At 39.8% G+C, this 144,179-nt stretch overlaps 2 protein-coding genes and 1 long non-coding RNA gene across 15 annotated transcripts; 1 reads left to right on the top strand and 2 right to left on the bottom strand.

Moving 5' to 3' along the window:
- Positions 1-1,837: 1,837 nt before the first annotated feature.
- On the bottom strand, positions 1,838-46,068 carry HECTD2 (HECT domain E3 ubiquitin protein ligase 2). 7 transcript variants are annotated; one of them, XM_015866884.1, is made up of 22 exons: positions 45,965-46,068; positions 39,182-39,255; positions 29,408-29,537; positions 24,757-24,895; positions 22,976-23,078; positions 22,202-22,291; positions 21,555-21,619; positions 20,394-20,439; positions 19,195-19,304; positions 17,672-17,820; positions 15,558-15,681; positions 13,399-13,495; positions 12,436-12,543; positions 11,816-11,948; positions 9,911-9,999; positions 8,368-8,526; positions 7,994-8,068; positions 6,903-6,990; positions 6,544-6,650; positions 5,933-6,048; positions 5,100-5,243; positions 1,838-4,299 (listed from the first exon to the last, which is right to left on the bottom strand). In XM_015866884.1, the coding sequence occupies exons 2-22, from the start codon at positions 39,224-39,226 to the stop codon at positions 4,179-4,181; spliced, it is 2,238 nt and encodes a 745-aa protein (XP_015722370.1). In that variant the 5' UTR covers positions 39,227-39,255; positions 45,965-46,068; the 3' UTR covers positions 1,838-4,178. The 7 variants fall into 7 exon arrangements, with proteins under 7 accessions (XP_015722370.1, XP_015722371.1, XP_015722368.1 ...); XM_015866885.2 differs by lacking the exon at positions 45,965-46,068 and adding an exon at positions 40,042-40,146; XM_015866882.1 differs by lacking the exons at positions 39,182-39,255; positions 45,965-46,068 and adding exons at positions 30,814-30,841; positions 34,321-34,520.
- Positions 43,786-46,056, top strand: LOC107315934. 2 transcript variants are annotated; one of them, XR_004307724.1, is made up of 4 exons: positions 43,786-44,371; positions 44,453-44,506; positions 45,238-45,436; positions 45,971-46,056. It is a non-coding gene; the product is annotated as an uncharacterized LOC107315934 (long non-coding RNA). The 2 variants fall into 2 exon arrangements; XR_004307723.1 differs by having other exon boundaries at positions 43,786-44,506.
- A 23,880-nt stretch (positions 46,069-69,948) lies between the features above and the next one.
- On the bottom strand, positions 69,949-124,369 carry PCGF5 (polycomb group ring finger 5). 6 transcript variants are annotated; one of them, XM_015866873.1, is made up of 10 exons: positions 124,313-124,369; positions 98,706-99,015; positions 90,848-90,944; positions 86,587-86,642; positions 86,415-86,474; positions 85,125-85,273; positions 84,422-84,520; positions 83,097-83,186; positions 81,319-81,378; positions 69,949-71,162 (listed from the first exon to the last, which is right to left on the bottom strand). In XM_015866873.1, exons 2-10 carry the CDS (start codon positions 98,815-98,817, stop codon positions 71,007-71,009), a joined length of 879 nt encoding a protein of 292 aa, XP_015722359.1. In that variant the 5' UTR covers positions 98,818-99,015; positions 124,313-124,369; the 3' UTR covers positions 69,949-71,006. The 6 variants fall into 6 exon arrangements, with proteins under 6 accessions (XP_015722359.1, XP_015722360.1, XP_015722363.1 ...); XM_015866874.1 differs by lacking the exon at positions 124,313-124,369 and adding an exon at positions 120,081-120,174; XM_015866877.1 differs by lacking the exon at positions 124,313-124,369 and adding an exon at positions 99,462-99,591 and having other exon boundaries at positions 69,949-79,081.
- Positions 124,370-144,179: the final 19,810 nt, after the last annotated feature.

Raw genomic sequence — 144,179 nt, 5'->3', positions numbered from 1 at the left:
CAATTATGCCATTTGATAGAGCAAATTCTCAGTGACAAAAGGCTCTTTTTCAACATAGTCACCACCACTAGCTCTGCATTTTTGCCAGTGATGAACCAGAGTTGCGTGCTGTGCTCATGAACTTCAGCACCAACAGAGGTGACCCACGGTCTCTATCACCACCTCTGAAACATACCACCCACTGCCTCACTGTGATCACATCCACTGGTCAAGCTCCATATTCAGTAAGCATCAATGAGTGCCATTTTTTCTGCATGGAAGAATTCAGCAACACATCTTTGTCTCACACATGCTTCTATGCCATCTGCTGTTCTGTCGAACTGCCCCTCTGCTGCCACCCATCACATACCAACATGAAATGGAACAGATTCAGGAAGGTTCACATTTCTACTGCCACACCACCAACATCCACCTCTGACATCATGGGCCAACATAATAAACTAGCAGGCATTATTTTCAGAACAGCCCTCAAATGTAGTTTGTAGAACAAATTACTTTTGAACCAAGTATCTACTGTACAATTATGAATGCAACCACTCCAGGAAAAAAAAATAAAAATAAAATCACACTATAATAGCCCTTGGCTGTTCCTGTTCCCTTGTGATGTTTTAAATAAAGCCACTGGGGCTTAAAGATCCTAATAAGAATTTAATTAAAAAGTTGAAACACGCACATCTCCAAGGGCATATTTTTCCCTCATTAATTTAACAACAAAATGCACCTGAATATGAATTCAAACATTTTTAACACACACAAGTGAAGCATCTGCAGGAGTCCAAGTGATTATTATTGTTCTGATTGCTATGAAACTTTAGAAGTAGAAAGAATTTCAGCATATACACTAACACTGATTCTGAAGGAAAAAAATCAAACTAGAATGGAAAATTAATTTCTTTTTCCTCTCAATAAGGTATCTTGGAAGGGATATGGGTGCTTCAGCAGGAAGAACAAATACTCTTACATTATTGCTCCTTATGACATGAAAGTGACCTCTAAAGGAGCTGTGAGATCTTTTTTTAGGGGAGGATTCTGAAATAATATTAAATACATCTATGAGAAACAACAATACAGGATTTGTTTTTGAAGCACGTCAGCTAGTATCATCACCAATTACAAATACTGAGAAAGAACCTCACTATTTTTGGCCAAAAAAAAGCAGGAAAAAACAATCACACCACCACAAAAAGGAAATATACCATTATGGTTCTAAGCTGCAGCACTATCCATCTGACATCCATTTGGAATAAGACAAAGCAAGCTAAGCTTTATAACCTCTTTCTAAACATCAGTCCTGAGGCTATCTGTTCCCGCTGTGAAAGTCTCTTATCTATCCCAATGCACATTAGAGAGTTTCATGGAAGGAGAAGGTACTTTCAAGAACCAGCCTGGGATATTAACAGTTTATTTCTCTCCTCCATTTTCATTTACTAATTTGTATCTGCTGATTTTGTTAATCTGGAAAGACTAGTGACAAATGTATATAAAGAAAAGTTACATTTTCAAAAATGCTTTTCTTAAGAATATTTATATTTCTTATCTAAAGTGTCTAATCTTAGTTAAGGGGAAAGTCTGAAATCTCATTAAGTGATTTTGATCCTCCTCTTTACTGCCATCTGTAGGTAACTCAAAGGAGATGAGCAGAAAGCTTAAATCTGGTCATGTCAGTTCATGATGGGGACCTGTGGAGATGGGAAAGCACGCTGTCCTTGCTCCCTGTCCTTCCTAATTTAAACGTTCCTGAAGAAAGATAAAAAGAAAAAAGCAGAGCTGTAGATCATGCTTTCAATCCCATTATGATACATTCTAAAATCTGAAATCAAACTAATAAGACCAGGAATTGAAATATTTGATTTAATGACTGAACAATTTTAATACATAAAAATAGATACTTAAGAATGAACAAGTTTGTACAAACCGGATTTCTTTTGTATGTTAGAAAACAATAATGGACAATTTAAAAAAAAAAAAAGTTGCTGGATTACAGTCAAGGCAACAGAACGAAAAAAACAGGGAGGAAAAGTTCTATCATGATCAGAGGTTTGTTTCATAAATACAGTGCAATGCTTTCATTTAACAAATACAAAAAGGTACTATTTATCAACATCAGTAAATATATAAAATGTTATTGAATGACCATCTTATCTAAAAACCAATGCAAATACAATAGCTTTTTTAGAATTCTGAGGTAATATTACACAGTAAAATCAAAAAAGCATTAATAAATAAAACTAAACCCAAGGCAAAGTGCAATTCAGTGAAAATAAAATAAAGCTTTTATTTTAACAGCAATAGATAAATAGTTATTAAAAGTGGGCTTCAGCCATAAAAAAATACTTTGGCTAATTTGCCATGTTTTCAGATAAACTGTATAGATATTTATTCACAAGCCGACATTCCATAAGCCCAGTTCTGTAAAGAAGGGAAAGGGAGGGGGTGTTTGCAGCAGTGAGCATTTCTTCTGTTTCTTCATGTAAAATACTGTAAATTCAAATATATTTTAAATCTCCTTTCAAGAGCAACAATGTAAAATGCATGAGTTTGAAGTGCTGCTTTTAAATTGCTCTGCGCTAACATAGCTTTGTCCCGAGCTGAAGTCAATAGAAATTTTAATATCAATTTTGAGTAAAGCATAACCAACAGTGCCAAATATCGTAAGAACCTCTACAATTTATCTCTCCTTCAGTAAAACTGTAAAAATCATCAGCAACTTCTCTAGGAAAGAGAATAAAATAAAGTTCACACTTAGCTGCTGAAGAAACCGCACTACAGCTCTGAAACTACAAATTAGGGAGATTAATTTGTTGACCACGTGAAACTGTTGGCTGTAGAAGAAAAACGTCCTCTTACTACAAATAAATAACTGAGCACAGACACGACAAGCTATTTAAGCATCCAGCTCCCAGCAAAAGTCAAATGGGAAGACTGACAAATTGGATGCCTAAATATTTTGAAAGATCTGGGCCTCGTTCAAATGAAAGAAAGAACCATAGAACACACAGTAGCTATTGATATCATAAAGGTTTCTATACTGCATGCTGATAAATTCTTTCAATGCAACAAATAAAACCTAGACTTTACAATTACACCTGCATTTTAGAACCACTAACTTCTCCAGCTCCTAATTTACTAGTTCAGAACGCTCGCACCTAGAGCTGTTTTCATGTAGCTGTGAAGTGAAAACCACAGAGCACTGTCTTTAAATGCTGGACTTCAGGCTAAAGAGATCTTCAACATTCTTCTATTATTGTATTCACTTTGCTTACTTAATATTTTCATAAAAGTTCCTGACAAAATGATTAGCCTGTAGACTACGTATCAGTTTTCCGCATGTTGTAGATTTCATTATTTGCCTGAAATATTTCAACTTATGAGGAGTTTACATTAAATATCTGTCTTTGCTTACCATGACATTAGAGTAGATATGATTAGTTGTCATCAGTTTCAAAGAATGAAATGGAGAAGTTGCTTAGTACCTGTAGCTTGGCCTTGATTCCCTCATGGTGAATACAGTACCTTTTGACATTCTCTGTACAGTCAATGTGGTTGATTTGAAAAAGCCAAATATAGAACATTTAAAACCTCTTATTAATAAAAAATATTTTTTAGCAGAAAATGGCACTATCAAAACTTATTTGTTCACAGGCAGTTATTTACATGCTTCTTACACAGCCTGTTTAACTGAGAAGGAAACCAGAATATTAAAACTGCATACATTTTATAAAGACTAAAATTCCTATTTGCTGTTGGAAAAATATGGCTACATGCTGTAAGTTGAATACTTTCTACTATTTATGTTAATGGAAAACATACCATCTCTGGGACTAGCTAATGAAGAAATATTCTGTATACTATTTCCCAGATGGATACATATGATGTAATTACAATTGAAGATAAAGTGCTATTGAGAAAAAAAGGAAAACAACATACAACTTAGAAATTTTCTTCATCAGATTTCTTTTACTGAATAGGCTAGTTTTCAGTATAAAGAAAATTACTTTCTGTAACAAAGCAAGCAGTGAATGTATTGCCGTTAAGGAAAGAACCACACACTTAATACTGAATTAAAAAATATGTATGTTGGATAAGACTTGCACAGTACCAAGACAACAAAAAGCTTCAAGGCACAATTAGAGGAGAGTGAGTGCTACATAACAATGCTGTTTTTGAAGTATTTTGCTTTATTCTAGGCCAAACCCTTCTGCATTTGAAATTCCGATGATCAACTTTTGCTTCAACTCTTTCTTGTTCTTGTAAGGAGGGAGACAGAGCTGGTTGAAACAGGTATGGGCCACAGGCAACCTAAAACAGAAAGAAAACCAATCTCTTGTTTAATAATACAACAGAAGCAGGGCACTGTCATCTGCCAATGTATTTTTATTTAAACAATATTTAAATAAGAAACTGTGTAAAAGAAACATCACAAATAGCACTACTCATATGCACCTCGGGTACTCGGATGAAATTTGCCTGCCTCTTCCTCTCCAGCTTTCTTTCTCTGTCTCTTTTAAGTTGTAAACATATGGATCTGGGTTTTTCAAAGTCAAGTAGCCACATGACTTCAAAATTAGTCTTTCTCTATACAAAATCCAAGTATAATCAGAATTCTCCACATGAGGGAGGAAGCTCAGACATGGAGTGTGCACAAAAAGATCTAGATGAACCACAGTTACTCTGAGGACAGAAATCAGAAAGTTTTGTCTGGTATAACATATCCTCATGGACATATGTTTCTGGGAAGAACACTGAGGAGCTGAGTGAAGGCCTGGAAAAAGAACAGTTCACAAGCTCTGGTACTGGACTGCAGCATTCTAAGTTGTAAGTGTCTTCTGGAAGTTGAGATCTGAACGTTGTCACTTAGGAATAATTAAACCATTTCTTTAAATTTCAGGTCTCAAATGTAAACACTGACTAAAAAATGGAATTTAACATAATAGATTTATGCAATCAATACATTTAATAACATTTTGAAGATAAATTAATGAACCTTGTGCATTAGTTTGCACTTCTTTAAGAAGGCATTCAAAAACAATAAGGTCTCACAGAATATAATCAAAAAGCAAACAATGGAAAAAACCCACCAACAACAGAAGACTACTTACCAATTAGTGGATGTTTCACTCTTTGAAATCTTGAAATTCAAATCAGCCATACCACCCACAGGAACTCTGTCACTTCCTGTAGCAAAGTGCAGTAACTTTTTTTGAAGGTCAAGAGAAAATCCAAGTACAACATCCCAGAAGTATCTGTGTTCAGGGGCAGGAGAAGAAAATGGTTATGGTGTAATATCCTGACAAAGATGTATTAGGATATAACAGAAAGTATATGACGAATTAACACTAATTAGAAATTATTTAATGTATTACATATATACATTACTAATACATATTAGTATTACCCTAATATTCAAGGTTAAAAAAATTCCCAAGTACTTGAAAAGCACCATGTTTCATGAATTTTAAAATCACATATTTGCAAATTATGCCCAAATCTATCCTATTAAAGAAATAAATAAAACTGTTTCATATTAAGTAGAATTGATGAAAAATGAAATTTAATGAGAACATTTTTGTAAGACTGGATAACAAAATTAAAGACTCAGATTTCACTTTCAGTGATTTTAACTTTCTTTAAAAAAACAAAAACAAAAAACAACACAAAGAAACCTCATATCTTCATTTCCAACTAATTACATAATCTTAAATGTTCATTCTAGCAACACAGTATATCATTAAGGCTTTCTTCCTATTTATACAGACTCTGTTTTGTTGTGTCTAAAAACAGTAATTTAACAGTGTTTGCCTTATTTGGAAATAAGCTTTTTCAAACATCAGCAATTTATGATCCACTTTCAGATTACACGAAGAGATTATTCCAACAGCCTACCATGCTATGCTGATTTTAAAGTTTAGAAAGAACAAGCCATTAAGCTTACCGTATAGTAACATCAGTTTTCTGGTAGCCCTCATACTGGGTACTTCGCTGTAAGGCAGACATATCCAGCTCAGGACTACCACAGACAAGAATTTCTACTTCTTCAGGACGAAGCAGCTGCCAGAAATTAAATACAGAATACTTTATTTCTATTAAAAAATAGAAGCAATGCTACTAGAATCAGATTAATTTTTTTGCATGATTGAAAAATTAAAAGAATTTTATTCAATAAAATAAGTTAAATGCATACATATTTTGATAGAAAAAATGCTTCAGTTGAAATTAGAGGAATCTTATGTTATATAGTACAAAACAAAATTAAAGGATAACAAATTTTAATATGCTCCGTTTGTTCTTCACTTTCTTTTCATTCTTATGTTTATTGTAACAACTTGTCTTCCAGTTAGATTACAATGAGATCATGAAGAAAATATTATAAATATTTTATTTATAAATAGAGATTGCCTAATTAAATCTCCTGTTCAGCTATACCCATTGACTGAGAGTCTTTAAGAATCCTAAAGCTTGAGGTACCAGTTGAGGTACTAAGTTATATAATTTAGGATATAATCACACATTTGAAACAGAAGTTATATTTTCTCTCATTCTTACCAGTAATGCATATGAAGCACAGACACTATGAAATCCATAATAGAAAGCTGCAAATTGTTTGTAGATTGATTTGTTAAGAAGAAAATCAACATAAAGTTGTACATATTCTAAAAAAGAGAAAAAAAAATTTGTTAGATTGTAATAATTTAAGTAGCCATTTGCAGTGCTCTTCAAAATTGCACTGAACTAAAAAAATGAACGTCTTTTGTTTTACATTCTATTAAATTGTTATGGATACTAGAAAGGACTACAAGAATTTAGTTTTCATACTTTCTTGAGCAAAACTAATGTTCATAATAAGTGAAAAATTGGTAAAGTTTATACTGCCAAATGTGTGTAGCTAATGTGTATTGAAGTACCTTTCCTATTTTGATTGGTGACAGGAATTTTATCCCCATTTGGCTTTAGGTTGTAAGATTTTATAACACCAAATTCTTCCTGAAAAACCTGGAGAAAGAAAGAACTGAAGTTCAGTACTTTAAGCATTCAAATGCTTGTAAATTACAAAGCTTGTATTCATAACTCCATGTCTTTCTTTTCTCTCTTAAACACATTTTAATCCTGTGGTGTTGGTTGGTTTTTTTTTTAGTTAAATAATACAGTTTTCAACAAAGTGCTTAAGAAAACCTGTATTCAAAGTAGAAAAATTGTCCCCATTAAACAGTGACCTACCAAACTGCAGGCTGTGGATTCAAAATCCAAGTTTAAAAGAACACATCTCTAAGAACAACTTAGGAATATCAAATATAATTAAGTAAGATGTTTCTTCCATTGTTGCTCCCTAGGAACTCAAAAACAGCTACTTTACAGAAGTTCTCACATAGTTGCATAATAATGAAATTAAAAGCCAAGGCAAAAAGAGTCAATACAAGTCCAACACAAGTTCCTAAACTGGCATGAAATTTTACTAAATAACATGCATCCTAAAACAATGAATTACTGAAAAAGCCTTTCTAGACTGAATAGAAATACAGCCATTTCTTAGATATACAGGTCTGGCAAAACTATTGAACAAGCAAGTATAGGCTATGAGAGATTTCCTGGAAAAAGCATAGAAATTGACAGGAGTAAGCTCTGTCTAGAACTTGAGTTAGACAGAAAAGAGATTATTTTGCAGCCAGATTAACTCCACCAAAGCAGATCACTGACTGCAAAGTCAATGTTAGAACAAACGTAGAGCTGTAATGGTACCAGTAGTTGGGTAGGGGTGCCTGGCAGTCAATGCTTAGTTCCGCTTACACTGTCAAGGAATAACAGGTTAAAGCCCCATAATGAAGACAGACTCTACCCACCCCAAGCACTAGTCTGGTTCTTGAAGCAAGCTTTAATGCTCATGAAGGTATCTTACAAACAAAATCCAATCATACAGTAGTAGACCACTCCACGGCAGAAACATTGGTAAAATTACTGAACTAGTTTGAGAATCACTTATAGTCGAGTACTTAATGACCTGAAAGGTGGAATAAAAGTCCTCTTCAACGTTGCCTTCATAAGACAGAAGTTCACTCAGTCCATGGGCTAATTCCTACAATACAAGTACAAGCTCTTTAGCAAACCCACAAAGCAAACTGACGTACTTTGCAAGCATGTGCCAAAATTACTCTTTATAAACTACCTTGGAAAAAGCTGCACATTCAAAATGTATGTAGAAAAATGCACAAAAACAAAACACATGGAGAAGTTACATTTTCAACAGAAAAAGAGAGACTATCTCAGTTGGTGATAAAGAAAAGAGTCATTCTGAAACAGTCTATAATTCAAGTATTTATTACAAACAGAACAGGTTCTAAACAGGTAATTTAGCCTCTAAAGCTTAATACTTACAGGCATTATCTGAAATAGGTCATCTAATGTGACGTCACAGATGCCCACAAGTGTGTTATGATCACAGGGAACAATAGGAGGACTCAACAGTTTCTTGTAACAGCAAGGTGGGAAACGAATATCCAGGGTGATGCTATTATAGACAGCAAGGCCCATAAGCTATACATGTCAAATATTAAGGGGAAAATCCACATATATTTATCACAGTTAACATTTAAAGTAACCTCTTTAAAACATAGTAAGGAAACTGAAGGAATGGAAGTTATTTAAATTTTCTTGGACTGATGTTAACTGATGTTAAAATGGTCAAATGAGGCATGTTGCCAAAACACTTGAAAATCTTTATCACATTCTCTACAAGCATTTCCTGAAGAAACTGTTAAAACATACTGTTACGAAAAAGCTTTCTGTTCTGCTTTCTAAAAGAGAAATACAGATGTGTACATCTTTAATAATAATAAAAAAAAATAATCCAGAGAGTTGTCAATATAGAAATGTTTATTTGAAATACAATTAAAAGCATAGTGACAAACCTGCACTGGCGCTACAGCTAATCAGCTAGCACACTGAAGTGTACCTGGTGACACACTGTAATTCCAGAATTTGGGTCAAGTGGGGACAGGAAAAGAGTAGGCTATCACTCTCATTTAAAAAGATCTGCATACACTACAAACAGATCCCTCCTCTTAGGCTTGTGTTTGTTAGTACCAGGTTTGCTATTACAGCCTTCTGTACTCATGTTATTTAGTACTGAATAGCTTAAGTTTTATGCACTGCACTTCATTAATTTTTTTATTTCATAGCAGGTACTCTATTCTCAGCAAGTCATTGCATACAGCCATCAAGGACTAGTCACGATAAATGAGAAAAAGTCATCCATGCCCCTGTGATATTTAAAGAAGGCATAAAAAAAAAAAAAGACAATTACCCGAATTAACAGCTCATAGTAAAAACATGAAATTATTATAAGAGAAATAGAAGAATCTCATTGATGATTCAGCTTCCTACTAGTAAAACGGAGGCATCACCCACCTCCTCATCTTAGTGGAGTTACAGGACTATATCAGCATTAAATGTTTGTCCGAGGACTCCATAAATTAGCACAACAGAAGACCTAGGAACAATTTCATGCTCATGTGGAAAACACCTTGTTTAAAACAAAACAAAACTAGCAAAAGGTCACATATGTCCCAATAGGAACTTAAACAAAAGATTAATGAACCCAAGGACAATTATAGCTACTGAATGAAAGCCTGAAGTGAAGACCATAAAAACAATTACAACTTATACACAATAAAGTTGCGCATGTAATCTTATTTCCACTATTTACTGACCGTAAAAAAAAAGTACGATGTACCCATAACAACCATTTTCTTCCTACTTTTTCTTTAGTCTACTTGCTTAAATGTCATTTTTTATACATTTAAGATGCAACGTACTTGTATGTATGTCAGAACGAGTTCTGATCAGACCTTCATGTCTTACTTCATCCCCATAATTAAATCACTGCTTCTTTAGCACTGTCATGAGGACAAAAGGATACAGCTCCAACTAGTCGGAATTCTGAATAGTTATCGCACTTAAAGCTGCTGAACCAATGGCAGTGAGAGTCCTTGTGGTATGTGAACATGCCTGCAGAAGAGAAAAACTGCACTTCAAAGACCTACCCATGTGCCTCATAATCTGTGTGATCAGAAATGTAACTGGCCAACTAATTACCCTGCTGTAGTCAATCTCTTGCAATAGCAGATGACAATCATAAGAAGTGTTGCCATGAATCCCACGATACAGAAACCACAAACTTTTAACATCTTAGAATTCAAACCTGTGAAATTTTATCTTGTGAATATATGAGCATCAAAGGGTTATATCATAGTTACCTACCCAAAAAGTATACTAAAGTAATTTCAAAAAGCCACACCACAAATACCCTAAAAGCACCACCCACTGGTCTAAATTACAAGCTAGATCCCATTAAAATCAAAACTAGCTTGACTGATATTTGCTTTAGATACAGGTTGTTCTGTTTTGAAGAGTAAAAGAAAGCAAAAACCTACACAAGAAACCCACATAAAAGCTTTAAGACACCCAGGCAAGAAGCAGTTCTCAGACATAAAAGATGCTTCAGTCGAGGTTAAGAGTGCACTAACAGCTTCTAACAAGCATCATTAATAACTTAAAATAACAACAGTAGACTATACAGTCCCCTCCCAGGGGATGAGAACCCTTCTGGACTCTTCCCACACTTGGCTGATAGCCACAGCAATGAAAGAATTTACATTTCAAAAAGAGGAAGCCTGCCAAAGCTGGTGAAAACTCTCAAATGTTTTCAAACTCATCAGTTACCAAGTTCTACTGACAACATATTTTTATTAACAGAATTGTCAAACTTACAGAGTTATTCTCTCTCCACAAAAAGCCCTTTTCACTAGACTAAGAACTTTAGGAAATAACGATTTCAGCACATTTGAGCAGATGCGTCTGAACTTTTAGAAGGAGGTCAATAAACAATCAAGCACCAAGCATTTGAGGGACACAAACACGGACAAAGACACACAAGCTCTTGGATTCTATCAATGACTATGAGAGGTGTTATGCTGAAGTCCCTGGAAATCAATGTTTCTAAATTTAAGTCAGCTTGGGAACACTTTAACACATTATAACATTAGTAATGTACCCATACGGAACTGAGGAAAGCTGACTCATTTGTAAAAAATTAGTGTGGGGAAAAAAATCACCCAGTTCCACCTACAACAACATACAAGTACATTAAACTGCTGCTTTAAGAACATTCATTCATGTCTTTTAACTTCCTATTTACTCAAAAACTCTCTCTCCCCTCTCCCTTGGGCCTGCAAATACTTATCTTACTCTATAAGAGTTGATGTTCTTCTCACATTTGTCCGGGCATAAATCAAGAGCCTGTCTCTGGATACAGCTGGAAACACTAACATAGCAGATACACCAGAGGAAAAAACTTCAAGAAAATATGAACAGCTACTCTTGAATCCTCTCTCCTTAGTACCCAGTATGCCCACTGGCCTAAGGAAAACCAAAAAATGAGTCTCTGATAACTGAAACAATATTTAGCATGATTAAAGTCCTAAAAAGTTGAATCTTAATTCTACAACTCTGAGTTGATTAGAGCTTTGTTCATCCTCTAATTTTGCTTTATAAGCAAAATGAAATTTCATTTTTTGAGCCATTCTTGAACCTCCTTGTCAAAAGCCAAGATCTTGCCAGCTTTTCAGTACTTTTCACATTCTTCTCTTATTCCAAAAGCTCATCCTCACAACATAAAATTTTAACCTGCCTACTTTCATTTTTTACATCAGTTAGTAAATGACCAGCCTAGTACTGGAATAATGAATAATTCTTACCCATCAGTGTTTCAATAATTTAAAATCAACACATTTTCATGTTGTACTTAACATTCATACAGACTCACCATAGTCTGGGTGAAAAATCTGGCGAATGAGAAGAAGAAACCATTCTTTTGTCAGTCCACCCATATCAAGACCAGCTTCTCCTACAAATGTGACTTTTAACTTCTTTTTCAAATCTGCCCTCTTCCTTGTGAGCTATCATAAAATATGCAGGGGGAAAAACACAGGGGATTTAACATACTACCAGTATTTCTATCCATAGAGAACATGCCACTCTTGCTTTGTTTAAACTAGTAAATTGCATCACAAACTCTAGATGGCCAGTCTCTATTTGTGTTCCTATCATGGATCTGTATCCTTCACAGTTTGATACTCATGCACTGTACTCATAGGACAAAAATTGCAAACAATCCCCTCCCCCCCACATCCCATGTAGTATCCAAACAAATTTTCACTATGGGCTTAGTTATGGAACAGTTAAAGGACAGAAAATTAAGTTCTGTTTCTTAAAATCTATTTTAGCAGCACTCCTACTGTGATGTGGTATTTCAGCTTCTTTTGTTTTGAATTACATAGCTATATTTCGTGTCTTAGCACACGAAGATTTAAACATGACTGAAACTGATTTCTAAGTGCAATGACAATTTTGCAGCAATACACGATTTAATTTCATTTTTGATACCTCATCAAGTGAATCACTAACGAGGTGCGTCCTCCTCACTTTCACATTTAGGAACAACATATTCATGTCAGGTTTCTGTCTGCGAGAGACTTTATCCACAAGGCTTTGCTATTTGAATGAAAAAGAAACATAAATGTAACAACTTCATTAAAAATACAAAGTGCCACACTTGTTAAACACAAGAAGTCCTTATCATCTTGCATTATAGACATTATCCTAATATAACAGGTGCTTCTAATACATTCTAAGAGGTAAAAAGCAATGCAATCTCTTTTCTAGTGCAAACAACATTCACATAATGTATGAATACTATATATATAACTATTGGGATACTTAAGTAGGGGCTAACTGTATGGCAAACATTTAAACTACCTAAGTAATTGAAAACATTACTTATCTATTCACAAGATACATGCCAGTAATTGTTAGCACCTGATGAAAGTTACCACCTAGACAGGCAGACAAAGCCTCTTGCAATATGTAAGAGGTTTCAATACCTCTTCTGCACCTTGTGAACACACAACTGTGTCTTGGTCTTCCATAACACATATTCACAGAATAAAATAGAAAACAGACCAAAGTTCCCAGGGAATTTTTCTTCATAATCAGATCACTAACTTAGCATCATGTTTCTTTATCAAACACAGTATATTATGTTAGTCCCACCAAAAGAAAAATGAACCATGAGAAAAATGAACCAAAAGAAAGCCAACAACACATTTACTGCAACCCCTTTTCCCAACAATGACATTTAAAAGCATCTTAAAACTGAGCATATTAAAACCAAAATTCCTGAGAGGATCCAGCAAGGACCTTTGTGGACCACTAGTAGTAAAATGGCTCACATTTTTTTTTTTCCCCAGATTAAAACGTGTGATGAAAGGCTGTATGGAATATTTAGCTAAGAAAAACTTATAAAATGTCAATTGATAAGACAAACTCATTTATCACTAAATGACTTACCCGTGCAATACTTATCATTTGTTGTTCTGAATCCCTTTGAATAATAACTTTTTTCGCTGCTATAGAGATAATAAATGGGTATTGACAGAAAGAAAACCTGAATGATGAGAATAAAAGGACAAAACATTCCACTTTTAGAAACTAGCATAGTATTATAGTATTTGCTTTTTAAGAAAATATGAATCAAGTTTTACATTATCATTCAGTACTGTGGATTCATAGATTCACAGAACGTCCTGGGTTGAAAAGGACCACAATGATCATCCAGTTCCAACCCCTTGCTATGTGCAGGGTGCCAGCCATCAGACCAGGCTGTCCAGAGCCACATCTAGCCAGTCCTTGAATGCCTCCAGGGATGAGACATCCACAACCTCCTTGGGCAACCTGTTTTAGTGAGTCACCACCCTCTGTGTGAAAAACTTACTCCTAATATCTAACCTAAACCTCCCCTGTCTCAGTTTAAGACCATTCCCCCTCGTCCTATCACTATCCACCCTTGTAAACAGCCATTCCCCCTCCTGTTTATACGCACCCTTCAAGTACCGAAAGGCCACAATGAGGTCTCTCCAGAGCCTTCTCCAAGCTAAACAAGCCTAATTCCCTCAAGCTTTCTCCATAGGCTAGATGCTCCAGCCCTCTGATCATCTCAGCGGCCCTCCTCTGGACCCATTCCAAGAGCTCTGCATCCTTCCTTTACTGTGGGCCCCAGGCCTGGGTGCAGTACTGCAGATGGGGCCTCACAAGAGCTGAGCAGAGGGAGACAATCACCTCTAATTTAGAATAATTTAGAAGTAGCTGCTGGGTTGGTGTTTTTTTTTTGTTTTTTTTTTTGTTTTTTTTTTTTAGATAATGAATTAGAACTCAAACTGCTTCATTAGAAATGCTATAGGAATTCTACTCAGTAGTGATAAACATTCTGAATAAAATTCTTGAATTGTTAATCAGTAGATCTAATAAAAAGCAGCCTCCAGTTACAAATGTCAAGAAGTAACTTCTGCTTTAAATATTAAATCCTAATGGCTACAATGAATTAAGGAAAGTGAGAATATTCTATTAAATTCAAGCTGGGTCATTATCTCAGCATAGCACTCTTAGGTATACAGCAGATGTATTTCTGGCTTGGCTTATTTGTGTCTCCGGTTTCCAAAGGCACTGATTTGCTTCATGTCCTTCTGGTTTAACTGAGGGCTACAAGTGCTCAGGAATTCCAGATCACATGACAGCTATATTCCACCCCAGTCAAATAACACTAAGGATTCTTAAAGTTTTCTGAAATCATCAGGAAGAAGTAGTCATAACACAGTACAAGAACTTCCTTTAAACATAATACAGCTTGTCTGCACTGCTTCCAAAACTATGCATCATAATTTATTCTGATATATACTGAATTTCCAGCATCCCACCTAACTGAAAAGAAGCAGGTGGAAATCTCACAGCTCTCTTACAAGCTTGGATGTGGGTACCAAAGCACCCAGATGGTGCCCATGTAATAAATACATAAATAAATAACTCCAAAGCTCAGCAGAACAGAGCAGCATACAGATTCCAGCGCTTTGACTGAGACTACACAAAGCCTGATGTGCATTTACTGCTGTCAGAGCTATTTTTCCCCCCTCCTTTACAAGTACATCTTAAAACTTAACAAAGATTTAAGGCCTATTTTTCCACATTTCTAGATGATACTTCTGGCTGCCCTGAACCTGTTAAGACTTAAAGACTTAAGTTTCATGTAACATAAATAAGCACAGCTGATATCACTGGAACAAAAGGTCAGGCCCCCATACACACAGCATATTTATCGACCATACTTAAGTACTTAAGTGTTAAATATGCATACAACACTTTCTATGAATGTGTCAGAAGTTAAAATATGTTTGTAATAACATGCAATTAATAAACAGATGCTGCAGAATCTATCCTAGTAAACAATAAACTCGTGTTATTATGAATATTCATATTTTCTCCAGTTTGCAAAGATAGAATTAGATTTATAACAGTCAACATCATATCCATGCAGTTTCATCTTTCAAATGCAGTTTTTAATACAACTATATATACACATGGATAAGGTACGTATACCATATACACAAGGATGTATGTGTATATGTGGTGCTTTCACGTACTACATATGTGAAAAGAAACAACCAAGCTTTCCTTACCTGTGAGAATTTCCATAACATTGCCAGTTATGATATTCTTCCATAAGATCAATATGATCAAGAGTAGAATTATAGAAATCCGTATATGAAATAATAGGAGGGCTAATCAGACTATTTGCAGCATCTACAAAGAAAAAAAGAGAGTCTTTCAATGTGCTCCTTGGATGGGGTACACAAATGCTTTCGAAGCATTGGGAGCAACACCGAAAGAAAAGAAACTAAGACAAAAAGGCTACTAGTAACTTGGATTAAGTCTTAAACACAGCACTGCAAATATGACACTACGCTTAATGAGAACATACTGATAGCTGTAAAAGCAGTCATTTCCAAGATCAGTCTGATTATGATAAGAGAAATGTAATACATTGTATGTTATTTCTAACCTCAAGATCAACTTCTCCATGGCATCTGAATCTAACCCACCTACTGACATACACAAAGTTAAGACAAAGAATGCTGTATTCTGCTGAAATCATATCTTCTGATATAATATATGCATGCTTTCCTCTTTATATCTGTTTGAATTTGATGTCTATTTGAAAAAAGGATGGAAGTGGAAGAGCAAAACAAATGATGTTTTTCCTCATCTGATTACTATACCACAAGTACAAAAATTTACTACTCAACAAATGATGAAAACTAATTCACACTTAAAACAGCATCACTATGTAAAATTCAAGTAACACATAACTAGTAAGTTTTCTATAAATAACTTAATTTTGATCATTCAGACAGGAAGCAGTGTATTTTGAATCACTAAATACCTTTATCACAGTTTTATATGTGCAGAAAGAAATAAGCAACTCTTTCACATACATATGACTACAGCAAAACACAAAAGAAAAGTCTTGGTTTTGGATACAGCTGAGCTTGCGTGTCCAAGCTGCCCCTGTGGATAGGTAGGACTGTACAGGATTCTTGTACAGAAAAGTTGGGTGGTTTTCTTGTTTGTTTGTTTTTAAAAAACCAGGGATGTGAAAACACCCTTGCCCCAATCAATTTTCCTGATGCTTTCCCTTTCTCCTAGAAACCATGAAGCAAATAAGGGTTTTCTGCCCTTCAAGAAAAGGTTACTGACTACTGAGGGCTGGAAAAAAGAAAGTTCGCATATGCAGTGGCCACATTTGCTGTTCTACACTGAACTGAACATGGAATTATTTTTTTCCAGACTGCTATTTCGAACTTAGGAGGTATAAACATTGTTTAACTTACCTAGGTGTTAAAAACATCCATGAAGCTAAGCTCGTTACAGAAGAAATTCTAGCAATTTCACAATAAAAACCACTTCTTAAATAAATCTATGGGAAACTTTTGCCATTGCTTACCTACATGGATTTTTCTTTGAATATCTCCTGTTGTTATTACAGGAAAATGATGCCATAGCAATTATCGTTTACAAAAAAAGTAAGTATTAGGGCTTGCTAATAGATGCCTTTTAAATTTTGGCACTGCTTTCTATTGTAGTTCACACTGTGCCAACACCAACATCCAACTTTCTGCCTTGAAAAGGAGAGGTATAAAACCAGATAGTAGCCAGAGAATTGGCGTCAATGGCTCAGTGCCCAGATAGAGATCAGTGCCCCTCTGGGGTCAGTACTGGGACCAGTGCTCTTTAACATCTTCATTAATGACATCAGCAGTGGGATTGGATGCACCTTCAGTGTGTTTGCAGATGACCAAGCTGCATGGTGCAGCTGACACATGAAAGAGATAGGCTGCCATCCAGAAAGACCTGGACAGGCAATGGGCACAGGTGAACCTCACAGGGCTCAACAAACTCAAGCTCAAGGTCTTGCACCTGGGTTGTGGCAACCTCCAGTAAGAGTACAAGCAGAGGAATGTAAGGTTAGAGTGCAGCCCTGCTGAAAAGGACCTGTAGGTTCTGGTGGATGATAAACTGGATGTGAATCAGCAATGTGCCCTCACAGCCCAGAATGCCAACTGTATCTTGGGCTGCATAAAAAAAAGAAGCATGGCCAGCAGGGCAAGGGAGGTAATCAAGCCTCTCTGCTGAGACCTCACCTGGAGTACTACAGCAAGACATACACATACAGACATACACATACATATTCATACACATGCACATGAATACACAATTTAAAGAAGAAACCTACTAAATAAAGCCAGGACTTTGGTTGCTGATGGAATCCACCAGGTACATTTCACCATTGGTGGAAACTCTTCAGGTTTTGCAGGAAACAGGCGTAAAGAAATAAATTGCAGCAACCTGTCCACTACCTGCTTGAATCTCCTCTGTGAGATCCTAAAACAAACATGCCACAATTACTCTCATGTGATCACTGCCCACCACAAAGCCTATATTATTAGATTTCAATGTTATGTTCTGAAGAACATGCTTTATCTAAATAAATTTCCAAACAGAAAGTTTGCAGAAGCATATTTTGAAATACTGGCATGCAGCAATACTCTTCAGTGCATCATTTAAGCATTTTTTTGTTGTTCATTTCTGTAATTTCAAAATACTTTACAAAAGAATCAACACTTATTCTACACAAAAGTAAACAAATCATTCCTTCACAATACATTCTGGGTAAGAAAAGACTTAATTCTTGGCTTTGAGAAGTTTAGTCCTATTGAATCAACACTGAAAAATTCTTCATACACTTGTGACAAATGCACAAGTAAAGTTACGTGCTGCACTACTTCCAGAATACAGCAAAAACCTTACATATATGCACAGACATAAGCAAGCATATCAAAGAATCATTTTGTAAACAAAGGCTGTTCTCTTCAATTGTTTTAGATTTCTAATAGATGTTCTAAGAATATCAATATGCTTTTTGCATTCTTAAGCAAGAGGGTTTATCTGGTTTGTGAACATTGATCAAATGAAATAAGAAATCACCAAAACTTTAAGCAAATCTGGACATATTTCAGGGGGAATGAGAAAAATACATGCATACCATTTTCAACACTGCAGAGAATAAAATCCATAATTAGCAGATTCCCCAGAAGGTAAGGGAAATGTAAATACAATTTTATTTATTTATTTTTAAACTCTAGACTGAAACTTCTGTACAGTCATTATAGGGAAGGTAACATACATAACAAACTTAAAAGCCACTCTTTGGGTGGTTAAATCCAAATGGCCAATGGCTGGGGGGTGCGATCATTTAAATCTAATAACCGTACTTTGTAACCACCTGTATTACACTATGAGCAAGGACTTGATTTAATTTGTGGTTTTCACATAATACAGGAAAGATATTGTATCTTTTGGAAAAATACAAGAGAAAACTTTATAGAAAGGAAGATCATAAAGATGTCTGTATTAATAATACAATCTAAGCGTGTATCTAAAACATGTACATTCATAATTTTTTTGCATAAGTTACATAAAAATAACTTACAAGTCATTTTGCAATCAAAGATTTTTGCATAAAGATAATAACTTTTACACATTTTATATATAGTTTGCATCTATAAATCAGTATCACTTAGAGGACTATGTCCAAATGTACTTTGAAAACAACAAAAACAATCTCTGCAGTTAAGTTAACTTCCATATAATTTATATATCATATAAAACAGTCAGCATCAATGGAATTACAGTAACAATTGTAATCCTAAAAATTGAATTTTTAATTTTTTTAAACTTTTTTATTTTATGTTTTACTTTTTAGACCAGTGCACTAGGAAATGATGGTCAGCTTCTGTTAAGGCTGCTATCTGTCTTAGCAAGTGAGCATAGATGACATAAGTAGAAGTGTTACTAAATTGAGGATTCTGAAAAAGATTAAAAAAATGTGTTAGGTTAATAAACTGTATAAAGGAAAATAAGTCATTAGGACTGTTTCTTATGTTTGTATTTGCCAACACAGTTATGTAGGACAATTACGCTGTGACAGTGGTAAAACTATAAAAAAAGTATTTGCAACTTCTATTCAAGTGAAAAATACGTAACAGAAATTCTATATTGTAAAACTATGTGGGTTTGTTTTTTGTGTGAGTGTGCACGTGCTTTGAAAGAAAGTCCAAAGGTAACAAAGGCAGCAATCAACATATTACTTCTGGATTATCATTTACTGTACAGTACAAATGACACTCCTCTGCACAATGAGCTAAAGATTTCAGTAATAAAGATTCTCCTTTCTTTCCACACAATCCAAACTTATTTTCCCTCTTACACATGAGTTCAAATTCCCACTTTTCAGAAGTATTTACTTCACATAACTCACAGCTAATACACCCACCCCAAAGAAGACTACCATCTCCAAAATTATATAACTACCTGATCTTTTCAAGTAGCAAGACTGATCTCTCATGTGAAGTGGTGTTATCTACACACGCACATCTCGAAGGGAAAATTTGCTATGAATGCAAATCAATTTTAGTAGGAAATTTCACTGGTTAACACAGACAAATTAGACAATGCAGTCAATAGCTTGATGTAGAATACTAGTAGACTGCTGGATAAACCACAACACCAGATAAAGTTACAGTAATACCAGAAAGTGCATATACTGAAACTTTCTGGAATGATCAGCGTTGCAGCACCACAATAAAGGAAATCTGGCAATAACTTGGAAATATGAACTCACTGAGACATTAGCTCTTTCAGCATAGTGCTAGGAAACAATTGCATGGCTAATGCTTCTTAGTTCATACTTTTAACGTACGCAACTATTACCCATTAGCTATCTGTCATTAAGTCATGCATACCCTATGATTCTTCCATATATGTTAATATATTCTTATAACAGGAAATTAAATGTGAATGTTTTCAGTTATACTATCTTGTTTGTATAGTATACTGGTTTATAGATAAGGAATTGTGCAGACATACACTTAATTAAAATACTGCATTTTTCTTACCTGTAGAAGTATACAGTATGCTCTAAGATCATCTTTTGTCCGTGGTCTATGAATAAATGAAATAGTAAGTGGAAACACCTCATGCATGCATATATACATATGTATGTGCATATATATATACACGCACATCTATATGATCATATATATGATATAGACATGATATAAAATATATACAAACTATATATTGAATATGAAGTCACTCGCACTAGAATTTAGCTTTGTTTTGTCAATATGTGTTGAATACCATATTCAGGAGCTTCACTGTTCTCAGGAATTGAAAAGGACACTTGAAGACCTGGTCTTTTGAATACTGACTCCTCTTTAAAGGCAGCTACCTGTTTTAGCATCTGTCTTTCATGGTGCAGCAGAAGAAAGAAAGATAAAAATAAACTGAAGAGCAGGTGTTCCAAAGGGGTGCTCCATGCTATTATCACTGGTAACACTCCAGAAAAGTTTGTTTGCCCCACCTACAGTATTTCTTCCTACAATTCTCCACACATTTTTACCACAGCAGCCTCTGTGTTTCCTCCTGTTTTTAAAGTCCTCAAGGACTTAATGTACCCACAAAAATGCATGTAGCAACAGCACAAAAAAGGCAGGCAGTATGGAGAAAGGAATAGCTAAAGGCTGGGTCACTGATGAGTCACTACAAAGACCTGTCTCCTCCTATATACTTTTTGAATCAAACCAAGCATTCTCATTTCTATTACTTCTTGCTAAAACCCTGTCTCTCTCCATGCTTTCCAGCTAACCCTTTCTCCATTCTGTACTGCCCTTCTAGTGCTGCTGCCACACACTAATGATACAGCAAAATGAACTTCAGGTCAAGGCATTATCTAGGCTAAAGCATGTCAGCTGGGGCAGGGTGAACACATTTTACTCTAGCTTTATTAATTAGTTCATCTTACTGCAAAGATGCCTGAAAGACAGCCTTGGGGTTTATATGGCAAAGTCTGCCTCTCAAAGGTTCAGTGTCAGCTTACAGAGCTTGGGTATATTTCGGCAGATTTGCCTGCCAAAAGGAGACAAGCTCTTATGAGTGAAGCAAGATAGATCAAAACAATTTCCTTCTTTTCTAAAACAATAAAATAAAAAACAAGAAGTATATCAGTTGGAAGTAAGTGTTGAAACAGCACTAATGCAAACACTAGTTATATTTACCCTTTCCATTCTTGTAGCAGACCATTAATTATTCCCTTTAGGACTGACTTCTGAACATCTTGAGGCTATGGAAAAAGAAAACCACATTTGATCAAACTGTACATTCTCTATAAAAGATACGGCACAAAAAAGCAGGTTTGTTTTTCTTGTAATTCAAGCCAGTTATAAAGTCTTTGACTACAGTGCTGAGCTCCTCTGAACCTTCCTCCCAAGTCTGTCAGGTGAGGCTTAGAGTTGAATTGTTTGTGGCTTTCAAAACTTTAAAAATCAATTCAATATAATTCTTGTTCCAAATTTATCATGCACAGTATTTACTTTTTGCAACCCTAGTCCTCACATTTTCCTTATTTCCCATCATGCAATGTCCCATCAGTTATGTCTTATCTTTCAAACAGCCCTTGAGATCTACCACAGTATGAACTACATAACTACTAACAAAAGTTTCCTCATCTTTTACTAGAGTGGTTTTCATGTCTCTATGGCAATTCTCAAGGGATCATTTTAAGTACGTTTTGAGAGATTCTTCAGAAATTGTACCTATATCAAAAATTTTTCTTAGATTAATTGCTTCTTTGAAAATTTCTTTGCTGAAGAGTTTGTTACAATGTTACCAAACTTGAACGCTACTTCTACTCTCTTCTACTTACAGTATTTAATAAGGCATCATAGACAACATTCACAAATTTTGCATTGATTCCAGAGTCCTCGGTTGTATTAAATGGAGAATTGACATCTACCTGCAAGTTAGATAATCATAGATGAAACATTTTGGTTTTGAAATATTTTGAATGTCTTTAAAAAATAAATATCTAACAGTAGGTTAAAATGAAACACGTGCACATAACTATATGTTTTCCTTATCAAAACATAAGAATCTAAGTCACTTTCATTAGTATGTGAAAGATGAAACTAAAGCATACTAATATTGCACACTGGCAGCTATTCTATTTTAAAATTTACGAGGGTATCAAATAATGAATGATGCAGAAAGCACTGAATGTTCATCCCATCTTTGCCACAGACCCCTCATGAGAAAAGAACAAAGTTGTATGTGTTCAATATTCATTAAGTAACCAAAAGTTTATGGGTTATTTTATCTAAGTTATCTAAGGGCCAGGGAAGAACTGTATTTCTTGATTTGCCTGGGCCTCTTTATTAGCTGAATATGCTTGAATCTTTTTAAACTGAAGTTTCCGTAGGAAGTACTTCATGTAGCCATAGTGTCAGAAAGCAAACTAAACACAGGATTTCTAAAGCTTCACATTTGTTTGAAATATCCTTACATAAACTGGAATGAATAAGTCAGTGCCATGATCTAAGTGGGTTTGAGTAGCCAACTGCAAGCCTTTAACTGAAGTTTCTTTAAACGCTTTGAAAATTCACATCACTATAACTACTGAATAATATTTTGAGTTTTTCACCTTAAACACAGCATTTATCTCCAGGAAAGAATCAAATGTTGTAGAATAAAAATCATGTACAGCCTTCCAATCTCCTGATGATTTTGCCTTTTCTATATCATCCCTAAAAATGTATAAAAAGACAGAAAAGTATAAAATCAGTACCTTCCTAACATCCTCCTTGTCATTGTATAATCATGGTATTACAAGAGAACAAAAGCACAGTTTGTGTTTGATACATCTGAGCACTGTCGCTTATTCAAAATGTTAATTCACAGTGTCACAGTTCAGTACAATAAGGCAAATCATTAACAGAATCATGCTGAAGAAATACTAATATGATAAAACTTCTAAGGTTTCCTTAATTTAATAAGTACATACACTGCTCTTAAAGTAGTCAATTTCATTACCACTGTACTAAATTATCTCCCCCCCTCCCTTTTTTTTAATTAATCTCTGTACACATCTGACTGTACACATTTTTCACAAAATCTGTATTTACACTTGAGGTACTTTTAAAGAACAAATCCAAAGTAATAATATGAAGAAATCAATGGGACACTAAAAGTACTAAAAGTTTTATTCTCGAAAGAATGAAACTCTTAATAATTGCATCACAAGATGGCACTCAATAGATAGAAAATATGAATGAGGAAAAAATGACAGATGAAACACCTGAATGCCAGCAAAGGATTTTCCACCAAGTAAACACACTGACCAATAAAGCAGCATTCCTACTCTTCACTGAATGCACAAAATTTCAGACATTAAAAAGAGCAATGAAAAGTATATGATCACATGCCTCATAGAGCAACTGTGATTCTTTTTTTCCCCATCTGTTTGAAAAACAGAAGAATCAGGCTTCTCCTTAGGAACACATTTCCCCATTTCCCAGCTAAGATTATCCTACCAGTACAACACCAAAGAATATTACAGTATCACAATGTTGCTTGTAGGTGCTAATGCCAAACAACAAACAAACAAAAAGAAACACTCTGCCCATCAGTGTAGGCATGTTCACAAAAGCAGGCAGAAGTCCCTAGTGCAGATACTTTGTGGCACTGTTTTATTCATTAAGTTACAACATTTCTGCAAGTGAAAGCATCGATTCCATAATTTTGGTGCACACTGCTATTTTAGCTAGAAAATAAATGTACTCTCTCTTCCCTTACATCCAAAACAAACCAAGCAAAACCAGCTAAATTAGTGGTGCAGACCCAGCATCAGGAAGTCAGGTTATATTAGTTAAAAACAGATATGTTGGTTTCCCTGGGGACTTGTGTAAGCCTAACTAAGCCAACCAAGCAGCTTCTGCTGCACTGCATGACATTTCTGGAAGAAAGCAAACAGAGATACAGTTTTGACTAAGGGTCTGTACTGAACTGGAAAAAACAGAAGTGCAACAAGATATTATTTCTGCTCATTCTAATTTCCTTTTAACTAAATGACAGTCACAGAATAGTAGCATCAGCTCCACTCTTTCCGGGAGCACAGCTACATTACTCTCACCTGTGCTCCCACAGCTGACCCAACACTTGCCTCAGCTGATTAATCAGAGGTTCAGGCTGTGATTACCAATTTCCCATACACGCTAGATAAATTCTTTTGATAATTTTCACAGCAACAAAGTTATTCATCGCACCACTGCAGCCAAGCTAACTACTTCTGCTACTAGACAGTCTTCTGGACTTACTCCCTCAAGATGAACAAAAAACAAAACAAAACAAAAAAATCAAGTGCACCAATTAGAATGAAAGTCCAAAGAAATAAAGTACACTTTTAGGAACAGCAACGAAACTTACTGAAAGTCTTTCACAGTTTTGTTTCGGATGGGAAGGGAAGGCTCAGGAGGGACCGGTGCCTTGAGTTCTTGGGGCAGCGTATCTATAGAGATGCGCTGTTTTTGTCTAACATCGAGGCAAATAGATGGTAGGTCTCTCACTTATTTAAAAAAAAAAAAAAAAAAAAAAAGCAAAAAAAAAAAAAAAGCAAAGAATAATAAATACAAGAAAATTATATATATATAACAGTTAGCAAGCAAAACCCGAATGTAGAGCAACTAGAGAAGAAAAATAAAAACTCACACTGGTTGATTATATTTCATTAAAGCCCAGCTCACCCAAGTAGTATTCCTACCATATGCTCAGCCCAGACAGGATGGAAACTTTCATTAATTGAAGTGAAATAAAATCATATACAAACCCCTTCTATCTTGAGTCTGTAATGATGTCTTTGTGAACAAAGTGCTCCCGCTGCCAAGGGAGGAAGAAAATCAGCCCCTCTGTCTCCTGCCTGCCTGAGGCTTTCAAAAAGGAGGGAGTCTTTACTACCATATAAATGAGCTGCTGGACCATGTGGCAAAAAAATGGTCCATTACCAAAACAAAGAAAACCACACCAGATTTTTCACAACTGAGTTGCTAGCAGATTGATTAAAAAAAAAAACTGAAGCAACTGATTGGTGGTGTTCCAATTCACTATTAGGGAATATAGCAAAATATTTTACTTAGAGAAGACAGATTAGCATTACCTCTAGTGCTACAGCAGCAGCACATCATACAAGGAATCTCAAGTTGATATGTGGTTTCATTTTTAGATGAGTGCTGCAGAATTTTCATTTGTAGATACAGATACTTGACCTTCTGAAGCCAAGCACCTTCTGAAGTCAGACAGACAATGAATGCGCCTATTCCAAACATTACATCCACCTGAGTCTATGAGGAACTCCAGGTACACAAGTCAAAACACAAAACCGAAAATCAAAAGGAACATTTTCTGCGTGAAAGCCAAGCTGAGCAGCCCATGACTAACAGCTACTAACCAAGAACAGCAGCACTGCCATCCTATTTGACTCAACAGCAACATACAAAACGCAACAGTAGCGTTTCCAACATCTATGAAAAGCCTGAATCTTAACACTGAAGCCCAATCATTTCCTTTCATAAAAGGACAAGTTTTCTATAGTCATACATTATTTTAGCTAGAGCTGACTGTGAATCACCTACAACTTCCTGAAATAATTTTTGCAATAAATTAAATGAGCTGTGCAAGTCTTCCGCCTTTCACAGAATTACTGCTGAAACAGTAGTACATTTAAACATTTCTACTCAACAAATGTAGTTGCCTAATACCAAATTAACAATACTAAAGTTAATATAGCAGCACTTTAACGAGGTCCTTCTCTTCTAATCCTTATTTAATTTTATCTGAAAACACTGTACATGGTTTACACGGCAGTGTTTTGATAGGAATGGGAGAGGCAGAGGCAGTCTCTGTGAGAAGAGCCCTGTACTGCCCTTACATCAGATGAGACCGTGTCCAGGCAGCTCCAAAATGGACCCACTGTTGGCCAAAGGTGTGCTCAAACAGCAAAGCTGGCTGTACTCCAGATGCACAGCAGTTCCCAGCAGCCCAGAAGAGGCCCATGGGCACCATACAGAGTAGATCTCCACAAGCAGCCTGGAGGAGGCCACAGCACACAGAGTCCTGACAGGAGCAGGGCCCAGGCTAGAGCTGCAGCCTGTGATGCAGAGCAGTGCTTGGAGAGTGGTAGTCTGTGGGAAATGCCCACACTGCTGCAGCTTATGAATGGTTCTATCCTACTGGAGCAGAGAAATAGCATAAAGAAAGAATAGAAACAAAGTGTAATGAATTGATCACAGCTTCTATCCCCCATCCCTCTGCACTGCTGTGTGGGAGGAGGTAGAGACTTGAGTTTGAAATTGAGGCTGGGAAGAAGGGGAGGTGGAAAAAAAAAAAAAAAAAAAAAAAAAAAGGTGTTTTGGGTTATGTTTCTCACGATCCTACCCCATTTTTAATTGGCAAAAAATTTAATCCTTCCCAAGTCAATCTTCTTTTGCCTATGACAACAATTTTAAATGAGCTCCCTGTCCTTACCTTGACCCACAAGCTTTTTCACTTTATTTTCTCCTCATTTGCTTAGCAGGTAGTCAGTGCTTGATGGGCACCTGGCAATCAGCCAAGGCCAAACAACAATAAACACAAAAAACCCATTTTAATTCCAGTGTCTTCTCAAATACCCTTACTTGTGCTTTTCTATGCTTTTTTTTTTATTCCTCAGTGTGACTTACACTGCATATTTTAAAAGCATTTATATGAGTTAAGTCGAACATACTGAACCAAAATTCTCTTAGAATTGTCTAAGAATCCTCTAAGCCTTTTCTCTATAATTCCAAGAGTTTCTGTTTGGTTGAGTTTTGTTTGCTTGCTTTTCTCCTTCTAGATTGATCAGGTCTTTTGGGTTTGTTTTTTTCTTGAATGAACTAACTAAACACCAAAGTAATATCACTACTCTACCACCTGTTCCATTTATCACAGCAGGGAAATATATAGTAGTAACATCCCCAAAGCACAAAGGAGATTCTTTTCCCTCATGCTAATAGAAGGGAAACCACCAATGTCGTTCAACTCAGCTAACATTCATCACACCAGAGCTGTTCTCAGTCCTGAGCATGGCTTTAATTACAGCTGTTGGACTCTGTCACTCTCACATATGAAATTTAAGACTATTTAAAGTAGAGTAGTAATACAACAACAGCAGTGGACACATACTAAGCTAATTCAAGCCAAGGTGCCCAACAATCCCACTGTGTAAGTGCTGTGCTATTACAGATGGGCTGACTTACAAGAAACTAAGACTATGCATTTCCTTTTTTTACTCCAAGAAAGATAAGTAATTTTAATTTAACTCTCATTGTGTTTGCTTAGTTTCTGAATGGATTAAACATTGAATTGCAAGCAGCTGAATACACCAAGAAGAGGAAAATATTCCCTGCATCTGCAGAAGAGACAGCTGCTGACAGAAGCTATTTCTCATTCCAGTAACTGAGGCTGCAGGTGCTAAGCCTTGTAAACTCCACTCTGACAGCGATGCAATTAGCTTTGAAATACATTGCTTAAGTTACAAATACTAAAACTGTGTTTTAATAACACATTTAATAAATACTGTTGACGTTAGAATGTTTTACCATAATTCCAGTTTATTTGTAAATAGATTTAGTTGCCTGACATTCAAAAATATTTATTAAGATCCATCAATTTAATTCCATTGAGGACAAACTTTAAACTTTCATGTGCTGAATTGACAAACAGCAGCAATCCACTATTACAAGACAAGAACTGGTAATCATTTCTGGCTGCGTGCCTATTTATGTTACATAAAAGACTCAGCACTGTATGGCTGCTTAGGAAACTATCAAAAATCAATGAAGAAAATCTTGTTGATACAAAGGAAAATTGACTACTACACAAATCTAGGGTGAAAAAAGACAAAAAAAAAATCCCTAACCAAACATCACTCATAAATCCCAGATTACCAATAGAAGCATTCCAAACTGTAAGGGTTATTTCAGTGTTCATTTTTTTCCCCCATGGAATACAAACATGTGTTCTTAAATAATCTTGAGTGGACCCTGGACTGTTAGACAAAAGAATCTATTTTCAAATGGGCAGATTATCCTGACCCTGAAATTACCAGAATGCCTGCTCAGTCATACATATTGAGCTCTCAATTTCAAGAACGTATCTGTAACTGTAATAAATATTGTCATATGTTAGGATGGTGAAACAGAATAATTCAGTACTACTGTAACAGAAATTACAACCAAGATTGCAGCACATGCAGCAAGATCTCGGGGCACTTCAAGAGAGCCCAGTGTTTGAGTTCAGCATTCTTGTCATTTACAAGACAGCTACACAGAACACAAACATGACAAATGCTTGCACAGCCTTTTATCAAAAGTCTGAAATTACTGGAACTGCATAACCTATTTCCCCCAAAAAACACTTCAACAATGAAATACCTTTGCTATTAAAAATATCAGGTCCAACTACAATGTCACCTCACTGGGCTCAGTGACTAATTCACCAGACTGAAGACACAGCTCCATGTGATATCTTTGCATTGATTATCTTTACCTCATCACAGCACAATATTCCTTGTCACCTATGAAGTTCTTCAGAACATACCGTTCTTTGTCTATAAGTTTTATATCATGTTATCATCAGCCTTTGTCTTCACTGAAGAACAGCAGCTCTTCCAACACAGAAGCGTTGTGCGCGTCTCATTACTGCCATACTGCAGATTCAGTTAGAAAAATCTCTATGAAGTTTAACAAGTTCTAGAGAAATGTGCTATTTGACTGCAGTTAGACAAACAGTATCTGGAAATGCTGTTCTGAACCTGTAACTTTCACACTGCAGATGATTATTTCATTCCCCAGGTCTGTTAGTCATTCTTTTCCCACTTGTCTCTATGACACAACCTCCACTGAGGATGGACAACCATACTGATTTACTGACTAAACAATATAAAGCACACTATAACATAATGAAACCTAGATTTCTGGGTTTCTTGTGCAACAGAAATGTTGGTGGAACACTCAGCACCTTCTTAAACTGATGACTAAGTAACATAAGGCTTTTATTCTCTTACCATTTTTGATGCTTGGTATAACAAGTTGTGTGGGTGAATTTCTGTTTCCGGTGCCTTCTTTCTTTTGGTTGATAGTTGTGATGAAACTGCTGAAAGTAGAAAACTGATTTTTTGCTCCTCTTTCCAATCCCTGTAATTAAGATGACAGTATGCTATAAAGGGATAGTACATTTCTAACTAATTCTATCTTTCTCACTGCAGCCAGCTCAGCTTAAACAGATGTAAGTGTCACACATTCCTTTTTCAAAGGAAATCTTTTACAGTGAAGTAGTTCAGACAAACTTCCCCAGACTTGAGATACAGAGACAAAAATTCTATGCAGACTCCCATCGAATAAAATTTAACCATTGACTACCTGATAAAAACACCTGGTTCAAAGTTCTAGGCACCAGCTGTCACTGAAGAAATGCTATCCAACAAACATCTGTTTAACACAGTGCTAAAAAATCTGCTTAGTATCTGCAACTCCTGTGACACGACAGTCTGCATAAGCTATTGCTAAGACATGCTGGGTGCTGCTGTGTTATAAGAGTGAACAGAAGTGAAGTAGCACAACAGACTTTTAAGTGATTGTGCCAATCAACCTGTTTAACACCAAGTGCCAGTAGTCATTATGTGAGTAGATAGGATTCTTAACGTTTAGATATAGTCATTTACTTCAAAGAATTTGCAACACACAGGGAAGGTAGAGGATTTGTCCAAAACAAGGCACATGGTAGAACTTTTCTTTTGTCTCTCAGGTCCAAGTCGTCAGCTGACATCCAGTAAAGTAGAACTACTCAAAAAAACCAAATACAATCTTCTTGCAAATCATGATTTTCAGCCTTATCTAAAGAGCCTAAACATGCATTGATAAACTTAAAGATTCATTTGATCATTATGTGGTATCTGTGCTCTAAGTGACAAAAAATATATTCATGCAGATCAAAACTGCAATTCTACAAAGTAGAACAGAAATGGCAGAACAGTTCACATGTATTTTAAAAGCCCATACATTTCCCTTTCCTCTTTAAAGAAATGAATTTTGACTAAGACATGCAGCCAGAGCTCTGAGGAAAGTACTTCGCTTCCACCACAACATCCTGAAACACCACCAGGAGGGTAATAACGCAGCCCATAAACCTGCCATGCTGTGTTGTGTGCACATTGGTACACTGCCAGGAATTCCACATAGCTGCAAAACAAGCTATTTTTCCATGGCGTATAACTCAGCAAATTACAAATCTGAGCAATCGGCAGGATTTCAGGCATAAAAAAATAGAAATTTTCAGTTTCTAGCTCCAAATTCCTCATATGCAACAAGCATACAAACACAAAAGGTAATTACCACCATTTTCACATTACCTGTTTTTAAACTATTATTCTATAAACTTTAAAATATCATTAAGATGGTTCTTAAAACTTACCTGGCATGTGACTGGAAAAGCCTCGACCCTGAATAAGCACAGCAAGATGTGACTGCATGAGAAAGGACTTTTAAAACAAATCCAGATCTGAGGTTAATCTGCTGGGTCACAAAACGTATGCTCTAGGTAGAAAACCTTCTGGATTTTGGATTAGTCCAAATATGATTAGTAGGGAATAAGTAGACAATAATAACAGAACTCTTATGAAGCAGTCCATTGTGACAGCTGTTTTGACTGACATAACCTTCCCTCAGCTCTCTACGTTTTACTCTGTCCCCACCATTGCAATAGCACAGTTGAGAAGTTATGTTAAAAGGATTTTCTTAATGCCAGCATCCCAAGAAGCAATCAGAAAATAACAGACCTCACATGCACTATTCAGCTCCATCATCCTGCCCCAAGAGCAGTTCCAACAGCATTAAACAAACAATTTGGATAAAAGCTTTACTGGAAAGCCCAGGAGGAATACTGGGGAGCTACATGCTCATTAAAGACTATCGCTGACATCTCCTGGGAGAGTAATGTAGGACAAGCATGCAGCACTGTGCCATATTTATAAAACTCCGTAGGAGGTCAGTGAGCCTCTAGAGCCTAAGACACTGAACACACACTGCCATCAGACAACTGAACCCCCACGTAAGGAACGAGAATGCTCAGAGGAAATAAGTAGATCTAAGTGATCTTTATTCCTCCTTTTTAGGAGCACAGTAATAACTCACAACACCATTGGCTTCTTAGTGGAATTCTTCAAAAGCTTCAAGTCTTTCATGAGGCCAGATTGATACTAGTCTTTTACCTTATAAATTTACGTTTTTCATCACTGAAATTAAAACAGATGGTGAAAACAAGTCAAGCTACTTGTGAAGAGTGGGTACAGAGTGCCTCGGGATAGCAAAGATCATCTAGCGAAGTTTCTTGAACTCCTTCAGCTCTAACTTATCTCATTTACCCTACACATGTGGAAAGTAAAGGCCAATGAAGAACAAAAGGTTTTCTTCCCTGTACAAGAAAACACAGAGGACACTTATATTACCGGCAGCTGCCAGTGCAACAGCCTGCTCAAGAAGTGAAATTTTCCCTTCCTCTTATATCTTGAAAGGTGTAAAATAGGAATGGGTTTTGCTTTCAGAAACCTCCACTTGCTCCTGCTTACAAGAGAGCAAGCTTTTAAATTCCACAGGTTTCTCTTCAGAAACTGACATCCAAGCCTTATGCACTGTTCAACCCATAAGAAAAACTGTGGTGTGCTGCAGGAGTACATTAATTTATTCATGGAGGACTTTAATCTCCACAAAAAGCAAAAGGAAAACACCCCCAAAGGTCATCCTCTTTCAATAACTCCACATGGTCCTCAGCTGGAAATGAAAGACACTATCAGCAGTCACACATACACTTGATTACAGCTTGACAGCTTGCTCCAGATGTGGCATCTTTCACACACGCTCATTTAAGATAAAGGATACTACTGTTCTCTATTGACTTCCTCAAATCCTGACCTTTTCCACAACTACTGTGGAGAACGGAAACTGTTTAAAAGACATGTCACGCCTTCATGCTGCTTTCTAGGAAGCTTTAGTCATGGCATATCAGTTGCACAATCGATGGTGGGTCTTGAACACATCGAAGAAAATGTCAGTTACACAAATAACTTGGGGAGGTGTTCTGAACAAGGACATCTGAGGCTCACTCATCACACAGAGACTAGGTAAGTCATCATACAATGGCTGTCAACTGAGAAATATCAGGCAGAGAAAATGAGACAATTGATGTCATCTGAAGTATCTTCATGTTTATAACAGGCATTTGTTTCCAAAGGAAATAATTTTCAATAAAAAAATAACAACAAGGGAATTAAATACTTTTTAAGACAATAATTTCCCCCTTCCATCACCATATCAAATTATAAACTTTTCTACAGCTGAATGAGAAAGACGGAAGGAGAAAATGTCTATCTTCAAAAGTGCTTGAGAGGATCTGATTGAGTGGTGCTCATTTTTGATGTTCAAGCAGAACATTTAAAACAAAAACTTTTACTGAAATCAGGCCATTTCAAATGATCTTCACAACATACTCCCCAGATCCTAAATTGGACATTAGGTTGATCAGCACAAGGGCTAAGCGCACCAAACATCCACTATCTTCTTTTCTGCAGCTCAGAAAGGTTTTGCAAAAGCATATCCCCTATTTGGTACATCTGGATCAAAGACCGCATTCTGTGGCACACAGAGGAACCCAAGGCTACAGAAAGACCTATTAGATCTCCCCCCAGAACTCTCCCTCTGTAGCACACTATTATAACCCACATGCATCTCCGTAAACTCAGAATCCCACGTGCATCTGACAGCGTGTGCCAGACCTGAGCTCTGCAGCAGCCAGCTCAGCGATGCACACAGGACATCCAGCTGCAAACAAGATTTCTTCCCTGATTCATTAGGGCAGAGGAAATTCTACATGGCAGACTAGCTGCACTAGCTAAGCCTGACACATTTTAGAGCATCACTGGCACCTTTATTCTAAGGACTGCTGCTTGCCAGTCATTTCAGAGTCTGAAATTGATGTTTTCAGAGGTGTAGATCACTCCTGGGTACTTGTTCATCACAGACTTCTCCCAAATCCCCATTTGAATCACAACAACAAACACATTCTCCCAAATTCTGTCAGATCTGCAAAGCTGAGAGCCTTTCAGAAGACTGGAACATTGCAGGCAAAACACAAATTGGCAGAATTGCTCAAAGGAGTTTGCAGTTTGCCTACAATCACTTGGTTTAACATTACAATTATTTCATGACAGTCATAACCACCAGACACTCAATCACTTAGACTCAAATTATATATAAGGGTAATTTCTAGTTAATCAGATACTTCTCAGAACCATTCAATTAAGTCTCATAACCGTATTACGATGGGATGGGTGACGTTCTGGGGTGGGACTGAAGTCACAGCTTTCACGTGGAGCTACAATGAGCTACTCACGCCAGGAAAAATGTATGTTTCATAACACTGGGCAGCCAACAGAAAGTAACTCATAGCTCGAAGAAGACTGAAGATCTCGAATGAGGTTTCCGAAATGGAATTATCCCGGCAAATAAGCTCTCTCACAGTTTTTTTTTTTCCTACCTGTGTTAAATAATTCATTCAGCATAAGGTAGAAAACGGAAAAGACCACGTAACCAAAAGTTAAAAATACCGAGGCGTTTTCCAGGAGGTTCTCTCGCCGTAAGAGCACGGAAAGCGGACACTCCCACCCCACAACCTCCCCGAGCAACGCTGCGGAGCCCCAGCCATGACTAACCCGGGTGAAGAGCGCAGTAAAACGCTATAGAACTGTACGCAGACGGAGCGTTTCTAGCTTCGTTATGTCACTGCTGACAGACACTAGCGTTATTATTAAGAAACTTGACTGAAAGCCGCCCGGCGGCGCAGAGCACGGAAGGAGCCGCTCACGGCGCCCCGCGGAGCCGAGCGGAACGACCCCGACCCGCCCTGCCCCGCCGGGCCCCGACCTACCCCGGCCGCCGCACCGCACGCCGCCGGGATGGGCGGCAGCTTGTCTCGCTCCTTCTCTCCTTCTTCCTCCTCATCTTCCTCATCCTCGCCGTCCTCCTCGGCCTCAGGCGGAGCCGCGCTGCCCTGCTCCCGTTCCTGCTCCAGCTCCGCGCTGTGGGGCAGGCCAGCGGTAGCCGTGCCCGCGGGTGGGCTCTGCAGCGACATGGCCCCGCTGCCCTCTCGGCAGCCCTCTCGCTCCTGCCGGCGCCCGGTCCCCGTGCCCCTCCCGCCGCGGAGCCCCGCTGGCAGCTCCGGCGCCGCCGCTCCGCTGTAATGCAGCGCAGGAGCTGCTCCCGGGCGCCCGGACACCCCCGCACGGCGGGGCGGAGCGCTGCCCTGCCGTCCTCACCGCGGCCCGGCGAGGAGGGGCAGTGCGGGACGGAGCGGCGCGGAGGCGGCAGGACCCGCTGCCCCGGCGCCGTAAAATTACACCGCCGCGCCACCTACAGCCCGCGGGCAGGCGGAGGGGCCGCTGCCGCCATGTTGTTTATAGGCGCCTCGTAGAAACGCGCTTGGAGACCGGGGGAGCCGCGCGAGGGCAGCGGAGGACACGGCTACGGAAACGCCGTAGTGCAGGAAAAGGAGCGGGGCCGGCACGACGGGAATCGGGGCTGGTACGACGGGCGGCGCAGCCGCCCTGCAAAGGGTTCTGCTGGCAGCGGCAGGAGGTGCTGCCTGACAAATAGATGAGCAACAAACAAAACTATGGATGAGGGACTTTGGGGTGGGCACTAGTGTGGCACTCCCATTCCTCCTGAACACTTGAGTGGTGGTGCATGTTATATTTGCAATCAGTGTTTCCGCAAGGTAACGCTGTCACAGTTTCAAATTGCACTCTTTAATTAAAACACATAAATTAAGTATGAAAGGGTTCTCTCTGTGTTTCATTGGTAAAGCCAGCGTAGGGCAGGGCCCTCCTGGTGATGGTGGGTCTGGCCCTTTGCTTGGTCTGAGCCCTGGAGTGTTGTGAACTGCTCAGTGCCTCCGTAATAAAGCCAGGAACTGCTGAAGAGACGCTGTACAGAAATAATAATAAGTAATAAAAAAATCATCTTCATGATACATGAACTGTTTGTAATGCTACATCCAGACCAGATGTAATACAGTGTTTGTCTGAGCACTGGAGGCAGCTGGTTTGGTAGAAGGAGGCCTTGAAGCTTCTCCAATGTGAAAGGGCTCTCAGGGCTGTGCCCACTGAGCTACAAAACATTGAAGTCCTTCACACCCCTCTAGCTGCCAACTGAAGCTTCCAGCCCACTCTTAATTTTGTCTAAAGACTTCCCTTCGCAGCACTGTGATCCCAGGTGTGTGAATAGTTGTGTACCGTTTGGAGCAAGTCATCAAGATGTTTTCTCAGGTGGAGGTAAACCACACGATAGTTTTCCTAAGCACTGGAATTACACGAGTAGCTCCTGCAGGTCGAAGCAGTGGTAAAGATCTCTGTAAGCTGCACAATAGCAAATGCATAATAGGTACTGCGGCAGTAATCTAACACATTGAAAAATGCTTTCCCTTTCTGAAGGAACTGGCAGACCTAAAGTATATTAGGTTTCATTAAGGAGCCCCTTTGTCTCCTTGCCATGTTAAATTTGAAATTTCCAAGAAGTTCACTTCTCACTGTGCTTGCTTCCTAGTAGCTCCCGGTGGTTGGCATGAGTAAGTGGCCCACCGCAGTTAAACAAAGCACCCCAGACACTCACTTATCTTTCTCCTTTCCTTGCCAAGAAATAACATAATGATAGTAATTGCAACAACTTCAGTACAAGCATCTATACACCCAGTGGTAGTCCTCAACTGGAAGTAATTGGCACAGCTGTTCTGTGGAGCTATGCCAACTGGAAACATGGAAGGATCTGCTCCCTTGAGCCTGCAGAGGGGGGAAGAAGCAGAGAGGAATGGAAATGTAGCAAAGCAAGTATGCAAATGAATTAATAATGTGTGTTGTTTGTTTGTTTGTTTTCCCATAGAGCTACAAAAGTCTGATTTTTCAATAGCTTCAAAAATACTGAAATAGCCCTTTACTGGGATTATTTCACAAAAAGCTAATGCAGCACCAGAGCAAGACATCAATTTTTGCTGTCCACAAAATATTGAAAAATATCCTGTGCTATTTTAAGCTGCCACACTGTGTTGAACTAAACTAATTCAGGGGTAATTTTTTACTCATGGTAATTATGAAAATAGGCAAAAAAATACTGCTAAAAATGTTTGTTCTTATTTTTGTAAGAGAGTAGAAAGACCACATACTGAAGGCAAATGCATTTTCCCACTTAGAATAGAAGAAACACTCATCTGTTGCCTAGAGCTTGTAATTGAAAGTATTTCAATACGTATATTCACAGTCCAGGAAGCTACCATGGATGGGAGAGATGTGTCTATGCTGGCTTTAAATTTGCAAGCATGGATGGATGCTAGCTTACTGCAGCAGTGCTATGTGTAATGAGGCAATGCCTATAACCATGCAATTAGCCGTAGCCAAAGTGATAAACAAGGGTAGTGGGCGATGGAGCAGTCAGAAAACAGGACAGTTTGTTTACTAACAGACAAGATTTGTGAGATATACAACATCCAAAACTTTGCAAAACTAAACAGAGATACGTAACTCCTGCTTAAGACTTTGCAAATTTGTTGGCCTTGAAGCCAAGACAAAGTTCCATGCCCAATCAGTACCTTTAGTATGAAAGTGTCTGCAAGGCATTTGTTTGCATCAACTTCCATATTTCCAGTTCTTTGTTTGAGGTTGATATTGTTTTGGCTTACCTCAGTGGTACCTTTTTCATCCTTAACATTCTCTTTTATCCTCCCAGAGACCACTTCTTTGCTTTTTAGAATCTCACGTGAGTGGCTTAAAAATCTTAGATCAGGTGGTGTCATTTCCTTCACAGCACTTTGATTTAAGGCAGGGTTCAGTCACAAACTGTTCCTCATGCCAGAAACGTGCTGCCTGGGCCTACACATTCACCGTAGTTTCTGGATGAGTTTGCAGCCTGTTCTGGACCCCATGCTGGTGTGCCCCACTGCTGGCTCAGATAAGTATATGTAAACTACAGTAACTCTCCTGAATGACTACGCGAGGGATACAGGCAGTGCATGACCCTGAATGTACTTTCTTGACAGGAAAAAAATATCACCTTAGCAGAGAGTCCCTTCAAGCTGGAGATGGTTCTGTCAACTTTCTCTAGAATTATCCTCAAACATATTTATCCTATCTAAAAAGTTTGTATTGTCAGGAAGGGAAAAAAAGTCAACTGCACATCTCTGCACAGTGACGTGGCCAGGCACAGACAGTGACAGGAATGACAGATGGAAACAAACCAACTGCTAACATTTGTTCACAAATGATTAGTAAATGCTTACAAGTAATAGATATGCTCACAGAGACTGGCATTTGGGAATGATACACACATACACAAAGTTAAATTTCCTGGCTAGTATTTTCATGACAAATTATTGAGTGTACCTGGTCACGTCTTCCTATACAGTCTGAATTCAAAATTTAACCGTAGCCAAATTCAGCTCTGGTTTAATGCAGAAACGTTAGTGGTGGTTTTTTGCCAACTATGGCATTGCTTTGCTGTTTTTTTGTTGGTGTTGTTTTTTAAGACGGCCCTCAAATGCTTTACCAGTGTTTCCAGATCTCTGAGGCAAGCTGTTATTTCAGGAATTGAAATGGCCTTTGTCCTTTAGAAAGGATGGGCTGAGCTCAAGTTCGGCTAGTGATGCACTCTCATCACACAGCTGTACTGTGTCTTTTTATTTGGGAGTACTTTTACTTCCTCCTTGTACTCTGAAGATCTTACACTTTTTAGTACAAACATATTTGGTCCCTTTAACAGATGTGTGCTTTATGAGGTGGACCCTGAGTGGGCACAAGAGGAAGCATAGGGGGGTTGATGCATCAAAAGGGGAAGCAAAAGCTGGAGATAATCCATTTCTTCTCTATGAGAGTAGGAGAGACATAAATGGTTGGGAGTTTTCCAACACAACAGGTTTTCAGCAAAACATTTCAGTTTCAACAAAAAGACCTGATTCATTGAAATGGAAATGTTTTACATAAAAACATCTTCTTCGCTGACCTTTTAGCAGAACTCAGGCAGGATTCCATCAAAATCCACCTGTTACTCTGCCAACACAGTTGGAAGGTTCACCACGCTTGCTGTGTGAATCGCATCAAAAACAGGACTTTGTGACTTCTGAACTCCTGAGCTGCTTTGCCCTCCCATGCCTCCTGCCCACATCACCAATAAGGCAAGACAGAAGGTCCCATCTGCCCCATACCTGTTTTGAGACTGCATGGCCTCAGCACTTGTGAGGAATGACCCCACTGTTGCCATGCCATCCGCTGGTGACAGCCACCAACTTCCCTTCTAGTTAGACTAAGGTAGAATTGTGACTTACAGAATCTGAATTATTGTAAATCCATCTACCATTGCTGATAAGCTAGTTTGATTATGTTTGATATTCCTGCTAGAAGTAGAAATTTATGTCAGACTTGAGCTTGTCTTAGTCAGCTTTCCATCCCTGGATCACGTGCTTTCATCTGCAAGGTAAAAGAGCTCCCTTTTCCAGGAGGACATACACAGAATATAATCAAACTCTCCCCAGCTACGTCTGCAATGTTTCTCTTGTCACTAACATTAGGTGTACTGATCTATAGGTTTCTCTTATTCTTTGGCAATCCTCCAGTGTCTGGGGATACCCATTCTTCAAGCATTTATAAACAGGAAACTGTGATGTATACAACTCATAAGCTAATTAATCTGAGGCACTTACATGCAAGTTACCCAGCCATTGTTTTACACTGTCAGAAACTCAGTTTTACCTTTCTCTTCGGTACATGGCAAACCTTTGATTGAAGATGCATCATCAGACGGGTTACATTCTACTTGTGTATTCCTAGTATAGAGAAGGAAGAGCTAATAAGCAGTTCTGTCTTTTCAACACCGTTACATTTTCATTTCAGGTTCCTTGACATTACTGCCTGGTGCGATACAGCATTTGTACCAGCAAACTGTAAAAGGCTCCTGGTCACTGGTGTCTAGGCAACGGCCGATTTTTTAGGTCACTGATTAACTCTTTTTGTTTTTGTCTACCAGAGTAAGCTGAATTTTAAATTACCCCTTGCCAGGGAATGGGACCTTTGGGTTGAAAAAATAATTAGCCTTTGTTTTTAAAAACACTGTGGATATTTGAGTGATGTTCAGAGTGACGTTATCTCTGATGGTAACATCAGAAGAAATGATGAGAGAAAAATTCACATAGTAACCACACGATTTTAATAAGGTTTCCAGTTTTTCTTTCCAGAAAAATAAATAAATAAATAAATAAAAATGGCACTGTTTGGGAATTGCTTTTGCCCTGAAAACCATGTTCAATCTTAAAAATTCAGCCTTAGCTAACTTCACTTAACCTCCAAAGAGATGCAGTAGTGACATGATCTTCCCCCAGGTGCTGCAAGAGAAAACAGGAGAGGCTCAGAGACACACCGTGTCTTTGTTGTATCCCATCTGGATATGTTTATCTTTACAATAGGACAGAGGCAGATATTAGATGCAGGATTTTAGCTTCTATTCAAACGTTACATAAAATAGAGGTATGCCATGTTTAAGGGGAAAGGTATACAACACTGATTAGAATTAAGATTTCTGCTCAGCGCAGCTTCGCAGATTTTGGCTTACTTACCCGACTAGGAAACTAGCTTGTCTCGCTTTAAAAAGAGAGACCGTTCTTGAGCTGAAGTGACAGCGAGAGATGTGGTTCACAGCCCTGCAGCGCTCTCTCGCTCTGCGCTGGCAGAGCCGGCACGATGCCCGTGGCGGCAGCTCCCTCCAGCGCCCGCTCGGCACTTCCCACCCCGCCTGCCCCGCTCCGCACGGGGCTTTGCAGCCAGCCATGCGTTTTGAGTTTGCGCTTCGAAAATAGGAAGCCTGGGATCACATCACGTGTGCAATAATTAAAGCATTTTGGGAACTAATGGTACCTGTGTCACTTGCCTTATCAATCTCGTATGTCAGTGTCGGCAGGATTAAGAGCTGGATGCCTGCGGGCTGTTGAGCATTTCGCACCTAAAGATGCCTTATCTAACATTCCCTTTGTCATGTCTAAACGTGATGGGTCTCGTTGTGTTTCCCATTTCTTAAAAAGACAACGACTAATTATTATCCATGAGAGAAGTCTGAGCAACATGCAGAGGTATTGCCTTGCACAGGGAGGAAAGGCCTGACAGCTGCAACAGTGAGTGCAATCAGAGGGCAGGGGCAGTGCCCTCACCCACTGAAAGGCGCTGTTGTTGCTCTCGAGCCTGCTACCTTCCTGTCTTTCTTTTCTAGCTGCTCTGTAAGGGATGCCAGCCTTGCTTTCCATCTGTTGTTACAAATCTACCGGAACCCAATGCAGAGGGGTAGCCTCTCCTCTAGGGTGGTGGAAGGTCTTTTCCTGCAGTGGACAACATCCCCAAGGATGTTTCTCCCCAAATCCTATTCCTCACATTCAGCTGCAGCCATGTGTGAGTCCACCTGTGGCTGTACCTCACAGCAGCCTTCAGGATATGTCTTCAGGCAACCGGTGCTTGTTTCTTCCTAAACAGTTTCTATTCTAGTAAACCTCCTTCTCAAATGTAAAGCACAAAAAGTCTTATCAGTGGGCACGGAACAAAAAGGATGATTCTAACACAACTGAATATCATAAAGAAAGTGTTTAACTCCAGTGGTAGAAATTTATAAAAGCCAAATGTTGGTCCAGATAATAGGACTGATGTATCTGACTTCTTCCCGAGTAGTACTCTTTTAAGAAATATTTCCCTGCTTCCCCCTTGTGTTTTTCCTGCACTTTTTGTCCTTCCAAAATAAATCTTCCAGCATTATCACAACGATCTTCACCTCTACATAATCTTGTAGACCCCAACTATAAACCCTCACTGAATGGAGTCCCCAAGACACACAGCAAAGCAGTAGAGAATCCTGGCACCACAAACACTTTTCATGATGAATATGAGATATTGGAACTAACAGCTATGCTAGGTCCCTATATAAACCATTACAAGTCATGAAACTGAAATCTGTCTCCCAGAAATAAATCTGAAAGCTTTTATTCTTGACTGGCTTCATCTCAGCATTGTTAGCCAGTGCTGGTGTGAGCAGAACATCACTTTCCTTATAAGTCTGAGTGATGGATGGGGCTCATCTCACTCTTCCATCCTGCACTGCTCCCCCTGACCTCTCTAGGAAAAGAAATGAGCAGAGGAGGGGTCCTGCAGAGCTTTCTTTGAGCCTTTGCCGAGTGGAAGAGGCAGACAAGGAGATGGGAGTAGATCTGCCCTGTGTTGCAAAGCCTGTAGAGGGGCTATGCATATAGCACTGTCTCCCATATTTTCAGCTGATAATACAGAATTTGCTGATACTGAATACAGAGGCATCTGATTTGCTGGAGATCACAGCTAGAGTACAGACTCCTTCCCAAGACAGCAGCACCAAGATATAATGTCATTTGCATTCAGCCAAGTTGTTCTATTTATAATAACCTTTCAGGTGACCCAATGACATACTTGGTGCAGTACTTCTAAAGAAGGAGACTACTTTCTGTCTTTCCAGTGTATGAAGTAGTGTACTATATAAATACTGCAGCTTAATTACCGTCTATTTGGAATGTCAGTTAGGATCAGGTACTGTTTATAAACTCCTGATATTTCACAGTTTTTAATCGAGGATCACTCAAATGTTCATCAAGCTGAAACTTGGCATGTAAGCTGTCAGCACAGTTGCTTGGTTTATTCCCCAAATAGAGTGTGTTAAAGTTTTTAAAGGTGTGGAATGCCTTATTTATGCAGTGGTTGCAGATGTTTTAGTCACTTTTAACTAATGCAGAAGCTTACTGTATCACCTCTATCCCTCCCCCATTTTCCAACAGTACAGCTCTTATCAGTGAAGAATAAGAAGTAAAAATCCCCTAGCAACATCCATTAGTAACACTTGTTCTGGGTGAAATAGAACTATCTTAATGGATTCACCAGAAGTGAGGGAGAGAGGGAGAACTCCTCCAGTGGACATAACATCACCCCAAATAATGACATATTGCTGACAAAATCCTACTGCTACCAATTAGTAAGGAAGAGCCTCCTCCCAGAGATTACTGTGACCAATGACTTCTTTATTCTACCCCTCTTGGAGAGGAATACTCCATCTGTTTGCAAAGCAAAGAGAATTTATGGAAGGAAGATAATGTTACAGACAAATATGTTTTATGATTAGATGTCTTCACTCCTTGGGATTCAACTAGCTTCAAAAATGCATGAAGACAAGATTATACATTTGCTCATACATAATGTAATGTACTCACTGCTCAAACATTTTTGTTTTTTCCTCTGAAGAATGACAGAATTTCAACACTCATTGGGTATGCTTCTTTATAAAGCATTCATCAATGATTGCTTCATATTATGTTCAGAGATGTCAAAATAAACAGATAATGAGACTATGTCACTTGGCACTTAGTGGCCAAGATTTAGCAACACACACCTATGGTAATCACGACATGCAAATGTTTTAGGCCCACCTGTCAGAATGAAGCAATAGGAAGAACGTGAGTTAATTTCTTTGGGTTTCAGACAGCTGTGGGTAAGAACTAATTTATGGCCACGTTTTGAAATCATACCAGCAGGAGCTTGCTTTTCAAACAAATATTCCAGTATGCTGTGAGGGAGGTCACGCAGCTCATGCCATCACTTGATAGGAAACTTGTCAGTAGGTCTCCCCCCTTACTGCTACTGCTCTCCTTGTGAAACAGCAAACACTTTCTGATCATTATGTGCTCTGTAAACTATTTCTGCAAAAGCTTATTTACAGAAAACTCAGGGATTCTCTTTCTTAATTCTACAGATCTGGAGGTTGATCCTAATCATATTTGTTTTAAAATTCCAGTCCTCAGTGTTGTACAAACCTGAACTTCAAAATGTTAAATTCACTTGGCAATTAAAAACAATCTCACAAACAGCCAAAAACAACAGCAAAAACCCATCCAAACCCAAAAGAGGTTCTTTGTAACTCCTTTGCTTTTGGAAAGATAAATGAAAAATTAAGGATTGCTCTTTTTTCCTAAAGTTTTTCCTAGTGTGGGAGCTTTCAATGTCCTAAGAGTTTCTTCTGTAGCTGTCTTCTAGTGAGACAAATGCCAGGGCTTTTCTTTGTAAGTTATCCATGCTGGTGATAGCCAGCAGAGGCTGAAATGCCACGAAAGCTTCCAGATAGTAGAAGCAAATTCTGCTGTTGAAAGAAGCTGTCCACCCTTCCTGACTCCCAGCTACTGGCTGTCATTCTACCACTTGCCTTCCCTTGTGTGTGTAGGTATGCCTTTCGCAATCACCTGGTTCTGCTACAATGAGGGAAAACCAAACAAGGGTAGTAGGACATTCATGAAAAGATGTCCTGATGCTGCAGGGACCAGCAGCAATGCTTGGGCCATACAGTCCTTCTGTGTCTGTACTTCAATCACCAATTCCAGGCTGGCATTCCCCACACTGGTGTAGGTGTTGTACAACTAAGGGCACCAAGACTGACCCACAGGAGAGACTCGGACAGAGACCCCTTTGACCTGGGATTTGGAGTGTAAATCCACTTCTGGCACCTAGCTGTGCAGGAAGGGAATGCTCCCATATGCTTTATACTGTGAGAACTGCTCAAAGAAAGTACAGGGAATATTTTTTGCTTGTGGTGTAATTTGACACATGATATGCCACAGCAAGTTTCTAGGGCAAAGAATGCTATCCTAGTATGCATCTGATATAATTAAGGATGTATGACTTAATTACCAGCAAATGGCAGCAGCCTGAACTGATACCACTGGAGTGAGATACAACATTGTGGCTTTGCTTTCCATCTAGGGTATTGCAGTATGTGCTAAAAATACTGTTGAGCACATGGAAATACAGAGTGTTATCACATACGGGGGGGAAGAAGGAATGTCAGACCCATTAGAAGCAACCATAGAAGAGGGACAACTTAGCACTGAATGTCCTGAGGTAAGGCATTTTAAGTTGCCAGCAAGATAAGATGGGACTTAGTTGCCATTCCTTATCCCTCCCTCCATTTGTCCCTCACAGGATGAGAAAACAATCTATTTGGAAGCAACTCATAAGTAAAAAAAAAGCATACAGGTAAGCATGTGAACCATATTAAGTATCAGTTTTCTGTCACACATTTTCTCTCTGTAACTCCTTGGGGATGTTGTTTTGTAACAGAACATCTCATTTATTATTTAGCTGTATTTAAAGTCACTCATCTCTGGATATATATGGAAGAGGATGCTGTTTGACATGGGAGGATTGTGGTGACTCTTGCTCCCTACAGCCTGTCATATGCCCTGGCTTTGCTGTCCCAACTCTGGGTGGCACACAATGACTGTAATTCAAGAGAGCAGCAGAAGAGAAAGGTGCTTCTGACAACCTTTTTAGAAGAAGTGCCCATGACTCTGTGAAATTCAGATTACAGAGGGCAGCATCTGCTGAATTGTTTAGATTTGTACATTCAGGCACTGCAATCATATAATAAGAAGAGAGAGTTACTTGTGAAGGACAATAAAGTAGTAAATAAAATGTTCTGGATAACTAACTAACTAACCAACCAACATGATGAGATTTCAGCCTTGGAGAGCTATCGAGCTAATTCCTGACCATTTTACTCATCTGAGTAATTTCATTAAGAGCAAACTGCTTCTTAGTAAATTGCTAGTTATAATAAAAACAATTAAACTTGTTGTTTTAGTTCTTCTTCTTCCACATTTTTATAATTCTAGTAATAACCATTAAAACTTGTACTTTTATACTCTGTTGTTGCAAAATGCTCTTCACATCACACAGCTAAACTGCTTGGTTTCCTTGTTCTGTAGGACTCCGAGTTTAGCACGTGCAGAATAGAGCACGTGTAAATACATCCAGAACAGGTGCACGGAGGGACGATGCAACTGTCTGCTCATTCTGCCTGCAGGAGGTACATGGTGCTGCAGAACTACGAGGTTGGTGGATCCAGAAAATGGGACCTGGTGAATTCCATACCGAAGTGTTGTCAGTATCTGATGCACACAAGAGGTATGCTGAACATCCAGAACTGCCTGTCCCGCTGGACACAACACCACGCAAAGACAGTAATCATTTTTATGCCATAAAAGTCAGGTGTGTCTTATAAATGTATCTGAAAAGTGCACCCCCAAATTAACATAGTGATAAAGGTTTTTTAACTTTAATAATTAATTTGGAAAAGTTGCCCTCCCTTTTCTTATCCTTTAAGTAGCAGTATTAACGTCATAGTGGCTTCTGTCAAGTTGTTTTATTAACACTACCTTGTTTTTCTTTTTTGTCATTTTTTTATAATGATTCTCCGTGCTACATAGAGAAAGGGGTGGCTGCAAATATATTGGCCTTGAACAACAAGTTTCTTTTAGAAGAGTTATTTGTTTCTTTTCTTTGTACTATTCAGGAAGCAGTTAAAGGTGAATACCTAGCTAAAAAATCATGATCTTTGATATGCATGTGGACAACATGTATAAAATTCTGTGAAAATAAGTTAGCAGAATGTTATATGATGCTGTGGGTAACATTGTCTCTGAACAACCATACCTTTAGGAAGTGGATGGAAGTCAATGGAAGTCGTTTGTCCTGCCCATGAGAGGTGACACTCCAGAATACTCCTTTGTGCCTGTTCTACTCGGTGGCATTGCTGAGAGGCAGACTGGCTCTGTGTGCAGTGCAACAGCTATGGAGGGAACCATTTCCCTTTATTTCCATTCTGTATGAAAAGAGGAAAAGGAAGGTAAGAAAAACTGGCAATCTGCATGATGCAGAAAACTCTAAATGAGTTTTCTAAATGCTAACAGTTGGAAATAAGGAAATAGGCTGCTCAGAGATCTGAAGAAAGAGTTTGCCAGGAAGATAAGAAAGGGGAACTTCCTGTTTTATAGCCGAAATACAATTTCCAAAATATAAAGCCCTTGTTCTATGATTTCTTACAATATGGTGGGAAATTCTCCAGGAAACTAAAGGCAGTTTAGTGAGTCTGAAGTATTCAATCTTTACTTCTTGCAAGATTGATGAACAGTTATAGAAACCTCTTGGATAGTCCTAAAGCTGGAATCTCTGGATTAAGGAGGGAAATGTGGTCTGTCTTAAGGCTGAATGCAGTCCTGCCAAAGTTCTTCACTGTACACTGTGGTGATCTGCAGCCTGTTACACAGCACTTCTGGCTCTAGTGCAGATTTTTCACAAGAATCAGACAGAGGGCTATGTCTGAGCACCTGTGGGTCATAGCAAACACATCCCAGACTGAAACGGTCTTTTGAGTCTGTGTACTGCATCAAGTCCTGATGCATTCTGAAGCTCCTAATCTTTCCACAATGCAAGTAAAAATTACGGATGGTAACATACTGAGGAACAACTGAAAGCACAGGTCAAGGACACAAGACATTCTTATCCCTGTAGTTTTCCATTTGCTCATGTTACAATGACTGTCCGTTCTTACGGCTTGTTCCTGTCTGGTGAGCAAAGCACTCGCTGTGTTGCACATGGGGCTCATGTGAGTTCAGCTCACATGGGAAAGCACATTCCAGAGGGCAAGTTGAGTTGTACCACTGTGCCCTCTAGTTTCTGTGGCATAAACCTAGACCCACTTAATTTAAACAGTTCTGCCTAAAATCAGTGGCATATTGGAGTTTTTTTGCTGAAAGGTTGTTGGAAAAGGAGATAAAACATTAGTCATATGAAGTGAAGTCAAACTGTAAATGGTGCAAACCTTGTTTTCCTTTTCAGAGTAAAATTAAATGTATGCAATCTAATTTAAAAAGACAAGATGCTTTTGAAATATAACATCTCATTTTAGTAAGAAGTCTCACTGAAAATCTTTTCTGCTACCAAACAGACATTTGGATGACATTGCCTGGCAGCTTGCTACAACACAGTACAAAGGGAATTTCTTCCAACATTGCCACATTGGCTTTTTAAATTTGTATTGAGATCTCATTACTATAAAGCCATCACCTGAGAAGAATTTCTCATGCTTTAGGTGGTAACAAATCTTCCAGAACAGTTCTAACCAACACTTGGGTCAGTCTTGCTAGTTTACATAACTTAATATATCAGAATACTGGTTGCTGGAATGAAAGAAAAGACTTAGGTATAAATTTCAAGCATTTCCTTCTGAGTTTTGGTCAGCTTCTTTGCAAGAGAAATGAGAAGGGAATAATCGATAACCCAAACATGGCAAGCTGCAGCTCAAGGCTTTAAGTTAAAAAAGAAAGCAAAACCAAAACAATATTTTCTTCTCCTCTCCCCCCCCCCTTTTTTTTTCCCAACCAAGTGTTCGACAGACATTGTGAGAAGCCTTGGAACAATTTCCTTTTTTGACACTTCTAATTTAAATGACTTACTAGAAATGAATATTTCACAGCAAATCAGTACTCTGCTCTTTAAAGCATCTTCTCTTTAGTGCTAATTATTTCAACAAGGACCTATACTAAAGGCAAATCCTGTCACTTCTCTAGATTGTCTGCATTTACATTATAAAACTAGCTTCACACAACAGTTAAAGTTCTTACATCTGGTGCTTTCTAATTTTTACTTTTTAGGAACTCCCACTTAAAGAAGTGACAGTTTGAAGTGATCCAGCATTTGGAAACTCTATTTAACCAGCTATGGCCTCATTAGTTGGAAAAAAAAAAAAAAAAAAAAAAAAAGAAAAAAACAAAAACCAAGACTACTAAAATTTAATCCTTATCTTTTTCACTCTTGAAGCCGAAGCCAACTCTGATTTCTGTGCTAGGAATTCCAAAAGTCATCTTTAACCCTCAAGGTCAGTTTGAAATCGTGTATTGACTAAGAAAGACAGCACAGGCTGTTTAGACACCTGTGAGTGTGGAGATAAGAAACTTAGTTTCTGCTAGACCTCACTACTCTTGTCTGAATAAAAACAAAATCAAGAAAAGCCACTAGCTGTAATAATTTCACAGTCTCATGGGTCCAGATGTAATAAAACAGCCTCTTAACACAACACTTATGTGGAGGCTGTCATTTGATCAAATGGAAGGCTGGGAATCTTTTCCACATACCTTGACCTAGGTCAAGACAACTCTGTGTACAACCACATCTTCATAGCCTGTGTTGTCAGTGTTTCAGATGTACTTTCGGAAGTTCTTGCCACAGTCCCTTAAATATGTTGTGCACACTGAGGAAAATGTGTAAAGCAAAGCCCACACTCACCATCCCACCCTTTGTAGCTCCTTATTCATCTGGTCACACTAATCATTCAGCAGACCATTTCTCATGAGCTACAACTAGAAAAGAGCCTTCCTGAGTCCTGGCTTCTGCCTGTCCCTCACAGATTAGCTGAGCATCCAGGTGGACTCTCACATTTGGAACCTGAATAACAAAAGCAGATGTGAATGTCCTACTCTGTAGGCTCTGCAGTTACACAGCACAGAGGCTCACCTGTCCCTTGCTGGTATAACCCTCCAGATGAGAGCATTAAGTGCGTAGGGCTGCTCTGTATTGCTGGAATAGCAAAAAGTAAGCAACAAACAGTATAAGCAACAGCGTTAATAATCTCTGCACTCATGTCATACGCAGACTGAAGCTGGGAAAACACCTCAAAGGAAGAAAAAGCTGGAATTTCATATTTCCACTCTTTGTCCTCCAATCTCTGAGCTGAATACTCAAGATCAATTTTGTCTTTTTAAAATTGCTGTTCACAGGAACCAGACTTCACTGCTTCAGATAATCCAGTAGCCACACATGGCCTTTACAGAGCACTGCTATGCTTTCTGACTGAGAGGTGGAGGGTTTTGCTTGCTCTGAGCTTTGCATGCTCTTACCACTTCCCACAGCCAATCTCCCAGGTGCCAGGCATATGATACAATTCAATTCAAGTTTTATGAAGTGCGGCTTTCTATAAGGATGGAGTTATCATCACAAAACAAACTGTTGTTTATTATCAGACTCTACAGATTTTGACAAGTTTATTACTTTTAGATATGGAACTTCAACTCCCATTCATTGGCTATTATAAAAGCGATTATGGCCTCTTAAGCACTTAATAAAAATGATGAAACAACAAACTAACTGAAAGGAAATGCTGTAGGATCAGCTCTGCATTTAAAATGAGCTTTTACTGTACTATTTAGCAAACACAAGGGTAAATGCTTGTCAAATGGTTCTTTTGAAAGAGTAGAACAAGTAGGACAATTAGGGGGGAAATTATATGTTTAGGATTAAGTCTTTTAAAGGAAAATCCCTTATAATACCATAGCTGAAAACAAACAAAGCATAATGTTTTCCATTTTTCTATAAAGGATATTACAAGAATTCCTGCAGCAAAACTGAGATGTGATCTGCAAACACAGATTCGGAACTCTTTGCAGTGTGTTCTAACTTGCTGTGGTGTGGTTGTAAGTATGAAGAGTTCTGTTGTGCACAGATGGTCACAGAGTCACAGAACTGTAGGGGTTGGAAGGTACCTCTAGAGATCAAGTCCAATTGGACTGCCAAAGCAGGCTCCCTGCAGCAGGATGCACAGGTGGGTCTTGAATATCTCCAGAGGACACTCCACAACCTCTCTGGGTAGCCTGTTCCAGTGCTCCATCACCCTCACTGTAAAGAAGTTCTTTCACAGTGAGGTGCAGAACTTCCTATGCTCCATTGTATGGCCATTTCCCCTGGTCCTGTCCCCACAGACCACTGTGAAATGATGATCTTCAAGTGCAAAAGATCACTGCTCTATTTTGCATGATGAAACGTTTCCAGTAGTTTTATGGCATTCAACAGCACTGTTTATAAACAAAGGCCGGATTGAACTATCTGCATTAACAGCTACTTAGCTTTTATCCTCAGCTCTTCTCAGTTTTTCCTCAGTTTTATCCCTCTTGTGACCATATAAACTACATGAGCAATTGTGCTTCTGTCAGGCTGGTGACCCTGCTGGAACTGCCTGAATCAAACCAGGCTGATAAATCTTAGCTTGGTAGCTGCTGCCAGACATAACAAGGACATTCACTGATGTCAGCGAAGCTCTCTGTGAAGCGAGGTGCCTCTCAATGGGAGTAAATGAATCTCACATTGTTCTGCTTGCAAGCAGTTTGAAAGTCAGGGGAGCAACAGCCAAAAATTAAGATATCTTTTTGAGTGATTAAACACTTATTATAAATACATTAATTAGGCAAAGACTAAGTCAATTAAAATGATTCTTCACATGAAAGCTAACAAACAACAATGAAAAAAATCACATATTCCAACAGAAAATCCATCAGTATTTACCTCCTTCTGGTAATACAGTCATAGTTTAGGCTAAACTCATCATAAAACTTAAATGAACTGGAAAAAAGAACATTCTGTTTTGCAACTGTTAAAAACAACTCACTATGATGTAAAGTTCTCCATTGGCCCCGGCAGCAAGTCTTTGTTCCTTTAAACTCCTTTGTATACACTTTTTAATCTTTTGCAATGGGGGTTTAAAAAGACATTAATTTGGCTTAGTTTGCATGGGAATGATGCGATCTGCAGTGTAGTGTTTGAAAAAGATTGTTTGCAAGGTTGTACTGTGTGACAGCAGCACTTAGATCTGTCAAAAATCTGAAACGCACACTCATTCTGGGAAAGGCTGCCACAGGGAAGGAAAGTGAGGTGATGCAGGTCCCTAAGCTGCAGTTCCAGAGTCCTGTGGCATGTGGCCAAGCCTGTGGGCAGACCCAGAGAACACCAGCTTTCTCCATTAGCAGAAATCCCAGAACAGATCTGATACAGAGGAACAATAATTCTCACTTCAATTGTGCTGCTTAGCAAATAAGCTTGCTTAAATAATTTTTCTTGAATAGTGTTCTAAATTAAAATAATTCTTGCTTCGGAGAAACTAGAATAGGGGAGTATCCTAAATGCACGAACAGCTGATAAGACGAAGAAAGTGACTTCTATGTGTATGTGATTATTATAAACTTCTCTTTTAAAAAGAGTGCTGTTAACAAATGCATAAACCAGTTTATTAACTGAAATTGTCTGAATTACAGCTCGAGTATAAGATACACATGGTGGAAATTACCATACTTCACAACCGTTAGGCCTTTAAAAAGCCTAGTTCGTATGTTTTCCCTGTAGGAATTGGAGCCTTTTTAGCTTCCCCACTAGTAGATTTTCAGAAGCATCATTTCAGAACATCTATGCAATTCTGACCCCTGATTTATCACAGCAGGGCAGACCTATGGTCTGTCACTTGCATGAGTTGAGGTAGCAGTTGCAAAGATAGATTTATTTCTTGATATAATTTATTTTTAACATGAGCTTTCAGATAAAAGCTTCTCTACTCAGAATTAAGAGAAAAGATCCTTTTGGGCAGCAGTGGCAGGCATTTAAGGCACATGTAGGATGGTTGTCCAAGTTCTTGCTCTGTTGCTTGGTCCAAGGACTATAGTCTTGATGGTGTATAGCCCCTGAGCACAAGGCCACTGGCTATTTTGGAACAAGCCTCTCTCACAGTGTCAGGAGAAGAAAGCTCTCACACTACAAAACTGACGATTCAGGTCTCTGCTGGGATGTCCTGGTTGGAGGGGGTAGAGTAAGACAGATTCTGTGGAAAGGATCAGTGGTACAGGCCTGAACCAGAGCACTATGTTCAACCTAAACAAATGACTACTGTTTCAGAGTTTGGACAGATGGCTGACAAATCCAGCCAGAGGCAATTCAAAGATAATATTCATGTGATGTCCCACTTCCCCATGTCAAGGAAAAGCATGTTAATCCACCACTGGCACTAATCCAGCACTGGGCTAGGACATTAGAAGGACTCAAGCAGAAAAATAAAATAAATAAAAAAAATTAAATGGCTGATACTAGTAAGCACAATAGACAGAATGCAATCTTGAATTCATGAACTACCCAAACTACCAAAAGATGTACCAGGAAAATCATAGAATCATAAAGGTTGGAAAATACCTCTAGGATCATCAAGTCCAACCATCAGTCCAGAAAGAATGCACATTGCAGGTACTGCAGCTGAATCATACTTCAGATATCAGGTCTGGCAAGCTTCAAGCCAATAACTGAAAGCAAAACAACCACCTACCTGTCCAGCCACAGAATGAAACCTTTCTGTTCACTTCACTTAGGTATGAAGTGGGGCAGTGACAAGACTGTTTAAACTAAGACAGGTGTACGGTGACAATAATGAAAAGATGGTAATAAATATCTGTACGGCAACAATAATGAAAAGAGGGTAGTAAATATCCAGAAGGTTATTTACAGGAAAAACTCACCCATATGGAAGCCTTTGGTCTGCTGGGAACCGCTGAGACAATCTCCACCAAAGAGCGATCTCCACGAGATGCTGCCTTAGTGGTGGTCAGCCATTAAATGCAGTCTAGAGGAGGTGGAGTCAAGCTTCATCCCTTCCGGGAGCACAGCTAAATTACTCTCACCTGTGCTCCCACAGCTGACCCAACACTTGTCTCAGCTGATTAATCAGAGGTTCAGGCTGTGATTACCAATTTCCCACACAGACGGGGGAGATTCAGATTAGATATTAGGAAGAAGTTTTTCATGCAGAGGATGATGTACTGGAACAGGTTGCTCAAGGAGTTTGAGGATTTCCCATCCCTGGAGGCATTCAAGGCCTGGCTGGATGTAGCTCTGTCTCATAGTTGGTGACCCTGCATATAGCATGGTGTTGAAACTGGGTGATCATTGTGGTCCTTTTCAACCCAGGCAATTCTATGATTCCCAAGGCCTGTTGATGCTGCAGTATATTGGAGGGAGACTTCTTGTATAGCCTGATTTGTGCTGAACAACTCATCTGCCATGGTCAGAAACTTGGGATCCGAATCTCCCCCAAGCATACGGTAACTGCCAACACATCAACCAATGATGAGATAGTGCTTTGCAGATGTTATTGAAGCAATAAATTTGGGGTATTGCTAATTCTATCCTGGAATAACTAACACCCAAGAAGGAGAAAAATAGGCCTTACCTCTCCCAGAATATGTGACCCAGAAAACCAGTAAAGCATGACAACAGACATAAACAATCATGTAAATAAACCTCTTGTCATGGTTTTTGTGGTGTTGCTGTCAATATTCTACATCATAACATCATGTGCAGTATGGATCACTGGAAGGTTCATGCTCCAGTTCCATGGAATGGCAGTGTCCCGAGTACTGCACATGACACCTCTGTATCTGACTGACTCCAATATCAGCGGCTCATGGTTAAAGTGGTTGGAAAAGCACGAAGATATAATGTCAAGTATAATGCTAAAGGAACTAACCCTGTCCTCAGCTGGAATTCTCAGGTGGCCTCTCCAAGACTAGAAAGCTCTACATACTTCAACCGAAAATAACTGCATTTACAGGCATGAAGGAACACCCTGTGAAGGAGCTATGGCATCTCTGTCCCCCCTCCTGTACAGCACAAAGATGGCTGTGCATCAGGTTAGCTCATCACACTGCACTCTGGGCTTCAGTGGGAGTAGTAAGAAGCTACTTTCTGTGCAACACATGGGCTAAAATTACACTGGGATCATGCCAGTCCCCACCTGCCCTGAGCTGGTCAGTAACAGGAAGATTTCTCCCTGTCTTATGTTACAACCTTCCTCTTATTGCCAGAAAACTTCAGATTATTTTTGGGTTTGGTGTTACTTCTAATAATACTTTTCAGTAAAGTGAAATAAATTGTTGCTTGTGAAAGGGATGGAGTTAAAATTGAACCTGTCATAAATGTTATAGAAAAAGCTATTCAAATAACATCAGATGGGAGGGTAATTTGTAAACTCTCTGAAGGACCTTAATATACAATATAAGGGGAGAGATGCCATCCAGTTACTCCTCTAGTCCTACTGGTATTTACAGCTACACAAAGCAGCAAGATAGGAGGGATCAGAAAAAATGAGAAGGAATAATGAAGGAAGGACCCAGGAAAGTGAGCATTTCCATCTCTCTCTCTCTCTCTACTTCATCTCAATCTACAAAGCCAAAGATTGCTTTCTTTTCTGCAGAAAAATGAAGAAAGTTCTGCTCTGTTCAGTTTCAAAGTGTGATCTTCTCATACCAGTGAGCTGCTTGGGCAAGCAGAACATTTCAGATAAATCTTTCTAAGTGGCTTTTTCCACCCCTTTTCTGTAGGGCTCAAGAAATGGTTGAGATATTTCTTGGAAGAAAAATAGCTGATCTTTTGCTATGCCTCTGTGTTTGTGGCTGTTAATTGGTCACAGTGATTAAAAATTATTGCCTTGTAAATTGTTTTCATTGCCAGACTAGTTCACGGGTTGGAAGGAGGCAAAGGTGAACAGGGCCATGGTGTGCAGTGCATTTCTCAGGTTGGCAGCCAGCACTAGCACTATTGCTGCTATTTCTTCCTTCCTGTGAAGGCTGTGCATGGAGCAGCACTCTGCAGCGGGACTGGAAGCATGCAACTCATGTTATGGCATCTCTAAAGTGCTGGCATAGCAATAGTCCCTGCATGTTTGTGCCCTCATCTTCCCTGCATGCTAGGCTGAGCCAGGAGCCAAAGGGTGGCTTTATGGCTCTATGGAAGCCATGAGGAGGTCTGCTAAATCCTTTACAAGGCTGAAGGTGGCACACAGCAGAGGGAAAACACTTCAGAGTGGGCCTGCTATGACAGTTTCTACATCATTCAAACTTCAGCAACTGTTGGGCATCTGATTGACATTTCTTCAGGATCTATAGCCACAGACTGTTGTTTTCAGACCAAGCACAGATATCCTCAAACTGAAACAGTTTTCCATCCAAGACTACGGTGGGCAGGGGGGGGCTTAAAAAAGAAAAAAAGGTCACACATCCCTCATATAATTAAGGGAAAACCACAGTGAGGAAGTTCTAACAGATACTTCACTTTTCTACAAAAGCTCCAAGGAAAGAGGAGCAGATGATCAAGTACAGCACACACCAAGAAACAATCTTTAAGAGGAATGAAATGTTAGATTACTTTCAAGGATACCCTGAGCAGATGTGACCATAAACATGGCCCTAAGTATCTTGTGCTACTGTTCCAAATTTAACCGGAAGCAGAATTTTGCCACAGTGTTGTAATAATTGCTATAAATACTTCATATCGGAGAAATGAGTTCTATGTTGCTAATAAAAACACATGTTTAAAGACAGCACACTTTCCAGGTCAGCATTACATTTCACCTCAAATCTCCCCTTTTTTCACATGCCCTGAACATTTCTTTCTTGCTGGAGTCTGGAATCCTTGAAAGAGAAGGTAGTCAGGCTCTACACAAGCCTAATAGTCTAAACTTGTCCAGTTTTTTTTTTGTTTGTTTTTTTTTTCAAAATGAGACCAAAGAGTTTAATGATTTACATGACAACACCTCTGCTTCAGGCCTTCTTTCTTCTATCAACAAAAGGTGTAGATCTTAGGTGAGAGGCACTGCAAGTTCTAGTATAACAGAAAGCATCAAACAGATGCAGTCTGCGGACTTCGTGTATTACTCATTTAGGAACAATTGAAAAGTCTAATGCTTAAAAAAAAACTTCAGCATGTTATGGCAAAGCAACCAAGGGAAAAAAAATAATTAAATAAATAAATAAATAAATAAATAAACAAACAAACAAACAAATAAATAAATAAATAAAAGCATTCTCTCAGGAATCTGTCCAAGGAAGTTTGGGAGTAACTTCATCTCTCTTTGGCATTGGTGAAAATCTGCAGCAGGAAGTATTGCAGAATGCCCCTGAGGAAACTTTCAGAAACAAAAGTTATGAAGTTAAAAGAAGCGATAGATAAGAGAACTGATATAGATCCTTCATAGAAATTAATCTCCTGTTAGGTTAAAAGTCTAGAAGAAGGGAGTTTTCCTCCTGGAATTAACAACTTATTGCAGAAAAAGAAATAAAAACACAGCAGCAGTGATGGGTTCCCCAGAGAGATTCTTGTGACTTCTCACTTGGAAAAGGAGGGAGAGGAATTTTCTTTTCCCTGTGCTGATAGCTTTTGTTGTTGTTGTTGCTATTGTTCGTTTGTTTTTTTAACTTATGGCTACAATGGCAACTAAGGAAACAGAAAGAACTCCTAAGCCACATGGGGGTGTAATCAGGGTACTGTGACTGACCCCTCTTTCACAATTTGTATAAGATGTGCATGACTCCACAACTCACCCACCTCACCACTGATGGATCCCAGTGCTGCTTGTACCATGATGCCAAGAAAGCCCATGCTTCCTGCTGGGGAGATCCAATCCCAGCAGATGTAGTCAGACAACATTCAAAGGATTTGTGTGGTCTGGAGTCTGACTTATTTTTCCAAAAGCGGGAGTTACGTTGTTGTCTGTAGAGAAACAACATTTTCAGCTTTATGTCTAAGTATTCAGTACAGACTGCATTGGAAGAAAGAAGCAGATATTTGCTAATCAAAAATTTCAATGTCCACTACCTTACGTAAGTACTTCTGCAGCATCACTAAAGCCCCAGAGATGGACTGATCCAGGTAGCACTGACAATAATTGCCTAATAGCACTACAATAGCACCTCAGGAAGATCCCACATTAAAAATCCCCTGCTGACACACTGAGGAGGGAAGCTCAGGCAGAAATTCTCCTTCCTATACCCAAATCTTCAGGATGTCATGTGGACCTGAGCAAGTGAAGAATACAGCTTTCACCCACAGATGGCGATGAACACAATCTATGTCTTCAGAAAAATAGAAAACTACATATTTAGACTCAAAGAAATGCCAGCATATACCCTGAGGAAAGGGGATCCGTGTTGTGTTGAAACAGAATAATCAATTTGGCACAAAAAAGCTAAGAGTCAGATTGGTATAACATCTCATCTGTCTGCTCACCAGGCTCCTGTGCAGCACAGAAAAGTGCAGACTCTGACAAGAGCACTGCCTCATCCTAAAAAGGCAGAGCTGTCTGCTGGCAACATAGTCTGGATGCTTTCTATATGAACTAATGCAAACCATCAGGAGAGCTGCTTCTGTGCAGCTGAGGAGCCCTATCAGCTTTCCATCAATAACAAAGTATGGTCATCCTTACAGAAATATTTGTGCCGGGTAGCACATAAATGCTGTGCTCATAGGCATGCTGTATGAAAATCTCATGTTACAAGAAAAGGCACTTACCAGTGTCCTGGGTTCCCCTCCGCATCTCCTTTGACTGGAAAGCACAGGGAAAAAAACCACAGTCATCATACCTGAATAGCAAGCATTATTTCTGCTCAGGGAATATGAAGTTATTGCAAATATTTGATTTATTTTTGCTACTGCAGTAAAATGTTCCTGCTTTTTAGTTTGACTTGTCAGGACTTCCCTTTGTTTAGATTTAACTTGATATGACTGAATCCTTTCAAAATAATAGATGTTCTTTGGAAAAGAAGCCACAGCACAGAAGGGCACCTATCCAAACAACCATACCTCTGCCTACTGCTGAGAGGAGATGGAAGGGTATCTGCTGAGGGAGGAGCAGTGGCTCACTTGCTTTGAAGAAATCTCCTTATTTCTTGATATATTTATAACATTCATATCCACTACTTTAATGTGTTTCAGACAGAGCCAGATCTCCCAGATGACGTCAAGAGGAGCAGCTGAAAACAGGCCAATAACAATTTTTAGGTTTTAAAGCAGGCTCTGTGGCTGTTCAGGAAGGAGGAGATTTCTTGTTACAAGCACAAATAAGAAGAAAGCCATTTACAAGAAATAAACTCAGTAAATCATGTCCAAATTATCCATGTTTTGCTGTAGCTCTTATATTTTGTTGCCAAAATAAGGATCCTTCCTGCAGCAAGATTTCCATCTGAATTATTTGGAGATTTCCTTGATTAAGGATCACAAGTCAGGTTTACTCCAAATTTTTGTTCTGGTCTATCTGCATTTCTGTTTTCATCTATCTGTGGGCTTTTTGCATTCAGTCAGAAATACCCAACACTGTAAAATGAAAATGAACTTTCAACCAATCTACTACGTCTTACTGTTTTGTTTCAATAAATATAACCCCCCCCCCCCCCAATGCAAAACACAGTGACATTTAGAACTTGTGCTAGGGGCTACGTTAAAGCAGTGGGTGAGCATTTCCTTTGGCCTGCAATAATCAAATGGGGGCTCTACTGGCTCTTAATCCCTCCCCATACCCTCCCCTCCCAGACTGCTTCCTGGAACAAGGTATTAGTGGCTGGAAAGAAAACAACAACCTATGGTGAGGAAAGGAGAATGTGCTGCAGTGCTCCCAGGTGAATAGCACTGCAGCTGAAGACTATGATTAAACAGTGATGTTTATCTGTGAGCAGAAGAAAGCCTGAGCTCATTCAGCTCAGTTTTTATGATGTGGTTTATTTTTGTTTATCATTGCTGGGGTTCCCTATGGTTTGTTTGCAATTAATTTTCAGTTCAGAGGAGATGCTTTCTATTTACCATCAGTTATTCAGGAAACAATGGCCCAGACATTCATGAGCAGAAAGGACCCCCTCCTACAAACCTGCCAGTTCCTCTAAGCAGCTTATTCAACAGCAAAGTTCTGCAAAAATGCAAGATACACAAGAGATTAATCAGACCATGCACAAGTATACCTCTATAGCTAATGAAACAAAAAAGGATGAAATTTTTCAACTGGGCTTTGTGCAACCTAATTCAGCTGTAGATATCCCTTTTCATTGCAGAGGAGTTAAACCAGATGGCCTTAAATTGGCCCTTCAAACTCAAACAATTCTGTGAACCTACAATTCTTAAAGATACTTTAAAAAATGTTCTAATAATGTACATACAGCCAGTTCACTCAGGCCTACCATCTCCTACAGATAGGCCTTTTGCCTACCACCAAACCACATGCCTCAAACTCATTCACCTCCCTGTCTCACACAGACAAGGAGGAAAGCTGACACATCTGCATTATGCTTGACAGAAATTGTCAGTTGTGACAACCTCTGCACTTTTCTCCTTTGGGTAAAGAATTTCACTACCCTGAATCTACCAGTATCTGTCAGTACACAGGAACAGTTGTGAAGTACCTTAATGTAGGTACACAGCCCTACATCCTAGAGCTGAGCAAACAACTCATTTATTAACCCAAATTTGAAGCATCTTTTTTTCTTTTTTTTTTTCCCCATCCTGAAGAAGTACTTTACCATAATCACAAGGTTTCCACACTTTTTCTGTCATCCACAGAAAAACCAATGATTCACAGTCCCCACTTTTGGGTGAAAGAAATTAGAAAGCCCTAGAAAACAGAAGTACAAGAAAAGCCTCCTTAAAACCCAGATTTATTTATGTATTTTCCTTAGCTGGATGAGCCATAGGAAAAAATATTTCCTTTTCCTCTTTGTTGTTTGTGTTCTCCAGGCATGCTCAGGGTCCAGACTGTGGTTTGGAAGGATCTCAGTCATATTGAACATCACTTGTAATGAGGGATTTACTGGACTGAATGCTCTTATTCTGGTTGAAAAGCAGTTCTCTTACTTCACTTCTTTCCTTACTCACTGAAGTTTCTATCTGCTCTCCCCATGGCACTCCAACAAGATAATGTTAAGTCCAGTCCCAAGCAATGATTCTGAGTATGTATTTCAACATTGTTGTGGTTAATTAACATGTCAGATAGCAATCCAGAAGCAGTTGGATATTCAGGTCCTTTGGGCACTCTGCATATTTTATCTTTGCTGTATCTATAGCTATAACCATAGCTGTGATAAGAATGCTGAGATTCATCTTTTTAAACCTTGCTCTTCTCTTGCCAATTCTAACTTACATTTCAGATTCTTCTCTCTGGCTCCAGAGGCAAAGAAAACAGGAATCATTGATGGGAACGCCTGCCAATGCCGCTGGAGCAAGCCAGCACTGATCCCTCTTCCAGTAACATGTCCTGGCTGAGCATGTCCAGGCTAAAAAGTCACTGCAGCCAAACTTACACATCCCCAAAAGCAGCTGGTATCAGGAGGTACTAAAATGCAGTGCTGTCACTAGAAGTTTCTTAAAGAGACAGCCTTTAGGTTAGTGGAGAAGCTGGAAGCAGGTTTAGGACTAGCTTTTCCTAATTCTGCAGGGCATTTCTTATCCTTATTTAAACCAATAATACATAATGCCTTGAGTTGCACATCCTTTCAGAGAGCTGTTAGGGTCTGTTCAATGAGGGAATTCAGACTAACTGACCTGAAAGAGACATAAAAGGATATGAGACAACACCAAAAAGGATGTGGGCAAGACTTGGGTACCTGATTCAGACTCTCCTTTCTTGGATGCTTTATAGCTCTGGAGAAAAATCTGACAGATACCCACTTTCTCCACTGCGTTATGCCTGGGTGCCCCGAGCTGCACTGCTTCAGATGCCCAGAAGAGTCCCAGCTTGGTCAGAGAAGGAGCTCAGCCTGCAGTCTGCTCTGCTCCCAGAGCAGGACCTTCAGCTCAGCCAGGAGGCACCAGTCCCACTGCTCTTAGCTTCAAGGTCTCAGAGGTGCAGACAGATGTCAGAGTGGCTGTTCAAGGAAGACCTGAGAGCTTCCTGACAGCACTCATCATGCTCAGGGAACTCAAGTGTAAGCAGGGAGCCACAGTTATAACCTCTGCTGCCAGAAATGCTCACACATATTAATGATCAAGTGCCAAACACAACTCATCTTGGGGGTAGGAACCACAGTTCAGAGCTCTCCTCTTCCTGCTCAGTGCCCTAAGCATTAGCCCACAGCCATACAGCTTTTTGTTTCTTCTATTCATGCTTCCTCTCCTTCTAATTAATTTTGGCTTGGTGGCATGCATTCAAAAGGAGAGGGAAGGGTGTTCTTCCAGGATAAGCTGTTGCCTTGAAAATAGGACACGTAGATCTGAATTATCTCAGGCTGAGCAGGGAACTGAATGCAAATCCCTGCTTTCTCTGCCAGCACAGTACCCACCTCTTGTGGGAAAGGCGCATACTGAGTGCTCCCAGAGAGGCTCCTTGCAGGAATGGGTCCTGCAGGACAGCTTCTCCCTGGGGCCTAATGCCTTTAGCAAGACATTTTACTCAGGTAATTATCCAGCAGCCTCTGGCTGAACATCTAGACTCTGCATGGCCGTTTACTCAGAGTTTCTGATAGCTATTCAAAAGCATTAGAAAATAAAAGTCAGTGATAACGCCCAGAATTCAGTATTGTAACAGTTCTTCCAGGTCTGAGCTCAAATGTAAAAGTGCTAAGCTGACTTGAGGGTTTGGGTGAAGCAGTCTCAAAGCTGGTGTTCTTTTTGGGGAGGGCTGACAAGTGCTTGTCCTTCACAACTACAGCCTAAGCATAGTTAGCAACAGACCTGGGTTACTCAGAGCTAGTTAAAGCACAAGCTTCACAAGGTTGTCTCTGGGCATGATCTTCGTGAGAAAATTCAAACAGATGTTCATAAGCTGGGCTTATACCTCCTGCTGCAAGGGTGTTAAAAGACAACAGGAAGCTCCTGAGGCTTCTGCTGATCCAGGCACCCACAGCAGATGCCCAGAGAATGAAACTCACCCAGTCCTTGAAGCCCTACTGTCCTGTGTGCAAAGGGTCATCAAAAACAATCAAAACATGATTGCTGTGTTGTGTAACAACGATTCAGTACATACAATTATACGTATTCTCATGTCAGCTTTCCCTATATTTGAGTAAAGTCAAGTTTACAAAAAAAAAAACATCCTAGCTATAAAAGTAAGCAAATGTCCAAAAGCCAAACCTCATATTTTGCTACATTTCAGTTAATTTACACTAACAGGATTTTTTAAAATTCAATATATAACATCACTGCCCCGCAGTAATTCTTCACAGTATGGTACAGTTCACTACCTTATTTTTCTTCTTGGCCCACAGTGAATAATCCAGCATTGCATGTTTCATAGTCTGAGTCATATAAATGTTGCAATTGATTACACAGAGGCACTGGAATAGTGTCTCACTTTGCTTGTTTCAAGTTCCACTGAAATTTGCTGAGACATTTACAATTCCCATGAAACTCAAAAGCTTTTTATTTTTCCCACCCACTGTCAGAACAGAGACTCAGAGAAGGAAACACGTGCTCAGAAATGGCAAGAATGCTGAAAATCCCAGATACTGTCCAAGAAGTGAGTGTGAGATGAGTACTGCTTAAGCTGGCCTTCCTCTAGTGGGGTGCAGATACTAAAAGCACGTGGGCACACTGCTAATTCTCAGCACGCTGCAACTTCCGAGACAGTCACTATTCCTGACAAAGGCAATATCTACTTCAAATTCTGAATATGCTGCCCATAGGAAACCATTAGTAGAAGACTTTTGTCCATTTAAATAATTGCGCTACACACAGTAGTGCAGACCTTTATCCCTCTGTAAGCACTGTGCAAACCTTTCACGCAACACATATTTGTCTTCCCTCCTTCTGCAAGCCTCTGAGTGCTTAAATGGGGGCTCTGGGGCAAACCTACAGAGACAATGGAGCAGCCTCTCCAGCTCTTTCATTAGTCCTCCTACATGACCAGGACTGAGCAGGATTTACTGCACAGCATGTTCTTCCTCCCTAATCTCACAAGGCGAATTCAAACACATCCAATTAAGACATAGAGGAAGCTTTAGCTAGAAGGAAATAACCTAATTTGTATTTCACTGGGACATAAGGGTGATACATCCATCCTTATTAAAGCAAACAGAACAAGGATAACAACACTCTGCAGTCCAGGACCAGAACACAGCCTCTACTGCAAATTAAGGGTTTAAATATTATTTTTATGAGGATTATCTTTCAAGGAGCACAGCAACCCTCGCTGGCCAGATCTAACACACCCTCCGACACAGACTTGTATATCCGACCTGTTTTATCCACATGACAACCCCGTCCCCCTGTAAAGGGCCACCCTGCATGTGTCCCATTACACTTTGCTGCAACACAGCTTACTTTCTGTGTTACACACCTTATATACCTGTTGGTATTACTTGCAACACAGTCCTTCAACAGCACTCTGATCAACTGGTTTTCTGAAGTAATCTTTGAGAGTGACACTTTTGAAAAGTTACACAGCAGAACTACTGTGGCATCTCCACACCTCCCTGCCACAGGTCTCTGTACAGACAGGCCCACCAGGGTCTGTCCTCCATGGGGCATCACACACCAGCTCCAGGCCGGTCTGTACTGTCTGGGGCTTAGCTTCTCTTGCACCTCAAGCAGTGTATCCATCCAATGCACTGCTATCTCCCAGCAGTCTTCCCAAACCACACTGACACTGAGCCAGTTTAGGCTGTAACATTCCTTCAGGAACAGGAAGAATGCAGGAGAACACAAGAACACAAACACTCACAGTCTGGTGGAGTCTGCTCTGGGATCTGCAGGGCCAGCTACCAGAATGAGTCTGGAAAATGTCCTCTACAACTGCTCACCATGAACTTGAAAGGTCAGTAGTGTCAAAGCTGCTGAAGAGGTGGCAGCTTTGGCTGCCCAGGTGGGCTGCCTGGCTGTCTGAAGTCCAAGTATTTGTCTGGGAGATGTTTCATTTTGGCCTTGAGGGCCTGAACAGCCTTACATGTCTTCATGCCTTTTTTTTTCTAGGAAAAAGTAGGTGAGAGGTAGAGAAGGGATAGAGCTGCAAGACCTTACATACCCAGCACAGCGGACACTTGAGAACCCATTAATAGCTTACAGGTGGACAATTCTCCTACTGAAAAAAATGCACTTAAATAAAGGTTAAAATTTAAAACTGTCAGCGCCAGCTTTTTTTTAATAGGCCTTTCCAGTTCAAAATCACACAAAGTTCCTGCTAGGGTCATTTTAGTTTGGCCCCTCCATGTCAGCATCTTTCCCCTTTTCTTAGTGTGATACAGTTCTTTCCCTGCTGGAGATAAACCGAGGGATCTGCATGCTATTTTCTCACTGACTCATTTTCCAAATACGGCCATTTAGCACATATTATTTCTGCAGGCAGCCATCCCCTTCAGATCCATCATAAAGAAAATTAATCAATCAATAAAGTTAATTCTCACTCTCCCCATGGCAGCCACCCACCCCAGCAGATGTTCAGAAACAGACTACAACAAAGCTGGAAACCCACTCAAATCCAAACATCACTTGCTAAAGTTTTCCTGCAGTTAACACTGAAACTGATACTTTATCTACAGCAGAGAACAATGCAGAAAGCAAGGCCATGTTCTGCGTTCTTAACGAACTAACCAAAACATTAATAAGCAGCACCAATGAGTCCACTCTCACTATGCTTACAGTCCACTCCTGCTCTAAATACTGTGGGACAGAGGAACTCATCTCACCATGCGTCTTTCTATAGGAGGTCCCCTATGGAAGGGGAGCACAGTCTGGTGCGGGGATGCTAAGGAGAAGTCAGCACCAATATGCCAGGAAAAGTTACTAACTGAAGCAGACATTCACTGAGATTGGAGGCACAGGGAAAAGAGGCAAAACCCTTCATTATGGAGAAAGGGGCTCCATACACAAAACAAACCTCATAGAATGAATGAAATGCAGTACCAGTGAAGAGCACTCCTGCTTGAAGGATGCAGAGCAGAGAACTGGGGCCTCAGATGTGGTGCAAGATGGGAGTTCTCTGCCCCTTCCATGTACAGGAAAGGACCTTCCCAGGGAGCAGGAGTTGCCTGTGGAGGACATGAGGATGCCCCTGGCTTTGCCACTGTGGAAGGAGTAACTGAGGCCCACAACTTCACATTCAACCAGACCCTCACAACTGCGCCTACCTGTGACTGGTTATTTAGCAATAATTTCCATCCTTGCAGAGACAACTGGCACCAGAAGAGCCTGTTTCAAAGAAATTAACTGCTGTAAGTTTGAGCAGAGCTGTTGCTGCAAAGAGCACAAAGATATCTTTTTGGCATGGAAAAATCTTCTGGAGAAGTCAGCACCTGGTTCGTTAAGAGATCCAATTTGAGAGGGTAGAAACAGGTAACGCAGCGCAGCTGGCTTCTCAAATGGACTGGTGGTATGCACAGCAAACAGAATAGGCACTGTTGCAGGTAAATTACCTACTAAAACTTATGACTTAATTAAACTATTGGCTTCCAATACTTGAGCAGAATTGATAACAAAAGATGGTGAGCAAAGTCCTACAATTTCAGTGTCTGTGATGCATTATATCTAAAGAGCTTAAAACATGGATGTCCATCTTGTGCCTAACAAAAGCTCCTGAACACGACTGCGAGTTTTCATTCTGGTTACTGCTGGCTGGCAGAGCATCAGGGCAATTTACTGAGGATTTTCTATATAATTGCCTAGCACAATCGCTAGCAAAAGAGCCCAGCGCCAACCACATCACCTGTTGCAAATAACAGATCCTGGAGATTAAGGATGTGTTTAGAAATCTTTACCACATAAGAGAGCTGGAGGAGCTGAGTGCTGCTTGGTATGCCAGCTCTCCTGGTGCTGGAGCTGCGCTATTTAACTAAAGCCAAGCCCCTAAAGGTCAGGGCTGATGACAGACTACACACAGATGGGGCTTCCAACCTTAGCATAACTCCCGGCAGCTGTCTCCTGCATTTAAAGCTAGTTTTTACCTTACCACTGTAATGGCATTATTTACAGTTCAAAATTCTCTCTTCCTCACATCTGAACCCAAGAACAGCTGCTCTGTGCTGATCATTAAGAGCAGTAAGTTCTGTTCTAACAGCTCAGTGCTCAAGTGCTGGCTTGGCACAGGAAAAAGGCCAGATATTAATGAACACAGGAAACATCTCTAAAACCATTAATAAGTTGCTTTTTAAAAGACAAAAGAAAACAAAAACCCCAAAACTCCTTTTCCCTTGGCTCCTAATCTGATGCACAATTCAGTGAGTTACATTTCAAATCTCCTGTAGTTCTTCCCATTCAATAAAGTGTTTTCTAGTTACAGAAGCCCCCTCCTTTGCTGCTATTGCATTTGTAGCCTCCCCATGCTACATGCTATCGCTGTTGAGAAAGGATCTCCACTTTCTGACCCTCTAGTATTGCTTTTTTCTTGTTGTTGACTTTAGAAAAATAAATAAAAGCCTGGGGCTTTTGGGAAATTGTCAAAATATTTTTTCTTTAAATTCACAGCAGAAACTGTCCATATACAGTCCTCCCGTGACCAGAGCCCAGGGTGTGGGTGACAGCTCCATGTGCTTCTGGAGAGACACAGAGGAGCTTCTCTCCCAGCTTCTTAAGGCAGACTCCTGTTTTCTCTGTGTCCTGCTCTTGAGCTCGGGCCTTGCACACATCCACACTGCTCTGCTGACAGCAGTCAGCTGTGTGCCACTCCTTGTTTCCTCTCAACATCACTTTGGCATCTGGCACTGCTGGCTTGCTCACGTACCCATAGAAGTCAGGGGAAATATTCCTGCCTTCTCTTTGTGATTTTGTAGAAGCACAACTGGAGCATCCAAGTGCTGCTTGGAAGGGACCCGTGATGCTTTGAGCATTGTTAATTCAACCTTCATGTGTCATCACTCAACCAAACTGGATTTCTCCTCCTTTTCTAATATTACTGATGCATGAAGAGATACAGATTCAATTAAGTCTCAGCTCCTCAAATTAAAAATGTGGATGTGCCTCTTAGCCTGCTGCATCAGAGGTGTTCATACCTGTGGGCTTTCAGAGACATGTATAATTGATCCTTTACTGAAGTGGAAAAAACCACATACGACTTAGAGAGTAAATGGAAACAACCACCAGCCTCCGTGGGACTACATTTAGATAAGTTCTCTTAGCAGCAGGCTGCAACCCAGTGTGCTTTTCTCTTGGGACACAGTATCTTTTCTTAGAAGTTATTAATAGTATGAAGCACTATCCAGTGCTTACTTTCTCACAGCAGTGTTTTATTTATATTCACAACTGTGCACTCCTTACAGCATTGTTTTCCACAGCCTCCACCCCCAAAGAAGTGGTTGCTGTGTGGGCAGATGAAAGCAGAGCAGACATAGCAGCCCCACAGCAGGTGCCTTCCCTTTCCATCACCTCCTTCCCACGGCACTTCCCAATGAGCACTGAAGTTGGTTCATTGTCTGCCACTGGCAGCCTTTGGTTGAAAATAACATTTTATCCTTTGTAGTGTGACTTCCTGAAATAAGGTGTATCATTATTTATTGTTGTATTAACATAAATTCGCACAGCCTGTCACCTTGACAAAACCTTTATATCAACTCTATGAATAAATAGTCAAATTAGATGGGTAATGCTTTGAAGAAGCACGTTCACCCTCTCGAAGTATTAGCAGAGAGCTCTTCAATAAAGCAGCTATTCAAAAACTGAAGAACAAGTTACCTATCACTTACGCGAAGCAGATGAGCAATGTTCTTCCATTCAGTTATCAGGAACTCTCAAGGCACCTTTTCACTTGGGAGTGATGTTCTGGCATTTGGCAGAATGTGGCGAACGGGAGGCTGAATGGAGGCTGAATGGAGGCTGCATCCAAGGGGAACACACTGGAAGTGCACCTCCGTTTTAATTTTTCAGTGCAAAGGATTCAGACACATTCCAGAACTCAGAAAATGAATGCTGCCCAGATAGGCAACTCTGAATGCTGTGGCAGAGATAATATATGGAACCATTTAATTTATGTGGTATGAAGCCAAAGATGTAATCTACATACACTGCTGCAGAGTCGGTTTTGCAATAAATAGCGGTAAATCCGTCATTTCCAGCTTTCTAGCACGGAACACCAGAAAAAGTGTTATTTTTTGCAATGCCAACTTTCCCATCAAGGCCAGGCAATTTGTTCACATGAACCTGGTTTTCAAGTTACTGTGCTGAATTTTGTGACTCCTGGGAAATCAGGTAAGCAGCCCCTTGTATCACAAGTAACTCATTCATTTATGAGAATGATTCTTGCACTGTCTGTCTCAGAAGAGACCATTTGATCAGCTGCTCAAAGGCGCTTTCCTGCGGGAACTCTTCCCAAGCAATAAGGTGGTTTAAAAACTCAGCATCAGAAACCAGTAAAGCACAGGACAACAGTGTGGGGAAAAACCTGAGCAGAAGTGGCAAAGGAAGAACACAGGCCAGCAGATGTACTGCAGCACCAAACTCTGTGCAGTCTGCAGCCAGGAGGACTGGAAGGCTGCAGAGGCATCAGCACACACGTTATGCATCTTCAGTCAACAGGGGATGAAATTTAATCCAAGAAATTTAAAATCTCTCCTTAGCTGGTATAAAGCACAGCTTTCTTATCAATAGCTTTATCGTACCGTTATTTTACATACTTATAAAGGCAATCACTGTGTACTGCCAAAAAGGAGAAAACCTCATCTATAAATAGAAAAGATGGACAAAGTGTTTCTGAGTATAAGAATGTTTTCCTGTGTTGGCTTAATGGGACAGACGCCAATGCTTTTTTATGAATTATGAATGCAGCAGTCTTCTTTCCAAATGAAGATGCTGGAAGACTGCCACTGGAACGAGGTGCTCGCATTACGTACTGCCAGCAAATTTCTGTTTCTTTAATGAAAACTTGATACTAAATCACTTCTCTCTTGACAAACTTGCCTATAATGATGTCGCACAGCATATTGTCTTCTAAAATAAAACAACAGAATATCAGGATATAAGGAGATGTGAATCCCAACTCTGTTAATACAGAATTCACTTGCTCCAGCCCTGATGTAAATAGCTGTTTGAACAGAACCTACGTGCAGCTCTGGCTCCAGGAAGGACTCACAGAGTTCTCCTTCAATGAACCACGGGCAGGACAGGTAACTGATCATACATTTGTTACTAGTCCTGTGTTTTTTCTATAATTCTCCTCTTCTTTGCTGCCTTAAACAAGGAAAACCTTTAAAATAACTTACATAAACTTTTTTTCTGGAAATCTTGTTTGAGGAAACACTGGTTAGAAACTGCACAGGAACAGAACTTTGCAGTTAAGAACTATTCAACAAACATCTGCAGAGGCATCAAGCAAAGGTTTTTCTTGAGCAACCAAAGTCTCAAGAACGCTTCTAAAAAAAAAGGAAATTATTAGTCTATAACTAATAGATGAAGCATACATAACATATATCAAATCTACTGAAATCAAATACTTGGCATGAGGAAGGTCCCAAGGAGAGCCAGAGAAGCTGCACTCCTGTTGCTGACACACAGCAACAAATACGACTGCACAACTGCTCTTGTGCTGCTGACAAACCCAAAGCAGCCCTGGGAAGTGTGCTGCATTTAATCATATGTATGCATTGCAACTCACCATGTATGCCTTCACACTGTTCCCAAGCAGCTGCTACCTTTTCTCTGTTGTTATCTGAATTTTACAAGAGGGTGCCAAATGCTCATTGTCTCAGGTCACGTTAACCAACAACCCATTCTTTCATTTCCTAATCTGAAACAGATCTCAAGGGATGACAGCATAGCTTTCACTCAGGTAAAGGAATACAACTTCTCTTGAATAATATTTCTTCCTTTAATTTCCATCTTAGTAACTCAGCATGTTTGTGTATTTTACTGATGGGAGCAACAACTCGGTCAACTTTGATGTTTGGCAGACTTTGTACCCACTAAGATTAATGGTGACACTCTCTATGACATTAATGTGAACAAAATCAGGCCGTGTAAGCGTACTCTGGTTTCTCCTACGAGGTGAAATACTCCTGCATTCCATTTTCTGCTCTGCACTTCTGTGAGTTGATAGCACACCTCCATGAGGAAGATATAAAGCCAGCAAAAGTTTAAATTGAAATAATAAGAAAATTAGAGAAAAGTCAGATAAAACCAGAGATCTTTTATTGCACAAAATAAATTATATAGAAACAATGCAACAAAACAACTCTTATTGTAGGCTGCACAACAGATGTCACAACATGGATATATTTATTGCTTTGAGAAAGGAGCGATTCAGTGCTAGTAAGCAGATTAGTTATACTTCTTGCTCATCTAGATTTTTCATAAAATTAATCCAACTGGGCTAGAGGCATCTTGCAGCACACACGCCATACCGAACTGTAATTTGTGGTCAGCAGTTATAAAGGTGCTGTGAACATTCTTGACATTAGCATGAAGCACTCAATTTAACATCGCTGGTACTGAACCTTATTGGTAGGTAGATCACTAGAAATATTACAGATAAATTATATTTAATACACAAGATTCCAAAAGGTCCATTTACACAGTCTGCACAAGCTACTGCTCTGAAATGCACCTTGTTAACACACGTGGAGATGCATTTTCTAACAGGCACACGTCACTCTGCACCAAGAGGTGGAACTGCGGCACCCTGCCAAGATAGAACTTAGCACCAACACTCCCTTTACCACAGTGCAGAACTGCTCACTACTGCTAACTCACTCACAGCCTTCTCTTTTTCCCCCATGACAACCACCCAGCTTCTAATGATTTTAGTGCAGACATAAAGAATATTCATTTGGTGATTCACCTGAGATGCTGACCCCCAGTGAATTCATATATAGCTTAATAAAAATGATAAAACAATATCCAAATGTTAAAAAACATTAGAAGTTAATCACTGACAGGTCATTGAGAAACATGCATGTTAACGAGATGGTGGCACGGCCAATGTTTGTTGTCTGAGTGAAATTCTCTGCTTATTTCAGAATTGGCAAGTATTTACTCAACTGAGTTTATAACACTGTATCTACCGCTAGTGCAGGCTATTAGATCTACAGTATTAGATGTCAAACAAGACACCAATGAAAGGAAACTCAGTGAGGAAGAGGGACCTCTGGGCCACACAGAATTTAAATAGATAAGGATGAAGTTTCAATGGTCCTTACAACATTACAAGACATTAATTATTCTGAATTCAAGAAAAATACCATTTGTACAAGTGCTCAGATACTTCAGTGATGCAGTCATACTCCATGTGTGTACCTGGCTTAGCTTCCTCCAGAGGAAAGTTACTGAACATGACTAATCTGGTCTGTTTTATTGTCTGGAGGAACTGTACTTCAAATGCCATCTGTAAATGCAAACATATTTACATATAAAACTTTGTAGGTTTTCCTAAAATGCAAATGAAATCCAAATACGCCCTAAAAACATCCATTAAACACAAACACCACAAAAAATTGTTAGCATTTTTACAATCATTATGAAGTAGTAATGATGTACGGCAGAATGAAGCTAATATCAAAGATGAACAGCACCACCAACCTAAGTTTTGCAGTCGGGTTTCTGATTGGAGAGAAAATGTAAAGGCATAGTCAGACATGCTGCATTCCATTAAGGTAAGAAATGCATTTAGCCCAGCTGTACTAACTATACAGCTTCACACAGGATAAACATTCCATAAATCAACAGAAAATGCATCTGAGCACAAAAAATAAAACATACATAAGTGATTCTCTAAGCAGCATTTTGTATTTTTTTTTTCTTCAAAACATTAACATAGACAGATATCGGACCGATTAAATATCTACAAGTGCTTTTCCTTTACAAAAATACATATATTTTTAATAGTAGGATAGACTGTCATTAACAATGACCTGTGTTTTTTTCACTTCAATTTGAATGATTTATAAGCTAAGTTTTACAACCACAAAAAGGTTTATTTGTAATATGATGTTACCACTTTTGACAAAAAGCTTTGAACATTTTATATTTTAAAACAAATTAGCAACATAACATCACAATATGTTCTATGAGCTCCTAAGTGCTGTGAGGGCTGTAACATTAAAAACTGATAGCTACTGATCAAATGCAAGGAAGCATTAGAACATTACTACTGCTCACCATAGGCTCCTTTCTTATCATAACTTGGATCACAGCTTATATAAGGACACTTAGTCCCCCATCCCAAAATAATTCCATTCAGACCAATGCGACTCAGCAGCCTGGAACATCCAACCATTCCGGCTCTGCATTAATTAAAAATGAGGAAAAAGGGGGGGGGGGGGGAAGTTTTTTTCCTCTCAACAGTTAGGTCTGCAGTAAGAGGAAAAAATGAGATGCTGCTTCATGCTTACTCTAATAAGTTTGTCTTTGAGGAAAAACAACTATCAGTACGTTTTTAGATCAGAATGTTTTAGAGCCAGCTAAATAATTAAATTGCTCTGTTACTTTCCAGTTTAGCTAATCGCTATCCTGGAAAAGAAAATGAAGATATTCAGATTACTTTATTCTGTCTTGCTCTGCACAAATAAAATAACTGACTTCTTGGCTAACCAAAGGTCTCACACCGAGTACAGCAATGCCGTTTGCTAAAAAAATATGTATAAAAATCTGTAAAACAACCTTAGTATCTTCTCATCATCCTCCATGTCTGTCCTTTCCACCCTCCAAAACACCACTGAACTACAGCCAGAAAACCCCAAAGTAGCCTGGTGAATATTTTGTGCTTTGGAAGGTTCACGGGACAGACAGCACACTGAAGTATTTTGTCAGTTCACAGGCCAGGTATAGCTGACACATCAGTAACACAAGCCTTTGCGCTTCTCTTTTCCAATGGTAGCTACACCCACAGAGCTGCTCATGCTGTGCCAGCTCAACCTGTGCGCTAACCCTGCTTGTGTTGGCTGCTTTGTGCTGTTCTGAGTCTGCTGGGCCTGTGGTGTGGGACATCCCCAGGCAGGGAGCTCTGCTCTGCTAGACCCAGGGCTAACCCTCAGCACTGCACTGCAGGAACATGGCACTGCCTCAATCATACCAGTATCTGGGTGGCTTACCTTTGGTGTTAAGTCCCTTGAAACTACTAGGCAATTGGATTATCCATAAAAATAGTTTATTTCTCCTTTTTTTTTTTTTTTTAAATTTTTTTTTTTTAATGAACAAACTAAGTATCTGAAGGCAAAGAATAATTTTGAATCAATCAGTACATTATATTTTTCAGAAGGAAGGGAGCACGTTTCACTTTACTGCATCAAAATTCATGAGACAACAGCAAGAATGCCTATTTACTCAATATGCTATAATACAAAACGTAATTTGAGGAGTAGAATACCATCAGAAAATACGTGCCTTGCACTTTGATAATAAACATCTTTATTACAACTTCATTTGTAGCACACATCTCAGTATGTCAACTAGCAGCAAAAATGAGTCACTGTTGCAGCACTTTATCATATAGCAATCACCTTCCACTCACTCTTATAAAGAATGCACAGTAACTGCTCCTGTCCATCTCACCCTGTTAACTGTCACATTAGTAACCCTGTCAGAAGTATTTGATAAAAATACATGTAAAATTCACTGCAAAGAAAAGTATGCGTAATAGTTTAGATGAACATGCAAATTCCAACCAGTGCTTCTCTTTGGTTAAAATTAATGTAACTGCAAAAGATTACGCTTTCAGATGTATTTAATTCCAGAATATCTCATCCATCCTGAGCCTAGAAAAGCAGTTTCTGGTTCCCTACAAGTACAACAGGTAGCCAGGACCATCCCATCAGCCTACAAGGCTGTTCCATTCCACTGCCACACCCCACCACTGCACAGATCTACATCTCTTACCAGAGAATGGAACAACACCCTTACGCAGCTGCATTAGCAAGCCACCTGAATTCAGAAGATTTATGGCACATACCTGGGGTAGAAGGATCTCCATTAGAAATCCCTTACTAAATTGCCTGTTCTGGAACCTGTTGTTCTAACCTGATCCACAGGCAGCATAGTAGTGGGAAGAAAAACCTCAACAGGTAGATCTGCTCATGAAGAAAAAATGCTACCATTATAAGATAATCATTCGGGAACACTCCTACAAAAGGATGTTTCAACTGAGGTCTGAAGACCAGATTTCCCATGTGCCATAAAAGTGGTGGTAAGCGAGAAGGTGGAAGCTTTTCACTTTTCCTTTAGTGTGGATCAAAGCTCGTGTCTAGGAATCCATCCTGGAACATGCTCCAGTAGATGGCAATCCTTCCTCAAACGGGTATCTCTAGTTGTACACCACATGGAAGCATTACTTTATTCAGACTGGCTAAGAAGGGCTCAAAATGCAGAACTGTGAAAACCTCACTGAAATCCAGCAGACACTAACTTAATCCCAAAAGAAAACATGAATTTCTTTGGCATTAAGCACTAGCTTTCTAATGTCACGGTGGCACCTGATTCTACCTTGTTCTAAGAAGTGCAGTGTCACCTACTGCTTCTCAGAGCTACGAAACAGATGCTCTGGAGCATTTCTGGACTTGACTAAAGCATGGCCATAAACTTTCTGTCCTAGCAGTCAGCAGCTTGGTACCTGTACTGCAAAAGGAAGACTCTGTCACACAGTCTAGGATTGTTTTGCTTTGCTTTCAACTGCAAACTCTTTCACAAGAAAGTCCCAGGTTTATATGAAAACCTCCATCCTGTTCAGTCTTATCTATTAAAGGATTCTTACACGGGAAGACCAAAAGACTTGCAGAATGCAACTGTGAAAGGACATTCCACATGTTCTTCATTAGGGGCTGTACCTACATGAATGTCCCTCTGCAAGGACAGATGAATTACCATATTATTCTTCTGCAACTATTCACTTCCTGGAACATATTTAATTCTTACCTATTCTAAGCAAATATAGACAAGAATGATTATAGTATGTATTTGACCGGTAACTGATGTAGCCCCTCAGCCTGCTTGTTTTGCTATGTAAGACTGGTTTTGAACAATTACCTGCTCTGCAGAATTTCTACCAGACATAGTACCTGGCAGAGCTGGAGGCTATTCCTTCTGTTGCAAACAAAAGGAACAACACAATTCAGAGACTGGTTCAGTGAAAAGACTATAAACACTGGTACATTTTGTTATTTCAGAAAGCAGCAGAGAAGGAAAAATTCTTTTCTTCTCTAACAAAGTCATGCCTAACAATTGCACACAGAAGGGAAGAGATGAAAACTCTGGACCATTGCTCTGTCTTCAGTGGAGAAGAGTCTAGCTTACACCTAAAGGGAATGAGTTCATTCTCTTTCCACCTATAGATATACTGGAAATGCTTTTGATAACTGCAGAAGAGAAAAGTAGAATCAAATCTTGGGAGCCTAGGAGAAAAAAAAGGTTCAGAAATCAAGGTCACCTCATAGAGAAAATGAAGTAATTTCAATATGAAAGTATTCTTTTCACATAGTTTCTACTGAGATAGACAATCAGAAATGGAAAAAAAAAATAGCATGTATTTTTCTGCTTTTTTCACGTGAGGGAAGATTTCTCAATACAGAGCGGTCATGAAATATTTTTGATGAAGATATTAAGATCATTGATAAGATAGAGAAGCAAAGATTACCCTGCCAAATACAAATATTGGGTTTAAAAGATATTCTGCGTTAATAATCAGGCACTTTATATAATATTTTCAGTAAAGTCAAAATATCACTTTAGAACTCAACTTTGCATAATAGCTGCAAGCCAGCTAAATATGCACAACACTCATTGCATACTGCTAGGACCCAAATCTCAGAAGCACTTGTAAGCAGTTAACTACTGTAGTGATGAGTCACTTAAGAATATTATAGCGATCTTACTTGGCATTTCATCCAAACAAATGTCTTTTATAGCACTAGGCTCTCAAGTACATGCAATGTAGTAATACATGATGGAAGATGCATTTCTTGATTACTGAACTCCCTACTGTTGGAGATTTTATAGGACCTCACCTGTAAATTCTAGCTTGCAGTTTGTTGCTGGACAAACTCAGCATACATCAATGTCCAATGAAAATTTGCTTAAAACTGTCATTAATAAGTTTTCCCAGAGTGAAAGGAGATAAAATTTTTCACTTTCAGGAAAATAAAGCACCAAATGTGCTAAGTATGAGATAGCAAGGTTAAGCAGTAGTGTGGATTTTTATTTATTTACTTATTTTCAGCAAGTGTGACTGTATAAATTAATCTGCTCAGTGATGGAATATGGTTTAGTTTTAATGGAATGCTTCATACTTATTCCACTTACTCCATCATTGGCACATAGGAATCTGTATGTGCAATCTTGTGGACCTACGCTGTTCAGTTATCTTTAATTGGCACAAAGGAATCAAATATGCCTAGATGTAGATACATGGCACACATACTATAGAGAAGAGAAAAAATTCCTGTAAGAAAGGCAAATCCTGTGTTATACAAGCTGTCCAGTTAAGATATGTATTTACTGGTACTTTGCTGCTACGAAAACTATTAAACTAGAGCAGCACTCAGGAGCTTTGCCATCAACTCAGAAATGCATTAATTGTAGGTAGCTGCCTAGATTATACACATTTAAAAGCATTTAAAGGCATAATTCTCAGCTGGGAACATTGAATCAGGTATGATCAGGTATGTCTGTAATTTCCATGCTTAAAATGAAGATTTGCCTTCTGTAACCTAGCTTGAAGTTTCATCCAAAAAATACCACGAATCACCAGTATCTAATTCCAATCAACACAACCTCACAGCCCTCTGAACTGTGACTACAGAAAGTCATCAGACTGTCAAATCTTCTGTTGGGGTGTCATTTGAAAGCCACAATGAAGTAGCCTTAAATGTCAAGGGTCCCGTTAGCTGGATGCAAACTTCTGTGTAAGGTAACCAATATTGGATAAAAATTAATGTGCCTAATTCCCCCCAAATCTGTTCAAATTCATCAAACCAGCAAAAGCTGAGAAAAAAGGGGTCCCCCAAATCAAGCAGAAGTTATGCATAAGAGTCCTACTGCTAGCTTTGTGATGAAATGAAACATTTTATGTTAAGTGAATCTACAGTGAAAATTCTGGTATAAAAACACATGAAATATATAAAAATTCTAAGGTGTCATTTGCATGTGCATGTCAATATTTACAAATTATTTCTACCATACAAAACAATTGTATATAACAAAGATAGCAATGACTTGCACTTAGAATGAATGCTCTGATCTGATAAGCTGCTCCACGCACACAGATGAGCAGGGCCCTCCCAACATGGAGTGTGGGGCTGTTTTGGCAAAGCAGCACGTCACAGCTCAGGTGGGCAAAAAGATGACTGCTTCCTGCAGCCCGCAGGTGCACCTGTTCCCATTACAGCATGGGCAAAAGAAAGCCTATGCCAGTCGGCACGTTATGCCTGTAGAACGGAGCAGCAGCTTCCTTAACATTTTGCTTCCCCAGGCTCACTGGCATCTGCACAATATGTGCAACCTTGACCTGCAATGGCAGGTTTCCTAAACAGACTGCTACTGACAGCATTGCTATTTCATCATGTTGTACGGGCTTCGGAGTGCATTGGTGGGACTTAACCCAGCAATATAAGGATTCTTCAAGTCATCAATGTTAGAAGTCCTGCAAGTATTAAAGGGGCCAGATTTAATACACAACATGCGTGTTTCTCCTACAGAAACATAATGTATGCAAATACACATTTACAAAGAAGTTACAGCCTTGTTTCCACCTTTTATACTTGATCCCATGGTAGTCAAGACGGAATTTTCACTTTGTCCTACCCAAGTTCGATTAGAGTAGTTTCTGAAACGCAAGTTTGGTTCCCTTCTGATGTATGCAGAAGGTCTAAGGACACATATAGCTATCTACAATACTAGAGGGTGTGCACTGAAAATAATTATGTGACGGTACTGAACTACAGTTATCTCCACAGCTTTTGAAGTAAAAAACTCATTTGACTTGTAAGCAGAGCAAGACAACGGAAGACTACAGAAAACATGCGCATTACTATGCTCCCTGCAACACTACCAGAAACCTCAATAAACATTCTATACAAGAACCATGACGCTTGCAGTACCTAAGGCAACAATCACTCTTTTATCCAGCACTACCAGGTCTCAGGGAAAAAAAACAAAATGACCCAAAGAACTATTTTGGTCAGACTGCTTATCTTCAGTATTGCATTGCCTCTAATTTTATGGATATAATTGTATGATGAGGCTTCAACTAGTGAAACATTTCCACCATGAATTCTACACTCCAGATACTCTCAAGAGAGATGTATAGCATAACTAAAGCTATATGTTATTTTTTTAAGCTTATTATATACCTTTACCAAATCTTAAAAGTAAGTGCTTACCACAAAATGCAGTAACTACACGTAGATTCTGCATTGACTGTAACCTCACAATGAAATTTATCTCACAGACAGATTATTTTAACTTCATTTCTATAAAAGTTTTATTAGAAGAAATGTTATCTGACTAGAAGCCATTTTCCAAAGAAAAGCCATATCCCAAATTCCAACCTTTAGGGTAGCCATAAAAAAAAAAAGTGCAATCACAAAGGCTGCAATGCTTTTAAGCAATACTGGTAGAATCTATTTAGACAATTTAAAATTCCTTTTTTGAATTATCACGTTCAACACTCTTGTTAAGGGTACACTGCAAAAGGGCCATTGCACACTCATGAGTGAGCTATACCTGGACCCATAAGAAGCTTATCAAGAAAAAGGTAGTGGCCCAACCACCACTTCTCTAAATATATTTTCTATACAAAATATTTTCAAGGTATAATCCTTAGCTATTTGTACAGTACTCTATGATTTAAACAACAATATTCAGTAAAATAGTAAGCGTGTGAAACTGCAACACCACATGGAATGAGAGCTCTGCCATTTTGCTAGTGTGATCAGTACGAGGACCAGAAGAATTTTTTAACACGCAAGCAAAAATATTCCAGAGTTTTTGAATCTTGTCTGTACACTTCATGATTTTGGTTATGACTTGCAGCACACTTGTAAAATTCACAAATATCCTATGCACATTTCAGTAGCAGAATGGCACTTGGCTTACTCTAATAGAAACAACAAAGATGCAGTCAACAATTTTAAGAAAGACAATGTCCTTATTTGCATGCTGAAAATCTGGTTGTGTCCCCCTAATCCAGGCACATCCATTCATTGTGCAATCTGTCGATGGGTAAACAAATAGTGCAGGGTTCATCACAATGGGATTTGGCCCTTTGGTCTAACCGAAGTCAATTCTAGGTCGATACTGAAGTACCATAGGGTAAGACTATAAACAAAAGCAAGAGAAAAACAACAACAAAGACAAGAATAACATGAAGATATGATTCATTAAAAATACAAAGGAAATGCTATTAAAGTTTACCTTAAGAGCAATAAGAGCTTAGTCCTCAAACACATACATAGAACTATTTAAAATATAAATAAAATGATTGCAACACACAGTTCAACAATTCCACTGCTATACTTCAAAGCTGTATCTTATTTTTAAGTCAGCTATAATTATTTGTTACGAACATCAAATTCTTATATCTGACTTACATATTTAGTGACTTTTATGTTTTATGACAGACATGTTGGATTATTCAAACAACTTTTATTGGTGTTGCTATGACTGAGAATAAGCAATTTTTAACTTCTATGCTATGTAAAATAAGGTCCATTTACAGATGATGTAGTTTGATTTTTAAACGTGCAGAGATTCCCATAGGTGTGGCAGTAGTTAGAACTAGTTAAATGGGAGTTAGGTTCCTTCGGTATTAAATAATAAAGAAAGAAAGAATCAGATAAAACTGCTGTCAACTAACGTACTGAAAAATGAAGGCTAATGTTTTCCCCTCCCTAAAATCCAAACTCCTCAACTTCATAATTATTGATAAATATTCAATAGTTTTTTTTTTGTTTTTGTTATTTTGGGGGGGAGGGAGTCGGGGGGGGAAAAATTAAAAAAAAAAAAAAGCAAATAATCTAATGGAATCCCTGAATTGGCCACAGCTGTTATGGTATGGAAGGTAACAGAGGGTTTCCAGAACGTACTGTGGAATATCTGAGCTCCTGTTACCAGAAGTTCTGATAACATCTCATTGAATAACATCTCATGGAAACTGGATGGGCCTCCACCACAGAGCATGGCTAATTTAAGCCTTGATTATTCCCAATTTGGAAAAAAATCAATAAAAAAGTGCATCTTTCAAATGCTAGACAGATGAACTTCAGGTGCCAAGAAAGAAAGAGATCACTGCAGAGACCTTCACAGCTTAACAAAATTTTTGTGTTAGGGTAGAAATGATCAGCAGAACTAAAAGTGACCATAGCTACTGGTGATTTACAAACTGGAGTGCAGACAAATCAAAACATAAAAACAGAGGTATTTGACAGCAGCAAGAGCATTTAGGAAGAGAAGAAAGGGAGCACCATGTGTAGTCTGCTTGAGCAATTAACAAATGTATTTGGAGACCACATGACTTGGTCCCTGATTTTTTCCACACAGGACAAGACTATATCATTTAAATACTATTTCACTTGTTCCTTTTTCAGAACAAATATTTTGATTCTATAAATTGTTATCTAAAAGCACTCAGTTCTATCTGGAAGTCCATACAGGCAGAGACAAAGCAGTTGCCTCACTGAAGAATGCACCATACAAACCAGAATGGCTACATGTTTTTGCAAGACTGAATGCTACTTTGAACAACTACAAACCAACTGTACAGACAAAAATGAAATAGGTTGGAGTGATTCTAATTACTCAAGTAATGACTGTAAATCAGATCACTCCCATCCCTAGTGAGAGCAACCCTCAATCATTAATTTTTTTGCTGAAGAAAAAATATTACTTCAGACTTTCAAAGTAATTTTTAGAAGGAAGCTCAATTGAAAATTATCAATGAGCAAACCAAAATACTGTTCACTGTCCCTAGAGGTGCTAAAGAAATGCGCAGATGTGGTACTGAGGGACATGGTTTAGTGGGCTAGTTGGACTAGAGGTCTTTTCCAACCTTAATGATTTTTTGATATATACTGAAAAAGATTCCCAAACTGATGAATGACATTTAGGAATCAGCTTCAATTTGCAATTTCTCTTCTTGTTTAAAAATAAAACACAAACTGTAATAAATATACAAAACCACCAATACAGCCTCTTCTGTTTCACTCCCTTCAGTTTTGGTCTTTTGTTAGTGGTTGCCCAACACTACTTATTAGAAAGATGAGATAGGAAGGTAGATAACCTTTCCAGACTGATGCAGATATCAGCCTAAAGAATGAAACAAGATAACTGGCCTAGCTGAAAATGAAAGAAGTCTTATATTTTACACCTACAAAACCTGTAATCTGAAAAGGTTCTATTAATTTATTTAAGCTTTCTCTGAATGAATGAAAATACTCAAGTCTTGCTCATGGTATTTTTGCACTTTGTAGTGAGGTAAAAATACCAGTTTGGATTATAACTGCAGTGTTTACAGGACCTTACCGACTGCAATATGTACAGTCGTGAGTGCCTCTTACCTGATAAAAAGTGCCATCCTGTGAGTAGACTTGCGAAGATGAGCAGTTCTGACACCGAAACTGCGAAGGAGACGATTTACTGATCAGATAAGAGGCATCCACAGCTGGACATAGACATTTATCTTTCCTTTTTTAAAAACTCCGTTGTAAAGTTTAAAATTTACTTGTTTAAAACAAGAAAGACTTCTCTAATGAATAAATGGATGTTCCACTTCACTACTCTACCTCTTGTAAGGTCCACAGATGTGCCAGTAAAGGCTGGTGGCGAATAGTACCAAAGACAAAAATAAAGGATTTACTTGATCTTAATCCAAAGGAAGAGAATTAATTTGCACTGCAACTAATGTTTTTTAAAAGATCCAAAACAGTGACAGAAAACAAAATTAGAGAAGCCCAGATGTTAGTGGATTTATCACCAACACAATACAATTTCTGCAAGTTTTAGTCTGTCATCTCTGACTTCAGGAGAACTACTCAAAAGCTACAGAAAAGAAAAGATGAACACATAGCTGACTGTACCATGTATATACACAGAACTTACAAATCTAAGCAAGAGCTGTCAACTCTTCTACTCATTCAAGGTTAAAATGATAACTCTGAGATTTTAAAAAACTTTTAACCAGTGTCCCTTTTGTCAAGATGACAGTTACTGCTGCTTACAAACCACCGTAAGGACCAAAGGTCCATTTGTAGGCAGGGGTTGCAGGATTAAATTTTATGAAAAGAATTCCTTTATCACTCAAGTTGTTGCCTCAAAATTTCCTACAAGTAGAGCCAATGCTAATAAAGATAAAATGGCATGGCAGACAGACACTGCTGCTTTCAAGGTACTCACTGGTGCAACACGAGGTTTCAGTAACCATCAAATTCCAGTGTGATACTACTGTCAAATTTAACTTAATCCTGTGCTTAATCCTGTCTTCTCTGTCCATTTCCCACTGCATTTTATTAATGAATTAATAAATTCTGTTAGCTGCTTAAACTTATCACTCCTCTAATATAACCTTCACTGGTAGTGGCAGGCAACAAACTTGCTCATAGCATCAAGCAATAAGAAGCAAAGAGCAAACGACAGGCAGATGTAAACAAATGGATACATTTAGAAAACAAGAGAAGAAACAGAGATATGAGTCCTAACAAAAACTACTAGATATACATGACAACATAAGGGCTACGAAATTAAACAAAAGCATACCTGAAAGAAAAGTCTTCAAGTAAGTGAAATACTGCAGTTCTAAAATGTTTGCACACAATAAGGAAAAGCCATGTAGCTGGATTACCTGGTTGTTAGTCCTTGTTATATAGCACAGCTAAAAAACATGGTGTAGTACTCACTGAAACAACCATAAGCCAATCAGATTGCTTCAATAACTTGCCAGAGTTACAGTTTATTACTGACTGAATAAAACAGATTCTAAATAAAGAACTGCTGGATGCAGGTTCATAAATATTGTGATGTAAAATGTCACTAAAAGGAAACTTGCAGCAAATGAGTGAAGTGCGCAGGTTTTCAGACAGCTTACTTAAAATTCTGAGCAGACCTTTCATGCAAACTTTGTATGCCTTTCAGCTTTAAGCCTCAGAATCTACACAACACACTTGCTGCAGGGTTTCCACTCATTAGATTCTTTTTCACTTAAGAAATCCAAAAAACATGCAAAACACATTTTTAAGGATGCGTCTTTTTGAAGGGTCACAAAAGCTATCTTGTACAAATCTGTGAAAGCATATAATAAATATCCCCAAACATCACTCAGTAATAATAGAACAGCATTTACATTTTCGCCTCTTAGTCTCCATCTTGTCATATAGATGAATTCCATAGTGTGATCCTTTCCCATGATTTCTCCGTTGCATAGTACATCCAGCTTAAAATACAAAAGAACAAATGGTAAGACAGACTGATGTAAAAATTAATAACTAAATGAACTCTTAAGAGCATCTCTGAGAACTAACTCTGGAATTTCTCTTATTATAAATAGTTTAATAAATAGAACATATTGACAATGGGCTATTTCATACAGTAGCGTGTCAATTTACTTTTTTGCTTCTTTTTTCAGTTTTGGTCAGGAAGAAAACGTACTAAACTAAGTAGGAAATTATCAGTAGACAAAACTTGTCCATATTTACCAACACTACACGATGTTTCTGTAAACAAGTTGAAATTCTCAGCTTTAAAAATAAATTATGAATTAACTTTAAATGATTTAGTTGAAAAATAACTCTAATTACAAGGAAGATGCACGTATACAGACATGTTTCTTTATTATCTGGAAGGACTAGAGGCATAAGAAAAAACAAGTACTTCTCTTACTGTGAAAGGTATTACAGTATCCACTGAAAATCTATTTCTATTCTTTCATTACAATAGCCATAATGCTTTCCTACTTCCAAGAAGAGAAAAACATCAAAAACTTGTAAGTAAGCAGGCACCACATAATGCATGACCTTAAGATGTCAGAGATTGATTAAATCAATGTAAAACAAAGTGGCTGGCTGGAACACGATAATACACCTCTGCAATAACCTGTGCACCTGATCTTACTCAGCCCTACCCCTGACCGAAGCTGGGATGCTGCTATTCATTAAAGGAAGCCTAATGTGTGGAAGCACTGAGTTCTGTATGAGAATTGGCTGAAGTCAAAACTCCTGTATCCCTGAGAAGAAGGAAAGCTGTTGCAGGAGTTTCAGGCTCCCTGTCTCAACTCTACATCACAACTTCTACCACATCAGGAAGTCCCCCCAGAAAACAGTTCTGGCCAAAATCAAATCACTCACAGAGAAAAGACACATCTCTTCCTCTATTAAATTCTAGAAATGGTATATTAATAAAAAATAAAAAAAGCATCTTCCTTTCAAAAAATTCAAATACTATTTTGTCACTTCTTCCTAAGGACTGAATTCTTATTACAACTGTATGAGATGCACCATTAGCAATTTCTAGTCATTATGATAAAAAAGGACTCCGCACTTAATGGCAGAAAATACACCTTAGAATATTGAAGAACACTTAGTGTAAACTCATGGGTACATATGGCTCAGTTTCAAAAAAATACCACTTTGCAATGAGATAAAAGCAAAAGCAATGCTCTTCCAAACGTACCTCATAAGAACTTGGAAGCTTTAATTTTAAGCTGAGAAACTTTTTGATAGTTCCCACGGTCACTCGAGTAGAGCAGCGGATAAATTTCTTCATTAAACCCTAAAGTGACAACAGAAGAGAAAAACATGTTAGAAATTACAGAACCATGCCTTCTCATTTTTCATTAAAAAGCATGTAAGCATTTTCCAGTCCAAGGACAGCTGTAAGAAATCTTCTTTGCAATCAGTAACCATTTTTACTACTCTCTCTTCTAACTCATACTAGCACTGTAACTTCATTCCTGTTCACTTCTTTACAAGATTTGGATTCCAGCCATTCAGCACACAACATACATGAGAAGTAGTTTCATGATGACATGTTAAGACAACTATCCGGAAAGTGTGAAACATCTCTCTCACAACTAACTTTTAAAGCAACTCCCTGTTATGCCATAATGTGCTCTATAAAGTGGTTACATACCACTGAGGATGGAAGATATCAGAGCTAAAAAAAAATAAAACAGAATTAAATAAAATCCACAATAGCCAATAGATAATGCTATGAAATCCTTTTAAAATTCCAAGATGCACTGAAATGTCTCAAACGAAAGAGACTAACTAAAGGATGGAATTAAAACAGGTCAGTGTTGTCCCACTAAAATGCATTGCTATAGAATGATTTAGCTCCAACAACAATAACACCACAGATTACCATTACTACTCACTTTTACTACATTGTCTCCTGACTGCCCATTGTTACGTAAACAGTCGAGGCAGATAGCAATCTGTGGGTCACTCCTGTGATAGTCTTTATCCTCTTCATTTTCATCGCACTCCTCATCAACTTTGGGTTTGTCAGTTTGGGGGCTTTCTTCTGTAGAACATGAAGAATTGTTTCACATGAAGTGTTAAACAATTAAAAGTCACAGTACCAACAAACACTTATTTGAAGTAATACTTAATATTCAAGAGCATACTTTCCTTCAATTTAACTCTGCAGTTTTAATTTTGTGTATTCTTAAGTTGATCAATTACAACCTATGAAAACAAAGTTTAACTACTGATATTTTGAAGTAAAATGCACAACAGATTCCTATGTGACAGGAAATGCTGCGCCCCAAAAGTTAAACCTGTCTACTGTTGTTTGCGTCCACTGATTTTTAAAAGCTGCAACCGTGAACGTATCAAATGCAAACTCACTCTATGGTGTGGCAGTTCACCTAGAAAACACTGCTTGTAAATGTACCGTGGAACAACTAATCTCAGCACCTGCAACGTGCATAATTAACACATATTAACTGTCTGCTGTAATAACAGCAGAGACAAGTTCCTGAAACGTTACTGTGAAGTAAAGCAAGGAAGCCTCTCAAAAGATATTTTAAAAGCCCACATCATGTAGGCTACAGTATCAAAACCCTGAAGTAAAAATCAAAGGGGCTTCAAAAACAGTTAAGTGTCCTCCTTGCTTGTCAGCTCAATAAGTGCTCAAAGTTCAAGGGTGAACTACCAAAAAAAAATTAAAAAGAACAAAAAAAGAAAAAGCATTTTGGAATCTACATAAAACCATTGTTTAGAATGTGAGAAAATTGTTTTACTACTTGTCGTAACTAATTCTTGACAACCTCCTACTTAACAGCTGGTCAAACTCAGTAACATAAAATATTCTGTGAAAAAGGCTCAAGCAGTTCTATGTTTTACTCTCTGTAATATGAAGAAAATTAAGAATTCAAGTGGAAAATTACATGAATGATGACTGTGAATGCTTAGGGAAAAATCAAACAAAAATAATGGTAGAAGAGCTAGTGCTGTAAATCAACTGGTTAAAAGGTGAGCAGAAGTAAAGGAAAGTCCAGATGACACTTAGAAAGATTTTTAAGAATTTGCATGTTATCTTTGAATTTATAACAATTAAGCACATGCACAAACATTTGAATCAGGGCTTAATGAGGAGCTGGGACATCACCAAACATACATGTGAGGGAGGGAAAAAAATACAAAATAAAAGAAGTCATCACCTTGCCCATTTTCTTGAGGTTTATTTTTCTTCCAAAACTCAATCTCTCGCTGCAGCTCCTCTAGAAAACAGTAATATGAATTTGTAAATCAGAACTACAGACACAGCATTAGAAACAGTCAGATTCCCTCCGCCAACCCAAGCAAGTACCCAAAACCGAATCAGAAACTTACGCTCTCGAAGTCCAGGCACCAGCTTAAATATAATTTCCTCTAAGGTGTTATCCAGCCTTTCAAGGGGAGAAAATATATTTCACTTTAAGTAGAAACTTGCATTTAAAATATTTTTAGCCTTTAAACAATAAATACATTTTTAACAGAAAAATGAATTGCATATTTCTGGTAAATAATATATCATGGAAAAACAGCTGATTTTAGCTTGAGAGGAAAACATGCATTAAAGATTAACTCAATTACTGCTCAAATGTATTTCTTCTAGAAATTACCAAGAAATTCACTTTCTAACAGATAAAAGTAAAGGAAAGGGGAAAAACATGCCAGCAAGTTTTTGTTGTTTTTGTGTTACACTGAACCAATTATGCTGTCAAAGAGAAAAAAATTGGAAAAGTAGTACCAAATCTTAAAGACCGAGTAATGCATAACAAGCATGGAAACTATAGGCCCCATTATCGTATTGATAATAATAATAATAATAGACATCCCTTGTAATATATTTAATGAAAGTTGAACATATTCCCTACTCACGATAACACATACAAACCAATCTGAGCAGGATAAAGAAGCCCACACAGCATCCACTCTGTTCTGGCTAGAAACCACAGTACAGTAACTTCATTTGGTACATTTTTAATTGCCCTGATTTGTCTTCTCAGTAACAATATATATCTGTACCTCTCTCTCTATATTCTTATATTCATGTATGTACATACACGTATGTGTACATATCATTAATAATACGCTCTAGATCTGCTGTGAAGCACATGACAATTCTCCACCTCCTGTCTGCTAAAGTGGCAAAGAAAGAAGATGACCTGAAGGTTTTACAGCTGAGGATCACTAAGAAGCATTTTAGTAGATAGCAATTCACTTCTTAGAATAAATACACTAGCGTTCCAGCTTCTCTTCTTTGCATTATTTGCATTTGCAATTGAAACTAACCATAAACGATTGGAATAAACCTAGGAAATTATAAAAATATTCTCAATTTCAGGAGCATCCAACCGTGTTCCTATCTTCCAAGCCTATGAGGAGTCAAAAAGAGATTTCCAAAATGAAATTACTTGACCTAACTCAGAAGTTGCTCAGTCATTTAGTATGATACTTCCTGCTGAGGCCAAACTGAGAACTGTTTATGTTTTAGACGCCTCTTCGCACCCCCACAACTTCCAACCATCAAAACAGGCTGTCTGGCAAGAAGAATCAAGCATTTATGCTAGCTTTGAATAATTCCCGTCTCTCCCACCTTCTATAATACTGAATAAGTTTTATGAACAAAGTTACTCTCTGATAACTGTTAATTATCTGAAGTGAAGCAAATGAAGGCATCAGTCAGGAAAATTTGCTAAGAAAGCATGCCTTTATAGTACAACCAGCCCAAACACTACTGAACATCAATAACACAGAATTCTTTTAAATTTGCAAGGTGAATCCCAGAAATTAATACTCTTCCTGTATTTTCAGTTTGGAGTTCAATGTTGAATTTCAGACTCAGCCTTTTAGTTTCAACAGTGTTTCAGTACTGTCAACTGAAAGATACATCTAAATAACTCAGACAGCTATGAAGTTATTCAAAATTGAGTTTATAAAAGAGTTTATAAAGTATATCTCAGAGATCTCAGATAAAAATACTACTAGGGTATTCAGAGTCATTTCTCAGAAACTTGCTGCATTCCTTAGCAATGATGGGGCTGGTCTGTAAGTCAAAGTATAACATGTGCATAAAGTTACACAGGCATCATCCAAAGAAGATAACGTCATCACCCTACTCATGTGCTCTTCCAATTACTAGTTTATCAGATGCTTAGACCTGTTTCATAAAAGGCTACCAGCAAACAAGAGTTACATGCAGTTTGCTGGCAAATGGATCCAGTTACTCTAGCAGTTTCAGGAAATAATTGCAAAGAAAATAGGTCTTCCCTCATTTCTGGCTTATGAGCTTAACTTATCTTACCCTTCTAGCCCTTCCTGTTTAAAGCATGAGACTAAACACCTACTAGATATTTTCTAAAATATCTTTTCATCTCACCTGTAATAGTCCTGTCAGAATAAAACATGTACTCCTAGAACATTTCTGTTTCCAGTGTATTAGCAGCCTTATAAACTCTGTACAGCATCTCCTGTTACTGCAAAGTGCTCCTGATGCCGATAGGAGATTTGAAAATTAGAAAAATACTCACGGTAAACATCTACAGAAACCCTTTTAGCCCTACCTCTCCAAAAACATTTGGTTGACAAAGACTTCAGCTAATGGCACCACTTAGAGTTTCTTGGATTTATTCTTTCTCACCTACTGTCTTGGTATCTATCTGAAACACACACATCTCTTGAGAATGTGTACACAGGCATCCGTCATAAAAATCAAAGCAAAATACAGAAAATTCTAGCTCACACCAGTAAATTAGGAAATAATACCACCTCTAGCAAACTCCAGGTGTAAATATTTATTTTAGCACTGACACAACAGTACTTCTTCCTGAGTTCACAACAGTGTTACAAACTACATAAATCTCAAAGAAAAACTGTGCCCTCTGAATGTTTTGTTGTTGGTGGTGGTTTTTTTGTTTGTTTTTAAATTGTACAAAAGGCAGCTGTGAGAAGGAGGCAATGCTTCCTTAGGACCAATCAGTAATATCAAATTATTATTTTAAGCACTGGAATGAGACACACAAGATAGCCTTGACCAAGCATACAGTGATTAATTTTACTCGTTTTCATTGCAGTCATTTCATTGACCAGGAAACAGCTAGTCTACTTTTTACTGCTTTGGTTTCTCTGGGGTCCTCTGAAGATCTAGCTCATTCAATTCTTTTTTCAGCTAAAAAAAAATAAATCTCCAAAAGATTCCATGAAAAATAAATAAAGTATCAGATCTCACAAGCATGATCATGCTGTCACTTTCTCTGACTCTCCCAGTGTCTGGCCAGTTAAGTTTGTTATCTGAATAATCCAAATTCCAGGCCTCCAAAAAAAATCATGTGGAAGATCAACTGAAGAACATCTCTCCTAAAACCTGTTGGATCATATTGAGTGACACTAACGTATATGACAGAAACAAAGTATAACATCTACAAAAATTGAACCTATAAAGGTATTCTGAGAATTAGAGTCCAAAACAGATCAAGAGAGTGAAAACAGCTCCTTTTATACAATTAGTAAATACTTATTCATGGGTTGTTTGACCTAATATGTTCCCTGATGAATAGGCAGTGACTTGGGTTGGAAGGCACCCAAAGATCATCAAGCTCCAGCCCCGTGGCAGCAGGCAGGGCCTCCAACCTCCATATCTAATGGAGGCTGCCCATAGCCCCATCCAATGTGGCTTTGATGTACACCCAAAAACTACTTTTATTACTTCAGAATCTGTCAGTCTGCCTTCACAGCCCTGTACTGATATCCCATCATTGTTCTTGCAAGACTTCCTCATATGTTAAACTCTAGCTTAACACGTGTGGACTTCCTGCACAGACACTGTGGAAAGCAGGTAAGAAAGTAAACCTGGGAAAAGCAGGAAGTGAGCTGGAATGAGGTGAGACAAGGCTGGTGGCTTCATCACTTTAGGAAAATATGAAATTTTACTTGTAATGACGTTTCTTGATTTCTCTAGGATTGCTACCACTTTGCATTTCTATATATCATAATAACCTACACAAATTGTCCTAAAAATTATTTTTCTTGAAATTCTGCATTCTCTTTTGGTGATGTTATATTGAAACAAACTTTCAAGAATGGTCATTCTCAGTGTCAAAACCATCTTGGATGCTTCCCCAGACTGACCAGCAGATCACAATGAAGATTGGCAAGTATAACCCTTGGAAAACATTCAGTTGTTTGCATGACCCTTTTTATGCAATGCTGGCAGAACAAAAAGGTTGCATGCAGTTTGAAATCCTCTAAATTGTTGAGAAGGGGAAGAAAGGAAAAAAAGACTATTTATAAAGTTCCTAATCATGTAGAGCATAAAAGGTTTCTGCTTCATTTCTTTGTTTAATAGAGGCTTTAACATATTTTAATTTGTACCTGAGTTTTGCTGCGATTTTTCTCTGTCTTTCCTCCTTATATTTATATATTTATAAAATTCCAGTCTGCTACAAGATGAAAAACTGACAGAATCTCTGGTCAAACACAGTTGACTCATTTTACAAACAGGCAAAAAAAATCAATTCCATTTCAAAACAATGATATTTAGAGTTTTTTGTTTGGTTGTTTTAATTTTTGTGCCCTTTCACGTCAGCACTGTTGTGCAATGTCATCTTACCTTAACATTTCTAGTGGGTTGGTCTCATGCACTTGGTTGCCACACCTGGGACAGTCATTGCTGTCTTCGAAGTGCTGAACAATGCAAGTCTTACAAACTGAGGGACAAAAAAGAAAGAAAAAGAACTTAGGCCAAGATCTAAGTTGTATTCCTTGAACACAATCTAACGATGCCAGCTAACTAAGCTAACCACTTCATGTATCACAGATGAAGGAGTATTATTTTAAAGCACTAATTGCTTTACACTTATTTTTCTCAAAGCCGTAGCCAGCTCTGCAAGCTCTTTGTAAGAGAAAAGTTCACAGAAACTCTGCACCAGTTCAAAGCAGCAATGTTTGCCTTTGGACAGAAATTACAGAAAATACTTAATACTTGAATGTTATCATGAGAAAAAAAAAAAGTCACAGCCACGAAAAACTCAGAGCAACAACCTTAATTTAAAATCCAACAAAATGAAATCAAACTAAAGAAGGTGCTGCACTACTTCTGCTTTCATATGATTAATTGCAGTCTGTAGATTTTGCTGCCATTATTAAGAAAATGTAACTGGAGCTGATGAGAACAAATGCATCTACTATTATTAATGCGTTATAACACTCAGGATGGAGATAATCTCTATATTCTGTTTATTATCACTTAAAGTGAAATGAGAGCTCCGAACTCATCAGCAAATGGACTAAAAAAAATAAATGGACTGCTGCAACTGCAATATGTTTTCTGCTGAAACACTGATTTCTTTAATCAGTTACCTAAAGAACCAACATCACCACTAAAGCAAACTGGTAAGCTCTAATTATATGACAGTCTTTAAGGACAATCTTGTTGGGTTTTGGTATTTGTTTGTTTAAAGCAAATGTCACCTAATGTGCTCAGTCTGTACTTATCTGCCTTAGAATGCCCAGAAGAGTTATTATACATCAGCTGACCCTGATAATGCAATGATATTACATGTCAGCTGAGTCTGTGTAGGCGCAGGTTTTTCCAAAGTGGTTTCAAATACTGACTGAAAGGCATGAACTTCATAGCCTTGGTTGCACAGCTCAGCCTGGCTCCTGGCACTCTCCCCAAGTGAAATATCTCCAGCAGAGCTGCATACAGGGTAGATCACTGATGATCTGGTTAAAAGGAGTCCAGAAAGCTCCTATGTGCTGCCAACCAAGTCTAGTGACTGAGGCACTGCACAGCCCTGTGCAGACAGGGACCTCCAAACAGAGATGTACAAGAGCACAGTTCAGCCCTTAAGACATGAGTGCATTTCTTCTTAAACCAAAAGTGTGAAGTATTTAGCACTGGCATACAGATGAAGGAACTTGTAACCACAGAACTCTCCTTATGTCACAGAATTTTTGTAATTTGTTAAATTACTGCACCTAATTGATTTTTGCACATATGTTGCCTAACACCTCCAAAGGGCAAGAAATCCATTACAGAACGCTGAGTGTGATGTTCTGCACCAACAAGATTTCTTTACTTTTTCTATATACTTTTTGTATCTAATAGCCTGAAAAAACACATCACATTGCCTCTCACCTGTAGCTGGATAGCAGGGTGCTTGATCCCCTGAGGTCAACCAAGTGACACAGGTAGCAATCATAGGCACTGACGAAGCAGCATCACTTTTCCTAAGTCACGCTTTTTGAACAAGACATAATGCACTGCAAAAACATACACTGGGGCGCAAATAGAAGCCCAAGTGTCCAGACCTGAATTACTTGCAAATAGCCGACACCATTTGAGTCTGTATAATGGACACAGACAGATTTTCATGGCCAAACAACATAACCCAATACCCTCCAAAAACCTTCTTGCCCACCTTCAAATGTGGGTTACTATAATTTTACTTTTTTGATACATTGTGTAGTACTAAAGATTGTCCCCCCAGAAACGGCTCCAGAACATGGAAAGTCATTTGAATTGGAAAAAGAAACAAAAAATAAGCAACACCCAATAATGTTGAAGAATACAAATTCTGATATATTGTTCAGGAGAAAGGTAGGATGAAATGAGCTTGTCTTTCTGAAACAGGGACTTCCAGCACAAAGTCATTATTTCATCTTGCTAGTCTTCAGCAAGCAGAAACAAGCCTACCACTAAAAAGGCCTGTTCTGAACAACTGATGGGAAAAGAGAAAGAGTACACAATGCGGCATAAAACTTAATGGAGAAGGCTAATTAATTAATAGTAATGTGCGCTGTACTCCCTATAGAAAAGTGAGAAATATTTCAAACACAGGACCATTTGGAGACATTTATATTATGCAAGAGTTTTTAGAGAAGATAGACTAGAAAATGAAATATTGCCAGAACTGCAATAATAAACATTGCTGAAAACTAGAACTTTCCTGCTTGCTAACAAAGGAGGTGCCTTCTTCCTAATAATAATAATACAAAAATCAGGAGATTTTGAGTGCATAATTCTTACATAATTAGTGAAGCAAACAACACCAAAGCAAATACATGTAGATAACAGGTCTAGGGATGCAGTAAGTCAAAGGTCTAAAAAAGATGAGCCCATTAAGCCACAAATCAAAGATAATAAAAAGTCTGAAACAAAAGTCCCAGGATAAGCATTTCCCAGATGATTTGAATGAGAATCTAAATAACCTTACTTTGCCCAGTTTTCACAGGGAATCTGAATGCTATTGTCAGCGGAGCTCTTCAAATGCAGCACGTGGTATCTCAATCATGGCACCTATACTGTGTTGAAGATGGAGGTTATATTCTGCCTTGGACAGAAGCAGATGTACCAGCTATTGGCAGGAGATGACAATTCTGGTAATAACTACAAGGTTAAGAATCTTCTGCTATCCCAGAAATTCCATTAATTGGTGAATTTCAATTTAAACATTATTTAAAAGCTGAGAAGCTGGTATGATGATGAAATCATTAAGCCTAACACAGTCATAAATAATGGCCGCATGGAAATTCAACCGAAAGTCACTGTGGTAAGCAACATGAGGGTTTGGTTTATTCTAGACCTTTTCTGACTTGATTTCACAGAAACTGAGCTAGAGATAACTGTTTCAATGGAGAACAGCAAGTGAGAAAATTTCTGTTCTGCTATTCCTCGTCAAACACTTTCTGAGAGAATATAACAGCCTTGAAAGCCACATGGGTCCAAGGAAGACACTAATAAACAATAAAAGCTCAGTGTGAGAGGTCTTGGAGTAGAACACACACTGAAACATCATAGAGAACTATGAATTGTAAGCCAAACCTACATGGATGTATTCCCTACCCCAAACAAAGATAAAGAGCTGGACCAAGTATTTGCGCAGTCAACACAAATCATGAGGTCATCTTGTACCACAAAAAAACCACGACACTGAAACTGTAAATCAATGACGTGGTTTCCACATGCTTTTTGGTAGGTTACAGTGATGGTGAATAGGCAGAAGAAAGCAGTTTAACCAACATCTGCGCAGTCTGAAGAATTTTGAGGTTCGTGCAGTGAAACGAGGACCTGTATTTCCTGACTATACTATGACAGTTCAGATGAGCCATAATAAAACCTAAACTCAAAGAAGGTTATTCATTACATCTGATATAAAGTATTTGTGTGACATATGCTAATTGACTGGCGACTATAACATACTACACAATGCTGCATTTCCCAGTACAGAGCTATCTGGTTTACACATTCTTTTAGATCTTTGTACCCAGCTGTAAAATACACATACAAGTGTCAGGACTGTACTGTATGTCATCTTACACTAAAAAGGGGCAACGCCTGGTGCACCCATGGATACTGTTTACTGAGAAGAGGGTATCTTTAAAATATTGATCACCAAGGAACCCAAATAAAAGTTATATACTGCATTTTTCTTCTAGATATCCCACAAGAAAAAGTTTTATTAGTTAAATATGGGATAAATTCTTTGTTAGAATTGTTTGAATTCTTCCAAGAATGTCCTTTCTCAAATTTAAGCACTCCTTCAGCCAGGGAGGAAAGGAAGAATGCAGTATACACACAGCTAGTGGAATATCAAACTCATCCCAGTGATGGCACGGACACGTAACAAGTACTTAATTAGCTACCTTAAAAATGCATTAAAAGCACTTACTTTGAGCAAAGTCTCTTCACAAAACCAGGACAAAATCCTTTAATATACTTAACTGCCCTTCTCAGAAAATAAGACACATGAGACTACTGTGCTATTAATTACAGTTATCAAACATAGTCAGGTGGGTTTCCTTCTGCTAGAAAGCAGAGAACATTTGAAATCTCTTTCAAGGTAAGACAGACCTGCAAAGCTGCTCCATGCCATTTACAGGAGCTGCTGCAGGACAAGGAGCACAGAAGTAGCTCAGCTTGCTTGTCTGAGGGTGGGAAGCTTTGCTGCAGTAAAGTTCATTTGGGATCTCCTTGTGAGAGCACTAGGTTTTTTGGAGCATACAGCAACACTTGAAAAGCACTAAAATTTATACTGAAATTTTTATCTCTGGGTGTTTTCCAGATTGAAGAGCATTTCCACAGTTCCTAGATTGTACCGGTTGACAATTTCTCAACTCAAATGCTAGAGAGGCCAGGTAGGAGTAACGCATCACTTCATCTCCTCATAAACAATGAAAACCTGGCGAGGAATGCAGCCATGTGTGGCAGCCTGCCTTGCAGTGACAAGACAACTGATTCTGAGGAAGGCTCCGAAGTTAAACAGCAGCTAGGATTCCGAACCTCAGGAAATGTTTGAGCACCTTCCAGTCTGAATTCCCAAGGAGGCTATCATTAGAAAGAGAAGTACTCAGGAGGGCTGGCTGTTTTTTAAATGAAATTAATTTAGATGTCAAGAGCTAAGCAGCCTACTGTATAGGGAATTTTGTCAGAACTTCCTGGGACACAAGAACTGCTTAGTGTATAAGCTTCATAATTAATATGCAAAAAGAGAACTTATTAGAAATGGACTTAGGGATGGGAAACAAATGAACATAAAATCACTGCTCAGGCACTTAGGGATCAAATCAGGAAGGCCAATGCACGGCCAGAGCTAAAGCTAATGAGAGACTTAGAGGGGACTCTGCAAGTAGGCCAGTGGCTGTATGAAGCTCATAGAAAACATGGGCCAGCCAATGAATGAAGAAGACAATTCAGGAATAGGTAACATCAAAAGGTCTGAAGTCCTCAATGTCTTTTTTGCCTTCAGAGGCAGAGGCTGAAATCAGATGTCCAAGTGTACCAGAATGATTTAGGAAGGAAAGGGATGACCGGAAGCCAGGAAGCAGCAGGGCAGGGCCTACATAAAAAACTGGATGTATTCAAATCCATGGAGTAGGTAGGATTCATTACGCTGAAAGCTACCTTTCTAATCACAGTGGGTACAGCGGATGTCTGCCTGACTGGAAAAGGGCAGTGTGTTATGCTCAGCTTTAAGAAGGACAAGAAGGATGGCTGGGGCAACTACAGCTAAATAGCCTCCCCTAACTCCCAGGAAAGACAACAGAACATGTCATGTCCCTTGGAATCAATGTCCTACTATTAGAGGAACAAAAAGGCGACTAGGAGTAGTCAACACAGATTTATCAAAAGGAATGAAGAGGTGAGTTTGTAGAATAATGCGTTATTCTTCCAGTGTTGTAAGCATTTCCTTCCCAACAAATGCAGGAAAATTCATACCACTGATGCCTATGTTGTATTTAATCTTTCCAGTAAATAGTGAAACAGTGGAGCTCAGTTGCCTGTCCAACATCCACAAAAATTTCATCAGAAACACTACATTTAAAAAGGCACACATTTCTCAACACAGAACTTCACTGCTTAACATTTTTCAGTAAACACAGATGTTAATTAACCACTAACTGATTTGATTACTGTTCATCACATTAGTTACTATGATTGCTAGAGCACATCTATGTCAATATACACTTGCCATCTTTCCCATAGAAATAAACCACATTCCCAACATCTCAAGAGTTTAATTTGCTTCTTAAACTGTTCATATCTGCAGTTTTGAATCACTTGTACAGTTTCAAACTACAGCAACGAGCAGCACAAGACAAGCACCAAAGGAGAGTTAAAGCTATTAGAATCTGTGGTAACTATTTGGCTGTGGCTGAAAAATCCTACCTATGTGTCAAATAAATAAATAAAGATTCTAAAAGACTGAAGTGTGAATTAATTCCTCACAGTACGCTCTGGGATTCTGCAACATACGTATCACCTCTTCCTCTACAGGCATAAGGCTTTTCTATCAACATTTGAAGCTTTTTTAATTCTTTCCCAACACTGTAAGCATCATATATTGGTAACTAACCATTACCAAAACTCAACACCTTCTTTCTTGCATGTCTACTTAGTGATCCAAACACAGGACACCTTCTGAAAGAGGAGACCTGTGGATCTACCTGGAAGCTCAGAGAGCTTCACTCGCACTAACCAGCTGCAGAACTGGGAGCAGGCACTAACAGAGCTGTCTCAGTGAACAGAGTGAATAAAAGCAGCAGATGCTGCTGGAAGAAAACACTCCTTCTGCCATTATTGTTTTGTAATGGGAATGAAAGTAAATAAACAAACATATTATCTGAACAGAAAGATTCCGTAATAATAACAAGGTGTTTTTTTGTTGTTTTTTATGTTTGGAGTCTGAGACGATTTCAGATACAACACTTTTGCTTCATCCCAACTTTTTAAAAGTTACCACTGTTCATTAAACTTCAGCCATTAAAAATGCTAACAATAAAAGATTACCTAATGCTGGAAGTTTTCCATTTTCTTTAAAGGGAAAGATTAACAGTAACAGCTAATATAGCTCTCTCCCATTTCATTTCAAAATGCTATCAGGATGCTCTTCTTAACTTTTTTCCTCCTGCAGTTAAGTTGTTCACCAAACAACCCAAACCAGAAGAGCTGTATAACATTTAGCTGATACTAGACTTGGGAAAAATCTGTTCAAAATCAGTTTTCCTCAGAAAGTAAGCTAATAATAAGAACACTGTAGTGGTAAACAATGATGTCTCTGCACTACGAACAACACATAGGAATGACAGGTTTTAATTATTTAAGTTTTTGATATCCTGGTGACCAGAACATACAGGGCTTTGGCTTAAAAACAGCACTGCATCAAAAGTAAAAGATGGGGAAATGCTAGGGCATGGCTTTGAACCGGTCTTTACTATAGGTTTCAAAAGGGGAAGATTACCAGAAAACACACAGTTCCTCTAACTCTTTTCTGGAGAATTCCAATTTTTATTTGGAAATACTCCAAACTGTCAAGGAGGTCCAAGCAAGCTATTTTATATTCAAGAATACATTTAAAAAACTTAAGTGTGCAAGCAATTCCACTGGGCCTGAAAGGACCACTGATACATCCAGCATCATTCATACACAAATGTTTTAGAAACATTTGGAGCAGAAGACAACCTGAACAATCTCTTCTGAGTCAGTTTCAGAGAGGTCTACTCCCTAAGTAAGCATTCTGCCAACTTGCAACTACTTCTACTCACTGTGCCATGGAGAGCACTACAGAGTTAGGTGAGTTAGGCCCAACCCAAGTTGCTGCGTGCACTGTGGTACACCAACAGCTGCACTGCTTCAGTTTCAAAGCGGTGCAGCTCCATCGTCAGAGTACCACACCCCATCAGTAGTCTGGTTCTGAGCAGGCTGTGGTGACACACGTGTGTGCCGTACCCAGCACCACCGCCCTGCTCAGGGGGGAGGAAAGGGGCATCTTCACCCTACGAGATGCTGAGGAGAGCATCCACAGCGGTACCCAAGTGGCAGAGAGGTACAACCTAACAGCAATAACAGAGCAATCCATGCAGTGCACCACCAGCAGACAAAGCGCTGCATGGAGGTCCAAAGAGACATCAGCTGAAACTTGCAGGGGTGCCACTTACAAAGGACGGATGTATTGCAAGGTACTTACAGGTGTGGAGGCACTCCGTGACCGTGGTGGGCTTGATGAGATAACCTTTGCAGATGTAACAGGTGATATGAGGATTGAAATCTTTCACCAAGTGCTTCCTCTGAGCAGCCATTCGTGGGGCAGGACAGGCTGTCGGAGTGCCGGGGGTTCAGGGAGCGGATCTGCGAGGTGATGCCGCCGGCCGTTCAGGAGCGCTGCGGTGCCGCTCTGCGCTGCGGGACTTTTCCAGGCATTTGCTGGCGGTGCGGGAGCTCTCAGGGGGCCGTGGCTCGTACCTCCCGCCGCGGCGTCAGGCGAGCCATGTCGGGACCTACAGCACACGTGGAGGCAGAGCCGCGTGAGCCGGCAGTGCGGGCCGACGCCCGCTGACACGCGTCGCCATCGGCCTGCCGGGTGCGCGGGTCGCCGTTTATGTAACCGCGGCGGTCGCTCTCCCAGCCGAGTCCCGGCCCGGCCCCGCCGCCCTCCCTGGGCTCCGGCCGCCGCGGGGTGACAGGTGCAGCTCCCTCCCGCCCCGCCGGAGCTCCCGGCCGTCTCGCCGCCCGCCCGGCCCCGAGGAGGCACGACGCGCTCCGCAGGCCTCGCCGGGCCCCCGCGGGGAGGAGCCGTGCCCTTCCTGCCCCCCCCCCTTAATACCCCCCCTCCTCCCCGCCGCTCTCCGGACGGGGCGCCCCGGCTGCGGGCGGTCTCTCCTCGCTCAGCCCGAACTCTCGTCCCGTCCCGCCCGCGGCGTCCCCCCCCCGACCCCCGCCGTACCTGGCGGAGCCCCGCGGCCTCGGGCGGACGGCCGCCCAGCGAAAGAGAAAGGGAAACGGCGTGCGCCACCCGCCCCCTCCGAGCGCTCCCTCCCTCCTTCCCTCCCCGCCGGCTGCCGCGGCCGGTCCCAGGGCGGGCGGGACGGGCGCGCAGGCGCTGCTCCTCGGCCGAGCCCTGCTGCGCCACCGCCCGCAGCGCCGCGCCGGGAGCCGCCTGCAGCCCCGAACGGCCCCGCGGGCAGCGGCTCCATAGGGCTCCATAGGTAAGAGCCGCAGCGGGGCTGTCGACTCGGCGGCACCTGGCTGCCCTGCTCCGGCTATCGCGTTCTTAAAGGTCCTTAAAGGCAACCTCAGCTTCTGCCCGTGGGAAAGTGACGCTTCGGACCCTTTCCCTGCCCCTCGCCTTCCTTCTCTCGAACTTTCACGGAAAAACAGTGAAGCGCCGGACCAAGTTAGGCCCGCCGCCCGAAAGCAGATAGACGTGTGCCCCCGCCACCAACCAGCCGGGGAAACGCTAAGCACGCGTGGGAGCTGTGTCCGTGCTCAAAGCCGTCCGCTTTCTGACCCCTGCTCCTAGCAGCGCTCCGGCACCAGGGAATTCTTCAAAAACCAAAGTGGCCTTAAAGGTCTTTTTCTATTGCGGTAGCTCTAGAAAATGTTAACGCTCGTTCTAACGCTAAAGACAACAATACATGGAGGCATTTCCTCTGTTAGCTCAGACGCCCTCGCCCTGCCTGACACCGCGCTTGGTCCATTCTGCAGCGGGATGCTCCGTTCGGGTCCCCTCCCCTCGGTTCCTGCCCCGGGCCGTGCCCTCCAGCGCCCACCTGCCAGGCCGGGCTGAGGCCAGGAAGGTGTTGTCATTAATGTTTCAGTGCCACGGTGAATGCGCGACAAAGCGGGCGGCACTGACATGAAATGAGGACATCGAGGGTATTCCTGCTTGAAAGCCGAAACTGTGCAAAGCGCTGTCCTAAAGGTGGCAAGATCATTGTTAAGGGAACACTGCTCCTTTGAAAGCACAGCTTGTGAAGCATGTTACTAGGAGAGAATATAAATTCTTCTTCATGTAAACATTTTACTTAGCAAAAGGGAATATTTTAGTCAGCAGTTGCATTCTGGCAGTTTAGCAGAAGTTGACAATTTCAGAATGAGCACGAGCAACCCAGCTTGGACGACATGCACATTTATAACAAACATCTGCCAGTGTTCTCCTGACTGTTTCAACATGACTGTGGCCGATAGGACTTGCTTTAAAAATAAACTGGATTCTAAGTTAAAGATTTCAAAACGTGTTTTTATCAAATCTCACTATTGGGGAAAAAAAAAAAAAGACAAAAGACTTTTCTAAACAAATTTATCAGCAAGGCTCATGTTTACACAATAACGGATACACAATGTTCTAACCAGGCACACTAAAAACACAGTCCTGTCTCTAATCTGTCATGCAGCCCATACAGCAATAACTGTGCAGCAGTCGAGGTGCTGGGAGATGTGCTCCATTGGCATGGATTCCCACACACCATTCCAAAACAGCACCAGTCACATCCCAGGCAGAGGGCAAATGACACACTCTTGCTCCATCTCCCTAAAATTTAAGAGGTCGGCCCTGCTGGTACCAGGCTGTATTTACGAGGTGCTGAGTGCTTTTAACTCTGAAAACAAGGCTGAGGCACTTAGCACCTTTCAAGACCGCAGCATAAAGCAGAAATGAGAAGCACTGTGAAAGAAGCTCTTATTTCATTATGTGAGGAAAGTAGTGCAACAAAAATCTTTAGATACTTGTTCTTACTTTACATTGGGAGGAAAGAAAACACGTTAATAAATGCTTATGAATTTATTGTTATTTCAAAAGTAGTTAACTCCCAGCATTGCATCTACTAGGTGCAGTAAAAGCACTGAGCCATGGAACTGATGTGAGCACCTGGATTTACTTAGCACAGTTAGAAGGTAATGGTGCAGTGTTTGAATCAAAGTGGTCTCAGGTTAAGAGGGAAACAAAATAAATGGAGCTAGTTCTGGTTAGTATGTATTGTATATTTACAGCAGCAAATATGCTACAGAGCGCACTACAGCCTTCAACACAGTGATGAAAACACAGCTCTCGTTTCTCTGTGCGTCTTAAACCTGACTTCACTGTTGACTGACTTGTACTCACTGTCCTCTAACACAGTATTTATATACATAAATCTATTAAGCCCTTCTTTACACACACACACAAGGTTTATGTCTAAGCATTATTGAAGAAGAGTGGTTTATTGAAAGCCTCGAACAACTGCTGAATCATCCCAATGCAAAACAAAGTAATTCTTTACATTTGATATGAATAAAGTGCATATTTAAAAGAACACACAAGAACTTGAAAACTCCGGGCACTTCATTATTTTTACTCATTAATGCAACTCTGACATTTTCGAGAATTATCTCCACAGTTGATGGGAGTTTTAAGACTTTCAAAACTTGAAAGCATCACAGAATTGCTCAGCTTGGAAGAGATGTAAGGCAAGCAGGGCCAGCTACAGACAGCTGTTCAGGGCTGCATCCAGTCAGGTTTAGAGTTTCCCCACAGGCAGAAACTCCACAGTCACTCGGGGTGACCTATTCCGATAACCGACCACTCTCTTAGAAAAGCATTCTATTGTGTTCAGATGGAATTTCAGGTGCCCTATCAGTGAAGGCAACAAAGAACAGTTTGACTTGCTCATCTTCATTCCCTCCAATGTTTATACCCATTGTTAAGGTATCCCAGAACCTTCTCTTCACCAGGGGGTGCAGGCCCAGTGCTCTCAGCCTCTCTTCATACAAAAGTTGCTCCAGCCCCTTATTCATCTTTGTGGCCCTGTGCTGGACTCTTCCCATATCTTCGTTGTACTGAAGGGCCTGGGCCTGGACACACCGCTCCAGATATGCTCTCACAGATGCTGAGAAGAAAGGATCACCTTTCTTGACTTGCTGGCAGCTTAAGTGAAATCACCATATATTTACTTAGGTATGAAAACGAGATCTAACATACTGGCATTATTTCCAAAGCAGTTCTTCCATCTAGTTTAGAGTCTTGCATAATACAAACCAGTATTTTTTCCACACATAACTGAGTTTTGGTGACAAAAGGCAGAGGGGAGTTTGCTTTGAACCACTGGAGACTGCAGCAGCAGGAAGGACACTAGATGTGCATCCATTTGTTTAGGCACCCCGTTTCAAAGCAGTGATCTGAGATGGGGTTAGAAACTGTTAGCAACTGAAATACTGATGGTATCCTTAATCTCTCCCGGTTTTGTCTTATGGCAGACTACAGTTTCAGTGGACTTTGATCTCCTATACATCATCTTTAGTTTCCTACAGGATACTGAAAAAATGTTTTGTGGCTTGTGGTATGCTCTGTAGAGTGAAATGGAGGAGGCATTATTTCACAGTTGTCTGTGATTGTGGGAAACCACAGAATGACCAAAGTAGTCCTTTATAATCCTGTGTTTCATATAAACTCACAGCCATTCTGTGTAAAGTTGAAGCAAGTGAAGCTGTTATCAAAATGGGTGACCTTTAAGACATAATTTGAAATGACCCACATCAGATGTAAATCAGTTGCTCTCTGTGCACGACAAATAATTACTCTTCTGGTTTCTGATGGCCAGCTATTTCATTTCCACTGCTTGCTAATCTTCCTCTGAACTCATGGCATTAACTATATGTATTGCCATTGCTACTACTACTGTGTACTCTCAAATACTTCTTTGCCTACACTGCTGTCTGACTATATGCTTCTTCCCATTCAGCTTCCTTCTACTCTGCTCTCTACAAGAGAATCAAGTGTTTATTCTGCAGCTTTTCAGAGAAAAGCAGCTCAGGAATTAATCCTACCTCAAGTCTCCCTACTACTGCACAACAGTGAAAAGAGACAACAGTATCGGTCCATGAAAATCAGTGACTTTATCAGGAAAACTGAAGCAATGTAACATGCATAGGGCAGTCTGAACATGGCTGCTGTTTGCACAAGCAGGACTGTGTGTCCTCTGTAAACGTCCAGGATATGTTGGTCATGTTGGTCATTCTCCCTATACATAACCTTTGAGGCACAAAGTAGCTCTCTTTCAGTATAATTGTTCATTTTAAGTTTTCTGATCAGTTCTTTCCCACAATACTTCCTAATGGCTATTTGCTATATTTTGACTTTTAATCCATTTTTCAGCCAGCATTATGTTTCTTCCACTCTATACTGCATTGTACATTTGCTATCATACATATATTTTACTGTTTTCAGTATTTGTTCCCTGAATCTATCAAAGCCACTCACACCATCATATTCCACAGCTCAACTAAGCAATCACATAAAATGTTCAAATGCCTTTAAAAGAGTCTCATCTTTCAGTCTCTGAGAGATGGCAAACAAACTGTAAAAACCCTCCAATGGCTCCCGCTAAAATTGTTACTAACAGATTTTGTTTCTTACAGTTGAAAGCTGGCAGGAATGCAAATCAAATTGTATCACACATGTCAAACAGCTTCACAATTATGCAATCAACTTGCACTGCAAATTAAAAACAAGACTTGCTACTAGATCTTAAGTCAAAACAAATTTAAAACTCCAATAAGCTCAGCAAAAGAAATCCTTGAGAAAGCTCCTCATGCTGGTTATAATGGCAGAACCAGCAAATAAAGACCCAAAAGCAATAGAGAAGGAACAACCAAATTTCTTCATGATTTACAAAACAAATGAACGATATTCAAGATGTCTCAGGGTTTGTTAAGTAAGTGAAGCATCCTATTTCAATTGATTTCGACAGGAGTTCTGTTTCCAGTCCTTACAAGAATAAAACCTTTAACTCAATAACGTGTTATTGGATGGACTACATTTCATTTGCACTGCATGGGAAGACTCTCTCATTCATGGGAATCATCATTTTGTTACCAATTAAAACAATAGACTTCACTGAAGGAAACCTAATACAGATACTTGTGAATTTCATTGTTACTTACTAAAATAAATAATGATTGTCCCCAAGTTGGACTAGTTGGTTGGACTAGATGATCTTATAGGTCCTTTCCAACCTTGTGATTCTATGATTCAAGTAAATTAAGTAAAAATAAGAGGCTTCAGCCTCAGCTTCATATCCTCACACTATATTTTTTTTAACAGCTCTTTAGTATATACACTGGATCAAGCTCTGTGCAGCAACATTTTCCACATGTCTATCCAATCATATGGCTATGGACACAGATGAACTTGGCCTACTGAGTTAAATAAAAGACATTAGTTCCATATTTTCCTGCCTTTAATCAAAAATATAAAATCTCCATGTACTTTGGATGTTTGTTAGCATTAACTTTTACAAGCAAGAGTCGCTCCAGATAACGTTCTTCTGAAAGTACTGTCTCAATGTTAATAACCATTATCAATACGCTGATGGGAAAAGATTAAGCAAAACTGATAGTTTTAATTGATTCCTCTGTATGTACCATGTATGTACCAGTTTTAGGGTGAGATAAGCTGAGGATTCTAGCCAGAAGCTATTCTCAAGTGAACAATCACTCCTTAGCCCATAACTTGGCACCATATGCCAGTTCTGAAGTCGTATTAGCTTAGGAAGTTGACAGTGCTGGTTTCACAACTTTATTCCCATGACTGCAATAAATCAGAAAAGTTTGCATAAGCAGTGCCATCGTTTGACAGTATCATCTTTTGAATTTTCTACAGAAATCACTTATAAAACAGTTCTCAAATATGCAAAATGTTTAGGGTGGTGGGGTTTTTTGTGTGATTACAAAATCACAGCCTCCAGATTCAGTTTGCATTCAAACTGCATATTCTGTGTTGATGTACATTTGATCAGACTGAGCATCAAATAAACATCATTTCCAACTTTCAGTTTACGTCCCCGTATTTTGAGCTTTCTCTCTGCGGTGGTTAGAAGTCTGGGCTCAGCATGGTGCTAGTGAGACTAAGTGGCTTTTAGCTGCATAAGTTAGTACAGTTTAGACTTTTTTTAGGCTCTGGACAGAAGAGGACTGATTCCCTCCCAGAATACAAAAAATATATATAATTCTGCTTTAAAAAAAGCTGAATTGCCTTCAGGAGCTCATTCTAAACCTGGTAACTCATCCAATCTCATCAACTAGGCAGGATCATGAACTACTTCTGTAGGGAAAAAAAAAATATGCTAAGAAATGTAGGTAATACTTCAGGAGATTATATGAGACCTTCATCTCCTCTTCAAAAAGCTATTGTTCAGTATTGTGTGTGCAAAAAGCCTCACTCCTTCTGCTGCAGAAGTACTGTACTTGAACAGAAAGTCAATTATGTCTATATTTCATATTCAGGCCCTGATTCTACAAACACTACCTCATGATTTACCATGTGCGCCCATGGTCCGCACAAGACTGCAATCCAGCTCATTCACAAACAGGTGATTATTCATATGCATTGACCTTAGCACCAAAGTCCATGCAGCAGTGTACATACACATACACAGTGCTCATCTTCTCATATTTTTCAAAAGTGTATAAAATGAACAGAGCACACACCATTCTTTACTGATGTTTTTTGCCTCAGTGCTGTTTCTAATCTGAACTGCTACAGTTCCTGTAGTCACTGACAAACACTCTGGATTCTAAGAGCTGAGATTGATCTCAGACATAATGCTTCATCTTCAGGTTGCTAACAGCTTTTGTATTATTTAACTGTACCCATTCATTAAAAAAAAAAGTGAAATCCTTATTTTCAGGATTTTCCACAATTAGTAATGTTTTGACTTGCCTATTAAATGCATTTCATAAAAGTTTTCTAATGCAGAAGATATCATATAACATCTGAATACATTACTACAACCTGTTAACACTTTGCTCAGTTTTTCAGATGTGATTGTTCAGTGTTGTGGTAAGTTAAGCTTCTAGAGGCCTAAAGCTAGGAGTTTTCATCTATCAATTTACATGGCAAATCTCACTCCATTCCCTAATCTTAAATCCTTGGTAGGCTTTTAAGAATAAAAGGCATAATACTCTTAAAATGATTTGCCTTTATCACAAATGCATAGATGGGAATATGAATTTTTGACAAGGTATCAGACTTATGAGAACTTGTTGATACATATAACACATCTTGCTCCTATCATCATCATGCTGTCTATTTAATAATTCATATTTAAATACAAGACCTTAGTTGCCACTGCTCAGTAGGAATAAAATTAAGGAGATTTACATTTTCCCACTGAGAAATCTGGAATGCTGTCTAGCGCATTACCCTTGTGTCTTTTAAACTTGTCAGAAATGCCTGTGCCATCATAACCCTCTGCCAGTCAGGAAATAAAATATGTATGTTGAGGCTACGTCTTCTACTAAGCAGCAACTTACCCAAATCACAAGAGAAACCATTGTTACAAAAGACATCACAAAGAGGTACCTTCAAACAGAGACTGCCAATTTACACTTGTATCCAGCATATTTTAAATCTGTTCTGCAGTTTTCTTCATTTTGCTGTTCTACCACATCATTTTCTCCTGTTTATGGCTTTCATCCTACAAAGTGCTTGAAGAACCAGTAAAATGATTAAAGGATTGGAACATCTGTTAAATGAGGAGGGGCTGAGGAACCTGAGATTCTTCAGCCTTACCTCAGGGCTGAACTTATTAATGTGTGTAAATACCTGAGGGGAGAAGTAAATAAGATGAAATAAGAGACTTCTTCATATTGACCAATGACAGGACAAGAGGCAGCGGACACAAATTGAAACAGGGAAATCCTATTTATACAAAACTGTTTTGTTCTTTTTTCTACTGTAAAGGTGAACAAACACTGGAATTGTTTGCCCAGTGAGGCTCTGGAATTTCCATCCTTGAAGGTTTCAAACACTACTGACAAGGCCCTGAGCAGTCAGCTCTAGCTGATGTGCTATGAACAGAGGTGCTGGGATGGACAGCCTCTTGAACTGCCACCCAACTTCCCTTCCAAGCCTGTCTCTGATTCTGTGAGGTATCCTGGCCTTGAGATTTTAGAACAACTTACATTTAAAGATGTGTTTCTTAGTATCCACCACAAATCTTGAAGCTTATTCTACTTCTCTGCACTTCTGAAAATTGTACTTACATTTTTGGGAGAATTTTCAGATATTCTGAGGACAAAATACTGAATATAAAATTCTGAATATAAAACTTCCTTGATTCCCCACAAACAAAAGCTGCAGGCATTCTTGGCTTCCACAGTTAACAGAAAAATTATGTCTACATCTACATCTAGATGCTCCTCCTGATGTCTTACATTGGGCTGTGAGGATATCATTTCACTAGACAATCCATTCTGAAAATGCACAATAATAAACTGACATTTGCAGATTGCACAAGAGAATTTTATACACCTATACCTTGATGACACTCATGAAGGGCAAAGCCAAGGTATTAGTATTCAACAGACAAACCATAGCTGTGTCCTACTCATCCTGACAAACATTTGAAACAATTTGCAGATAAAAATTAAAACAATTGAGGCTAAAAGTCCCAAACAATTCATTTAAAGTAAAACACACTATAATAGATGTTGCAATGATATCATAAGTCAACCATTCTAAACACAGTAGTTTATTCTAAGCTCCAAATTTAAAGAAAACAGTACCTTCACTAAAGGCAGGAATGCTCTATCAGCATATCTGTAAACAACATCACCTGAGGCATGAGTTTAGCAATAGTCATATACTCATTATAGGCTACTTACTGTAATCCAGGACCAGAGACACTTAAAAAGCATTTAGAAACACTGGCTGCTCCCTGTGAAGTAATAACTGAGAACAAGTAGCTAGGAGCAGCCCTGTTACCATTAGTGGGCCCAGCACAATTCAGAGCCCCCCGACCTCTCAGTACCTGCCTTCTACACTAAAGCAGAGCAAAGACACTAAGCTTGTAGGTGGTGAATGTATGCTACAGACTACTTGATGAGAAAGAAAAGAGTAGATGAGATCCTCTTCAGATAACTGGAAGAAATCATGTTTGCATGCACTGCTCCTCATGCAGGACTGTGACCAAACCAGCATCTGCTCAGAGAGCACTGCAGCTGGGGGCACAAGCATCCCAGAAGGCTTCCACAGAGCAGTAACAATTCCTTTCTGACAAAAATAATGAAGAGATGCTTTGCTGGACCTGATTCTTACAGAGAAGAACTGTGTGGGGCTGTGAATGCTCAGGACCGCTTTAGCTGCAGCCATACTTAGATGGTGAAGCTGAGATTGTGAGAGGTGGGAGTAAGGCAGTAAAAGCACAGTCAAAGCATTTATACAGGCTAGATGATCCTAGTCAAATCCATGTGTCCTGATAGGATGCATTCACAAGCACTTAGGGAGCTAGGGGATGTGATGCTGCTCAAGGCAACATTATCTATTAAAGATAATAGGTATCTGAAACTGATCCTGGGGACTCAAAGAAAGCAAATGTCATCCATCCTTGAAGGGCAAGAAAGAAGATCCTGAGAACACAGACTGGTCAGTCTCACCTCAATCACAGGGTAAGATAAGAATGCAAATAGTCCTAGACAGGAAGGAAAAAAGAGTAACGGATTAGCCAGCACAGGTTTGTTAATGGTAAAATGACTTGATCAGACCAAGAGCCTTCTATGAGGAGATGACTAGCTTGGTGGATAAAGGGACATCATCTTGGCTTTAATAGACTTTTCAGCACCAACTGTATGAACTAGATAAAGAAAAAGGTGGACTGAAACATGGTAGAGCTGCCAATCTCAAAAGGCTGATGTATAAATGCCTGCCATATCTCCACCCCTTCTCAGTACATATCTTTCTATCCTCCCATGCTGTACTTTCATGAGGGACTAATATCATGGCCATGAGACAAGAGCTCAGCATTCATCACGGTACATACCTCTGACACAACACAGTCTCATCTGGAATTACTGATATCAACCTGGGAAAAATACAGCCATAGTGATCAAATAATCTGTAAGCATACTGTTTATCAAAGTGAAAGAAATTTCTTAAAATAATAATAAAATAAAATATAAAAAAAGCACAGATTCATCATATGAAATCATATTTCATACAGGGAGCTTACTTCATGTGAAGTTGCATAAGAATAAATTATGTAGAGAAGACTAAAAGCCCTGTGTTTATGATTCTATGTGTCCCTGCACTTCAGTTTTTTCTTATCACCTTAATTTTACCTCCAGCCTAGGGCTAATTGGGCCTGTGCCAAGCTCCAATACGAGTGTGTGTCCCTGTTGTACCAAAGTGCTTTATGGGGATACACTCAAGCATGCACTATCTCTGTAACCTTGACCTTCGTGTCAACTACTGGACCCCTGGGATCTGTTCTGGTTAGCACCACAAGGTAAAATAGAAAAGCACCACCGGGTTTTCCTAAAAATCATCACAGACCAGTAGGATTCTATCACTCCTCAGCTCTGAATCTGTTTCCATTTGCTCCATAATATGTCTAAAAACTTAAATTATTAAGCAGCTGCTGTATATGCTAAATAATTTAAGGACACATTTATCATTAGAGTAAACTTCCTAGACTACTGTGTAAAAGTACACAGTCCTGATCCGAAAGCTGATCAAAATAAAACAAATCTGAGAAAGAGCAGATCTACTTTTTTGATCTCTGTAGCTTCAGCAACTATGGAAGCAAACACAAAGAACGTCTATCAGCACAACCTAGTCACACAAGGGTTCAGAGCAAGCTGGGTACCATTTACTGTAATACCTGATACTGTTTTTATTGTTATTTAACAAACGTGGCTTGATACACTCAGTACAAATATATCCATTCAGCAGATACAGCAAACACACCTTCAGCTGCAGTGGAAACATTCCCTTTGAGAGTCCACCTGTTCTAAAGAGCCTGCAGTCTAGCTGCATGAAGAAAAGAATACATTACTGAGCCCGCTTTACAGAAAGAGTAAAATATTCTTGTCGCTTTCCTAAGAAACTGCTGACTCCAAGCACAGAGACAGATATGACTGCCTAGGAATTAAACTTCCAACTTTCAAGTTTCAATACATTGTGTTAATCACAACATTATTCTTCATCTGAAAGTTCATGACGTGGATTTAATCCAGGCACCTAATCTCTGAGGTGAGGGATTTTATTTTGCATAAAGTAGTTATACTGAGCACTAAACCTACACATCTTCTCATACTGCTGTTGCTACTAGATCCTGAAAACGATTAATCAAGTTATCAGCAGTTACTTTTAAAAACAGGATCAGTAAGGAATTGAAAGGTAAGTCCCCAATCTTCTAAATGTGGAGGGCATGTGAAACATTTTACAAAAAAAAAATAGTTGAAAGATAAAAGCTGGATTGGGCAGAATTTCGTGCGTCATCCAATACCTTATCCAGGTTGTATATATATATATATATATATATATATATTATATATATATATATATATATATATAAATATAATTTTATACACCTGCAAAATGGTAATGAAACAGAACATTGCTTTAATTAAATTTTTGCTTTCAGTTTAAGGCAGAATTAATGACCACTTAAGATGACAAAGCATCAGTCCCTTCAACTCATCTTTCTTTTTCTTATTAACAAACAACCGATGAATGAATGTGAATATTGCTATTTACACAGCCCAATCCCACACAGTGCTGAAACGACTTCCTGGAACAAGTTATTTTTATGTCTCTATGATGTAATTAAATGTACTTCTACCAGCGTTGTGATGAAGAAGTCATTGGGCAATATACATCTAGTATTGATAGACTGCTTTACAGCTACAAATTCATTATTAAAAAGGAAATAAAAATGCACGGTTAGGCTCATTTCCAAAGCAGCAGTTAAACAGTAGCAGGAAAAGGAATACTGCCTCGCTGTATATTTGTAATTAACTGAAAATACTTCTGGTGCCAAATAAAAGAATGCTATTACAGATTCAAGCACACACACATATTATACTCTGCAGCTAGGTTATAGATAACATTTTCATCACTGCACTCTGTGCAGCATTGCTAGAAGTGTACTTACAGTCTGGAGATGCCTAATCTTATTCTAGAAGTACCACAACCTACCAACTTCTAGGAGGGAAGATGTGACACACAAGACACCACCATCCACAGTGCATTTCTAAATGAGCAGACAAGGATTGTTCCTTTTAAGTCCTGTAAGATTTCCTACACTACATTAACTAATAAAAACTGTTCTGGAAGCATGTGGCACAGTTAAGAACTGAGTTGATCCTCTGCTCTATTACAGCTATTAGTTCGGAAGCCATAGAGATTGCATTTGAATCCTGCAGCTGTCACGTATAGTTAGGTTGTGATGAACACTGCATATGGAAAAATGCCCATTTGAATACACCACATTTCCATCCCTTTTTCTAGATTCTACCCTACACCTTCCAATATCAGGATATTTACATGCTAAGTGTCTCCTTCCTTGCCTTCTACAATACCTCAATACTTCATAAGCACCCAAGTGAACTCCAGTTCACATTGCCCCATTCCACTTACAACATGTGAGAGCAGGTATAAGAATAAGGTTTTCACACAAGATTCAGACATTGTTCTGGAAGGAAAAATGCTTAAATGAGGAATGCTGGATTGCTTACAATCCTACAGATTCCATGTCAACAAAAATAACAGGCACCTGTTTGCTCTATTCCCAGCTGAGCACTGTTGGTAAACCTAACCAACTCTTAGGAGATTCCAGCCCCCCCAGAAAAACAACCAACCCAGTTTCACTTGATACAATTGCCAAACATGATTTTTCAGATCCCATTTCTTAATGAAAGAAATACATTATGTTAGACATCAGGAGGTAGAAGCAGAACATCTGCAAGACTCCTGCACAGAAAAACTCAATCTGTTTGGAAAAAGTTGAGCATACTCATAAATATGAACATAAATATAAACATAAATACTTTCGCAGTTATTGAGCAATGCGCACATACCTGTAAGCATCCAAGTCCAGGTTGGATGGGGTCCTGGGCCCTGACCCAGAGTGAGGTGATACTGCCCACTGAAGGAGTTGGAACCAGATGGTTTTTAAGTCCCTTCCAATCCAAACTACTCTGTGATTCTATGATTACTTGCAAAATAAATAAAAGACACTCACTTAAGTTGGACTTTCTTCTTTAAGAAAGAAACTCATGGAAAGCTGATCATGGCCCATTCTGCACCCTAGCTAGTTTGCTTTTATCAGCAGTTAAAACAACACGTTTTTTTATATGTTTATTTTCTAAGAGTATAAAATATAAACAGAGAAGGATTTAATATAGAACAAATGGGGAACAGTGTTTTTACACAAAACCAGACAGCCAAGCACGTATCTAACCTACACTGAGACAAATATGTTATATAAATGCGACACATAGCTCCTCCATGTATCCAAAGGAAATCTTACAGGGCTTCAGGAGTATCTGTTGCTTTACTTTCCATACACTTTTTGATTACTATCAACCATAAAAGGATACAAAAACTCATTTAAAATTTCAATGAGCAATTAATTCAAAGGGCCATGTCACACCCTTATAAATTGATGACAAATTAAACTAGATATGCTATTTCTGAAAAATGTCTCATCTGTTTAATGACACCCTACGACCTTCTCAATGTACCTGTTACTGGATTCTGCTTTTACTGAAATAGCAATTTGAATCCTAAGGAGTGTTCAAGTAACCATATTCAGAATGTTCTCTGCTAGGGTTGTGTACAGTTTAACAACCAAATGCTGCAGTAAAGACTGACTGTGCAACCTTTACTGTAACACATACCGAGTCAAAAAGACCCCCAAGTGCATCTAATTTGAGATGTGAACAAACAAATGCACAAAGAAATCAACACTGGACTTTGATGTATTCATCTCCATGTGAAGTTCAACAGACCCCTTGGGTTATATCATCATTCTCCATTTCCAAGATTATCAGCACTGAGAAATCCACCACAATAATTACTAGTTTCAAATAGTAGAAATAAACCAGCCCTTAATTGTGTCTCTTACTACCTCACTCACTGGGATACAGTCATTTGACTGTTCATACTTCAGGATTGAACTGTTTTTTAATATCAGCTACTTTCTCTCAAATGTTTCCATTTAGTAAACAAAACAAAAATACAAAAGGATAATTTGCTTAGTGCCTAGAAGTGCCACCTTAGATTTGCTAAGCTGAACTGATTGTGTGCACAGTCTTACGTGATAAAGCATGTGTCCTGAGCCCCATATCATTCTTTTAAGTCTTCCATAGATTCTTCTCAAGTTTTCAGCATCTTCCTCAAAGCTGAATTGCCAGAATCAAGTTCAGTATCTGAGCAATGATCACACCACTTAGAACCACAGAAGCACTGTAAGTGAGCAACTCCTTGATATTCCCTCTGCCCATTAATCCATGACTACCTTTGTTCTTTTGTCACTCCTTGACATTGGTGGATTAATATATAGTGACTCTTCAAAACTCTTTCAGAAGTCTGTGCTTTGTGCAAAAAGAATAAGGCACTCTGCAAGTAGAACCCACAAATATTTTATTCATATACGATTTCTCTTTTGCTATTTTCCTATTCCTCTATTTTATTATTTTAGAACTTTCAAGAGATCTTGAACATACACATGGGTATCTGTTAGACTTCTATTTAAATTCCTCTAACAGAATACTTAATTATATTTATATAGATTATATTGATTTTAAAATAATCTCCAAGTTTATTGTGTTTCCCCCCCCCCCCCCCCCCCCGTTGCCTCCCTCATGACATCCAGACACCACATAATTAATTCCATTTTGGTAAGTTATCAGGGTCTACCTCCTATATGCATTCTCTTGCTTCCACCTCCTTATGAAGCTTTGATTCACAGTTAAGTTGTACTCTAGCATTTGAGTAAAATATTGTAGAGGAATCGCAAGTACTATAACATGACAATATTTTTAAGGTATATCTCCACTTATCCTGATGCATGTGTCCTTATTGAATGCGTTACGTCACTCATTAAACCACTGAGTTTCTCCTCTCTTTGCTCTCTGTCCATCATTCCGGTTACCCTGCACACAGAAGTAACAAACCTCTAGCTCCAGCATTTGAAACCAGCTGAAATCAGTACTGAGCAATACTAAGAACATAACTTGAATTTCAGCTCAAAAATGGGTGTTTTTACGCAACTGCAGCTAAGATACGGCCTAGAAGGCATATTTTGCCACCTTCCAGTCAACTCTGTTGCAGAGAGAAAGTTTTGGAAACTGTAGCACTAAGCCCACCTCCATAAGATACAGAATAACTAAGCCATTTCCCTAGGATTCAGTGCCCGAAAACAACAACCTAATACTAAGTTTTCATCGATATATTTTCTTCTTACCTATACGATACTTCAACTTTTAGATTAAGCATGAAAAATATCACGCTGGATATCTTGTACAACAGAGTAAGAACGATACTAGTCTGAAACCATTTAAACTTAGCTTTTCTAGTAAGAAGTAATTCTTGCCTGGCCAGCACTAGCTCAGTGGAACTATTTTACATGCTCCATATTTAAGGGAGGTTTGTCTTCCAGGGAAGTGATCTGAATTCCAAGGAAAATATTTAGAACTTCATACCAGAACTTGTACTCCATACACCGCTCCACAGTCCTCCTGTGACTTCTTTTTAGTCTACTCAAATTTCTTCTTACTCTGAAGTCTATCTTCTACCTTGAGTTCTGGTTTGTTCCTTGTACTTGTGAGATGAGCAAGGACAAGCACAATAAAACAAACAAACAGACTAAATGCTGGATACAAAACCCTGCCAACTCGGAAACATAGGTGTTACAGAGAAAAGTACCAGGTTAAGCCATCAAATCCAAAAGATTGCAAACGTTTATACTAACAGCAATCTCAGCCCCTGCCCTTCCCCCCTTCCTGAAAATATTTAGCACCTACTTGCTTAGAGGAAAACACTTTCGATGAAGACACTTAAGTCATTAAGCCCAGTAGTCCCTGGGACAGGCAATTAAGCAGCATACACTGCGATGCAGTTCACTTCTGCAAGAATCTTCTATTGATACTAATCCTTTGGGCTGGTATCATGCAAACACCTGATCCGCCTTTCCTCTAGAGAAGTAAAACAGTTTATCCATCTCCTCCTGCATCTGTGCATGATCCAGAGAAGAGTACAAGCTGCTAAAGCAACTATTCCATAATACAGATCTCACTCCTTTTTAGCAGTTCTTGAAAGGGTTTTGGGGCTTCGGCTCTGCACTGGTTCTGGGTATACTAGACTGATTGCTCCTGGTACATGGTGATAAAGAACAGAAACTTTGCAGACAGTAGTTAGATATCTCTGCACTGTTTAGCTCTATAGCTTGCACGGAATCACTGCATCCATATAGCACCAGGGATTAATGCATACAGAGCTGTTGACTTCCAAGTGAGTGCTGCCCACATTAACACCGTAAAATGAGCACTGATGGAGTACTAGACTTTTTAGCCACTGCTTAAAATGTGCAGCCTGCAGAATACATAGATAGAAGTGATCAATTAAAAGAAAAGTTGCTATTGTTTAGCAGCTAAATTAGCATACAGGAAGACTCTGTTACACTCTTCTCAAATACTAGTCTGAATAGTCACAATCACTGATGCCAAAATATTACCACTCACTTTTAGAGCAGTGCAGCACTGAGCTGCCCGACTTCCCCCAATTACAGAAAGCTCCATCAGTACAGACTCCCGACACATCTTCCAGTGCATGATGCTCAGCTATGCTTATGCTATTCTTAGTGGTAGGAAAGCATCGGAATCAACATTTATCTGTCAGTTGCTACTTCTGGGGAGTGATTAGGATTATCTTTGTGAATGCAGTAAATCTCACTCCCTTCAATAAGCACTACCAGTGCCATTCCACTCAGTAAGGTATAGAGGAAAGGCTCTGCAGTGTCCAGCTTTAAGCACTGTGGGTTTTCAGCACACAGTTACATTAGTTCTTTCCTACATTCTGCCCGTTTCTTCCCACAGATACCATGTTCAGACCTCATCCATGAGATCACTGTCATCACTCTCCAAGTTACAGCTTGTTTCTCTAATAAAGTATTTTATTGACTTTTGTTTGTTTGAGGGACAAGAAAGGCTGAGTGCTGAGTCTCGGCATAGTGAGATCTGTCTGTTTTGTAAGCCGGCTGGAAACTGCCATGGTGTTACCATGGCACTGAGCCACAGCTAGCACTACCTTGATGCTCCTGGCCACAGGCAGGGATGGATCTCCCTTCTCCTCAAAGCTCAGGTAACGGGAGCTCTCAGCCACTAAAATCCCACAGATGTACCTTAACATACATTTATTCTGAGGAATAATACAGAAACTTTGTACATCCAAACAGTATTCCCAAATACTTTATGGAAAAAAAAAAAAAAAAAAAAAAAAAAAAAGTACCTGCATGACTAGCACCCCTCCATGAACTTATTTGTCTATGACATGCCTTTGTCTAAATTGACAATCTTTGGGCAAAGTAATTTCTTACATGTCTCCATGAAAGCTGAGTCCCATGGCTAGGTGGAGCCTTATGAGATTGATATAACTTCAGCAAAAAAAATGCAGACTCCAGAGTTCCAAAGTAAAATCTGTTCCAACAAATAGTCGTTGAGCATGCAAGATGGGCAGAAACTAGTGATCTAAGTTGCATTTAGATTTCCTAAGCAGGATATAATTCTTCATCTTCCTGCCTTAGTCTGAACGTGTTCTGTATTCTTCTGCAAACAAATCCAACTGATAAGTCTCCAATTCATTTCATAAACACTTAATGCCGGTACCATGAACAAGAGTGTGCTGTGAAAATAACTTGCAGAGAACAGAATTTAGAAGTACTGTAACAGATAAACTACGGTCAATAGCCTAAACTATGAAGCATCCTAATTTTAGTCCTTCAGTCTTAAAATAGGTACATTAGAACTGCCCAGTTTTTACATTTGGCAGCCTGCTATGCTCAAAACACAGAAATTCCACTGCAGTTAGTACAGCTCCTCACTGTTGGTTAGCAGCAGCTTGACTTCCACACCCACCAAACGCACATCACATGTGCAAATAAAGAAGACCAACTCAAAACAATAAGGCTTCAAGGGAAGAGATGTTCTTCACCTATTTGCCTATTTGACACCAAAGGATAAAATGAGGCTTAAGAAGTTCGCTCCCTCTTTGCCTTAGATCCCAACCCTCCCCAATTACAACCCCATCTATTTACTCAACCTCCATCTTCACATTTCCCTGTTCCCAGATCCCCTGGTAGTTACCACCTTCCTCTACCCTCTGATATTTGCAAACATATACCACTTGCATTTTTCACCCCACTGCAGAGCTGTTACCTCTTCCTCCTTCACGATAGCTGTACCTCAGCACACAGCTGATTTCTTCCTTTTCAATATCTGTATCAAAGCGCACATTGAGATTTGAGGATGAACAGTGATGAGGAAAGCTCCACTCCTGCTTGCCTGTAGGCACATTTGGAACATACAGCTGCCAAACTTTTCCCAAAACATACACAAACTCAGTTTTTGGTTTTTTTTCCAAAGGCTCATACTTTGATCAAACACTGCTCTATTTTCACAGGCAGTCACCCCTTAAATGAGGTCTAAATGAGGTGCAGCCCTTCTGATCATACAGCTGAATTGCCTTCACCTGTGCTCCCAGGTTTGAGTCCTTTCCTCCCCCTTTCACCTGTGCTCCCAGACGGGTCCTTTCCCCAGGTGTTCCATCAATGGTTCAGGCCATGACTCAACAGTTTCTGTACAGTAATATATCAAAAGCCTTTTGATTGAAAGCTGAAAAACACTGGTTTGATTAAGCAGCCCTTCAAAATCACTTTGTAAGCAGGGAAATTCTACAGCCAGAATCAACCAAGAGTACTTAGTCAAAATACCATTTATATCACATAAAGGCTCTTTTGTCTCTGCAGCAACCACTGATGATTCTTCAAAGAAGTAAATAACAATTTTATAAAACTGTGAAAGAAAAATCTTTAAATTCATTCAATCCACACATTGGCTATTAAGAGCTGATCTTCCACAAAAGGAACTGTTTTTATTATGAAAATAATCAAAAGCCTGGTTCCCTACATGCTTCATTCTTCTTCTAGAGGGAGGAGACAAACATAGTCACACTTCCTTTAATTAGTGGTGGTATTTCTCTAAGAATGATTCAAGTCATTAAGACTTTTCTCCTCTTATCTTGAGATCAACTGCTTTTTTTTTATGGCAGAGAGGATTTATCTGTCTGTCAGATCTAATCAGTAGCAACTAGTATTCAAATCTGTCTTCAGAATATTTAATGTTTGGATTCTGTTACTGTAATGTGCTTTGTTAGTGCACAAAGATTCCAACAGATACAACACAAGGCAAAAAGTCATCTGAAAATTGCACATGAGAAACTTAAACAGATAATTCAAACACATTTCACTTCCCAAGGGAAAGTGATAGTTTCTCTGAACATGGACTGTAATAATCTAATAAACAAGCCATCCAATCCAAAGCAAATTAATCAGGCAATGATATTTTACCAGTGCTGTTAAAAAGAGGAACCAGAACTAGGAAGCACAATGGGAAGTCTTCTGCTACTGAAAGGAAATCCAGTGTCTCTACACACGGCTTTACATACAGCTTCAGATTCAGGAAATTAACACCTTGTTTTAGGTCACGTAATTATTATGTCAGCAACTGGTAAGGAGACTGAGTGTTAACATTCGGAGAGCTTCTTTTATGACTCAAGCCTTGCTATTGATCAAGGCCAGCAAGTGCTATCATTTTAATAACAAAGCTACGAGAGAAATTATGACCTTACAAACACTTTCAATCTGCAGGTACCTCCTTTATGCATCACAAATTCAGAAACTGTGAAAAAATGCAGTGATTAGAAGAAAGCCAAAACTGGAAACTGAGACTACTGCATAACAGCATCTTTTTCGTGGGTTAGGACACTCAATGGGAACTGCAAAACTACTGGGGAACAATACACACTGCAGCCTACGTTCCTGACTTGCAATTATTTTACTTCCATGATTTATTCTCACTTTTATGTGACTGAAAACAAAAATGAAATCTCTGTAGACAGACGGAAACATAAAAATTAATGCAACCATGCCTTCCTATATTTATCTTATCTCTATGAGTACATACTGAAATGCATGGATTTCTTATATGATGGCAAAACTTTAAAAAATGCAAATCTTAATGCATATGAAAATGTTCTGCTTTATAATTCTAAAAAGAAATCTTGGATATTCTGCTTCTGCAAATCAGTTTGTCAGCTGCAGCCACTGTCTGATAAAAAGTCAAAAAATCATCAGTGATCCTACAACAATGAGGTCATAGCTGTTGCAAATGGACCTGGGTATTTTTTTTGTTTAGTTTGGTAATATGGAATTCATCGGTCCTGGCTGAGACTGCTGCAGAACAATGACACTAGTTCAGAAAATGTATTCAATGGACAGTCATGCTTCTGAAGATCACCATTAAGAAAAATGAATGTAAATGCATGAGTTAACCCTACACTGTAAACCCATATATTCCCTATACCCTGATGCAGTGCCAATGTGAAATCACCCTTGTAATAACAAGATGAAGGTAATTTGGCCCTCTGTCATCTACTTATAACCATATTACTTGGTATATCATGGAAGAAGTCAGCTGTAGCAAACTCACCTATCTGTATGTTCAGCACAAATAACCTCCAGCTCCTCACCTTTGCAAAGGGAAGCTCAGGTGTGTAAAGAACTGTGTGATTCCAAATCCACAGCTGGACCAGCTTCTACTTGTGGCATTGTGGGGTGTTTTGGCTACAAAGGAAAATCACGTTTTTTATTTTTAAGGAAGGTCTGGAAGATAATATAAAAAGATTGTGTAAATAAACTACAACCAATCTGTGCCTTACAGAAGGTCATCATTAGGACTCTTTTCATTCCCATCACATTTAAGAATTCCTATGAGATTTTTCCTGCTGAACTATGTTAAAACAATACTAAAGTTTTATTTCTCCTAGAACTTGTTTTTGCTTTTAGTGGCATTCATGGGCTCCTTCACATGAACTTCACAATAGTCACAAAAATGTGAGTTTAGATTTGTTATTCTCTTCCATCTGTACTGTTGTCTACTCAGTCTTATTTTACTCACAGTGGTGGTCATTGGACAAATGTTCTATGAAAACTGTAAAACTTCTTAAAAACCGTTGGTTTGTTCATTTTTTCTGCACACTGAGAAAGAAATGCAATAGAGATTCAGGCAAAAGCAGGCAGACGGTATTCTTGTTATTTCCATCAAGACTGGAAGCCAAGTCAACCAGGACACCAAAGTGCTGAATTTTTTACCAACACAGCAGGAATGACAAAGCATTCCCCAAAGTTACAGCACAAAACTGAGCTGCAACAGGTGAACCAAACAAATGTGCAGGGCAGAGTTAGGAAGATGGGAGTGAGAAAAAGGATGCAAGCAATTCTATGGCAATTACATACTGTGACCCTCCCTGCTGGTATCAGATTTTACTCTCTGATTCAGCTGTCTGCTATCCATACTGAGCCACAGATTTTTCCGAGAAGTAGGTAATTGCCAGAAAGTTGCCAGAAACAATGCATCTTTGTCAGAAAATAATTTTGTAAAGCTGCCATCAATAATATGCATAGAATGAATCATACCAATGAATCAGGATAAAAACACAGTTTCACCACTTAAGTACCACCACTGTCTCTCTGTGCATTTACAATAGTGACTTACTGCGCAGAAAGAGTTCTTATTGATAAGAATTTGCTTTTAGTAGAAATGCTATGACAGTGATGTAGCTCTCCTCATCCTAGAAAAGCCAGCACTGACACATTGAGGGTCACCAAGAACACCCCATTTGCAGCGTTGGATAGTGTAGAAACACACACATGAAGAACTGAGGCCTTCAGTAGCCCTGCTCAGTGCCCTCATAACATACCCTTTACAACAGAAGATCCTCCCAATACCTTTTCCTCTCATCTTTAAATTGCTTTCAGACAGAAAAGATTATTTTCATTAGGTCTTTTATGAAAATAAGATAGTTACTAACACTAACAGCAAACTGGCAGGCTGGGTTTTAATTTCAGCCAAACCTAAAAACATACAAAATAATGACAAACAGAGGAAGAAAATTCTTCCCCAACAGGAAATAAATGACTGATGAGCAGTAGCAAATGACCAGTTTGGCCAGATGTTAGGAAATTTGCTGAGACATAGATGAATTCAGCTATTAATATGGGACAAATGGTTTCAGTTTTAGGTAACCAGCCAGATTTATGCATTTCACATGCAAGAACTAACAGTGGCAGCTGTTGAGACCAGAGTGGTCAAGTAACAGAACGTATCCTTCATTCCAGAAGTGCCCCACATTAGGCAGAGGACAATTTTTATTTTATAAACAACAATTAAGATGGAGTGGGTACCAGTGCTGTTTCCCACACGCACTGATGCGGCTTTCATGCAGCCCAGTCACTGCCTGTGCCGTACCTGCTCTGCTCACTGCCAGCCTCAGCTTCTGTCAAGCTGTACTTCTCATGGCACTACACTTACAGGGAAAGAAAAACCATGAGAAAAACACAGTAATCAGAGAAATAAGCTCCACTGTAGGAAATAACCAAGGCACTATCATTCATCATGCAAGAACAGAGAAGATACAACTCCAGTAACGAAGTGAAACAGAGATACAGCCTTGTTGGAGGGTCAACTTTTTCTCAACTCAGTAATTTTCTTGTTATTTTAAAACCCTACTTGAACTTAGTAATAGAAATTAAACCTCTTCAACTGCAACAAACGTTTCAAATTGAGGATTTGAATAGCAAAGCACCCCCAAACAGATGTGTACTAGGTTTGCACTAGGAAGTTGAAGAAAATATTCTATTTTTCAACACCAGCAGTATGTCACAGAATCACAGTCTCACAGAATGGTTTGGGTTGGAGGGGACCTTTCAAATCATCTCATTTCAAGCCGCTGCTGTAGGCAGGGACACCGCCATCTAGGCCAGGTTGCTCATAGCCCCATCCAGCCTGGCCTTGGATGCTTCCAGTGAGGGCCATTCACAGGGCAACCTGTTCCAGTGTCTCACCATCCTCACAGTAAGGAATTTCTTTCTAATATCCAATCTAAATCTACCCTCTTGCAGTTTAAAACCTTTTCTTACACCATACACCATCATACACCATCATGTCCTACACTGTAGTTCAAAACTTTGTGTGAGAAGCTGTATCTATCCAGAGAAAACTGCTGAGAGTAAAGCACCCAATACATTTAAATTTTTTATTATTATTTTATTTTTATTTTTAAATTACTTTATTTATTTATTTTGCACTGGGGCATTAATCATTCATCTCCAGCCAAGAGAGCTGGAAGGAGAGCCCATGAAAGTGCTGCAGCATCAGCCTTTCAGTGCTTGGCTACTCCACAGACCAGCAGTGCTTCTGGCTGCACACAGCCTTAATGTGGGTGAGCACAGAGCCTCCTGGCTGCAGGGAGCTGTGAACCACACCACGAGTGCTGAAGAAACAGTTCCGCTACACTCAGCTGCTCCAACTCTGGAATGAACAAATGCTACAACACTGTTTGTCAAGGGCCAATGCACCCAGATCAAACCAAACCAGCAACATGCCCTTTCTCCCAACAGCAACAAATACCAACCCAATCCATGGCTGATTCACTTCCCTGTTCGGATTATGGCTGATGGTACAGAATACACAGCTAGGTAAAGGCAACAGACAGGCCTAGCAGCAAGATGCTCAATGATCCTCACATGCTTTTATACTTTGAAACCACCTGTCTGTGAAGCTCCTCCTCCTCTCTGCAACCAGTGTCTTCACTTCTGCGCCTGGGCAGTTATACCAAGAGAGCAAAGAGGAGTGAATCTCAGCAAACCCAAGCACTGCCTCTGTGCACGGAGAGAGAAACGTGTCAAAGAAATCGGGAAATGGAAATTCAACTCCGGAATCAAGTCAGGGTTGAAAGAAAAACTATATAGAGCCAGCCTTAATCCCATTTGAACAGCAACAGGCAGGAAGATAGGGAACAGGACTCCATCTAGGTGCAAATCCAACGTATTTGTTAAACAAACGGCTTTCATTTGTTTTCCAAATACCTATTTATGTATTTACACTAATGCAGACTAAGTACTTTTGCTTAACAAAACTAAACGAAACAAATCCCAGACTGAAAGGATCTGGCTTCTGTCTCTGGCTTTAGGCTACGGACACGGTGCAGGTGTTTCCAGGTGTTTGTATTGGTGGCGGTGGGCATTGGTGTGTTTGTTTAAACCCGAACTGAACTTCATCCGCTTCGATCAGAGCAGTTGCTCAAAGCCCCTGGGCGGACTCGGTGCAGAAGGCGGGTTGCTCAGCATCCCCGGATCGCGGCACAGCCCCGCGGCTCCCGCCCGGCTCCGGGGACTCCTCGCCCCCATCCGCAACGACCGCGTGTGTGTGTGTGTGTGTGTGTGTGTGTGAGCGACATGATTCACCCGCGTTTATTCCATGGAAGCGATGATTCATTCAGCCGGCTCCGGATCGCGCTAACGCACCGCACGCTCACAGCACGGATGGTAAAAACCAAGTTCTTAAACTTTGCGACGCTCCGACGTTTATTTCTTTTACACCGGAGCTGGAGGAACCACGGAGCCCGCCGGGCGCCGCCGCACGTGGGGTGAGGTTGGAGGGCCGGGCCGGGCCCGGTACCTGCGGGTCACGGCGGCTCCGCTCGCTCGGCGCTGACATGTTACATAACGCGGAGCGCCGCGCCAAAGCCGCACGACACCCGGCGCCCCGCACGCCGTGCGCTCCGATCCCCGCGCTCCGCAACCAGCCCGGCGGCACCGCCGTCCCCTCGGCAGCCCCGACAAAGTTACTCGGCGTCACGTCCCACAACTATAGTTACGACGCGGGATCCCGCCGCACCCGCCCCGCCCGCCGGGCCCTTACCTTCCCCTGCGCGGCACCGCGGGTGCGTGCGGAGCGGGGAGCGGGGAGCGGGGCGGGCGGCGACGGCGGAGGGAGGGAGGGAACGAGGGCGGGGGCGGGGAGGGCGCTCGTGGCTGTTGGGCGGCGGGAGCGCGCGGCTCGGCGGAGCTGCCGGGCGGCGGGGGAGGCTGCGGGGCGGCGCGGGGAGCGGGCGGGGGGCGGAGGAGTTTCCCGGGCTTGTTTACGCATCGCCGCCCCGCTCGGTGCACGCACAGCGTTCTCTGATTGGACACTAACTGGGGCGCGCCACGGCGCGGGCAGCTCCCGCCGGGCCACAGTACGGGAACGGGCACGGGCACGGGAACGGGCACGGCGACCAGAGCCAGGGCCGCCAACACCGCCCCCAACGCCGCCCGGCGCGGCTCTGCGCACGCGTGCCGCTCTGGAGGGGGCTCCGGCGGCGCATGCGCCCCTGCGGCCGCGCATGGCTGCGAGCGGCGGGTCGTGCTGCCGGCGCTGTGTGAGCGGCCGGCTGTGTGCGGGTGGAGGTGGGAGCTGCTCTGTGATCTGCTCGGCTGGTTCTTTCCGCTGGATGGGCTGTAACTCGTTGTATCCGCGGTAATTTGCGGTGAAATGCTTGTTTTAAGGCAGTGTATGTAAGAACTCTGTGACATCACTCGCGCTCATTGATTCTAATTCAGCAGCTCGTCACCGTTACATCCCGCAGTCGTCAGTAACAATCAACAAAATACCAAAACACCAAATATCTGCCGTGAGAGAGGAATCCCCACCATGCACTGCAGGAGTTCCCCTGACTCATCCGTAAGCGAGTAACCTCCGTCAGCTTCCTATGAAATGTAGTGATACGGAACAGTCGCACTGTGGATGGTCAGTGTCTGCAAGGCACCTGCCTGCAGGTCTGACTTGTGCTCCTGATCAGCTCTGAAGGCTCTGCTGTTCTCTTCAGCCTGCTTACTAGTGTTTCCAAATGATGGAACACCTCTCCTGCAAGGATTCCCTTGTACTGAGAGAGCTGGGGCTGTGCAGCCTGGGAAAGAGAAGGATCCGTGGCGACCTGAGAGCAAACTTTCAGTATCAGGGGGCTGTAAGAAGGGAAGGAACAGATTATTTAGCAGGGTTTGCTGTGACAGGACAAGGGGAAATGGTTTCAAACTGAAAGGGGGGATTTAGGTCAGATACGCAGAAGGATTTGTTTACGCTAAGGGTGGTGAGTTGCTGGAACAGTTTGTTCAAAAAGGCGGTGGATGCCCCATCCCTGGAGACATCTAAGGTCAGGCTGGAGGGGGCTCTAAGCAACACGATCTTGCTGTGTCCCCATTCATTGCAGGGGAGTTGGACTAGATGGCCTTTTATGGTCCCTTCCATCTCAAAGATTCAGGCCTGGAAGCACTGTCCAGGTTGTCTCCATTTAAGATGCTTTAGTGTCATCTGACTGGGTCACAACAACACATTTATTTAGACACCAATGTGCACTGTCAGGAACTGGGTATTTTAAGGATTTGTTGGCCAGACCAGTGTTCATCTTGACTGTCAGGTCAGCTGTTGGTTATAATTGGATTTGTGATAATCAGCCAGATTTTTATCAGAACTGTGCATTCAGTTCCTTTGAGTCTGTACTCGGTGTCACACAGCGCACAGGGTTTTTAGAGAATGAAGAGAAACTTCACTGAAGATAAACTGAGATGTTCATACTTTAAGCAATTACATCAGGTACACGGAAAACGGAGACAGCTCTGAGTTGCTTTACCTGGGTACCTGGGTACCTTTACCCTTAAAGTTTTCATTTTGTTGTTGTTGTTTTGTTTCTTCCAACTATAAGCTTTAACTTGCAAAAGAGAATCACAGAAACATTTGAATTGGAAGGGACCTTTAAAGGTCATCTAGAATTAAGTCTTGAAGTATGAAAGAACAGTTCCATAGAGATACAGCACTTCTCACTGCAGCTGTTTATGTGAAAAAAAAGACAAAGAACAAAAGCCTTCCCAGTCCTGTATTTGAAGACCCTCGAGCTCTCACAGTAATTTTACTGGAAAATTAATACTTCATTAAAACACCTGAGATCCCTGTTTCTGGAAGCTGTGCCAGGGGAGGTTCTGATTGGATAACAAGGAAAGGTTCTTCACAGGTTCTTCACTGGTCAGCTACTGCAACAGGCACTGCAACAGGCACTCCAGAGCAGAGGTCACAGCCCCAAGGTGCTGGACTTCAAGATGTAGGCCAAAACTGCTCTCAGTTATATGGTCTAATTTTTAGGTGATCCTTTGTGAAGCCAGGTGTCGAACTCAAAGATCCTTATAGGTCCCTTCCAACTCAGGATATTCTATGATTCTATGGCAGCACCAAACAGTAACAACTACAGGGCTGTCTGCCAGTGGCAAAAAAAATGATGTCTATACTGGAGTCCTGGAAGAAACCCTACCAATAGATACAGCCATCCAAGCTATTGTCAGAGCTGAAGTTGTACCTACTGGTGTCGGTCTGGACATGGCAGGACATAGCTCAGATAATATCTGATATCTGTAATAAGACAGCAAAGAGGGCATGCAATAAAATCAATACAAAATAATTCAGAATTAAAGTTCATCTCTCTGAATATTCTGTCTACCTAAATGATGGTTATGAGCTTCTTCACAACCATGAGGACCACAGATTTAAACATAAGTACATGTATGTAATACCTCTGAAGTAATACCTCCTATTTACTTCAATGGAAGCTATAACTAATACAAAGAACACAATAACACTACTTCATGGAGCAAATTCTCAGCTACAAAAAGGTATTTGTCAAAATGATCGCCACCGTTAGCTATGCATTTTTGCCAGCCATGAACAAGAGCCTGCTCATGAACATCTGTACCAGCAGAGGTGACCCACTGTTGCCACTGCTGAAACTTACCATGCGCTGCTTCACTGTGCTCACATCCACTGTTTGGGCTCCATAAGTATTCAGAAAGTATCAGTGAATGTCAGTGTCATTTTTTGTTTTCCATACGAAGGAACTCAATGACACATCTTTACTTCATACGCACTTTGGTGTCAGACTGCCCCTCTGCTGCCATCAGTCACGCAACAATAAAATGTAATGGAATAAGGGTGGGCAGGTTCAACCTCTGCTACCATACCACCAACATCTGCCTCTGACATCATGGGATAATATAATAAAACAGCAGGATTTACTTTTGGAGCAGCTCTTGTACACATAAATGATATAATTGTAAATGTATATGAATGCTTGTTTTTTCACATATTTGCCTTGTTCCTTGGAAACACCAAAGGGCAGCAGACCAATAGGCAAAACTCATGAGCTGGCACCTCTCACTCTGTTTGTTGTAATGCAGGGTCTAAACTGGCCAAGCAGCTGTGAAAACCTCAACTACAGGTACCAGTTCTATTGTATGTTTTAGATGATACTGAAGTTTTAGTGTAATAAACTTTCCCAGTAAACTTTGCATATGGCAGAAGAGGTTTTATCTGGTTCAAGACTCAGTTTTCTAATTATATTTCTTTCACTTCTGCTGATTTTTTTTCTAGCAGAGTGTGGAGCCTTAAACTACCCTGTGGGGTTCTGTGCGTGATCCATAGGTGCTTCCTCAAAGCAATGACTTCTGTGGGCTATCATTTGAGTGTGTTCAGAACTCAGTCCCATCTCTTCTGACACACCTTTGGAGAACTACTACAAGTGTGGTTTTCAACTGCAAGACTGTGGTTGAGAATTACTTTTAAAACCAAACCAAGGAAAAATCAAAGCATTCAACTTGGTTCTCTTGCTGCTACATTTAGAGTTGTGTGATAACTTACAAGCCACTGGCAGATTCTGCCTGCCCAAGGAGCGCACATAATTTCGACTGAAGGTCAAGCCATAACCTTTAGGTATATGTTTATCTTTCAGGTCCCTGGCAGTCAGTTTCAGGCTTCATCTACATAAATATCATCAAATGCCCTCCGTGCCTCCTCGGGAACAATGCCAGGACCCATTTTTCCATTTCCAAAGCTTATACAGAATCTGCAACTCATGGCTTTAAAATACCTAGCATTAATTACACAGCCTTCTCATGAGCCAGGACTCCTTGCCAGAGTGACTGATGAGTCCTCTCTCCTTTTACCCTGAGTGTGTGACTACTGAGCCCACTTGTTCAGCTGAGTACCAGGGCACTCGTGACCACTTCTGTTCAAAACCAGATCAACACCACTCCAAACATCTGGCAGGAGGAGCTGCCAGATGATCTCTCTGCTCTGTCAGCTGAGGTAGCTGCCTAATTACAAAGTTGGTACAGAGCGTACCACAGGAAAATGTAGGAGCTTACTTTCTCCTCAGGACAGAGCCATAGAGAACCGCGGATAAACAGCCTGTTTAATGCTATTTATCAGTGCATTGTAAACGTGTAAATGAATGACAAACATCTTTTAGGTGCCAGTCACCATCTGGCACTACAAACATCTCCAGTGCTGGAGCACAGCGTAAGCACAGCTGCAGCAACACCAGGGCCAGAGCCCAAACCAGCACAGGAGGGCAGCCGCCTGCACTGGCCTACTGTGCTTCCTTGAGACAATCCACCTCCAGTCACCTCTTCCAGAAGCTTTCTCCATGTCCTTCCATTTCACTTTTTTGTTTTGTTTTAAATTACTGAACCATGCTCCACAGCTCAGTATTATTGTGAAACATTTTGGTATTAAAGTCAGGGAAAGGTGTTTCCTGGCAGTAATTTGAATTTCATCATTTTATGCACGAACCAAGGTATAATTGCATAAGAGATTATTACAGCATGTCATTTTGTAGAAGAAATAAAGTACCTGTGAATGACTGTGGGCAATCTTCCTTCAGCACTGAGAAAGGTACAGACTGGTTGTGTCCTAATAGCAAGGCATTTTGTTTTATGCTGGGAAGTAAAGCTCATAGAGAATTACTACAGCAGATTTTAATAGATGGAACTGTTAACATTCTCTTTGAGAGGGTTGGCAGGGCTTCAACAGAGAAACAGATTGGACAAGACTGATTCCTGTGCTCAATAATCACAGCAGCTATTTCCAAGTTGTTTTCCCCTGTCAGTGATGCTACTGTTCTGAAGAGATTCAGGGCAGAGAACAGGCCAGGCAGACACTATTATGTTGCTGAAAGGAAAGGAGGATGGCAGAGCAAGGTCTCCAAGAATACTTTTTGTTTACCAATGAGAACACAGCCAATCTCCCCTGGTAGTCCATTGTTTACAAAACAACTCCCAAGTATACTGAGAGAAGCAGTAGTTAGTAGTGGCTGTTAACACACCTAAGCTGGATTTGGACTGCATACATACAGTTCTGTAGGATAATACCAAATGTGTTGGGTATTTCCTGAATCAAGCCCTTTGTTTGTTTGTTTGTTTTATTATATTGATTTAACAGAGGAAAGGAAGGTTGGATTTTTTTATTGTTACAATCCCTAGAAATCAGTTTGGTCTTATTTCTAGAGTTTCTACTAAAACAGCTGCAGAGGCCCTTGCTGACAACATGAGCAATAAGATAAATTGCATCCACTCAAGTTCCTGTATTACACCAAATTTTAAATTAGAATTCAAAAATCCTTAAAGTCACAAGTGTTTCCTCTGCTATGTTTTGCCATGACCCTCACTGGGGCATCTGATCACACAGTAATAAAAGGACAAATGCCTTTAAAAGTTTTATTTATATGTCACCTAGAATGTAGGAATAACGATTTTTAAAAGGTAAAGAAAACAATTGTGCTTGTGCAGTATTTATATTCCATTTAGCCCAAGGACCTTGCTGAAAACAAACATGTTGTAAGGGGGTTATATATTTAGGATGGGACAGTGGAGGTATCCATGTGGCTGACTAGAGCTGCGTATACTGTGGGTTTACTTTATGACAGGATCAGCAGTACAAGGAGGAATTGTATGGCAACTGAAGCCCACAAATAAAATCTCCTCCTTGAATCTCTTTAAAAAGAAGCAACTGCTAAGAATTCTTCCCACAGGATAGAGCACAGATGGATTGAAAAGTTCTGTGAGAAGCAGCTTTTCTAATCATTAAGGATCAACACGTTCCCTAGCAAATACTTAGGATGACACAGCATACATGATGTTGCAGGAAAAAACCATTTCTTAACACATATTAAAATGTGACAAAACGGCATTTTGTTCTGACCCATGTCGTGAACATACTTTACATGCACATATTACACGTATCCAATGGCACCATCACTTGGATGCAGGAACATTCCTCAAAAGCTTCAATCCAGACAGCATAAAACCAATGGTTTTAATCCTGAATGATTCTCAAAGCCGTTATGAAAGTATATCTGAGCTTTCCAAACCGTTACTGTTGAAAGCTTGGATTGTTATTAGACAATATATGTATTTTGAAAATGAGTCAGTGAAAGATTTGCTTATCAGGCAGTAGTGTACTGGTGTATTTTCATGGCAAACACAGAAAAGACTTTCACCCACAAGATAAGGATGAAGGACTTGACAGACTGCTCCTTATACTTCTAATCAGGGTGGTTACCAGGGTATTTTGCTTTATGAGATGCATAAAAATTCTCCCACTATGTGAAAATTTTCACACATTAAGACATGACGAGTCTATAGCTGCAAATCCATGCAGAAAAACCATAGCGTTTCCATAATTTGATCTGTCATATTCAAAACAGGTGCTGCAGTTCCATAATGGTACATTGAACATTATTTATTGTTATCTCATTTTATTTAATGAGATGCCTAGTCTCATTACTATCAGGTTCTGCTATTTACAGATGAATTTATAGCAAACTGAAAATGCCACATGACCAGTGATTATTTCTCCTGAGCTCACTGTGCTCAGGATCCCTATCTCAGCAGCTGGGCCCCAGCTCCATGGCAAGCAATGAGAGTAATCACAGGTGGCTTTTATTTGTTCAGTGCAGGCAAGACAACACCTTGGGCTGCTATACTGAATTCTTCACAAAATTAAATATGCTGTCCTTTAATTAATTTTCAACTTTCTATATAGAAAACTCACTTAAGTAGGGCTGCTAGGTAACCTGTCGTCAGGTAACTTCCAACATCAGATCTAGCTGGAATTGTCACCAAATTCAAACGTTGTTAGGAGAGAGAAGCCAGAATATGGATGTTTCCTCCAGAAACCTAGCAGAACTCCAGTTAGAATCAGCCATCAGAAGGTCTCCTAAAGATAACCAAACTGTTTGCTATTATGCCAGGTTTAAGTCTCAAGCTACATTTTCAGTACACTTATCATAGTTGTAGTGAGTCTTCTATTTAAATTTGAAGTTTTGAATGTGAGCTGTAAGCAATCAAATTTACAGATGTCTTTAGTGACAAATCAGTGGAAGCAGGTGGACATCTAAACTTAACATTGAGTCTATTTTCACACAGACAACACTGTAAATAGGCAGAATCCTGGAGATAAGCTGATGAAACTGAAAACCTTTACACCCCCAAATTTTATGTAATGGAAATTTCAAGATCTCATGTAAACCCCTGCCAAATTCAGGATCCATATGCGCTGCTCTGATGTTGATTTGAATTTTGAATTTAACGTGTTACTTTTTCACTGTCTTATAGCATGTTTGATAAAGATATTCATAGTTGGAGAAAAGATGAAATAAGGAAGAGATGAAATGACAAAGAACAGCAGAGCTTGAGGAAAAACTGGAGAAAGAAGAATGTCAGGTGCTGGTGTAGGCAGAGGTCACAGCAGCACTGGCAGCACTGCCTGCCCTGGTAGCTGTGGGCAGTGGGAGGGTCTTCTATGCTCTTAGGGGATTTCATTCACAAGCTCTGAAGAGGGAAGTCAAGTAAATGAATACACAAATGGCACTTTTTCCACCTGATTGCCTGCAAGACCATGTGAATGAAAGCTGCCAGTAATGCTGAATGTCTCTCCAGGCTGGATGATTGTGCAATTATTGCCGCTTCCTTCTTCCTCCCTCTACGTTTAGTTTGTTGGGGATTTTCTTTTTTTTTTTTTTTTTTTGCTACAGTCACTTCAGCTCCATATGTACTTAATTACTGGTTGGAGTCATTTACTTTAGATAGAGATCATGGAGAACCATTACAAAGAACTGTGAAGACCAACCAGAGGAAAAGAGAAGATTTCATAATCTTTTAGAGACATTAATGGGAGACTAAACATAAACATGGGCACACAAATTATACACTGAATTGCACAGTGAGAAGCAGAGAAGTTGTTCACCTCAACATCAGTCTCATACCCCTCTTGCAAGGCTGTAAATCAGAGACATTTTGGAAAGACAAGGAGAAAGTGCACCATTTAAGTGCAAATCCACAGGTTCTCACATTATGAAGTGTTTCTTCCTTTAAAATCATTCTATCTATTTTCCCAAAGTAGAAGGGAAGTAGTTTCATAACTCTGAAACATTTTAAAAGTCCTCATGTATATGAACTGAAAAAAAAATATCTGGTTCCCTACTCATTTTATTTCCTATCTGGATACTAATTTTCACGGTCCTGTTGTTCCCACAATAAATAAATAAATAAATAAATGATAGGCTCAGACTCAATACCCAGCAGGATCCACAGTGATCCCGCTCACTCTCCAGCTACAAGAGCAGCTTCTTGGCCAGAGGAGACTGGGTGATGCAGCTCATATCTGTGTAGCACTTAGCCAGTCTGCAAGCTGATGGCGGCTGCTGATAACTAAGGACGTTTGTTCTGAGACTGTCAGTGCACTACTAAACGTTTCCCAGCTGCCAAAGAGAAACCAAATGGGGATCTTTTTTTCTCTCTGATACTTTGTTTTGTTGTTATGGTTTGTTGTTGTTGTTTTTCTGTTAGCAGTACACTCCATGTAGCTAAAAGCTTGAAAACTTTTAGTATATTAGCTCTAGACAGTTTCTTTCAGTAAGCTCCAGCATCTTACTTCCTTATCCCTCAATTCCTAAATAAGCTTCAGTGCAGCACACACCACCTGTAGCCTACACTTCTCCTTTTCATTTCTTGCAGCAGCTCCCAGTTTTGTCATCTTTACTGTCTACAAGGAAGGTGCCTTAGCTGCCTCATACTCTGTTCTCCATTCAGCAGAACATGGAACAAATGCTCAGTGCCAGCCTGTTGCACACCAGTTTAGTAGTCCAGAAAACAAAAAGGCTACTGATAGAAGCTTTTGAAAATTCAGCATTTTGTATTTAAAGTTATTCAGCTTTACAGTAATGAGATGGTTCATTCTGCAGCTTGATTTCCAGAGACGCGTGGCTCTGTGTGTAAAGCAGCATCACTGCACTGTTCAGATACTTCAGGAATTCCGGTACAGAGCCCTTTGTAAGCTCCTGAAATTTCTTCCATGTATTGCAACAGGAGATGTTAATAGTACAAGTACCCCACTAACTTTGGCAGAACCCCTTGCACACCATGGCCTCTCCAAGAAGTCAAGCATTTTTGAAGATGAAAAACCACAGCAATGTAAATTGACAGTGACACATTTCTCCGGTGACCGTGTATTTCTGTGCAACAACAAATCTTAAATGATGTTTAGACACTTCACTACCAGATGGCTGACTACCAGCAAAGCTGTGCTTCTGTGTTAAGGAAAGAGCTATTTGTATTAGAAAGAGAGAAGCCTTCAAAACTCATGCAGACTTGGTGATACATTGTACCCATTTCCCGAAGTGTGCTACTGCTCTGTTTATTTTCTCTTCCAGGACTCCCAGTTGCTCCATTTTTCCTTCAGATTTCCCTCCCCCAGGCCCTTGTTTTACCACTGGTTATTTACTGCCTACGTCTCTGTCCTGCAGCACCTTGGAGACCTTACACACTCACCCTCCAGGAAATCTGTCTCTTCCTGCATGACCGATGCCAAGAGCAGCAGGAGCTCCATTCCTGCCTGTGGGATACCCTGTGAAGCTACACACTCTGCCCACTGTGTGAGAGTTCCATTTTTTTCTTGGGGCTGAAGATGGCAGTGCAAACCTGTTCCTATTCCGTGCACTTAGAATGCCTTCATGGATTTTCGCCTGCTGCAGGAAGGCTGCAGAACCAAACGGCTCTCCTGCTGAGAGCATCCCAGGGCCAGGGAGAACACTCTAGGACTTCCCACTGTTCCCTCTCCTACTGCAATTATATTCACATTGCGAGGCAGCTCCTTGCCAAGCCAGCCAAGAAACACTCTGTTAACAAAGCAGAAGGCAACAGGCTGCAGGAACCACCAGTATCCTCTTACACATAGTCCTCAATTTAATATGAGCATCCGGTGGGTCCAGCACCATTCTCTGCTTGTATTTAACATCTGTGGAAGGTTTTAAGCAGCTTTGTAGACAACTCTTTGTAGGATATTCCTTTTCCAATTGCACATAAACGACATCTGAAGACAACTTGTGTATCTGGTCAGGCCTCAGTCTTCTAAGAATAAATCAACAAGATGCAAACTAATTCTCAATGACACATGTCATTGTGATGCAAATATCTTTTCAGGCAGTATGATTTCCTTATTACCAAAAAATAGAAAGCTGTCCTCTTGGAGAAGAATGAAAGTGATGCAACAGCAGTGAAGCAATCCTACTGCAATACAGGCAAGAAGCTGTCATACTGCAGCTTGTTACTGGGTGCTGGCTGCCACCTGCAGCTGCTAGAAAAGCTAATGGTGCACTGCTGAGAAGCTTCTCACTGGTGCAGATTTCTTCCCTTTACCTGTGGCACCCTGGCAGCACTGTCAGGGGAAGGTAAGCTGTGAGGACAGCTGAGTGCCAGTTAGTGCTATTCTTCACAATTATCAGCTCTATACTGCTGTCAGTCATTAAACAGTGTTTTAAGAACTGTTGTTTCATCTTTGATTGTGACATGAAATTACATTTGTCATCTCAGGAAAATAAAGCTCGGTAGCTCAACATGAAACAAACAGTGGGTCCCCTCAGTCAGCCTCCTTCAGAGCTATCAGAACACTGGCCAGCTGAATGATGATTCCAGCAACAACAAAGTGCCAAGATGATGATTTCATTCAGTTTCATTTATGCAAAAATAAAGCAGAAAATTACCCCTGTCAAGAGAGAGCCAATGCACAGAGGGCAGGAAGGGAGTCTGTGTTTTTACCTTTGTTCATCTAGGAAGCACAGGGGGATGTTTTTGAGTGCATTGCGGTCTGTCAAAAACCCTCGCTTAGTGTTTGAGTCACCACTGGGCCATGACCTAGAACGCCCACAACTTCGTTGTTGTTGATTGAACTCCAGGAGAGGTGAAAAAGCTGTGTGCCACCACAAGGAAAGAGGAACAGAGGAGCTTGCAGGCTGCTTTCCAAACAGATTTCCCAGAAATGGAGCAATTAGTGAGGTCTCCAGAAGTGCTTTTTGTGCACTTGTATTTGTTATATCATAGTGTCAGCTGAAAGCTTAATGAATCATGAAATGCAGCATTTTTATGATTATTTCTTTGCATCTAATCCAGATATTTCAAAATACACAGCGTATTAGCACCGCTCACACAGCATTTGGATTTAGCTTCCCCTTGACCAAGGTCACATACACAAACAGTTGTGAAGAAGGGAGCCTGTTTTGTTTGGATGCTGTCTGGGAGATGAGCTCACTGCTAGCAGGCTGGGCATGAACCACAAGTTGTACTTGGATACAGACTACATGTAGCATAGCTCCTTGTGTAGAAACTGGTGTGTCTGATGAAGGCTGAGAAGAGGCTTTCCCTAGTTAGGGCCACTCTCTCTCCTGTAACTGCCTCTTGAGTTTCATGGATTCGTAGGAATATAAATATTTTTGGAAACTTCTGCTGCTCTCAAGCTCAGTTAGCATTGGCACTGAGTTAATAAGCTGCCACAGCAGGACAGATGAGTACATGACCACAGGATTGCATAGGCCTTGTTCTCTTAGAAAACCAAAACAAAAATTCCCAGACCAACTAAAGGAAACTCCAGGGAAAGAAAAGAGCAGTTTATGCAGTGTACTGACAACAGTTATAACCCACTGCCTACCCCTATCCACAGCAAGCAAATCCACACACATTAAGTTCTCAAGGCAAATATTGTTCACAGATTAAAAACATCTTAATGACTCATCTACCACAACAGTTTCACTTTTTCATAAGACACTGCCAGCGGAATGAGCTTCCAGAGGACATGCTTTATCACCATCATATCAATAAGGTAACAGAACACATTAAAAGATGTTATCCAGTGGATGACATTTCTCACTCTAGAATCAGAAAGACATCAGTTGTTGCCCATCTTAGTTCTCTCTCTCGCAAAAAAAAACCAAAAAAAAAAACAACCAAAAACAAAACGAAGTCAGGTAGAAGTATTTCCATTGAGATAAATAATAGAATGAGTATTCAGTCTCTTCAGAGACTTGGGTTTGATTTTACACTGTATTATTCATTAAAAACAGGACCAAGGCAGACTTTCCAAAAGCATGCCTGTGGTTCTATTGAAGCTCTGATCTGAATATGCATGACTGTAGGACACAGACTCCCTTCAGTTCACACAGATGCGATTGCCTATTTCAACAAAGCTGCAGGCCGTGTGATGAGAATGCAATTCTGGCCCAAGAGCAAACTTACCAAATGGACCTGAGCTAACAACAGACCTTTGGTAAAGAAATCCCACCAGACACAACAGCTAGAGCAGGTCTTCCATGTTAATGGCTCAGGTGAAGAGTATCAGCACATATGAGATTTATCTAATCATCACTGTTGTGTTTTTTCAAACCAGAACTTCTTCCAGTTGGTTTTACACATGAACCAGTTGGCTTACTACACAAACTTGGAATTTTAGGCATAATGTAACATGACACACATTGTTCTGAACACAGTTGACAAACACCAGTAACTGTCAAGACTCACAGATGGCTTATGACTTTATGATACTCTTACTGATGTACTTGTTATTAAAAGATCTCTATATGAATGTATTTCTTCAGACTCAACATTTTTCCTCTCCCTTCCAGAGGCTACTCATACTTCTATCCTACCTTAGCTTCAGCTTTTTCTCAGACTCCGTTTTTTGCTTTAGGGAAGAGTTCTGCTTTGGAAAGATTTTTTTCCTTTCATTGTCCTTTCTTTCCCCTCCCCATGAGCTGCTGGCAGTGTTTCAGGGTCATAATGAGTTGGTGATCCTGGAGAGCTCAGCAATGAAGCCCAGGCAAGTCAGAGATGATGTTCTCTCTGGTAGCTTTGCTATACCAATGATGTAAGAATAGCAGCATCCAGGCTGTACTGATGTAAGCTGTATGCTGATGCAGCTTGCTTTTTTATTAACTTGTTCATATTTCTAAGCAAATACATATTTTTCTTGAATACTGTAAACAGAGACCTCATCCACACAAAAACTTAATTTTGTTCTAGGAACATTCATACTCAAACGAATAGAAGACAGGGTTGTATGACGCAAGTAAGGCATGTCTGCCCTAAATTAGATGGGTAATGCTAATTATGACATAACAACAGAACTTGCAGCCCCTTCTCAGTTTTCTGTTCCCCTCCCCATCCTTTATGTTGCCTTTCCACCTAGCTGCAGCTCTTATGACCCAATTCATACCACCTTATTATCCCCTACTTCCCAGCCAACACTGAGGGGGATGTCCTTCACCCTGCATGGACACTGCAGCACTATGCAGCAGGGTCTGAGCTCAGAGAGTTGCAGCACAGCTGGAGGGGCTCAGCCAGAGAAGCTGTGCTTCTGCAGCTGCATAAAGGAAGCAGTGCACTGGTGAATACTTACACTGGTAGGCAGATTAGATTTGCTACTGGGAGAAGAGATTATTAAACAAAGGTAAGCAATATGCAATGCCAGTCAAAGGAGTGAATTTCTGTATTCTTCTCTCTCTATTCCTTTCCTCTGAATTTGCTGCTTAGCGCTAATATTTATTTCTCTCAATATTTGCAATACACGCTGGTTAAGTTAGAGCCAAGAATTCAGTGTTTTCCTGTTTATGGAGCACTTCACCTTACAAGTGATACAGACCTCCTCCAATAAACATACTTTTGTTTTCTTTCCCTGAGGATGATGTCACAGCTTCCCAAGAACCACCCAGGTATGCAGAAATAGCCAGCTGGGAAGTTTTTGCATTCAGAGTGGGGTTAGCAAAGCTCCAAGTTCTGGGAGTGACATAAGGGGATGCTCACTGTCAAGGTACCAGCACTGTGACCACAATTCTGCTTTGTGTTTCCAGCAGGCAGGCTGTACCAGCTGCCATGGGTTTGTTTTTTGATGGCCTCTCTTCTCCTGGGGAAACTGAATCCCCAGCAAGGAGCAGCAACTGCTATAATTGCTGAGAGCAGAAAAAAATGTGCATCCAGGAACTATCTAATAATAACCTTTACCCTCCTTGCCCCTATCCCATCTATTTTCTATGTTTTGAACTGTGACATCAGTTACATGGAAGCCAGAAAGTAATCAGACAAGGCTGAAACCTGAGCAGAACAGATGAAAATATTTCAGTCCATCCCCACACCAAAGAGCTCTATGAGTCAGTGGCAATTACACGATGGCTTATAAACAAACTTTCTCATTCAATGGAGCACAGACATTTTTCAAGATACACACGCTGGACTTGCAGAAACTCTGAAAAAGCCAGGTATTAATGCAGACAAGAATCCCGCTGCTCTCACACAGGCTGCCTGTAACTTTCTTAGCACATTTGAATTATTATTCTCTCATCTCCAAATGGCAGTCTGCCAGATGCCTCTATCTCTTGAACTGCTCCTTTGTATGCTTGCTCCAATACAAGCATCAGCTTGCATTAATATTTCTATTTTTGCACAGAGCAGCAGTTCACAATATGACAAATATGATAGCACAAAAACAGAATTTAATCGAGGCTGCTGATGACTGGAATCACATTTTTTCTGGTGGGAAGTTAAAAGATTTTGATGAAATCTTAATAGACTAGAGATCTTTGTTATGTGCAGCTTTGGTTATTCAGATGAGCACTCATTGGAATTTGCCATCTTACTACATGCAAGGCATTTAATCTTTCTACTCAGGATTCATCTTGATTTCTTGCTAGAGAAGAGTATACTTCAGAGAGGTTTGCCTCATTCCCTATCTCCCCAGCCCACTCCCTTATGATTTTATCTCAAGTTCAAATACAAATAGTTTTCTATCATTATTCTACAATGAAACATTCAGATTTGACATTTAGATCTCCTTTGAAATGAGAGGATACAAGTTCATACACCTTTTAAAAATAGAAAAATCTCTTTCATTTATCCATTAATTGGAACACTTCTTAGTGCAAATAGCTTGCTTCTAGCTAAACATCCCACTCTGGAACGGTTTTCCCCCACACTGTTCTTGTTTCTATTTAACTATAAGAAGTCAGGATTCAAATCCTTCATTTCCCAGTGTTCTCTTTCATTATACAGCATCAGAGCTCACAGTATAAATAACCTACATCAAGTGTTCTTCTCAATTCTGCCTTCATGACAAGGCATTTCAAAGGGTATGTGGAGGTGGTTTAGACTGCTTATTGTAACGGGGCTAGGAGGATGAAAGGCAAGAGACTACCACCATGCACAAAGATTGCTGCAAAAATCAGTGTTCTGATGTGTTTGAACAGTGGGTCCTTGTTTTTCATTCTAAGTCATTTTCTTGTCAGGTATATAACTATTTTGGGATGGCAAAACCTACAGTGTTTCAAACAATAATTTCTTTTAAATTGTTGAGTTGCAGCAGGTGACATGGCCATGTTAATTCCTGCTGCTCTCAACAAAAGGCTGGGACTGTCAGGCAGGGCTGACAAACTTCAAAGTGTGGCTGGCTCTGCTTGGGAAGGTCTGCAGGGAACATAAGTAAGTTCTGTCCAAACTGATGTCCAAAAGTGGCCTCAGAAATTATACATACACAATTACACATGTAACACTAAAACAACTGAAAAATAAATACTGTATAAAGGTCGTGTCCTCACCACCTTTTATGACAATGTCAGAGTTTCCATTTGTCCTCTCTTGTCCTCTGAGAGGGAACTTCAGGAAATGCCACTTTTGGCTGGTGGCTGGCATGAGGTAAACACTCACACCATCTGCTGCCATTCCTAAAGCACAGTTCAAGGAAATACTTCTTACTTCAGCAAAAGCTATAACCAGAATTTATTGGAAGGCAAAAAGAGCTTTTGGAGGTGCCCTACGTCCAGAACATGTACCACTGCCATCTACAGGAACATCAAGGTGTGAGTAAGCTCCCGAGCCCAGACTTCCCCCTAAGTACACACGCAGACACAACATTGCTTCTGACTAAGATAGTAAGTCTGACAGTCACACCATTGCTTCCATAGTTTTAAGTCTGTTGTTTTTGGCCCTGATTTTGAGGTAATACCAGAAGATACAGGTCTTAGGCACCACTGCACCAAGGAGAAGGGTATTAGTCACAAGAGTCAGTTTTCATAAGGCCATTTACTTTCTGGGTATCTCAGATCATTTTCTGCTTGGAAGGATATACCCTCTCTTGAGCAGAGATAACTGAAGCACTGGAGAGATGCAGTGTTGGCACCACCACCTCACTCCCCAGTATGACTGCTCTTCCTCACTGCAGCTGGTGGTACAGTGAGGTGAGTTTGGTTGGTGGTCTCTCCGTGACTTGAAACTCCTGCTGACTACATCAGGAGTAAGGCCAGTATCAAATGCTTTTCGAAAAAAAAAGTGCCTGAAATGTATATTAATATTTTAAAAAGGGCTTCAAAATAGGGACATTGTGGAAAATACCATATCTCAGTCTAGTCCACACAGTTTGAAGGGGCACACAGAGTGACCAGAAGCACACTCCAGCTGTGATCTGTTTGCTTCTGTTGCTTTCAGACCACATCTCTCATCTTCACTAGACCAAACACCAGCTTGACCACACTTACTGCCAACTTCAGGATCATAGTTACCTTCCTCAAAAACGTAAACAGAAGAGGGAGAAACCACATTCTCTTCCCTGACTTTTCTGATAGAACCTAGAAAGTGCTGAACTCACTGAACAGTATTGCTTAAAAAGATTTTCATCATTGCTGTGTTGAGTAGAAAACAAACTTTCACTCAGACTTGTAGTGGAAGTAAAGCTGTAATTAATTTTGGGAGAGCACAGGCAGTCAAATCAGACTGTGCTACTCCAGATTTAAAAGAATAGACTTTTTAAAAGAATGAGGCTTTTCTTTTGGCTCATCTGTCATTTACGCTGCCCTTATATGTGTGGTCTACAGAACTCCTCGTGAGAGCATATCAGACTAAAGAGAAATTCTCAAAGCTCATTATAAGGTACTTGCAAATGAGTCAAAGTGTTAAGTCCTCGATTTCTGGAGCTGCCAAATGCTGGCTCAAATCCCAACCCTAGCACACTATATACATAACTAGGATATACACTGAGCAAATCAACAAGGGAGAGCTTCTCCTCCTTACAGTTCAGGGCAACAAGGGAGCCACTTTGCACTTAACCATTCACTAACTGCATTTCTAATAATTCCCAGGCATCTCTTCTCCACAGTAGTTTTTCTTTTCTTGCCCCTGAGAAAATCCTGTCAGTCACCATACAGGATGCACAGCCTAGGTCTGCTGCTCTGTGCAATGGGTCAGACCTGAACCCAGCACCCATAGGACTCCACACAGATGTTCAGAGATGGTCAGATTTGGGAAGCTACAAAGCATACTGCATGCATCTGATAAGGTTAATGTTTCATTGTCTTGTTTTTGCTTCTGATTTAAGAAGCCCCCAAAACCAAAGAGCAGAACAATCCCAAGCAGTGATTTTTACACCACTAGCCAGAAGGAGCCGAGCAGGGGTATGTCAGCAGAAGCATGTTCTCCAGCCAAACCAAAGACTTGGCACGTGCCAGATCTGCACATCTTGGGGCCAGTGAAAACACAGTTTGTACATACCTTGAATTCTGAAGAGTTCTAAAAAAATTAAAAAAAATAAAAATAGAACCATAAAAAGCTCGCTATGTAACATTGCTGTTCCCTTCTTTCTTGACAGTTTAAGGGAGGGTGAGGAAGAAATGAAAAGTTTTCATCTGGAAATGCTTTTACAATGTGATGTCATCCAAATATAAAGGATTAAATACCCTAACATAGGCTGACATAAATCAATTGCCTTAAAGCACTAGATCTGGCCCAGAGCTGCTTCTGTCTTCTTTTGGTCATCAGATAATATATCACTAGTTACTTTTGGCATCGCTTGGACTCCTTCGCTTCAGTCCCAGAAGGCAGAACTGCTATGGAGTTACATGACCGAATAGGCATCTTCCATCTGATTTATGTCTTTGATCACTGAATACTGTCTCTCTGTTTACCTTGTCAGTTTGAGCTGCAATAAAACTCAATAGCAGAGTCAAATTTGAATTATTAAATTAAAATCAGGTTAGAAATCTTGCACTTTCTCAATATGAAACCATCTAAGGCAATAGCTTCAGTGTTTTTTTCTTATGATATATATCGACTATGTGTTTTTCTTAATTCTTATTATTCTTTGCTAAATAAGTCCATACTGTTCAGAGTGCTGGCAGAAACATCAAGGCTGTGTTTGATCACTGTGGTAGGAATATGCTAGATAGCAGAGGGTTTGTGCATCTCATATCCCAGAAGAAATGGCAATTGACAGAACAAGGGTACAGAAATGATCACCTTAATAAAAATGTGCAACAGAATTTGTAGAAACCACATGGGATTTGCAGTCACAGTTTTTCAAGAAGAGCAGCAAGGTACAAGTACCAATAAGCATATCATCAATCAGGCTTATAGGAATGAAAGAATATATTTCTCCTATTTTGCGGAAAAAATAGTTTAGATTCTTCCCTGTGATTTTTTCTATCTCTGCTTTTTTAGTCAATGAGGTCCACTTAATTTCTTCAATCCACAAAAGAGGAGCTACAGGCTCCTCAAAGGTACATTGCAATCCATTTTGTGGCTGTTTTCTGGATTAGTAATTACATGTTGAAGGAAAACAAGCTTTCATGAATTATACATACTTATTGGTTTGATTTCAAAAGCTCTTGACATTGAAGGTATAAATAATCTAATTAGTCTTTTGTACATCAAACCTTTCCTTTCTTCTAACGAGGATAGTGCATTTTAATTATGTTACCATACCTAGGCCACAAATTAAATAAATCCTGATGTGGTTGGTTGGCAACATTAATTTGTCTCCGTTTAGTGTTAGTACATTAATGGTTAAGTTGGGGAGGACATGTTCTACAGGTCCCTTTGGGATTTCTGCTCTTTATTCCACAGCCAGAGGCATGAGAACAGTACCTGTCTGCTGAGCAGGACAGTGAGTGTCCAGACCTCATGCCTTGCAGGATGTTATTACAAATCCAAAAGAACTTTCTTGTGTCACTCCTTAGTGATAAAGAATGGTGATACATCAGGTTGATCTTCATGACAGTGCCCTGCCTGTGAAGGGTGTATGCTCCTGTTAGGATCACAAGGAGAAGCTGATAGTATCTCACTAACCTCCGACTATAGCTCTTGCATCCTTTTCTGAAGTAGTTCAGTACAGTAGTTAACTGCCAGGTTTTTCTTCCCTGTAATTACAGACAAACAGAAAACCACCCTCCCCTTACCCTTATAGATAATACTTTCATGATGCCTCATTTTAATTTGAGGTCAACTTAGTAGTTTAAAAACAGGTTTTGTTTCAGCTGCCTGGAGCAGGGAATGCATTTCATGCCACCTTCAGCCTTGAAATTCCCTGGTTTTCCACCGTTAAGCAGGAAGGAAAGTAGCTTGGCTGGCAAGCAAGAGGATAGGAGATAGCATCTCAGTGTGCAACTGGATGTATTGATAGCAATAAGCTACAACCTGATGACACATCAGGGTTTAAGTTACCAGAGCAATGAAGTTAAGGATTACTTTGAGATATCTGGGATTCTTTGCAGCTGTTCTTTAGGGAACCTAGAATTCATCCTCCCTAACACCAATGGTAAGCTGCTGAAGGGGATTCCATGAAATAT

Source organism: Coturnix japonica, chromosome 6, assembly GCF_001577835.2.
Source record: "Coturnix japonica isolate 7356 chromosome 6, Coturnix japonica 2.1, whole genome shotgun sequence".
In the NCBI taxonomy this organism is placed as follows: domain Eukaryota; kingdom Metazoa; phylum Chordata; class Aves; order Galliformes; family Phasianidae; genus Coturnix; species Coturnix japonica.
This window is presented reverse-complemented; position numbering and strand designations above follow the sequence as displayed.

What these genes read in the sequence shown, in the direction of transcription:
- HECTD2 (XM_015866879.2), bottom strand. Translation starts at nt 34,524, where the DNA reads ATGTCGCTGCAGAGCCCACCCGCGGGCACGGCTACCGCTGGCCTGCCC. An exon ending in AAATGATAAGTATTGCACGG is followed by an intron (nt 12,544 to 13,398) that starts GTAAGTCATTTA and finishes TCATTCAAATAG; the next exon opens with CAAAGCCTTGTGGATAAAGT. An exon ending in ACCTATTTCAGATAATGCCT is followed by an intron (nt 8,069 to 8,367) that starts GTAAGTATTAAG and finishes CTTGTATTGTAG; the next exon opens with GAATTAGCCCATGGACTGAG.
- PCGF5 (XM_015866873.1), bottom strand. Translation starts at nt 98,817, where the DNA reads ATGGCTGCTCAGAGGAAGCACTTGGTGAAAGATTTCAATCCTCATATC. An exon ending in GGTGCCTGGACTTCGAGAGC is followed by an intron (nt 86,475 to 86,586) that starts GTAAGTTTCTGA and finishes ACTGTTTTCTAG; the next exon opens with AGGAGCTGCAGCGAGAGATT. An exon ending in ACCTCAAGAAAATGGGCAAG is followed by an intron (nt 85,274 to 86,414) that starts GTGATGACTTCT and finishes CATGTTCTACAG; the next exon opens with AAGAAAGCCCCCAAACTGAC.